The sequence below is a fragment of the Zootoca vivipara genome, chromosome 7 (genome assembly GCF_965207765.1).
Source record: "Zootoca vivipara chromosome 7, rZooViv2.hap1.1, whole genome shotgun sequence".
Lineage (NCBI taxonomy): Eukaryota > Metazoa > Chordata > Lepidosauria > Squamata > Lacertidae > Zootoca > Zootoca vivipara.
Window position 1 is genome coordinate 66,407,581 of NC_142590.1, and position 121,896 is coordinate 66,529,476.

The window sequence follows — 121,896 nt, forward strand, 5'->3', positions numbered from 1 at the left end:
GAGGCAGGGCAGCCGTCCATCAACAGATAGATCTGGGTGTCATCAGCATATTGATGACAACCCAGCCCAAAATTCCGGACAATCTGGGCAAGGGGGCGCATAAAGATATTAAAAAGCATTGGGGAAAGGATAGCGCCTTGCGGGACTCCACACACCGAGGGGTGCCGCGGCGACAACTCCCTCCCTAGTGCCACTCTCTGTCCCCGACCTGAGATGAAGGAACGCAGCCATTGTTGGACTGTGCCCTGAATCCCCACGTCGGCAAGGTGGTGGTCTAAAAGTTCATGATCGACCATGTCGAAGGCTGCTGACAGGTCTAAAAGAATCAGCAGTCCCGACCCACCTCGATCCAGCTGTCTACGGAGATCATCTGTTAAGGCGACCAGAGCTGTCTCGGTCCCATAACCAGGGCGAAAGCCGGACTGAAATGGATCTAGAGCCGTTGTTTCATCCAGAAACCTACCAAGCTGTTCGGCAACCACTCTCTCAATTATCTTACCCAGGTACGGAAGATTCGAAACCGGGCGATAATTGGATAGATCTAAAGGATCTAGAGATGTTTTCTTTAAGAGTGGACGCACCACTGCCTCCTTCAACTCCTCTGGGAAAGTCCCTGTGCCCAGGGACAAGTTGATGATCTCACCCAGGGGGGCCCGTACCTCATCTGGACACGCTCTAATCAGCCAAGACGGGCACGGGTCCAGGGAGCAAGTGGTGGGCCTTCCAGCTCGGAGGAATCTGTCTACATCGGCAGGGAGTATCTGATCGAATTGGTCCAATACTGAACTCGAAGACAGTCGAGGGGCCTCCAGTTCCGTTATTGTATCCAAATTGGCAGGGAGGTCACGGCGGAGTGTCAAGACTTTCTCCGCAAAAAAGCTCGCAAATGCCTCACTTGTATATATGTCTCCTTTGTGATTTTCCCTTTCTTGCATTTCTTATACATGGCCTTAGCTCATCTGGCAGCTCCTTATGCAGCCACACCAGTTTCATTAGATGCCTCCCCACTTTTCAGAATGGCTTGGTGGTCTATAGCAGACACCCACAGTAAGATAACTGTTGTTTCTCTTTCCTACAATTGCAATACTCTAATTTGCCTTCCATGCTCCAGGTCATGGATCAATTCACAAATGTACATGTCATTTACACATAATGTTCTCTTCCCTTCCTTTTTCGGTCTATTCATTTTGAACAGGGTATACCTCTCAATTCCTATATTCCAGTCGTGAATCTCATCCCACCATGCTTCAATAATGCCTGCCAGGTAATATTTGCCATCCTGTATTTAAAGCTCCAATTCATCTTGCTTGTTTCCCATACTCTGTGCATTTGTGTAGAGAAAATTGAAACCAGGAATCGTTCCCTCCAGCTGCTTCCTTATTGTAGTTTCTTAGCAGGATTCTGGAGCACCACCTCAGTGTTAAAACACTTAATGCGGAGTCCTTTTATATTATAATCCCGTTGGAAGGGTTCATTAATTATTCCCATTCTCATCTCTATGACACCCTGATAGGTTTAAGATGCAGCTCAGTAAAGATTATATAGGGGTGGGGGGTTTTTAAATAAAAAATGGCAGACATGGTAAGCATTTGGCATGTATACACTACAAGAGATGAACAAGAGCAACTGCGACATCTTGGTTTGCTAAAAATAGCACCCTTCAAAGTTTAAAGAAAAGTGTATTATGCTTGTTAACCTCTCCTGTGTCTGCCAGGCATTATAGCTTTAGGTGCAGCATTCCCTTTCAAGGCCTTTCCAGTGCTTAAACAATTGAAACTCAATACATTGTCAGCAATGAAAGGGGAGGGATAAATAGTTGTGGCACAGTCTGCATTCATCACCATAGATTAAACAATGTAATACTATGAACTCTGTCCCATGCACATGCAACACTTAGGGAACATATGCTGTAGGAATGGCCATTCTTGAGTGGCAGAACATATTCAGCTTGGGCTGGGAACATCACCAGTCTGAAACCCTGGAAAGTCACTGCCAGACAGTGTAGGAGGTACTGAGCTAGATGGACCCAATGATATGACTCGGTATGAGGCATTTCTCTCCTTTAATGCCACCTGCCCAATATTTAACTGATAAAAACAGCCTTCTCTCCCCCTCCCTCAACCTGATCCACACACACAGCAGAATAAAGTGGTATAATGGGCCATATACACATGCTTCTGTGTTTTCCCCATGTTAGAAGACCTGCAAATAGAAAACCAACTTAACGGGCAAAGTGATGGGCTAGATTTCTATTTTCAGGGAACTCTTTATGGACGGGATTCAAAAGTCGCATCGCTCGCCTATAGTCTCAAGTGATACTCTTTGTTCAACCAGTACAACATTCTACTACCTCATTCCTATTTCTTTAGGCTACACGTATAGACCCAGTCTTGAGAGAGAGAATTGGAATAAAAACAAGAGAAAAGAATATTCTAGACCATGCTGTTTTTTGTACCTAACAGGCATTTTATGCCGGGCTTTACTTCTGAACTGCTGGTTCCTGCTTTGAGAGAATAACAGTGCAGTGGGGAGTGAACCAGCTTGTATGGTGCCGGTTCCCAGGTTTGCCCTACTATTGAAGCATACCGTCTCCTCTTAGGTAATGCCAAAGTAGAGGTAAATCCCATGTTTCAATAGGGACAGAAAAGAATTCTATTTGTTCTGCATTTTTAAGCAAGCCAAGCTAATTTATACCTCTCAGATGTGTTGAAATATAATTATCCTGCAGATTTCACACTTCTCTGAATTTTGCTATACAGTCCTTAGCTCAAAAACTCTACCAAAGTGCATTAAAAGTAGTATTTTTAGGATACAGTACATCTGGAAATGTGCATATTGAGATAAAATACATATTTAAATTAGACTAATCCATCCATATATTTAAACAGCATTGAGGCTAAAATGTTTTATTTTCTTCCCATACCTCATTCCTAATCTGCTGTCTTCATAGATCATCTCCCCACATGCCTTACTCCATATTCTCACTGCCTTGGGCCCAAATTCCATATTTAAGTAAACATGCATAGGATTTTAATCTCAGAATTATGCAAAATGCCCAGAAATGGTACAAAAACACAGTTACATAAGCAACAAAATTTCAAATAAATGAACCTAGCCACACATGCAAACTTGCCTGTAGATTAAAAAGTTGCTTGCCTGGCATGCAATCGTGGTAGAGAGGCCTGGATTAGGGTTATAGTCAACTAAATTTTACTGAGGGGTTTAACTTAGTCATGTTCATTAATTTCAGTGTGTCTGCTCTGAGTAAAGCTTAGTTGAATACCGATTAAAGTCAGCATGAAGAAAATATCAAGGACAAACCAGCTCAGTTAATGATGCTCAGGATACAACTAAGCAAGATGGGAGATCCATGATTAGAGTTTTTCTAAAGGGGTAGATATAGCTCTGTGTGTGAGAGAGAGTGAATGAGAAAGTGATTTGTATTGGTGCGATGGCACAGGGAGAGGGTAGCAGATAACCCTCTTTTCTCATACCATTTTCTCAATCTGAATAGTCCCTGCCTGAGCTGCTATTTGCCTCACAGGGCAAAACATTTAGGTACCTGTATGAGACAACATACAGAACGCGGGTGGTGCTGTGGGTTAAACCACTGAGCCTAGGGCTTGCCGATCAGAAGGTCGGCGGTTCGAATCCCTGTGACGGGGTGAGCTCCCATTGCTTGGTCCCAGCTCCTGCCAACCTAGCAGTTTGAAAGCACGTCAAAGTGCAAGTAGATAAATAGGAACCGCTACAGCGGGAAGGTAAACGGCATTTCTGTGTGCTGCTCTGGTTCGCCAGAAGAGGCTTTGTCATGCTGGCCACATGACCTGGAAGCTATACGCCGGCTCCCTCGGCCAATAATGCGAGATGAGCGCCGCAACTCCCTTTACCTTTATGAGACATTGCCTAATGGCTGCAGCACCAAAGTGAATGTGCATGTGTGAATGAGCCACCTCAGACGAGGGTCAAAAATACTGAAGTGTCATATCATTCCCAACCATCAGTGTTTGCATTGGAGTTGGTGCACGTGTTCCACTGCAAGTCATAAAAATGTCTGTTTTTCAGTCTCTGGGGTTTTAGAGAAAACACCAGCCACTTCTCTATGAGGTATAACTGGGGCCATGCAAAGTTCAAACACAACTTACATGCTGCAGATTAGCTACTGGTTGAAATGACTTCATCCTAAAACTGTGCTATGCTTAACTCCTAAGGTAGACAGCCCATTAATGTTGACTGTAACTAATAGGGCTTTGTTCTGAAATGCATTAAAAATGGTCATATTATCTGAGACGATGATATCATGCTTAGTAGCAGCTAAATAAAGAAAAAACAATTGTGCTATTTTTGAGGAAGAGGTTTCATATCAATCCTACGCCATAGTGTTATGTATCTTTATTTGGTTTGAAATGCAAAAGAAAAACAACTACAATCTCCTTCATATAACTGGCAGCTTGAGGAAGGGCATTTAAAAACAAACAAACAAACAAACAAGCTCTATTGTTTCTAGGCTTTGTTTCAATATGAAATGCCTAAGGTAGAGCCAGCAAAGCTAAAGCCCGTAATGGATGCATCTATTGTTTGAAGTATGGAACAACAATTGAAGGGTGTTCTGGCTTGCTAAAAATAGAAAGGCAGCTGCTGCTGTCCATTTCTTAGTAACTGAGAATAAAACAATGCTCAAGTATTGTCTGCATTACTGGAGTAGTGACATTGGAACAACTTCGAAAGGACCAATGGGATGGATCAGCAAGTTATTTATAAATGCCTAATGTCATCCTTCCCTACCCCCCCACAACCTAACTGCACTTTCTTAGCCTTTTGCATTATGTTCTCTCAGTTAAGGACACAAAAAGAGCCCTGCTGGATCAGACCAAGGTCCAACTAGTCCAGTATGCTGTTCTCACAATGGCCACCCAGATGCCTATCTCTACATATACAGCTGGACTGAGGATTGTAGACCCTGGAAGTACTGAAACAGGCTTTTTGATCCTCTGGATTAGAGCTACCAGGATATTTTCCAATGGACACATTGCATGGTACAAAATTTTCACATAGAAAGCATAGACTAGAAAATAGCCATCAGTTGATGGCTATCTTGGTCCAAGAATGTGGAACATCGATGTGAATTATATGGAATGTATATTTGTTCTGCACCTTGAATGATTCATCTGAAACATTTAACACTCATACTGCTTGAAGCAGGAGATGGCTTAATAGCTCAGAATAAACATCAACTTCCCATCATGCATACTCACAGCTGTAATGATTCTGCACCCACTGGCAGGCTCAAGGAATGGCAAATGGCTTGAAACAACTCTCTTCTTCAGTGCCTCTAAGACAAACTTCTGCAGCAGCTTATAGGCCGTTGGAATTTTGGATTATGTGATCTTGGAGGAAGACATCATATTAGCAACTTCTTAAGGGAATATCTCTAAATTATAAACTATCATTGCTATAGCAAAAATTGACTTGCCGTTACACTTGAGAGTGTATACCACCCAACACACAGAGAGACAGATTATCTCTATGTAGGCAAATAGCTTTTTGATTGAATTATGAACTTGAGACTCTTCTATACCTCAGTTTTGTCATTTATATAATGGAGTGAGCCATGAGACTATGTGATTGAAAAAAGCAATTGCCGGCATCTACAGATCTACAGTTTGAGCCAACAGATTCACCTTTTGGATTAATGGTTTGTGTACGTACAATATACCTTATAAGTTTAATGAAACGAGAAGCACATTAGAAGTACACAAATGATAAGCAATTTTTAAAAATGGTTTTAAAAAACTGGGTTCATGAATTATAAGGGCAGTCATTGGTTTTTATTTTGTGCTGCACACATTTGGCAGTCCTGTTCCTTTCCCATTTCTAAAGACTGACAACAGTAAGTGGCCATTGCCAAATTCCAGAGTGGTCTTAGCATGGTGGGGCATAAAGAAGTCAGTTTAGACCAGGCATCCCCAAACTTTGGCCCTCCAGATGTTTTGGACTACAATTCCCATCCTCCCCGACCACTGGTCCTGTTAGCTAGGGATCATGGGACTTGTAGGCCAAAACATCTGGAGGGCCACAGTTTGAGGATGCCTGGTTTAGACAGTACGTTTTGGAACAGCATCATTTCCCTGTCTCCAAGCTTCATCTATATGCATCATTTTTGAGAAAGGAAAGTGCTTCAGTTCCCACAACGTGAGAACTGGATCACAGAAGAAAAAACATGTCGTATAATTTCCAGAGGTGAAGCCATGTTAGTATCTTGCAGCAAAAGCACAAGCTTTTCTGGACTACAGTCCACTTAATCAGACACATGAAATGTTATGCTAAGCTGCAGGTGTGCAGATACATGTTGGGTGGCGGTGAATTGTAAACTGAGGTCAGAAGGGGGAAAAACAACTGCATACATATGAAGAGTTTCCGAGTTCACTTTTTTACCATTATTGTTTACAGTGTTAATAATTTGAATACCCCCCCTCCCTCTCTCAAAGATATACAAACAAGCTGCCTTTTGGAAAACTTTAAATATATACAGAGTTGGATTTGTAGTATTGTTACATGTCTTAGTTACATTGCTGCCCTGGGCTCCTTTGGAAGGAAGGGCAGGATATAAATTCAACAAGAATAACAACAATAATATGAAGGTTATGTTAATGCAAGCCATTCACTAATCTAATATTTATACATTTATTTGGCGGCTACTGATTACTGACAATGGCACTAAAAGTATGGCTTATTTTAATTATTGATCTTTCCCTGTTTGCTGTACGGGATGCTGATCAATTCATTCAGTAGTGTTTCAGGGAAAATGTAGCATAATCGCCAAAGTCTGTGCAGTATGTAGACCAAAGAAGATCTGCACCTTTAATTCCTACAGAATAAGGCCCTGGAACAAAGGCATACCTTGTAATGTAAACACTTGACCCTGCCTGCACTTGGAGAACAGCTTTGCTTTCTTTACTGATGTTTTATATTTTATATATTGTATGCTTTCTGGAAGCTGCTTTGAGATCCAGTTGTAGTAAAAAGATGAGCCATATAATAATAATAATAATAATATTCTAAATAGAACAAAAAGTGTTCCTTTGAGGATGCATGAGAGCATTTCTCTTACCAAATGCCTAGCGCAAACAGCTGCTTCACATCTGCAATTAGGCAAGAGAACTCACAGAATATTTATAGAAAGATGCCCCACCCCCTGGCTTAACATCACCACTGAGTGAATTTTTAAATTCAGCTTCAAATCTATAGGCCTCAATTAGCTTTAAGATGTGAAGGTATCGGGATCCTTTCTTGACTTTGTTCTTCTGTCCCATCGAGGACTGTAGATCCTCTGTTTCTCTTTGAAAACAAGTGTAGTCAAAGTTGGGCAGTGCGCTATCCAATGAGGTTGCTTATTTGGGTGCGTGTGCTTGAGTTCAGAAAGAGAAGCAGAAGGAATCATGGTTCACCCTGCCTGGAGCCTGGAGCTGCTCAAGTCCCATTAAGTCATGGTGTGGCATTGCATGCATGATAATCTACAACAACTGTATGTTTTGCATGAACGACACCCGACTGCCCTCATGGAATCTGACACGTGCTGCTATTCAAAATAGCTCTTGAGAAAGAAGACCTTAGAATAACTGCGGTTCCTCAGAACAATCAGTAGCCCTTGCCGCAAGTGTCTGCAACAGAGGCCTTAATTACACTGTCCAGACAGGACTTTAAGGTGCTTAGCTGCCATCTCCCTATCAGTGAGTGAAAAGCTTTGGCGGCTAACTTTCATTCTGTATCACATTCTTAAAATAAAGTCCGCCGTGCCCTTGTCCCTCCTGAACAGGAACCCAGTGATCCCCGAGGGTATAGTTCGGGTTCAAAGTTTTTCTCCTGCTGTGTGCCTGTCTGAATTACACTCACTATGAAGATGATAACTCATCTAGTAAACATAGCATTGCCTTTCTCAAAAATCTGGAGAAAAGCCAGGGATGGCTGATGCTCATTTGCTTCCAAGAGATTTCTTGAGATCAAGAAATGAATGCTGGCTTCATATGGATTTCCCCCCTGTTATCTTAATTCTCTTGAAGCTACAATCCATTCATGGTTTACTCCAGGGTAGGACCATCCATTTATGTAGGGCTATCCCATCCCCCCAGATTTTCTTTTATTTTTGAACCTGTCTAACATTTAAGAATTCCACCCTATGCAGAAATGCACCCTGGTGACTCTCTGTTTGGAGGCTATATAAGTGGGAACTGAAGAGAGGGAAGCCCCAGGCGGGTTTGGGAGGCATCAACATTTTTATTAATTCCATCAGCAGAATATAGATTGGGATCTACTGGCAGATCTCTGGGTGATTTGCAGTAATCGGCACAGGTTTATGACTCACATTTTAACAATAGCATGTAAAATTTGAAAGTAAACTATTGTTTTTAAATCTCTCATCCTAACCCTTTTTATTCTCTGAGGCTTTTTATGGGTAATTTGTGTTTGCTGCTGCTGCTGCTGCTAATAACAACAACAATAACCACCACCACCACCACCATCATATTTATACCCCACCTACCTTGCTGGGTTCCCCCAGCCTTTCTGGGCGGCTTACAGTACATATAAAAACGCAGCAAAACATCAAACATTAAAAACTTCCTGATACAGTGCTGCCTTCAGATGTCTTCTAAAAGTTATGTAGTTCTTTAGCTCTTTGACATCTGATGGTTTGCTTTTATTTTGGACTATATCTCTTGTCATTGGTGCTGTTGTTCTGTGGTTTATGCACTGGTTTTCTTTTTATTGTAAACACCACATATTTTAATAGAAAAACAGTATATAAACACATTAAATAATGGTCTGTTAGTCCCAATTCCAATTTTAAAAATAAACATGAACAACATTCATACAACAGAATCTTTATTTCCAAGGAAGATTGCCACAAAGACTGCCCCAGATAATGTTAGGGATGTACTTGGGAGAATTATCCATCACTTTGATTCTACATAATTTTGAGTTCAGTTCAGTAACACAGTGAAGCTGTCCACCATATACAAAGTGGTATCAATGCTGGGTTTTACTCAGTTAAGGCTATAAATCTGGGGTGGGGGACCAGTAGTTCTCCAGATGTTGTTGGATTCCAAATCCCATCAGCTCTAGCCAGCATGACCATTGATCAGGGAAGATGGGAGTTGCAGTTCAGCAACACCTGGAGGACCACAAGTCCCCCATGACCATAGCTGCCAAGTTTTCCCTTTTCTCGCGAGGAAGCCTATTCAGCATAATGGAAAATCCCTGAAAAAAAGGGATAACTTGGCAGCTATGCCCATGACTGCTACATGTAAATGCAGGCATCTGACAGATGGTCCTGGCTGCAACTAGAAGTAACCCCTCCTCTCAATCCTAAAAGGAAACAACCCCCACGGCCCAACATTCAATCCCATGCCCTTGCCTAGCCTTGTTCTCTGTACCAGGATGCCAGTCGCTATTAGAAATTACATTTTATGTCCTATCTTTTTTATAATATTTACAGAAATGCAGTTTCAGGCTTTCCCTGTGTGTGTTGCTCTATGTGTGTGTGTGCTGAAGTTCAGTTTTCTGGCTGTCTTGGAAGGGTAGTACATTAACCAGCAGATGATACACCTTTTTACCCCATTTCTAGAGAGAGACTTACAAACCTTGGAATGGTGGATTGAATAGCTGGACCAACTGTGTTGTCATGATGTTAAAAACGAAAACATTACATGAGTTATTCTGCTTTTTGGCTTTATATATGAAATCTGGCCAGCCATAGCTGTCAAGTTCTCCCTTTTCTTTAAAGGGAAATTCCCTTATGCTGAATAGGCTTCCTCGTGAGAAAAGGGAAAACTTGACAGCTATGGGCCAGCCTACCAGAATGAATAGCAGTGGTCAACATCCAAACCATCTGCAGCCCTTTGTATTGGCTATACAAACTAACACAAAAAGCACCATGCTTCTTTGAAGTGAACATGATATGGCCAAGTTAAGGGTCAAACTAGATGAGACAATGGAGTTCCAGGATTAGCTTTCCTTTCTTTTTAATTTTTTGCCAAGTAGCAATGATCTGGACGAGGACCATGGCATTGGAGTGGGGGCAGGATTCACCCTTCCCCCCTGCATTATTTTCCAAACCAATACCCCAATATTCCAAAACTTATATTTGCCCGATTACGAAAGAGTTAATGTGTACACAAACCTCTAGGTGCCAAACTTTGAAGCAATCTCTGTTGTCTTGTCTAGTTTGGCTTTTAAATGCATTTAAATCCCATTGATTTCTACTGGAGAGGTTTAAGCATATTCCTATCCTATTTAAACCAATGGCACTTAAATGAGCTTACCTTGAATGGACTGTGGCCAATATATTTTCCAGGATACTTTCTAGGAAACTTTCCAGAAACATGGGAGTTAGGGCTCATCCAGACTTCTTTTTGCTGCATTTCTAGGCTATGTTGTTTTTTTGGAGGGTTTTTTTGGCCCACTCTTTACTGCTGAATCAGAGCATACAGCAATCTGCAGAAAACCTGAATTGCCATTTATTCCGATTCCACATTAAAGAGTGGGTTTTCCTGGGGAAAGTGGTGGGACAAAAAAGCATGCTCAGACATGGACCTTTGCTTAGAAAGCATGGGGCAAAAGGTAAGTGTGGAAGAGCCCTTTTTATTTGCATCTTTTAATGTTATTTGTGCTTTCAAATTTACATACGAAATGAAACTCCCCCCCCCAAAAAAACCCCATAGCTATCTTATTTCATTGTTACTACAAAGCACAGTCATGGCTTTTCAGTCTCGGGAGCCATGCTGGAAGCACGTTATGGACAGAAGTAGTTCACAATCTAATTTATGAAGCAGTATTTCACCACAATGCTTTCTAAAGCTGCCACGCTGATATGTGCACAATGTAGGGGATTACTTTGCTCGTACATGAAATACAGACACCTCTTCAGTTCAAAGCTGCAGCTGTTCTGGAGCACAATGCAAGCAAATGCCATGCACCCGTTTGGGATAAATGAAAAATAAAATAAAAAATCCCACAGCCCATTGAATCCTCAGGGGGAATGTAGGAAGCAGGTCCCAGTCCTCTGATTTGAAATGGGTAAGGGAAACCCAAGTGGTAGAATCCCTCTAGAAAGCAGTTCCATGTGATTTTTCAAGCATTCCCTTTCACCTGTTGATGTTTCTACTTGCACTGTGTTCTTCGGGCAAGACAATGGAGGACGTTACTGAGAATCCAAGGGGAAGGGTCCTCTGTCACAAGAATTAACTAGAAACAGCCGTGAGGAACTTAAGGCCCATAGGCCAAACCATCTTCTCCTTGTGAGCTACTGTAGTGTAACAGAGTGACTGGCTAGGATTGAGGAGACCCAGGTTCAACCGCCTCCCCCAGTTTTCTACCAGTATTCCACCATTATATATACCTATTTATTGCATATATGCCCCACCTTTCTTTTAAGGCACTAAAGGTGGGGTAAAAGTTGTTACCCTTCCCAACTTTTATTCACAGCAACGCTGCGAGGTGGGTTAGGTTGAGAGGTTGCAACTAGCCCAAGGTCACCAACTGTGGGTTCCTCATGGCTTAGTGGGCATTTGAACCCTGACCTCCCTGGTTCTCATCTGACACTCTAACTGACTACACTACACTGGCTGTTTGGCAGAAAGGTGGGTGGGATTTAATTCATAAAACAATAAAGAAATCTTTACCCCTTGCAGCATTGTAAATGACCCTACAAAAGCTAATAGCCTGTCAAAATAAAAAAACCTAAAAAGTTCTAGCCTGGTGGGGGTTGGCAGAAGTGGGAACAGAGAGCTCCTACTCCACTCCAACTTCAACAGCCTGCTGTATTTCTATGCTGGGTGAAGATGAATGGGATTTCTTGCTTTGGCAGTCCATTTGGTTTCTAAGTTGGGCCAGAGAAGGAACAGAGTACTCTATCCCCCCTTTACCAGTCTGTTTCCATGCCTGTACTGTATTGAATTCCTTATTGCCTTGATTAGCCAAGCCCACTCAGCTTTTGGTTGAGTCTCTATCTACGGTATGTCTCTGGAGAATGTGAGATCCAAAGTGCTGCGTCCATTATTTCCCCCCAATGTTCAGAGGCCCTGTGGAACAGGAGACATTGTTTATGTCAGTTAGGTGTACACTTTCTAAGACACATGTGCAGGATCTTGCTGTGAAACAGATACTTCCATTTATTTCCCCATATTACAGATTGATGCATCTTAAAACACCTGTGCCTTCAAAAATCGTCTTAGGAAAAGTCAGCATGTTAAAAGTTTCATAGACCGGATAGGCTTATAAAATACATGCTTTAGTATTATTTGAACCTAATGAATTCTCTGATAACACTATGGAGATAATTTTAATATCAAATAATTTATTTCCCCTTTTATGGTTAGGGCTCATCCACACTTTCACTTGCCCCGTAATTTGGTCGTATTGCATACCGATTAATTCCTCTGGGTCCAAGAGTTTTTCTCATTGTTCCACAGCTTTGCCTTTTGAAAATGCAATGTTACCTGCTGAACTGAAGCTTGGTTAAGCAAAATCTCTCTCCGGACTTTCCGCACATTAGCTAAGGTCTGATTCAGCGTGTAAGATTGGATTTTTGCAAAGCACAGCTGCAGAACAACTAGAAAAGCTCTTGGACCTGGAGGAATAAATTGGTACACAATACTATCAAAATGCAGGTTCGGAAAAAGTGTGGATGAGTCCCTAGTTTAATCATTGCAACAGCAGATGTTGGTAGCTGTATGTCAGGAGCGAACCAGCAGTAATTCATACCATGCAAGTTGGAGTTAAGTCTTTATTGGCAAAAAGACGATCGACACAGCAGCTCATCTCCGGTAGGTCTTGCACCCATGCCATACCTTTCAGTCTTGCTTACAAGAATATACGGATATACTGTACATTCTTCAAATGTTCTGCTTGCAGGTGAATTGTTGCAACAATGGTCAGCTAGTCTTCTTCTCACCGCCTGTGTTAATAATAATAATAATAATAATAATAATAATAATAATAATAATAATAATTTATACCCCACCCATCTGGCTGGGTTTCCCCAGCCACTCTGGGCAGCTTCCAACAGAAAAATAAAATACAAAAATCTATTAAACATTAAAAGCCTCCCTAAACAGGGCTGCCTTCAGATGTCTTCTAAAAATCTGGTAGTTGTTTTTCTCTTTGACATCTGATGGGAGGGTGTTCCACAGGGCGGGTGTCACTACCGAGGACGCCCTCTGCCTGGTTCCCTGTAACTTGGCTTTTCGCAGCGAGGGAACCACCAGAAGGCCCTCGGCACTGGACCTCAGTGTCCGGGCAGAACGATGGGGGTGGAGACGCTCCTTCAGGTATACTGGCATGAGGCCATTTAGGGCTTTAAAGGTCAGCAACAACACCTTTACCTTTGCCAGCATGTGATTCAGCTGGTCCGTTCAACCACCTGCTTCAACATGCAATAGCCAGGGCTATCAACTTCACTGAGCAATAAAATGATCTCTTCAGGTTCTCCTCATCTTCCTTTTCTTTGGAGGTGCCTCCTACTCTCTTATCTAATATTAAAAGTAGAAGCTAGTGACTAGTGACCCTTGCCTAGGAAAATCAAACACCTTCTGATGTGCCACAACTTGTAGAATGTCTGTGCAATCCTTCAAGAGCATAGGAAGCTCAACAAAGTTGTTGTAGATAATGATGATGTTGCCACTAGTGTGGCCCTGGGTGCGAGAACCAGCACAAGGCTGTGATATCCCCGAACACTTCCCTATAAGTGGCTAGTCTTACAAAATGGAAATATGCCCAAAATAGCTCCTCTGCAGATTGTCCCTATCTAATCTGTGATTTAGCTCCTTTGCTTTGGTTGCTTCTCACAGCAACTGGTGGGAGTGATGTGTTGAGGGTAGGACCTATCAGCAAAAGACCCAAACAGCTTGCAGTCGTCTCACTTCCTGCCTTTTATCAGAGCTTCTTAACAGAGAAATATTTCTCTGGAGGGGACTCTGGTGATTAGCAATAGCACAGCAGCCTCCCTTGGGATTTCAGAGAGGCCAGTGTAACATGAGACGGAATTCTACATTCCCCAAAGCCTTGCAAGCCTTTGTACATGGTTGGGTATCCCACCTGGTTTGTTGCATGCTTTGAAAGAGCTTGCCACTGGTGTACTTTAGAAAGATACTTTTAAAAAAATGATCACAGCATTAGCTGCACTTAATTCCCATTGAAACCAATATGACTTAAATCACGAGGCCTCCTGGAGTGATTTACAATATACAGCTTGCTCTCGCATGTGGCTCCCAGTCATTTTGCACCCTCCCTTAGCTTTAATAAGGTTGTTACATCTGGGTGCCCATAGCATTTCATGGGCCCAGCTTCTACTAATGTATAAGTCATTGCCTGTAAGGAGCTTGCCCTTGGAAGCACACATCCAAACACTAGCAAGCACAGTGTTAGCTCCAGGCAAGACATTCTCTGTGGGCACCTCTCCCTGAATGAGTCTTCCACTTCACTGCCATTATCACCAGCCCCTGCTCCTCCTCTTCCTCATTGTTGCCAACACTTGCTTGTTTGCCAGGTGGAGACCCAATGAGCAAACAGGCCTTTCAGTGGAGGCTGGCCCATTTGGGTGAACAGGGCACTACCCCACCAACCTCTGAGCCAATACCCACTTTGTTGCTTTCTTACTTGCATCCAGTCCAGCCTGTCAACAGCCTCCTCCTTTGTCTCAGCAGGGAGGAGGAGAATGGGGACTAGAATCAGTTGGCTCTGCCTTGCTCTTGGCTTGGGGTTTATCTACTGCTGCCTCCTTGCTTTTCTGCCAGTCCTGATGGGCACTGGGCACCACTGAAGCATCTATTCCTCCTCCTTGCTACCTGTTTTCTCTGGGTGAACAAACAAGTAGATTACAACGCTGAAGAGGAGGAGCAGGTTGAAGAGTCTGGCCCTGACTAGGCAATAAATGAAGAGATGATCATAAATATATATATGATCCCAAGAGGAGATATTTATTAGCCCCTTAAGTGATGGAGTACTCCTGGCAAAGATAACTCAAGATCCTAAATATGAGCTACATGTATTGGTTTATATGCTTTTCTGTCCTGCCCTTCTTAAAGCCACCAACCAAAACACATTTTAAAGAAACGTAACATTAATTTAGACTCTTCTGCCAAATTCAAGCAAGCAAGTTAAGCATCTCAGCCAAGACCCTTACTACAAATTCCATCCCAGTGGCAAAGCTAGCTGTGATGCCCAAGACTCCGGAGAGTCCTATTTCCCCCCCCTCCCCCACTGGCTCAGGAAATGTCACTTGTGAAGATGCGTGTTAGAAGTTTATAAGGACCAAGCAGCTCTTAGGCTTCCATGTTGTTGTTTAGTCGTTTAGTCGTGTCCGACTCTTCGTGACCCCATGGACCATAGCACGCCAGGCACTCCTGTCTTCCACTGCCTCCCGCAGTTTGGTCAAACTCATGTTCGTAGCTTCGAGAACACTGTCCAACCATCTTGTCCTCTGTCGTCCCCTTCTCCTAGTGCCCTCAATCTTTCCCAACATCAGGGTCTTTTCCAAGGATTCTTCTCTTCTCATGAGGTGGCCAAAGTATTGGAGCCTCAGCTTCACGACCTGTCCTTCCAGGGAGCACTCAGGGCTGATTTCCTTAAGAATGGATAGGTTTGATCTTCTAGCAGTCCATGGGACTCTCAAGAGTCTCCTCCAGCACCATAATTCAAAAGCATCAATTCTTCGGCGATCAGCCTTCTTTATGGTCCAGCTCTCACTTCCATACATCACTACTGGGAAAACCATAGCTTTAACTATATGGACCTTTGTCGGCAAGGTGATGTCTCTGCTTTTAAAGATGCTGTCTAGGTTTGTCATTGCTTTTCTCCCAAGAAGCAGGCGTCTTTTAATTTCGTGACTGCTGTCACCATCTGCAGTGATCAAGGAGCCCAAGAAAGTAAAATCTCTCACTGCCTCCATTTCTTCCCCTTCTATTTGCCAGGAGGTGATGGGACCAGTGGCCATGATCTTGGTTTTTTTGATGTTGAGCTTCAGACCATATTTTGCGCTCTCCTCTTTCGCCCTCATTAAAAGGTTCTTTATTTCCTCCTCGCTTTCTGCCATCAAGGTTGTGTCATCTGCATATCTGAGGTTGTTGATATTTCTTCCGGCAATCTTAATTCCGGCTAGGGATTCATCTAGTCCAGCCTTTCGCATGATGAATTCTGCATATAAGTTAAATAAGCAGGGAGACAATATACAACCTTGTCGTACTCCTTTCCCAATTTTTAACCAGTCAGTTGTTCCATATCCAGTTCTAACTGTAGCTTCTTGTCCCATATAGAGATTTCTCAGGAGACAGATGAGGTGATCAGGCACTCCCATTTCTTTAAGAACTTGCCATAGTTTGCTGTGGTCGACACAGTCAAAGGCTTTTGCATAGTCACTTAGGCTTCCATAAGACATCTCAATTGTCCTGTGTCAAGCAGCTAACCACCACACACCTGAAACCTACTGGGATCCATTCAGATTATTTAGCATGATTTAGGCTCAGTGACAGCACCTTGCAAATGCCATGGACCCACCACTGTTGTCAGACTGCCAGCACCGTCACTGCAGTTGATGAGGCTCGGCTGGCAAACTGGCATTAAGCAGAGTTCTGGACCTGCATGGTGCACATGTACCAGCTAGCGTCATTCATATGGCTGCACCATACATGGGCAAGGAAGGGCTGGGAGTTTGGTTCACTGCTGCTGTGAAGCCACCTCCCAGGAATGCATGAACCTGTCAGTTTCAGTTTCTCTTCACTTCTCATTTTCCCACTCTCAAGTTCAGAATACAGTAATAATAATAATAATAATAATAATAATAATAATAATAATAATAATAATTCTTATTTCCACTGCATTTTGCATTTCTGTGAAAATTCAGCGGCATTTTAGGGAAACTTCGGCTGCAGTTTTCAGTTTGCATATTAATTTGGAATTAAGTAAGTTCACCTATAAATGCAAACTAAACTGAATCCCGCCCCCATTCCTACCACTCCAGGAGACCTCCAGTGGCTGATTCCTATGCTATGCAGTAAGCAAGCACAGAATCACATGAATCCAACTGGAGGTGCTTCTACAAGATGCTCAGATGTTGGGCTTTGACAAGTTTTAAAGAGAGAGTTTAGCAGCAGTGTAGAAGTGACCAATAATGTTTCTTTACACTCACCATATGTGACGTAAGGAAATGTGGTGGCAGCAGCAGCAGCAAGATCTTACAAGAGTTCTAAGAGTTCTTGCTAGAAGCTGCCACTGCCACTTCTCATTTCTGTGGCAGCAGGAGCAGGGGCAGGGGCAGGTGGCGTGTCGGTGAGGGTGCTGTTCCTCAGGATTTGACTGCCTCAGCCTCAGGGCCGGCCCTACGGCAAGGCTGGGTGGTGCAGGGCACCGGGCCGCCAGGGGGGCGCCAACAGGCGCTGGGGAATAGGGTGGGGGGGGGCGCCGGAGGGATCTTCGCACCACAGCGCCAGGGCACCAGATATGCTTAAGACAGCCCTGCTCAGCCTGCTGCTAGGGAGTCTGGCTGGAATCTTTAAAATCTTTCTTATTTATGTCCTTCCTCTCCCCACCTCATTTTGTGTTCCCTTTGCATGAGCTTTTAAATAAGTGTCATATTAAATGGTCTTATTGATTAATATAAAGCAATAAAAAGCAGGAGACAGTACAAGGGGAACTGAACCTTGTTCCTTTTCATTTCTTTATCCCACTGAAAATCAGGTTTGATATATTTTGAATTGAACACTCTGTGATTAAATGAAGTTGAAGTCCCCCGTGCCACCACTGTTTTTGAATCTGGAATTTGAGATCACTGGTGGCATCCCTGAATAAGGGATGGTTAACAATCCTGCTCAGCAATTACCTTCTTGGTCGTTAAAGTTATGAGTCTAGGCCAAAGGCTGTGGTCGAAAGTTGAAACGATCGCAACAGAAGGGGCTGAAAGAACAAATTAAGCGATTGCATTTTGTGGTGTTCCTCTTCTGGAACAGAATGGCTGGGACTCGAGAGAGGGTTGTGCTGCCTGTCAAAGCTGGAGCCCCCACTCTCTGCCTTTGTAATCGCCTGACAATACAGGAGTAAAAATAACCAGCCCGCATTTGCAGAGAGATAAAAGTTCTTGCCTTTTGTGTCTCTATGGGCAGTAGGGCAGCAGCACCAATGGAGCTGATATGACACATGGGAATTTCTGACATATCTCTCCCTACTCTGACCTTGAGGGACACAATAAAAAGGGGCTTCACAGCATACACACACACAGTCACTCAGCCCCATAGCCAAGGTTGGTAATCAAAAGCATGTCTGTGTTGCATGTTTGTTCTGTGCTGTTACCTTACCTTCCTTAGCATGACTTTTCATAAGGAAAAGAGAATAAGGAACAGGATGTCTGTGGTTATAATGCTAACTCATGATGCTGGTGCAGGGTTGGTGAGTTCAAAGGGAAAGATAAAAGAATAATGTGCATTTATTAAGATTTGAGTTCAGTAAAGCCAGTAGCAGCAGTGTGTGTTATTGATGTTGTGTTTCAGCATGCATGGATCTTGAATATGAGAACTATTTCTTGCTGTAGCAACTTTTTATTGGAATGTTGTCAACAATAGCCACTTATAAAACAATGAGTGGTCCTGCAGGAGTTAATGGTCTAGCTGCACTCACCACTCTTTTGTAATTCTAAATGGAACCTTGTCTTCTTAGGCATTTATTTGGTCAAATTAATGGATGCATCAAGTAAACTTCTTCACTAATTTGATAGAGAGTTCATGCAAAGCCAGGCTTCTAACTATACAGATTACCACTCATACATGGACAGGTCTGAAGATATTAGCTCAATCAGAGTAGAAGTATAGGAACCATCTGCAGAGAACTCTCTCTGAGATGTAAATTGGCAAGGAGCAGACAGTAGATAGCTCACAATCCACTAGTGAACCACCAGCCAGTTTCAAGTTGACTGACCAGTGCTTACTGATTGTTGGGATTTTTGTAGAGAATGTTGAGTAAGTTGGAGCTGGGTTTGATCCAACAAGTTGCTTCTTATGTTCTTCAGCAAGGATGCATATTCATGATCACCTACTATATATATATATATATTAAGAGATCTTTTGCACTCTTGCTTTCTCATTTAAAACACATACACGTAAAGGGACCAAAGGGAATCTTGTAAAAATAAGTCATTGTCTCGGCAAGAAGCAAGTCATCCTATCACTGTGCCACCAGATTAATTAAGCAAATTGCTTTGTCAGTGATTTGGAATAAAGGTGTGATGGAGTGTACCAGGAACATATTGAAACAACTGTTGTTTGCCATATATGAGGCATGCATTGGCCAAGAGACAGTTGGCTTTGGTTCACCCAGCAGAAAAGGAGTAGGCTGATACATTGGAGTGAGGTATTTATTCTGTTTAGATGTAGTACAAGTTGATGGACTGAAGCCTATAGGGACATACCAGGAAAGAAAAAAGGAAAGAAAGAAAGAAAGAAAGAAAGAAAGAAAGAAAGAAAGAAAGAAAGAAAGAAAGAAAGAAAGAAAGTTCTAATTCTTCTTTTGACATTGGAAGAATCTTTTCTATGTTTAGGTAGGATAGAAAGTGAATGGAGAGCATTTTTCTGCATGTATTTAGCTAGCTGGTGGGCTAATGCTTTGTTTCTGTTCTCTCTTCTCAATGTTCTAGAGTGTTCAGATTATCTGTTTGCTGCTGTTGAGCACTACTCCTTGTAGTAGGCAAGATGTCTATGTTGGACATGGCTGAGTTTGGGGAGGCGGCTGAGTACCTCCGGAAAAGTTATGAGGAGATGTTAAAATATCACAATTTACCATTTGATGGTAAGGCAACTTTTACTGTTCTCAAGGGATCTTGTATCCATGACCCCCTCTCTCACTTTCTTCTCAAGTGTTGCTATCGTTTGCTTATATGTATTGGGGCGATTATAAGCGTTCGTCCTAGGAGAACATTTGTTTTCCCAGTGTTGCTGCAGATTAAACCCCATTAATTTTAGAGTATTTGAATCAAACATTTATGAAATCTGATTGCAACTATAGAAGTTCTACTAATCATACAGCTCCATATTGCAATTTGCAGGTAAACCTTTAGTGAGATTGACAATTACACCACTACTGTAATATGTAAATTGGACACGTGAACAAAGTACTTCTGGAAGGACTGGGTGAGACAGAGGTATCTGCTTTCTAGAAACCTGTGGAGAATTTAGTTTGGGAAGCTGTTTCTTAACCATCTGTCACACTGGGGATAAACAATTGACTGCAGGAGTATCCAGAAATGGATACTCATTCTTTCCACCTCTGCCATTATCATATTACATGTGGGCTATTCACTGCCATTGTTACAATTTACAGGAGTGATCTGTTTGGTTTCAGAATAAATACCCCAATGCTAATGCACAAGGAATGCAGGAACATAATATTGCTTTCTTTGTCCTAAAATACATTTTCCCTCTGATTGGGGTCACAGGCAAATCCAGAAACAGGGACAAATGTCACCAGACAAAATCTAGAAAGGCCTGCTATATTTCAGCATCTCTTGAAACAATGCATTTCTGGATCGTCCCAAAGCAAACTTCCATGTGTCTGATTCTAGAAATTCCTAGTCCATTTCTGAAATCATTCGAGATAATGGTTGCACAAACACTATGCCTTTAAAGAACACTTGAAGCACATTTCCCCCTTCAAAGAATTATGGGCACTGTAGTTTGTTAAGAGCTGCTGAGAATAGTAACTCTGTGAGGGGTAAACTCCAGTAGGAAAGAATGCTTTAAAGGTATAATGTGTATGCAGCCAATCACTGCCTGCAATCATGCACATAGTTAATCCACCTAAATCCCACTGAAGTCAATGGGATATGGGCAGCCTAACTATGCTCATAATTGTAGCCACTGTCTCTTCTACACATCCTTGGATTTTTTTTTTAATCACAAACATTTATCTGACAAATGCAAGTTTGCCTTTGATAGAGCTGAAATAATTATGCATTTGGCCAGGATTTCAAAAATCTGTGTCCAATCTTTGGAAGTTTTTTTTAAAAAAACCACACCTGATTATGAGGGATAAAAAGGTGAAGGGACCCCTGACCATTAGGTCCAGTCGTAACCGACTCTGGGGTTGTGGCGCTCATCTCGCGTTATTGGCCGAGGGAGCTGGCGTACAGCTTCCGGGTCATGTGGCCAGCATGACAAAGCCGCTTCTGGCGAACCAGAGCAGCACACGGAAACGCCGTTTACCTTCCTGCTGTAGCGGTCCCTATTTATCTACTTCCACTTTGATGTGCTTTCGAACTGCTAGGTTGGCAGGAGCTGGGACCGAGCAACGGGAGCTGACCCCGTTGCAGGGATTCGAACCACCGACCTTCTGATCAGCATCTACTTGTACTTTGATGTGCTCTCAAACTGCTAGGTTGGCAGGAGCTGGGACCGAGCAACGGGAGCTCACCCCATCGCAGGGATTCGAACCGCCAACCTTCTGATCAGCAATCCCTAGGCTCAGTGGTTTAACCCACCGCGCCACCTGCGTCCCTTTTGATTATGAGGGATACTTGGTGTTTTTTATCTATATTTTAAAAGATTTATAAGCCATTATAACATATAAATGTTGGTGTACTTCTATAATCTTAAGACTTCTGGATAACTTCCATGGTATTTTTTTTTTAAAAAAAGCAAGCCATAAAATCTAATCCAACATCTTATTTGTTGTGTTTGCAAGTCACTCTGGAAGCCTTTTTCACCTGGAGGGCAGGGTAAAAATGCTTTCAACAAATATATATATATATGAATACTATTATTACAAATTTGAGTTTGAAACATGGTTATTCAGTATTGTGCAACAAATTTGAGTTAGGAAGGCTTGCTTAAATATCCCTGCTCTAGCCCTTGATTCATGATTTACCACATACTGTATAAGGTAGCAGCAAAATACACAAATCAATCCTAAAACAAGATGGGCTGGTTTTTTTGTTTTTTTTGTTTTTTGAGAATTACACAAAATCAGCTTTCAATACCCAGGATTTCCAGGTCCATTGGCTGGAAAACGAAAGGAGGAGAATGCTATTGTGTTCAATTGTACTGCTAAATTTTATATGTGCATGTACGGTATGGAATCTACTAAGAATGGCAACCCTTATTCGGCCCTTTTCCGGAGTGCTCTCATTTCTCTTGTCTCTTTCGGGGATCATAAAGGAAAGAAGAGGGCCTGGATCCCGGATGAAAAGGAAGCATATGTTGAAGTTGAAATCAAAGAATCCTCCGGTGGCAAAGTCACCGTGGAAACTAAAGACAAAAAGGTAAAAGAATTCCACACTGATGGGGTGGGGGGTGCAAAATGTGGCAGGGAGGAATTGAAAAGGAAAGAGAGCCTGCATGAGGGCATATGGCAGAGGAAAGGAGGGAGATGAAATATGCTAAAACATGTCACAGTGGCCACAGTTCTTACTGATGCTTCTGCAATCATCAAGAATCATAAGAATCTTATGTTACAGGCGCTTCCCAGGGCTCCATCACACACTACTTTTCTGGGACAGATCACACGGGAGAGGCGCAATGATTTTGTTTGGTTGATGATGATGATGATTTTTATTATGTATATGCTGTCCATCTGACTGGGTTGCCCAGCCACTCTGGGCAGCTTCCAAGAAAATATAAAACACAATAAAACAACATCAAAAACTCCCCTATGCAGGGCTGCTTTCAGATGTCTTATAAAAAAACAACAACTCCTCAAGCATGGGAAATAACCTCATTATCATTCCCTCCCATGTAGTGCTCCCTGTTAAGACCAGGCTTGAAATTTGTGTGGCTTCATCATTACTTTGAAAGCTGGGTTAAGATTTTAACATTTCAATCTGCTGTCTCTAGGGTTCATTTGTACTCATTTTAAAGGGTGAATCTCTTTTAGGATTGATTATAGATTTTCAACTACCCACTAGCATAACAAAGTCCCTCCCCTTCTCTCCTATCCCCTCACTGCCCTGCCCTCCTCTAAATCTGCTCTGGAGGGCCAGACGTTTCCTCAGAACAGCACAAGGAGAGGAGATTTTGTTCCGTCAGGCAAGCGGAAACGCTTGCACTGATGGAACTATTTCCTTAGTGCCATGTATTTCCTTAGTGCCCATTATGCTTTCCTGAGAACTGCACACTGCCCTGTGATGGCTTTTATGTCCTGAACAGCTGTTTACAAATCTTTTAATAAAAACAAACATAAACTAAAATCCTGGAATATTGTGAGACAAAGACACAAAAGAGCAGAAACTATGCCACTGCTGTATGCAAGAACCACCTGCTACACAGTCAAATGAAATAATTATTATTTATTTCAATTATTTATACTGGAATTATTTTCCTGGAATAGGAGCAGATGCTATCCTTGCCTGCCTGCCTCCCTCTCACAATAGTAGTACTGCTACTACTACTCATATCAGTAGTAACAGTAACAGTACTCCTACTCCTAATATATTTTTATAGTGCTTTTTTCCTAAATATGAGAGGAACTTCACATACATTAATTCAACAGCAGAACAACATAGTTTCAATTTAGCAATGAAAAACAGTTTGGTTGTCGATGAAATTTATGACTTCGACATGAATTTTCCTTACAACTCAATCTTTCCAAATACAGTCATACCTCGGTTTAAGTACGCTTCGGTTTGAGTACTTTCAGTTTAAGTACTCCGTGGACCGTCTGGAACGGATTAATCCACTTTCCATTACTTTCAATGGCAAAGTTCGCTTCAGGTTAAGTACGCTTCAGGTTAAGTACAGACTTCCGGTACTTAAACTGAGGTACCACTGTAGTACAAGCATATAGTTTCAAGAAGATTCCTTTTAAGGAAAAGTGTTGAAAGAATTAGTGAAATACCTTTCCTTGTCCCCTAATTTACCCTCAGGCAATCAACTGTCTCAACCTGACAGCTGTGACAACATTCCATAGCCGTAATGACTTATTTTGTTTATCTGGTTGCTACAATGGATTTGATTATCCAGCTTGGTTCAGAAAATAATAGGAAAATAATAGGCTAGGTTTTCTTCTCAGATAAGCTGTGGTCTATCAATCTACACATAAGAAATAGAAATCACCTAAATTGTTTTTTTTTTTTGTAAATGATGTATTCATTGTAGACTTGTCAGTCATTATTTTTTTCAGGGAATTGACTGACTTAACAAGCAAGATATCTGTAGAAAATGATTTTTTTAACATTTATTCTGAACTGATGCTACTGCTGCTGCTAGTACTATAAATACCCATTAGGCTTTAAAAAAGCAATTTTATGACAGTTTACACTAACCCTTACCAGGCATTCAGTCTAGGATAATCAGGCATTGCAGTCACAGGCTTTGCCCATAACACGCATATCTTCATATCTCATACACAGACATATGGACATGCAATGCCCTCTGTTATATTATCTCTAGACTGAATGCTTGAAAAGGGCTCCTGCAAGTGGATAAGCAAGCAACACAATGTTGATATCTTTGCTTGATTTCTATGGTGCTATATCTATTCACAGTACTCAGTAGCTACATTAATTTAAATGGGAATGAAGTTTGTACTCTGATTTCTATTGCCTTTATTGAGTTGCCCTCCAAGGTGGCAGAATGCTCGATAGTTTTTAATAACCTAGCAGCTGCTAAAAAATCCACTAGGTCAGTCTTTCAGTTAATCTTAGTCAATTAATATAATTAGTCCATTTAGTTAGTCCATTAATTAACCAGTCCCCAATTAAATTGACATGTGAGGAAAAAGCATTAAAAATCATCCCTTTTTTAGGATGATGGTTGTGTGTGGTGCAGCAGACATTTTTAGAATAGATGTTCCCTGTTAGCCTTATCTGGGCTAATGTCCTCTATGGGGAGGATAAAGTGTGCAGCAGGTGCCGGGGAGCAAGGACTGGCCCCGTCTTCAACTTTCCCACACATGTTGGCCCTGTGGAAACCACCCTAACCTTCCCACATTATTCAGGAAAGAAAAGTCTAAAAAGAAATTCTAAGTGCATTTGGCTGAGAGCACTTAGATGCCTCACTGCAATTGGAAACCCCTTGTGATTGATGTTCCTGGTTATAGGGAGAATTCACAATCTTCCTTCCGCCCTTCCACACAGCACATTAAGGTCTGAGGCTGCAGCTGGCAGGGATTACTACATTGGACCCCACTTTACCTTCAACAGGCAAACATCCAAATAGACCTACTTGGTGAGAGACAAAAAGAAATATCTAATTTAAGATGGTGTGTTTGCCACCTGCATTTTTGTTTATTATGCACAGGAATTAAAAATTATTATCAGCTGTCCATCAAATTAGATGGGGTACATCGTCACTAAAAATATTTGAGCCCATTAATCAAACTGCTGAATCACTTATATGTTGCAGTCCTAATCAAAACCTTCTCTTGATGTTGATTCAACATCTAATAACTCTTATCTTCAAACTTCTATTTCTGAGTGAGAGCAAGATGGCTAATGGCTTCCCGCTTCAGGCTTTGGGTAGCTTTTGCTTTCAACCTAGCTGTAGTACTGAGATTTTCCTTGCAGCTCTGGTTGATGAACTGTGCATAAAGATGAATAAAACAACAACAACAACATCCCTGTATCTTGTTGATCCAAGCATCTGTAGATTCAGCTCTACACATACTTCCCATTACCTTTTAGGACAATACACTAATTTGGGTTACGCTCCTCCAGATCTAGAATTTTCTTCCCAATGGAAATGCACCAGATGGCAACCACGAGCTCAGAGGCTGAACACATATTATGCATGGATAATATCCCACGTTCCTTCCTTGGCACCTCCTGGTGTGGCAAGGGAGGACCTGTCTCAGAGACCCTGGAGAGCCACTGTTCTGTGGGGCAAATTCAATAAGCCAATGATGTTTATTTAACATTTCTATTTTACCATTTGCTAGTAGCAAGAATTAAAGCAATTGACTTAAAACCAAATACTGCGTTAAAAATGATGGGAAAACAGCAATAAGAGACACCCAACAATAACATCAGCAACAAACCAGCAACAAACTGATAAAAACAGTATTATTAAAACCGTGGGGGATCTTCAACTGGTGCCTAAAAGTCATTAAAACAGGTGCTAGGCATATCACCCTGGGGAGAGCATGCTGTGGTTGGCCACCACCACTACAAACACACTAGCTGACTTATTGGGCTGGGTCCCATGACACAGAAAGTTAAAGTAGGGCTTACTAAGGCTGTGAATGTGTGGGGTCCTGGAGGGGAGCTCACTCCCCCTTAGCTCTTCCCTTGTCTTTTTTAGACCTGGACAGTGCTGAGCAAACCATGGTCTGACTTAGCATGTTTTCTTAGTCTGGGTTCATGGTTTAGCTCTCTCCTCACTAACCATGAGCTATAACCAAGGTTTGTTCCAGGTCATTTTATGTTGATATAGGAATTTTAAGAATATATTTTAGCATATGTTATACTTCGGCTCCAATATCATTGTTAACTATCATGATCTCTAGGGACAGCATAGCTTAGAATCCAATTATTAATAACCAAACAAACAGATATAAGATATATAACTAATATTGTTTTCAATCCTTGGGACCAGCTATCTACTTCTCAGCAGACTTCCACTAATGCCTAGCTATGAGCTTCCAGGTTCTTTTGTTACGTTTTTAATCACTAGTCATGTCTGCCTAATTAAGCTGATACTGGCAAGGCTTTCTTTTCACATGAGCTGCAACATTTGTTAAATGCAATTCATTCTCATCAGGCACAGATGTGTAATATGATAGTTATTCCAGTTCTTAGATTTATAGGATCAAACTAATTCCAGTTATTATAAGTAATGAATTGTATACTTCAGCTGTTTGTCTAAATAACCTCGAACCTTCCTGATTAAAACCCTGTGGCATATTATTTTGTTTAGGTTATATTTATCCATAGAAACCCTTGACAGCAGCCGCTGCATTACACCACAGGAGCACTTGAAGTGCAATTACAGGAGTCACGGCAAGATGTGACTAAGCCCTATTAAATCCCTAAGGCTCCACTCTTGAAAGTCAATGGGATTTACTTCCATGTCCCATATGTGGAGCTGGGTTGCTAGTCCTTGCCCAATAAAGTGCTGCGACCAAGAGTCTGTCTTCATATATTTCTAGTCTAGGAGAAAGAGCTGGAGAATTACTCTAAAGTGCTCCTTGAGTATGGCCAATACCACAAAGGAAGTTTCATAGGAGGATATTACTGAAATTCTAGGAACAGAGAGTTGCAAAGGACCAGAGGCTCATCTGTTCCATGAAACACAATGTCCAAATGTTATGCGTGATGACTGGTGGCAGTGCAGCCTTTAGGCCAAACTTTTTAAAAGCCCTCTTAAACAAAAGTCTTCAAATGAAGGGGAAATCCATCACTTTTATTTCCTGCTTATGGGTTTCAGCAGCACCTCCTTTGCTTTTCTTTTTGTAGTAATTATTAGAGACTTTCATTACACTCACAAGATAAAACCAAAGCAGAGAAAACAACACGAACAAACCAAGGATGGCAATATGAAAATCTGACGCAAACAGCACCTCGTTTTTCAAAATACATTTTTATTGGATTTAATAATAAGCAAGAATAAATTGCACCATTCCACCACTGCAGTTCAACATCCTTGTTAAGAAAAGAAAACATTTCTTAAGAAATCCCTTTACCAAAATGTTTCTGTTTAATCCCTGCAGACTGTCGTTGTAAAGGAGGATGACATTCAACAAGTGAATCCTCCTAAATTTGACATGATTGAAGACATGGCTATGTTAACTCATCTCAATGAGGCCTCTGTGCTGCATAACCTGAAACGGCGTTATGCCAAGTGGATGATCTACGTAAGTAAGACAAGGGCACCATGTCCTATGTCTGAATCAAAAGACCCAGAACAGCTTTCTCCAAATTCACACCCTTTTGCTATCCCAAATAGCAAGGTTTGTGTCACAAAATCCCACCCCACCCCCCGCTTTAACTTCGATTAGATTAGAAATGTTCCCCAAATTTTGGTTCTAGACACATAGAAAGTAGCTGCTTGGTACCTTTGATTAGATGTTCACTTATAAAATGTCCAGAGATGTGTGTGAGAGAATATCTACATGCAAGTGTTGATACTGCATGACTCAGAAGAGTGATTAAATAATATATGTTCCCAAGCATGGGGTCCAATTCAGGTTTCAGTAGCAGGGTTGCAAGCAAAGAGATTTAATAGGGTGCATTTTTAATCTGCATTTGTTATAGTTACTTCATATTAGGCTTCATGGCAGCAAAAATAAGATGTTCCTGAGGAATAATCACACACAAGTCCAAAATATGTTGGTGGGGTGGCTGCCATCTTCTGTCCCATTCCAAAATGGTGACGTATTTTTACTTTTTCTTTCCTCTCAGACCTATTCAGGCTTGTTCTGTGTCACCATAAACCCATATAAATGGCTTCCGGTTTATACTGCTCCTGTGGTAGCAGCCTATAAGGGCAAGCGGAGGTCTGAGGCACCGCCCCACATTTATTCCATTGCAGACAATGCCTACAACGACATGTTACGTAGTAAGTATCTTATCCAATGTCTCATTGTTGTGGGAAGGAAGTTCAAAACTAGCCTAGTCTTAGCCATTACATTAAAAGATTCCTAGCATTGCCCCAACTCTTATTTGATCAGCTTCATACTTCTCTTGCATACAAAATTCACAGAGAGGAAAACAGTCCTTTGTCGCAGACGCAATGAAGCTCTTAATTTTCTAAATGCTTTCAGTTTGTTTCTGTGTGTGAGAATTAATGTAAGAAGCAGAGAGAAAGAGACAGAAGATGGCAGAAATTTTGGCGATTAGCAAAATGCATCTTGTGTTGTTGTTTTTACTGTCAATAAACTGCTGTAATCTTCTGTGTTCCCTGCTTCAGATGTTGCACTGCTAGCAGACTTTGTTGTTTAGTCGTTTAGTCTTGTCCGACTCTTCGTGACCCCGCTTCCTAAGCATGTGCACTCAGGAAGGGACTGTAGCACTGTTGGCATGTTTGAATGTTCCCCTGCATCAGAAACTCTGTGCATATGGAATTCAAATAAGTAAGAAGGTTAGGCTGGGATTCTAGGGCTGCGCCAGTATGGTTTCCTTCCCCTGTGCTCTCACAAAATCTGCCTTGGAGGGTCCCACAACTCCCTTGGGCTGATGCAGAAGGCTGGAGGGGAGAGGAAGAGGAAGAAATTCTGTTGTATGCTTCAAAACCCATTGCATCAGCAGAGCTTCTGCCTTGCATATTGGTCATTCTCTTTGATGTGTTGCGAATTTCTTTTGCATTGCTATATGGCAGGGGTGGCTAATTGACCTGTGACCTGTGTTCAACCCACTGCAGGTCACACTTATGTGAAAGTGTGTGTGGTCAAAGTGTGTGTGGTCTTTTTTTAAGGGACATTTTGGGGCAGGAGGGTGTGCGTGTGCGCGTCACATTTTTTGGCATCACAGAATCAAAGCTGAAGACTACAAGAGCACAGGAAAACAATAATAATTAAATTTTTAAAGGGTCAAATTTTAGGGGACCTTGGGAGTGCCACAAAAACTAGTTTGGCACCATAGAAGCACCGGGGCGGGGCGGTGTACTTATGAGTATAGGAGAATAAGAATGGAAATAGGGCTATAAACTTGAGTTGCAGCTGAACGGGTGGCTGAGTGCTAGCCCTAATTTCCTTCTCAGCTGGAATCACTGAGATAAAACAGGGATTGGCTACCAGTTTGAGTACAGTCATCTACAGCTGCAGGCATGTTCAGTAAAGAAGAACTAGACTGGAAGAAAAGAGCTGAAGCTCAGTAGCAGAACAGCTGTTTTGCCTGCAGACGGCACCAGGTTCAATCCCTGGCATCTCCAGGTAGGGCTGGGAAATATTTCGTCTGAAATCCTGGGCAGCTGCAGCTAGTCACTGTTGACCGTATTTAGCTAGATGGGCTAATGGTGTGACTCAGAAGAATAAAGCGGCTTCCTATGTAGGGAGGGATAGTCAGGTTGAATCCTGGTTAAGTCCCACCATGATACTGGAGTGGAGGGAACTAAGGCCAGATATATTACGGTGGATGATGAAGTATTCAGATTCACACCATACATTTAAAGCACGATGATACCACTTTAAAACAGCATTGGCTTCCTTTAAAGAATTATGGGAGCTGTAGTTTGTTATGGGTGCTAAGAAGTGTTGGGAGACCCCTCCTGTTCCCCTCACAGAGATATAATCCTCAAGAGTGGTTTAACCATCAATTTCTCTTCCCAGGCAACTAGGAATTGGCTCTATAGTAGGGGATAGGGCTCTTCTAACAACTGTTAGCATGCTTAACAAACTACAGCTCCCAGAATTCTTTGGAGGAAATCCATGACTGTTTAAATGTGGTACCCTAGTGCTTTAAATGTAGTGTATGCATGTGGCCTTAGTGGAATGTGCACACACACAAAAACTATGATGCCATGGACAACGTCGACAGTCAACAGCAATTTTTCATATAGCTTAACATTGAAAAAGCAAAGCAGTGATCAGATTGTGCTAGGACCTTTCCTGTCTGGAAGCATAATATGAAGAACGAGTGGCAGAGCCTGAAAGTAACTGAGTCTAACAGTCCTGCTTCTTGTCTTCCAGATCGTGAGAACCAGTCTATGCTCATCACGTAAGTTCTGTCTTTATAAGTCCTCTTTTCTGTTTTGTATTGCCTGCGAGCTAGGGAACTTCCAAACTATATTGCGGTGGGATTCAATCACATACCGGCAAATGCAAGTTGTGCAATTATAGTTGACTGGGAGCTCTTGTGCAACAAGTCCCCATCCCCACAAAGGCTGTGGCCTTTTGCTGTAAAGAAAGTGACAGGATGCAGTGGAAAGGGTAGGATAACCCTTCCTTTGAGGCAACATCATCTATCCTCCCTGCAAACAATTCAGAGAGAATTAAGTAGCCAGCATCATTTAATCTCCCTGCAAAGAAATTAGGATGAATGTAAATAAACAGGTCATCTGGGAGTGCCCTTAAGATGCAAGGTCTGATATTCTTTCCTGGTCTCGCAATATTGGTTATGCATGAAAAGAAACTGTAGGCAGAGGAAACGCCCCTGTCTCCCTGTTTGAGAAATCCAAATGGTTTGGCTGCGCTGTAGGATCTTTACACTCCCTTCAGTTTGTTGCCTAAGAGAGAGAGAGAGCGCGCAGAATTTCTGGCTCTTACATGTCAGCTAACAGCTGCCATAGCCCTTCCAAGAGTACACTGCCAACAAAAAGTAGGGCAGAAAATTCCTCTCATTGTGTGGCTGCTCATATGTTGTTTATTTGTATTTCCTGTCTGCTTCTTTGAATGTGACTAGTTATTACTAGGGCACAAAATTGGGGTGGGGTGGGGGTCCCTGTTCAACCAATCCATTTCCATAGCAAATATCCCAGGATGGCAGAGTGAAACTAAAGCAAGCCTGCACAATTAATGACCCATGAACATGACACTGTTCAACAATTGCGTGTTGCATCTTGCCAGGTGTTCCATAACAGCTCCCCTAAGAACATCATATTGGAACATGAGATGAGCCCTTCTGGAGCAGACCAAAAGCCAGCCATCATGTTTCCCCATGCATTCTGATGCCTCTGGGAATCTCACAAGCAGGACATTGGTGCAATAGTATTCTCCTGCTCATGTTTCCCAGCAATGGGTGTTCAGATAATGTATAGTCATCCTGCCTAGTTTTCATAGCTATAACCTGGTATTGTGGCTGCTATCAGACATGGGTTTCTTCCATTGCCTGATAGGCCCCCAGATGTGTCTGGTAGGTTGTATGCAGCTTGGATGGTCACAAGGCGTTGCAGGCCACCTATCACAAGCAAAATATTGCTCTGTTAGAGTGACACATATCATTTTCACCATTTCACTTTTAACACATAGAACTCATGGAGTCAACATCCAAAGAAATTCGGGAGCAATGCCTATTTGTGAGTAAGGATGGCGGGGATTGTATTCAGGTTCTCATTTGAAGCTGAATCTTTCAAATCCACACTTTCCAAAACAATATGCAAACTGAAACATAGCTATGCTTTGAAATTCTCTCATACATACTGTACATACATACATATGCAAAGTGTGCAAAAATGGATGTGAAAAAGAACAAAAAACGCATTTTACTAGGGAAAATTGCTTGCAAAAATGTGCACATTAGTCAAAACTGCATCCAGAAATGTGTTTATCGGGGTACATTTGCACTAAAATGCTGGTGGATTTTCATGAGGATTTTTTTTTAAAGTCACAAATTGCTGCAAAATGTGGAGCCAAGATTGGAAAAATGAGAAACTAGGACAAAAAATTGACAGATCCTTCCATCCCTAGTGGAGTGGAGGGATTAAAAGAGAGAATAGAGATACGGTGTGGTTGCCCAATGAAGGATAATGACTTGAAGGAAGGAGATGAGGTTTAGCTAAGTAGAGGTAGAGAAAAAGGCAGCTGATAGGATAAGGGGAGGATATTGAAATGGCTACCTCACAGCTGCAGAGGAATGTTGGGGTGGCTGAGGCCCAATTGTAGAGGAGCAAGGAGGAAGACATGATAACCGAACAGCCATGTTGAGGAGGCTATATAAAGCCTAGTCTACTGCCAGAAGCCCCTGACGCTTGAAGCTTTGGCCATGGCCTAATTAGGTAAAGCAGGGGTTGATAGCGTGCAATGTTTGGCTTTTGTCCTACAGAGGCCCCGCTCCCCCCACTGCCGAGCATGTCTCTTTGTGTGCTGGGATTACAATGGAAGAACAGCTAACTATAGGCATGAAATCAATGCCAGGCCAGTGCCAGAGGGCTTTGCAGAGAAAGGGGCAGGAGGGAGGGTGATAAAGAAACCTGGACCCTGGAGCCAGCCTGCTGGACTTGGGCCAGGAATACTTGGAGGCCCTGCTTCTATTCCATGGATGAACTAAATTTTCTCTGGATTTGTATCGAAAAGAAAGGAAAATCTATCTTCTTCTTTCCAGTAACTTCATGAGAAATGCATTTTCTGCTTGAGATAAAAGTGGAAGATTATTAACCACCAATTCATTTTTGCCCAATAGTAAAATGGCCCATTGGAAAAAACAAGTTCAGCTGCCTTGTTTCCTTTTCCGTTTAAAGCGTGCCTTGTAAAAGCTCTTACAAGATATACACTAAGAATCTGCACTTTTTGCCGTTGCTCTAGGTGCAAAATGTAGGTGCATTTGCATCAGGGCAAGGGCTTGAACCTGTGATTCTCCCACTGGCATCATCATCATCGGCCAGCATTACCGATGGTCAGGAATGAAGGGAGTTGTAGTCCAATGAGGCCACAGGTTTCCTTATGCTTGAACTACATGTTCGCTGCTCCCTCAAAGGCAGCCTTGCAGCACAAGGAACCCACATGGGCCAAATCTGATACAGGTCTTTCAGCTTGCAGATGGGGACACATTTTCAATCCAGCAGGGACATCAGTTTCCCACACCATTTCAGCAGCAATGTCAGGACAGCCTCCCCCCATGTCACAACATCACCTTTGCTCTTTTGGGGAACTTCTTCTACCCTGAACAATTCTCATACAAATGTCCCCTGCATGCCAGATGCAACCATACCCAAATAAACAACCGATGCTCCAGTACCCTCCCCGCATGCCCCACAACTCTGCTGTACTGTATATTTCTGGGTGGGTGGTTTTTTGGATAGCTGTTTCTGTGTGCCTGTGAAATAACCTTTGACAGTAGCTGCTTCGTGTTCTTGATCTGTGTATTTCTATTACTCTAAGCGGAGAATCTGGTGCTGGTAAGACTGTAAACACCAAGCGGGTTATTCAGTACTTTGCCATTGTCGCAGCCCTGGGTGACTCTCCGGGCAAGAAAGGAGTAAGGCCCTCATTTGAAAACCTTTTTTTCCCCTTTTTCTTTTTGGCTGTTTTCTTTTGTTCATTTTTGTTTTGTTTTGTTTTGGTCTTCTTTTGTGTTTGGCAGCGTGCGTGGTGGACGTGACTTTTCCTTTTACTTTGAAACAAGCAAGGCTTGAAAAAATTGCTTTGAGGGAAAAGGTTTCATAAAGTGGGCGCTGCTAAAAAAAACCCAAGCAGTGGCTGCTTTACGGAATTTTTTAGTCACTGGCTTTTTCCTCCACACCACAATTTTTCTTTTCTGAAAATGGGGGAAATTCCCCAAGGCAGTCTTGTAACTCTTTCTTTTAAGCCTTGCTTTTTGTGATTCCCTCCCTCCGTTATCTATACTGTTCCCTTTGATTCTTTTTTCATTTTGTATGTTTTCTGACTCTCTTTCTTCTTCTTCTTCTTCTCACACTCCTTTTTTTCCTTTTCCTTTTCTTCTTCTTCTTACTTCTTGATTATTTTTGGACTTGGGTTACGCCAAAAGAAATTCACCAGCATTGTTTTCCTTCCCTGGATTTTGATTTTAACCCTCTTGCTTCTTGATGCTGTTCTTGTTCTTGATCTAATCTATTTAACATATTTTAGTGGGTTTTTTTGAATAAAAAAGTTGGGTTTTTTAATTTAAACAGTTAAGCTTTTTAAACATTATTCTGGACAAATCTGAAATGTCCTCCTCTTTGGATGGAATTTTCTGTGAAACTGTTTTTATATTTCTGGAATTGTAATGCTATTTTCTTATCTTTGGTTATAGCAAGCTCCTGCCACTAAAACTGGGGTAAGTATTTAAAAGAAATACTGTAGCTGATTTCATGTTCAAAGGCAGAGAGATAAAATAATACCTTATTAGTTCCAAGAAAACGGTACTTGAGGAGCAGGCAACATGATCATCAGATTCATGGCAGCTCTTTTTAGTCCTTGCCTGTGGCTAGTTGGCCATATGAAGCAGCAGCTGTGCATATGATTAAACTTTTTGTGCACTGACTTCCATTTTGGACCATTTGAGCATGCGAAAGGTTTGGTCTTGTGCATGGCACAGTATTTCTAGACTTTCATTATAGTTGATTGAGAGGTCCCGTGCAACAAGCCAGCTTCTCCAAAAGATCAGTTTTATGTAAGGTCATATTTGCCTTGACCCAACATCATCTAACCTCCCTGCAAACAAATCAGGATGCATATTCAAGAAGCAGATCATCCAAAAGTGCCTACAGTGGCTGCATCTGACCACTTGGCACCAGATGCAGAGCTGATACATGTGGCAATTTTAGCTGACCACTACAAGCAGAATGATTGCGTGAATCAGCATTTCTGGCTTCATTCTAGTGTCCAGAAATATAGCCTATATAATATACAAAGCATCTCAACAAAGTATCTCAACAAAGGAATATTATAGGGTGTTTCCAAAAATCTGTAGAAAAGCAACAACTCTTCATTCTTTGCCTTTAATCTGCTAAACATTAAAATGTGTGTGTATTTCAAAAGTTGTTTAGTTATTTAGAAGTTGTTCATTTTACTCTAGTTCTTTTGCTCTTCTCTGATAATGCAGTACTGTGGGGTGGTAGTCAACTAAGTTTTACTGAGAGTAGACCCACTGAAATCAATGGACCTAACAGAGGCCTGATTGTTTCAGTGGGTCTAAGCTTAATCAACTTCTTTCTTCTTTGGCGATCACTTGTGGCCAAGTTAGATTGTCTTCCATGAACATGGTCTTAACAGTAGGGTTGTCATATTTCAAAAAGTGAAAAGCTGGACATTTTTGAGGGGAAATGACACTGCCGACATGGGCTGCCATACATCTGGATTCTCACTGACTTTTCACCAATTTCCACCCAGACACTGCTTGTGGCTGTAGTATTCCGGATATATCCGGGAAATTCTGAACGTATAGCAACCCTACTTAACAGTGGGTAGTGGATCTTACTCCCAGGTAAATGGGTATAGGATTGCATACTTCAGGGGTCAGCAACCTTTTTCAGCCGTGGGCCGGTCTACCTTCCCTCAGACCATGTGGTGCGGCAGACTATAATTTTTTTTGGGGGGGGGATGAACGAATTCCTATGCCCCACAAATAACCCAGAGATGCATTTTAAGTAAAAGCACACATTCTACTCATGTAAAAACATGCTGATTCCCGGACCATTTGCAGGCCGGATTGAGAAGGAGAATGGGCCGCATCCAGCCCATGGGCCTTAGGTTGCCTACCCCTGGCATACTTAGTGCTTTCTAAGTTTCCCTTCATCTTTTAAGCTTTAAAGGCATGAAAAAGAAGAGGCGCCTTTCCTTTCCTTTTGAATGAGTGGCGGTAATATAAAATGTAAATCTCCACTTTTCAGAACGCATCATTTCAATGGTGTTGCATTCCAAGCCAACACAAGAGGCAGAATTAGAAGCAAACAAATCCTCTGTCACTATCCAAAACTGAATTTACACCCCATGTTTGTGGTTCAGGCTCCTATGTCCATCTGTTCATTTCTGACATACTGACACCTTCATAAGTAGCCTGAGGGTGCCTCCAGATGGAGGCATAATACTGTAAACTGGGATGTTGCACATGAGTCTTTGGCATCAGTTGTTGCTGGGATTTTTTATTATTATTACTGGATTTTCTCTGGAAAGGGCAAATCCAGATTAAAGGGAAGGCAGGGAGATATGAGCTGGTATTTTGATGACAATGACGTCACGTGGACACTGTAAAAAAAAAAAAACCCAACAACTTCCATACTTGAGGAGTGCTGATCCCACAATAAACACCCATCTGGAAGAACCCCGATGCTTCCATTGTATGTTCTCTCTCCATTCTCCAGTAAGAAACATTGTTCCCTCTCATTGCATTGCTTATATGTAGTCTCTGAACATCTCTCAAACTCAGTGCTCTAGATTCTAGAATGTATGTGGCTCAAGCTGCATCCAAAATATGAGTCGACTCTTCTAGATATGGGTAGCCAACATACTGCCCTAGAGATGTTTTCGGAGTGCAGCTCCCCTGAGCTCCAGCCGGTATGGCTAGTGGTCAAGGATGATAGGGTTTGTACTTTGACAACATTTGGAGGCTACCCTTGATTGAGGGTTAGAGAACCCTTTTCAGCCTAAGGGCTGCTTTCTCTTCTGGGCAGCCTTCCAAGGGCCACATATCAGTGATTCAGGAGGCAACTGCTGATATTGGTCAAGGTTTAAGAAAGTAATGGCATCCTCTACGCTGTGGTCCTCGTCTTGCTGTCATCAGTATTCAGATAAATCTGGCTTGCAACACTGGGTATTTGAACTATTCTATGTTTATGTGACCTAGGGTACCCTTGAAGATCAAATCATTGAGGCTAACCCTGCTATGGAATCCTTTGGCAACGCCAAAACCCTGAGAAATGACAATTCCTCACGATTTGTAAGTATTTGTTTTTTAAAAAACAAAAATACAGTACAGTACAGAGCATTTATACAGGCAGTATGCATATGTGGGGTTTTTTTTGTAAGCCTATAGAAATGTTTATGACACAATGAAGCGTATGGAACAAACTCTTTCCATATCTATAAAAGCCACTTCCGCATTCAACGGAGGTGGGGTTGTGGGCCTCCCGACTGTACCATCGCGTAGGGGCTTCGAGCTCAGCCCCTGCGCGGTGGAGGGTTCCCGCCTGCGTCACCCCCGGCCCAACCAATAAGGTCGGTCGGGGGCGGGGCTCGGCAATTTAAAGCCCCCGGCAGGCGGGAACTCGGCCTCTTTACCTCCCTGTTCGCCGGAGTGCACACAATTCTCTTATTCATTAGCTTAGCAGATTATAGTGACGTTTTGATATTTGGAACAGAGAAATCAGCCTCTGAGGAAGGGGGGTTATGACCAAACACAATATGATTTTAATGTGAATGCAATTAAAGCTGCACATTTATGTTATGGAAATAGCAAGTATGGGAAAGCATGAGGAGCCTTTGGGCTGTGTGAAGACAGGTGGGGACAGGAAGTTTAACTTCTTCCTTACCTGTCACAATCCCAGCAAAAATCTGAAGCTGCTATTTGCATGCAAAGGGGCAACTCCATTGGTGCCAATAGGAGTTCCCCTTGAATAGCAACTTCAGAGACTATAATCAGATAGCACTTTATTCCTCTATCTTGGATTTCTGTATTTTAGAATTTCTGTTTTGTTGGAAGCCGCCCAGAGTGGCTGGGGGAACCCGGCCAGATGGGCGGGGTATAAATAATAAATTATTATTATTATTATTACTATCTGGCTGTTTGCAAAATAAAAAAATTCCTTCAGTAGCACCTTAAAGACCAACTAAGTTTATATTTTGGTATGAGCTTTCGTGTGCATGCACACTTCTTCAGAGGTGTTGTCTGTCAGAGGTGTTGTCTGTTGTCTGTCAGAGTAGACAATACTGGCCTAGATGCACAAATAATCTTACCTTGAATACAGCAGGTTTCCTCTTTAAGAGCCAGCAGGTCATAGTGAGTACTTCTATTCATTTGCCACCTTCCTTCATATCAAAACAGGGCAAGTTCATTCGCATCCATTTTGGTCCTTCAGGGAAGCTGGCTTCCGCTGACATTGACATCTGTGAGTAAATGGCTGCTGTCACATGACACCCCATGTTGTTTTTTATTTGAGCAGTTCGATAAACCCTTGAAGTAGTAGCCCCACAATCTGATTTCTTACCTGTTGTTTCTAGATTTGTTGGAAAAATCGAGAGTGATTTTCCAGCAGCCAGGAGAGAGGAGCTACCACATCTACTATCAAATCCTTTCCGGAAAGAAGCCAGAACTCCAAGGTGAGAGGCACTAAAATAATATACAAAGAAATTTGACAATCAAGTTTGGAAAACACAATGCAGATGATCACAAAAGAGCTGTGCTCGGTATGATATTCCGGGCTACTGAGTAGGGATTGGGAATAAATTCAATTCCATGCATATTTAAAAGCAAATGTGCACAATGCATGGCCCAAAAACACAGCTATCCTTTGAAATAATTCACACTTCTCTGAATTTTGCAAGCCAAGAAATGTGTCACAAAATGCATATAGTAGGGTCAAGTATGCATAAAAATGCAAATATTAGTGAAAAGTAACATACAAAAGTGCATTATATTAGGGGAAACTGCTTTGCAAAAATGTGCATGTTATGCAAAAATCATACAAAAATGTGTATATTAGGAGAAATTTGCACAAAAATGCTGATGAATTTTCATGAGGATCTTCTTTTTAAAAAATCTCAGACTGGATAACTCAAATAAAACTCGAAACATAAGAAACCGACTCTGACAAATTTGTCCATCCTTCCTGCTGAACATTCCTAGATGCCACCAATGTCAACACACCTTATATCTGCTCAGTGCTTTTGAAATTTAGGCTTGTGACATTGGCACCAGTGCTTTGAAAAGGCTTGTGCTTATCAGTGCACTTAAAGTGAACCTTGTTTCTGAGATTTATTTATGTAAATACATTTATAACTTGCCTTCCCTCCAAGGACCTCAAGGCAACCTGCCCAATGACCATCACGGTTGGATGTAGAATATTGAATTTGGCAAGTTACAAACAGGAATTAAGTTTTAAGAATGTTTTAAGTCGTCCTCAAATTTCAATTTCAAAAGTGAAAATTGAGCATATTTAAAAGTACAATTCAAATTTTGAACATTTTATCAATTTTTTTGGAATTTGCTCAAAATTCCGTTTACTCTTAAGCACCCTTTGTTCTTGGGTCCATGATTCTGAGCACACTGGAAGTTAGTTTAATTGCATATCAGTCGGGTGTTTAACATAATTGATTCAGAAGCTGTACCTCTGAGCCAGATCAAGAGATAGATCATAGAAACATAGATGTTTGTGTGAGCAGACTCACACACTTATCACCCTCTGGATCAGAACCTACAGGGGATTATTCAGATGTGCATTTGAATACAGTTGTCATTTATGCAAATGCCATTCATCCGCATGTCATTACTGTCAACAGCATGCCCATTTTATTGGGCATCCCTTATCCACATATTGATGGAACGGGTTACTGTGCTTGACCAGAATTGGATCACGGAGAATGTTTGCACTTGCTCCCTTTCCATCTTTCTCTCCCTGTTTGCTTCTGCAAACCTCACACAAATAAGAGCACTGTGAGCAGAGAGGTCCTTCAGACATATCCATGTAGGACCTCTCTCTGAGAGGATGGCAAGCTTGTCCAATAATGATCCCTCCCAGTCATGCTATGATCTGCACTCAGGGCATCTTTCCAATATGGAACCAGATGCGGTGAAATAGGAAATGTAGGCGAAACCCTTTTCCGACCGGACAGGGATTTTTAGCATAGTGTCCTGCCATGGCAGTAAGGAATCTGGGCTACTGCCTGCTGCCTTTCCTGCTCGGTGACAAACAATACCTTATTAGGCAGGTCTGGAGAGCTCTACTGAGCAGTAATCTTATCTGGTGCTCACAAGGCCAAGGCTGACCACTTCTAAATCAGTCAGCAGCCCAAGGGTGTTCCTAAGATAGCTGGCGGGAGATGCAACTATACAATGCACATGCCTTTCTGGTAGCCGCGTAATGGAGACTATGTGGCCTCCGAGGTTGAAACTTCCAAGCTGATCCTTGATTCATAGCCACTTGCTTTATAGTTCAAATTGGGCTTGTGCCCACAATATGCTATGAAACAAAGAATGCATCTTCTGTCTGTTTCCCCCCAGATATGCTGCTGCTGTCTTCCAACCCCTATGACTACCATTTCTGCTCACAAGGTGTAACAACCGTAGACAACCTGGATGATGGAGAGGAACTCTTGGCTACAGATGTATGTGTTAATCCACTGTGAAATCAACTGGGGGTGTCAAAGTCTCTTCATGACGCATGGACACAGCCTTATAAACTGCTTCTGAGACCTATTATTTTTAAAGGGGAGAGAAAATAAATATAATAAGCACAATTGTTTCCCACAAAGAACCCTGGAAATTGTATTCCCCCCCCAAAATGAACTAGAATTCCCAGCACCCTTAACAAGCTACAGTTCCCATTTGTTGCTACATAGCTAGCCATTTAAAATGGCACTTGTTTTGATGTGAATAATGCATCCTTTGCTTATTTAAGGGGTGGGGAGGCTGCGTATTCCCAAGATTCTCAGTCTGGCTCACAGCACTCTCTGTGGGATCTCTCTCTCTCTCTCTCTCTCTCTCTCCTCACCCTCTTCTACCCTCTCCACATTGGTTCTGCCAACCAGCCTCCTAACAAGAAGTCCATGGGCTTCTGGATTTGTCTGTTTTAGATTATCTGCATGCTAGAAAATTTTATGGCAGGGGTCTGGAGGGTGCACCATGGGCACCTTGGAAAACTCTATGAACTCAACTCAGGTGTACAGTAAATGGAAAATAGAAAAAGCCTGCATATATAGGCAGTTGAGAGTTATTACTTAATTTTAATGAGGTATATTTTAGAAGCATGAAAGAAATGCCAGCTAGACAAGCCAGGATAGTGCGTTTGTCATTTGCTTAGCATTTGCATCACCAGAAGGGTGCAGCAGTCCTTCTGGACTGAGGCCAGTACATCCTGAGTTCGTCCTTTTCTGTTTGTTAGTGGAATGATGGCGGCGGCGTGACCACACCTTGTCTGATTCCTTCCGCAGCATGCGATGGACATCCTGGGCTTCAGCAACGAGGAGAAATATGGCTGCTATAAGATAGTAGGAGCCATCATGCACTTTGGCAACATGAAATTCAAGCAGAAACAACGCGAAGAACAGGCAGAGGCTGAAGGCACTGAAAGTAAGGGAGTTTGCCTACATTGCTGCCTACAAATCCCATTGTGGCTGCCAGATCAGTCTGTTGCAGCAAAACTAACAGTCTGGTGATACAGTGGTACCTCGGTTTATGAACACAATTGGTTCCGGAAGTCTGTTCATAAACTGAAGCGAACTTTCCCATTGAAAGTAATGGAAAGTGGATTAATCCGTTCCAGACGGGTCCGCGGAGTACTCAACCTGAAGCGTACTTAACCCGAAGTATGGGTGTAATTGGTTCCGGAAGTCTGTTCATAAACTGAAGCGTTCATAAACTGAAGCGAACTTACCCATTGAAAGTAATGGAAAGTGAATTTATCCGTTCCAGATGGGTCCGCAGCGTTCGTAAACCGAAAATTCGTAAACCGAGGTGTTCATAAACCGAGGTTCCACTGTACTTGGAAGCAGAGCCAGCGATAGCACCTGACAAGCTCAAGCAGCTGCCAAGCCCAGTGGCATTTGGGACCCACTGCTGGTGTCTACCCTGTCCTCCCCCGTTACTTAGCTTTTTGTCAACTCAGCTATGGGAGCATTTGTGAATGAGGGAATGGCTGTTCTCTGGAGCTACCAAGATAAATTTCCCCAGGATCCTTATGAACCGGGTGTGGGGAGGGCACAATTGCATGGGTGCTCACTGGACCTTGCTGAAAAGACTAAGGTCGCTTCCAGACAACCTGTTTCTTTGAGAATTCATCCTTATTTGTCTGTACAAATTTTCTGGGGAGTTTTACAAAATCCACTGTTTATGAGCAATCTTTCTTATTTGCTTGCGGGAAGCTTAAACTATGTTATGGGCAAGTAATTGTTATCCCACACTTTCCAGTGCATTTTCCTGTCCCTTTCCTTACAGGAAACAGTCCATTGGGGGGCGGGGCGGTTGTACAAGAGTGGTATAATCCACTTCAGTGGCACAACCTGAACCTGCCAGTAGGCAATTGAGCCCCACCAGTATAATGCCAGTCTGGAAGCAGTCATACAAATTTATTGTGGAATCATCAGCTTTTATGGACCAGAATGCACATGTGTTAGGGTTTATAAATCTCTGACCTTATTATTACTACCTGGTGGAGCCCAAATTGGTCTACTTTTAAAAGGCTTGAAATATAAGCAGTTCCTGCTGGGTGATGGCTCTTAATGAAGGAGTTCTAAATTACAGGAACCCACATTTCTTTCTCATCAAGACCACTTTCTTATTTATGATTTTTTTTAATTGCACTGCAGGTGCTGATAAAGCATCTTATCTCATGGGAATCAGCTCAGGTGACCTGATCAAGGGGCTGCTCCATCCTCGGGTGAAAGTTGGAAATGAGTATGTGACCAAAGGCCAGAATGTGGAGCAGGTAAGCTTCTTGGACTGTACGGCTTGGGTTTATGTCTCCCTGCCTCCAGTTTCCCTTAGGAACTCTTAGTGATGCACCTGGGAGAATGATTGTGCATTTTAATCTCGTGTCACTTGTGGGAAATATATATTTCAAGCAAAAGAGTGGTGGTCACTAAAATTGCCTGTGCTTAAATTATCAAATATGTTTACTCAGAATAAAGCCCAACTGAGTTCAGTGTGCATATGCTCACGATCGTGCATTTAGTTATCCAGAAACTATTTCATTAAGTATCAGTTGAAACGTACTGATTCTATTTTATAAATAGCCTCCCTCCCTCCCTTTTCTGTGCTTGACTATGTCACCAAGCACAGTCAGATGGGTGGCGTATAAATAATATTTTTTTTATTATTACCACCACCACCATCATCATCATTGCTATGTAACACCATCAGAAACGAAGAAATATAAATTCTGACCAATTATCGTTACATAATTATTTGCAGGTTGTGTATGCAGTGGGAGCCTTGGCCAAAGCTACCTATGATCGCATGTTCAAGTGGCTGGTTTTTCGTATCAACAAAACCTTGGACACCAAGCTAGCCAGGCAGTTCTTCATCGGAGTTCTGGACATTGCTGGATTTGAGATCTTTGAGGTGGGTTTCAAAACTGGCCCTCATTTTGCACTGTGTAATGGAGGGGAAGTGTTGCTAAGAATGAAATACACAGGCCGAACTGCTGCTGACTTCCTTGCCCAAAGAAAGTTGTTGGCATGTTGAAAGAGACATTGTGAAAATTCAGAACTCAACCAAGTTATAGAATTGGATCCAGTTTGATGAGGTTGTTGAGAATTCTGCGTTAGAGATCAATAGATCTCCTTAGGGAATCGGTTCTTCTGGGATAAAGAACAACTTTAAACCCAGTCAAAATAAAAAAAAGAATTAAAAAATTGTCCAATAGCACCTTAGAGACCTTAGAGTGTATCTGAAGAAGTGTGCATGCACACAAAAGCTTATACCCAGAACAAACTTAGTTGGTCTCTAAGGTACTACTGGACAACTTCTAAAAAATTTTTTGACTGTGTCAGACCAACACGGCTACCTACCTGAAACTATATATATATATATATATATATATATATATATATATATATATATATATATATATAAACAAATTTACCAAATTTTACCAAAATAATTTAACAATCAATACAGTGGAACCTCGGTTTACGAACGTGATCCGTTCCATGGAGGCGTTCATAAACGGAGGCATTCACTCCTCGAAGGAACGCTTCTGCGAGTGCGCAGATCGCATCTGCGCATCCGACGCTGCGGAACCCGGGTGTAAACACTTCCGAGTCTGCTGCGTTCGTAAACAGAGGCGTTCGTAAACAGGACTGTTTGTAAACCGAGGTACCACTGTATACCCAATTACATTCCAAGGACTCCAAGGACTTCCCTCAGCTCCCCCCCCTGGTTTGTTTATACATATTGTTCTCTGCATGTTATTAAATTGTACATATCATTACCTTATCTATCATCTGTTCTACTAATAAAATTGTGGATGTTTATTCAAAACCTGCCAAGGAGTCTAAATCTTTGTTGTCTTTTAAAATAATTTGTAAAAAGTTCCCATTCTTCCTTGAAGTCACAGTTGTCCTTCGCATGTAGTTTGTATGTTAACTTTGCCAGTTCCACATAACTCATCAGTCTTTCTTACCATTGTTTTTTCATTGGGATTTCGTCAGTCTTCCATCTTTGTACTAACAAGACTCTTGCCGCTATTATAGCATACACAAATAAGTTCTTTGTTTTCCTTGGCAGGTCTTGTCCTAAGACCCCTAACAGAAATGCTTCTGGATTTTTTTTACAAATGTACCGTAATCTAAAACATTTTTTTCAATTCATTGTAAATCATCTCCCAAAACTTTTTGACTTCTCTACATTCCCACCACATATGATATAAAGTACCTTCTTTTTCTTTACATTTCCAACATGTATTTGACCCAACTCTGAAAATCCTCTTTAATTTCGTCGTACTCTTTTATTTTCCATTTTTTCTTCGTGTTCTCTCAATAGATCTCTATATGTAGGCCACTTCCCTTTTTTAATATCTCAAGAACTGTGGGCTCATCCACACTTCCATTTGGCCTGCTACTTCCCTCCCTGCCCCCCCCCCGGGAAACCTGTAGTTTAGCTCTGAATTAGAACAAAAGGCAGCTGGGTTGTTTGTTCCAATTTAGCACTAAAGAGGAGGTTTTCCAGGGGAAAGCAACAGGGCAAAGGCAAAACCGTAGAGACCCATGCCTAGAAAGCACAGGAGATGCATAAAACCACTCAGACCATTTCTTTCTGGGCATGGGACAAGCGAAAGTATTTAACCTAGACAGGCAGAATCATAGCATATGGTGTAGAAGAGAAGCTACATTAAGGTTTTGGGTTTTACTCAACATAGGACTATGCAAAATATTCTATCAGTACAATATTTTCTCCTTGCTCAGCTGAATGTTCTCCCCTTCTCCTCCCCCTGCGCCCCCCACTTAAGTCTGTTCTGGGGGATGGTATAAGGCATGTGGGGGAAGAGGCACTGGCGGAGGAAGAGGGGGGCCAGGGGAGTGCACCGCCCTTGGCAGTGCGATCCTGGTGGGGTGCCATTGTGGCTGCCCTCTTTGCCTGCGCTGGGCGCCATGCCCCCAGGAAGTGTGTCAGCCAAGCTCCGCCACTGGGAAGAGGAGAGGAGGGGCAAATCCTGTTGTGCTAGCACTAATTCCTTGTGCTAGCACAACTATTTAGTTGAACACTGCTGTTTGTTTGTATGTTTCAATACACTTGGCATGCTTGGAGCTCCAGGTAACCTGGTTGCGGTGCGTAGCCATTTTCATTCAGTTAACGATGGCATTCCTATTTATTCAATGCAGTCTGTTTTATCAACCAGGAATTTATGTGTGGGGTACAAACATGCTGGCCAATTGTCACCTGATCTGATCAACAGCTGGGAAGTGATGGGTGGTTTTTACTCTTCCGAGGCTACTGGTAGTGGCATATCTTGAGTTGGACAGTGAAGTCTCCAGGCTCTTAGGCGTTCACTTTCTGCCTGCAGTATAACAGCTTTGAACAGCTATGCATCAACTTCACCAACGAGAAGCTGCAACAGTTTTTCAACCACCACATGTTTATCCTGGAACAAGAAGAATACAAGAAAGAAGGAATTGAGTGGGTTTTCATTGACTTTGGCCTGGACCTGCAGGCTTGTATTGACCTGATTGAAAAGGTAAGATTGGGGCATGATTTTACAACTAATATGACTGGGTTTATGTACATATATGTCATTGAAAAAGCTGAGTGATAATGGAAATGTGGCTACATCGGTTCTAACGTCCTCTTGTTTCTACGGTAGCCAATTTGCCAGATGAGTCTGGCAGGCCAATACTTTCACAACAGAGCAAAGTAAAAATTAATTTCCTTTCTGTTGTAACAAGGTTTTTACATATTTTTTACTGAAACCTGGTTCCATTCATTCTAGCTAGCATTTCCTGCTTGCTGAAAATGGCCTCGCTGCAAGAGACACTTACCGTACTTGCAAGCTACAGTGTGAATTTAAAAAGTGATTTCCAGTAGCAAAGGAGCAATTTAAACATTTAACTCCCACTGGCAACTGACTCATTTCAGCTTCTGAAAACTTCTCATGGCTCCTTGTTCTCCAGTTCTCTTTGGGAGGAACAACATGAAGTAAAATTAGGCTGGAAATAATGTTTATACTGTACTGCTTTTTTCCATGAGACAAAAAGGAACCATCCTCATAAAATTATGTTCTACAGCTGCAGGGTGCTGCATTCTTCTACTGCAAACATGGTAAATAGAGCACCTTTAGAACTAGGACAGAGGCAAGCAACCATTTTGAGCTGAAAGAAAGTCTGATCAAATCACTATTCAATGTGCACATAATACAGTGGCCTGAAAAATTAAAATCACTTTCATGGTAGAACAAAAGCATTTCCCCCATGGCATAGTTGTTTGTCATCCTACTGCACAAGCTTGCTTTCACATGAACAGTACTATATCAATTTTGAGGGGAAGCATTCTTTTGTGGTGACTTTCCCACTTCATGGAAGTACTTTTTCCCGCTCCCCACTCTATGAATGGATTGAATATGGTTTTTCTTATGCTCTGCATGATAACTTTAGAAGCATTTTTATAACATTCATCACATGGAGGTGGTTATTGCATAGACTATCCTCCTCTCACATCAGACTAATATTAACACCAAGTGAACTTGGCTCCAGTTTGTTGATCAGTATCCTTTCCTTGCAGCCAATGGGAATCCTCTCCATTTTGGAGGAAGAATGCATGTTCCCCAAAGCCTCTGATACGTCATTCAAGGCCAAACTGTATGACAACCACATTGGGAAATCACCCAACTTCCAAAAGCCACGGCCAGATAAGAAGCGCAAATATGAAGCCCACTTTGAGCTGGTGCACTATGCTGGAGTGGTAAGTCTTCATTTCCCAGCTCCCATATTCTGTGTTTTTAGTGTTGCTTTTCTGTTTTCTGTCTCTGTTGCAGCTGGTTTTGCTCTTTGACAGGTGCCCTATAACATTGTTGGCTGGCTAGACAAGAACAAAGACCCGTTGAACGAGACAGTGGTAACCATCTTCCAAAAATCACAAAATAAGCTGCTGGCTGCTTTATATGAGAACTATATGCCCTCCTCTTCAGGTGAGCAGCATTCCCGTCTGTGCCAAATTTTATAGAAGCACTATATACAGAACGTGTAAGAATATCAAAAAAGCCAGAAAGATGCCAGGCTGACCCCCTGCTTAGCTTCAGAGACGTGTAGAGTTCAGACCATTTTCTGGGCCTGGGTATTCAATATAGCTGGAGAATTAATTGTCCTATAACTTGAGCAATAGGGTTGGTCTCGCAGCTCTTGGGAACCAACCAAGGACCTGAACCAAATGAACACCATTAAGACAATAAACTGACATTTTGTTGGGCAGATGATGCAACCAGGACAGGTGGCAAAGAGAAGCGCAAGAAGGCAGCTTCGTTCCAAACTGTGTCCCAGCTGCATAAGGTAAGTGTTTGCCCACTCGCCATGGTAAGCAGAACTGCTGGCTAGAATTTCACTTGGCTCTCTCTGTGTATATGCATGGCACGTCTTCCAGGCAAATAACCTGAACGTGAAGTCTTGGAACACCAGGCAGACACTAAGGACTTTTGGGGCTTGGCTATTCTTCCCTCAGTTGGCCCAGAGCGCTCTCCTTTTTTTGAGAATATTATTGCTCAGGAATAACAGCGGTAACTATCCCTGTATTGCCAGATCTTGGTGATCATCGTATCAGCATTTGAACAGGAATAATGCTAGAATGGGGAGGAGTCAGGTTCTATTTGTAGTAGAGTAATGCTTATTTCCGCCCCTTTGATGTCTGGTTCCTGGCTGCTTCTCCGTTGCTGAGGGAGAGGCAGTTAAGACTTGCAGTGATGTTTAGATAATTTATTACATGAACATCACTTTAAGTCTGTGCTACTTCTCTCCTCCTCACTCTTGACTGCGGGAAGGAGAACCCTTGGGAAGAAGAAAACAAATGTGGATCTTACAAGGGTCGGAGCAACATGCCCTTGGCCTTTCCCGTGTTGGGAGAGGGAGTTAGCTGGACATAACACTCCACACACGGAGCCACTTAGCAGCGCAGCATCCATCTGACTGAGAGACATTGCTTCGCAAGTGAAAAAAAGAATGATCCAGAAACCACAAGGTTAAAAGCAAAGAGGGTTAGGAATGGTTTTAGATTGCAAAGTAAACGGGGCATGTGGAGAGTACAGAAGCAGCAACATGTTATTTAGCAGCATAGAGGGTTTTTTTTATATATAGATTGGATGGCCAAACTAAATGTGCCAGTTCTGTTTGCTTAAAGCAGACCTGCCCTATTCACATAAAAAGTGGGAGTGCTGAGGGGGGTGGGGGTAGAGGGCTGTGGGCAGGAGGGAGGGAGGGAGCGGTCCAATTTTCAAAGTCCCTTAGAGGGTAGTTGAACCTCCCCCAGGCCCACCACTTAACCTTTGCATGGATTTTAATTGCTGTTCAGTAGCAGTTACATGCTTTATACACACAGGGTCCCAGAATCACTTCCCAGAATCTCCAGATAAAGGGATATAAGGGAGCAGGGTTGGGCAGGAAATAATAATCTGTCCCCAAGGCCCTAAAAAGCAGCTGCCAGCTTTGGGTGACAGGGATACCCAAAGTCAGGCCTCAAAACGCAAATCATCATAATGGGACAGACTTATGTGAGAGGAGGCGGCCCTTCAGATATCTGCATCCTAAGATGCAGAGGGCTTTAAAGGTTAAAACGAGCTCCTTGAATTTTGCTCAGACATGGACTTGGGAGCCTGTGAAGTGACTTAACCCTGTATGTCTGCCTTATAGGAGAACTTGAACAAACTGATGACCAATTTGCGTGCTACCCAGCCTCATTTTGTCCGCTGCATCATCCCCAATGAAACAAAGACCCCAGGTACACAACTGCAAAGAGTACGCTCTGTCTGTGAGGGATGAGAATGACCAGGGGGAAGTCTACAGACAACACTCTTTATTATTTGTTTGACATATCTCTGCAGCTTATCTGCTGTAAACAATGCATCAAGCCTCATACAGGTTAAAAACACTAGTACTATGGCTCAAATTCTAGCATTGGATCCAGAGTAGAGTTGTGCTCTTGTGATGCCATGCTGGAGGAGGAAGTTGTGCTCTTGTGATGCTGTGTGGGGAGGGTTATTTTTGCTGATTCCTCCTTCCTCCTGTGGCCCCGAAGGAGTTGCTGTGGAGGTTGGGATACCTTCTGAAACAGCATGGGAAGTGGTGCTGAGGGCTGCTGGGGGACGGCAGAATCAGCCTCCCCTCCCCCCTCGCCATAGCTGCCAAGTATCCCGTATCCACCGGGAAAACCCCTTTTTTCTTACCGTTTCCCGGCGGTCTCCCGTTTGGCGGAAAATCCCGGCATTGTCCCTTTAATTTGCTTCTTCCCGGCGGCCATTTTTCTGGTGCCGCTTTGCCCTTCTATGGGCACCAGAAAATGGCGGCGCCGGCGTCGGAAGTCGCTTCCGCGCATGACCGGAAGTTGCGTGACGCGACTTCCGGTTGCAGTTTGCCCTTCTATGGGCATCAGAAAATGGCGGCGCCGGCGTCGGAAGTCGCTTTTACGTGTTTCCGGTCATGCGCGGAAGCGACTTCCGGCGCTGGCGCCGCCATTTTCTGGTGCCCATAGAAGGGCGAAGCGCCACCGGAAGTTGCGTCACGCAACTTCCGGTTATGCGCGCGCTGCCGATCCCGGATCTTTACGATCCGGACTTGGCAGCTATGCCCCTCGCTCCACAGGGAGCCTTGGGTGGACAGGAGCCCTTCCTGCAAATGGAAAGAGCCCTTCCATTCATGGAAGTTCATGTCTGGATCTAACATATATTGTGACTTTGCTCTGATTAAATATGCTTAGAATTGGGCTGTAAAGGTATCCCTTTCCCTTTGCTTTGTTCCTTTTTTTGCATTCTTTCTACTACTACGGTTTAGCTTTGTAGCAGATGTGTTTGTTTTTTTTCTCATTTCTCTAGCCTTGCGTGGATGCAAATACGCCTACACTAGTGGCCAAAATTGTGGAAAGCTTTTTGAAAAAGTGTGTTTCTGAGGTTTGATGGCTCATAACACCACTTTTTTGGAGTAATGCCATAAAATTATATACGAATGGAAAGATAATTTAATGAAGAATTGGAAGCTATACGCCGGCTCCCTCGGCCAATAATGCGAGATGAGCGTGCAACCCTAGAGTCGGTCACGACTGGACCTAATGGTCAGGGGTCCCTTTACCTTTACCTAATGCAACAAAGTTTGTTCAATTAGCTGCATTCTATCAAAAGTTATAGCCAAATAACCAGAAAAAGGAAGCATACTTTGCTTCCCTTTTCTGGATATAAAGTAGCTTTCCTTCATTTGGATGTAGCCAATGAGCATGAGTGTTTATGTGCCACAGGTGTTCTGTGCCATCAAATATTGGAAATATGCTTTCCCACAATTTTGACCACTAATGTAAATTATTATTATTATTATTTTAAAAGTATGAGCACTCATTGCTGAGGAGATGTTTTAGGATCTCTTCTTCCCTTCTTTCCCATGCAGGAGTCATGGACCCTTTCATGGTGCTGCATCAGTTACGGTGTAACGGTGTGCTAGAAGGCATCCGCATCTGTCGGAAGGGCTTTCCAAACAGAATCCTCTATGCTGACTTTAAGCAGCGGTAATTAAGTTTTTTCTGTTCAACTTTGCTGATCACCGATGCTATCAGCTGTGCAAGACCTGGACAACATGCAATGAACACACACTGACGAATAAAAACATATGTCCCAGTCTAATCTCTAGAGCAAGACGGGGGGCCCTTTGGCCCTCTAGATGTTGCTGAACTATAAGTGACATCAGCCGCAGCAAGCATGGCCAATGGCTGGGAGTTGCAGTTCAGTAACATCTGGAAGGCCAAAGGTTTCCCATACCTACTCCAGAGGGAGTAATAAAATAAAATAGAACAATAAATACAAAACCTGGTGTCTGGAGCACACTCTGCATCTGTCCCATGCTGGGAAAGATGTGCAGAGAACCCTCCTCTGCCAAAATGACCTCCGTGGGTAGGCCTTAGTTGAAGAAGAGTTCTTGATTCTCCTCATCTCTTCCTGAGTGTGCCGACGTCATCTCTTGTATCTTTGCAGCTACCGTATCTTGAATCCTGCTGCCATTCCTGATGACAAATTTGTGGATAGCAGGAAGGCCACAGAGAAGCTGCTTCTTTCCTTGGAGCTTGACCACTCCCAATATAAGTTTGGACACACAAAGGTACATGGTGCGCAAATTGAATGGGCCGATTAAGTGATTTGCTGTGCCATAAAACTAAAGCCTTGAGAATGGTCAGAATGTGCATGTGTAATTTTACATACACTTCCCTTGCTGGTAGTAAATCCACTATATTTTATTCTCCCTGTTTCAAACTTCTTGTTCAGTGTCTACCGTATTGTTTTGCTAAGGACATCTGATTTACTAGCATACTTTCCTGTTTGTTCAGTGCTTACTTTCTGTAGCATCAACCTATAGAACCTTTTATGACTTTTATGAGTACAGTGGTACCTCGCTTTATGGACACAATTGGTTCTGGAAGTCTGTTCATAAACTGAAGCGTTCATAAACTGAAGTGAACTTCCCCATTGAAAGTAATGGAAAGTGGATTAATCTGTTCCAGATGGTCCGTGGAGTTCTTAAACCGAAGCGTTCATAAACTGAAGCGAACTTTTCCATTGAAAGTAATGGAAAGTGGATTCATCCGTTCCAGACGGGTCCGCGGAGTACTCAACCTGAAGCGTACTTAACCCGAAGCATGGGTGTAATTGGTTCCAGAAGTCTGTTCATAAACTGAAGCGTTCATAAACTGAAGTGAACTTTCCCATTGAAAGTAATGGAAAGTGAATTAATCTGTCCCAGATGGGTCCGCGGCGTTCGTAAACTGAAAATTCGTAAACCGAGGTGTTCATAAACCGAGGTTCCACTGTAAAGCTACTTAATAAAGCCATACTTCTTGAACCCAGTCTGAAATCAGTGGAGTAAATGTTTTCTATTGTTTAGCAACACATATTCTTACAACTACTGGTAAACTAAGAGTTAATGTACCAATGCATATTCTTACAACTTCCAGTTGTATGAGTTAATGTGGTAGCTATACTTCCTGCTTAGATAGCCTAATAGAATTATTTTAGGATTTGAATGTAAGTGGTATTGCACGACAAGGCACCGGACTTCCCATACCCCAACCCATATAAATAAGAGACCAATAAGACTGGGTTTTGGGGTAAAAGCAGGCCACAACTTTATTGAATACAGATGAATTTGTTTGGCTTGGGCATGAGACATTCTAAATACTTCCAGCCCATCCATCGGAAGGGATGCACGGTCAATCCAGGCGAGGGTTCCTAAGACCTATATCAAATAGGGTGACCCCTGTAGGGACCACCATCTGGGGGAGTGTCTTTGACTCTGGCCCCCCTGGGTATGTGGACATGGCCACTCCCCCCAGATCCCTTTACCGGGATACCCCAGTGTTTGGAGGGGCAGGCGGAGACTACAACCTCCCCTCCATCCAAAACAAAGCTTTGCCCCAATGCCCAACCAGTTGTGACAAATTGCTATGAGGTAGGCAAAACCACCGGGTAAGAGCCAATTATCCCAGTGGGTAATGCCGCCGCACCAAGAGAGGTGAGTGGACTTGTGTGATTTGATATATTAAATATACGACACCTTTTCCGTATTCTATAATTTGGGGGCAAGGAATTGGCACAAGGAGAATGTCCTTCAGAGGATGTGACATGACACTGGTGTCTCCCCTGTTCCAACTTTCCCCCTTTCCTTGTTTGCAGGTGTTTTTCAAAGCAGGCTTGCTGGGTCTTCTGGAGGAGATGCGAGATCAACGTCTGGCCAAGATTATCACCCTTCTGCAGGCCAGGATGCGTGGACGGCTGATGCGCATTGAGTATGGGTGGATCATTGGCAGAAGGTATAGCAACACACAAGCCTGATCACAGGAATTCCTTGCATGTTGTCAGCTGAAATGTTCTCAAACTATCACTTTCAGTGACCAGATGGGCAGACAATTTGGGCTAGTGGGCATGTTTGGAATTATTTTGAGAAAGCACTGTGGATGGCAGCCACTAAATGGCTGCTATGGGGGGTATGGCATAACACAAAATGGCTGCCATGCCCTCAAAGAGCAGAAAAAGAGACAGGAATGGTGCTGGCACGCCCCATCAATGCTCCATCAATGCAGCACCTATACCAGCCACTGCTACATTCACTCACAGAGAGAACCACTTTGTTCCTATCTTCTATTCAAGACACATGGGAGGGTTACATTATAAAATATTGCAGTGCAAAGCTATTAACATTTAGGTATATGAAGTATTTCCTTGAACAAGTTCTTCTCTATTTTCTTTAAAATATCAGTATTTGCTTGCTTGGCCATGGCCAATAGACCCTTCGTACATTTGTTTCTGATTTTCAGTGACCAGATGGGCAGACCACTTTGGGCTAGTGGGCATGCCCCCACTCCGCCTCTTCCCCCCTACCCCTCACTATGTTAATACAGTGATTTTTAAGTTTCAGAAAAGATCTGATTTTCAGCAAAGACCTGCACACAAGCTGATATACTGTATACCTAGTATACTGAGTTCCTCTGTGCATCTCTTCCTCTAGGAATCTGTACCTTATTGCTCATAGTTTGAGGAGGGAGCAAGAATCTGCCTCCTTTATAATGGGCAGTGATCAGGCAGCAAGAGTGTCCACCAAATCACATTGCAACATGAGTTACTTATTCCCCTCAGGGACGCTCTCTACACCATTCAGTGGAACATCCGTGCTTTTAATGCGGTCAAGAATTGGTCCTGGATGAAGCTTTTCTTCAAGATCAAACCTCTCCTCAAGTCAGCTCAGACTGAGAAGGAAATGGCCACCCTCAAAGAGGAGTTCCAGAAGCTGAAGGAAGCTCTGGAGAAGTCAGAGGCTAAACGGAAGGAGCTGGAAGAGAAGCAAGTCAGCATCACCCAGGAGAAGAATGATCTGTCACTGCAGCTTCAAGCAGTGAGTAATCTGTCCAGCTGAGCTTTCCAAATGAAGGGTAGGCGTTGTTGTATGTAGTTTAGGAAGCTGACGGTGAATCTGGCCTTGACATTTTCCTTTCAAACATTTCTATAAGTCACAGGTGAGCAACCTGCAGGTCACATGTGGCCCTCGGCCTTCCTCCATGTGGCCCCCTGACTATTATATACTAAGAAGGTAAAAGATGAATACTGAAGTCTACAGAGACAAGGCACTGAAGTCTTGTTGATGGAAACATGGCAGTGGCATACTGTAAGAATTTAGCCTGATTTGGATGGGGGAATAGTCCCCTTGAAGAATCAGGTATGCCATTTGGGGTACGCCTTGCATTTTCCATTGGCGGCCACAAGTGCCCTTGCCCGGCTTAGTCAACTTTGTCTAATCAGTCTTGGAATTCTTTTGCAGTTTCTGAGCCTTCATCAAGCAGCACACACTAGTTTTCCCTTTGTAGCATGCAACCATGAGAACTAGAAACTTGTGGTGTGTCGGGGGCTTTTAAAACGAAAAATAAGATACTTGAGATGTTTGATTCTGTGCCCTGTTACATGGTTCTATACATGTGATAGAACTGTGGATCTGACAAACTTCAACAAATTGATGGGTTCAGTGTTTTTCTCAGCTGGAGAATTGAAGGCAGTCAAAGTGAGACTCTTATTGTAGACAGTTGACAAAACAGCACCTTAACCACCATGCACATTTCATATACAGTACACTTAAGAGTGGAGCAATAGCATCTCCCAGTGTGGTAAAGTGCTCCCTCCTCTTGGATATTCTTCAACAGGAGCAGGACAACTTGGCTGATGCAGAGGAGCGTTGCGACCTCTTGATCAAGACCAAGATTCAGCTGGAAGCCAAGGTGAAGGAAATGATGGAGCGCCTGGAGGACGAGGAGGAGATGAACTCAGACCTGACCTCTAAGAAGCGAAAGCTGGAGGATGAATGTGCTGAACTGAAGAAAGACATTGATGACTTGGAGATCACCCTGGCCAAGGTGGAGAAGGAGAAGCATGCCACAGAAAACAAGGTGAGCATCATTAGGATAAAAATAAAAATAAAAAATCAGGTAATGGAAGCACAAAAATAAATAAAGAAAAACAGAGTACAAAAACTACTGCTGGTTTTGTGATGTCTGAAAGTGCCACTAGTTTAACAGAAGATTCGTGTTGTGCAATTTAAAAACAGCACAAAAAGGGGAAAAAAAGTTGTCTTCTCTTTTAGCAGAAATAACACATTTGGTTTATTGGGGCAGTGGCATAAGGGGTGGGGTGAAAGCATGAATTTACACCACTTTTCTTTTGTAGTTGATGGGTATTTAAAAAACACCATCTTCTGTGACGAATGTTGTTATGCTTCACCAAAGGCCTGCCCAGTTTTACATTTGTGCGTCCTTTCACTCTTCCATATTATTCATATAACCCTCTAAGCTTTTCTCGCATCATCGTAGGTGAAAAACCTGATTGAAGAAATGGCGGCTTTGGATGAGGTCATTGCTAAGCTGACCAAGGAGAAGAAGGCATTGCAGGAGGCCCACCAGCAAGCTTTGGATGACCTTCAGGCTGAGGAGGACAAAGTCAACACCCTGACCAAGGCTAAAGTCAAGCTGGAGCAACAAGTGGATGACGTGAGTCAAGGCACATGAAAAATGTCTGTGGTGGTGTAAAAATTGAGGCTTCCAGGGTGGTAGAGGATCTGCGAAACCCATTTTGTCCAGATATCTGACTAAAAGCTCACTAGATTGTGCAACCATAAATGCTTTGCTGGAAAATTAACAGTCTCAGAAACTTTGACAATATCTTTGAAATGTCTGCCCAGCAATATCTGCCTTTCATATGTTCCAGTCCAGAACTGGCCCTACCATTAGGCAGAGTGTGTCAACAGATGCTTGTGGTGAGGGACAGCTTCCCCCTCTATTAGAGGACAGACCTGTGTGTGTGTTAACTCCCTTAAACTAACCTGCTGCCCTCAGGTGCCTTGGAGGATACTGTGCCACTAACATTGCCAGTGTTGAAGTGAGATTCGTCTACTGGTCTAGTCACCTTCTGTGTGTAGAAGGGGCGGGAGGGGGCCTCAGACAGCAAAATGTCTAGCCCCATAACAATGTGCTTTTTGGGGTAGATGCTACGCCAGTGTGGTGTAGTGGTTAAGAGCGCTAGACTCGTAATCTGGGGAACCGGGTGTGCGTCTCTGCTCCTCCACATGCAGCTGCTGGTTGACCTCGGCCTAGTCATACTTCTTTGAAGTCTCCCAGCCCCACTCACCTCACAGAGTGTTTGTTGTGGGTGAGGAAGGGAAAGGAGAATGTTAGTCGCTTTGAGACTCCTTCGGGTAGTGATAAAGTGGGATATCAAATCCAAACTACTCTTCTTCTTCTTCTTCTTCTTCTTCTTCTTCCTCTTCTTCTTCTTCTTCTTCTTCTTCTTCTTCTTCTTCTTCTTCTTCTTCTTCTTCTTCTTCTTCTTCTTCTTCTTCTTCTTCTTATGTTTCCAGCTGGCTGAGCTAATTATCCAATGTTGGGGAACCTGTGGCCCACCAGGGGGTGTTGGACTACAACTGCCACAATCCCTGTCCATTGGCAGTGCTGGCTGGGGTTGTTGGGAGTCGGAGTCCAACAACATTTGGAAGGACATGGGTTCTCTATCTCTGACATCGTTGCACGGAGGCACCATTTTGAGAGAAAGGCTAAATTGGGTGAGCAAAGCATGTTCTGTGACTTTCTCATTTTCCTTCACTATTCTTTGTGCTCTCCAGCTGGAAAGTGCTTTAGAACAAGAGAAGAAGATACGGATGGACCTGGAAAGAGCAAAACGGAAGCTGGAAGGCGATTTGAAGCTCACTCAGGAATCTGTGATGGATCTGGAGAATGATAAGCAGCAGCTGGAAGAGAAACTCAAGAAGTGAGCATGCAATTGATGGAAATACCACCCAATCAAACCAAACCAGGTTAAGCAGGCTGCTTGATATCAGCCTAACAACAGATGTGAGATAATAGCTCACAACAGATGCTGAATTGTTTCTGCACTGGAATTTTGGAACAATAATTACAGATTGAAAAGGGTTCTCTATTTTCACGCAGTATTGGAAGGCAAATTTGAGTAGGAGTCTCTGCTGTAGGAAGGATTGTTGAAGATGCAAGTGAAAATAGAAATGGTGGGCTTGGTGTCTGATTCGTGTGTCTGTGGGACTTAAGCACACGTACTTAGGATTTATCCCTCCTGCTTTTTCCCATGTCCTCCTGGAAGCTTCAGTTACCGGAGTGAGAAAACAGAGAAAGGGCATGAGCTGCACAGTGCAACCCACTAAGATGCTCATTACGGCTTCAGATCACTGCCCTCAGTGAAGAAAAGCAGGGGCAGCAGGTGAATCTGCCTTCATCTGTGCCCCAGCTCTCAACTCAAGTGAATTGGTGAATTGCTACATGGTTCAAAGAATTAAGCTGCTTTATAGGCTTATTCATATGTTGCACTGAACCACAAGTACAAGCTGTCTCTGCACATGAGCAAGTGTTTGTGTCAAAGAGTATACACTTGTTGGTTTGTGCGGCTGAACTAATTGTGTACACAGACTGAACACTTGTTGAACTTGTGAATAACTGTGCAAGTGTGCAGCTCAGCTGTTGTTACACAGGTACACAGATTGTGTACTACTTGTGTGTAATATGTGAACACCCCCTTAAATGATATTTTCAGCAAGATGGTCTTGTCCCACAATGCAAAAAACATGATTTTTTAAATAAACCATTTACATTTTCAAACCATCAGTATAGAAACAACCCTCCCTCAGTCTCCTAGCAGTGACAATGGCAGAGCATCCCATCTATCTCAGTCCTGATATAAGCACAACTTGTTCTTATTTTCTTTCATAGGAAAGACTTTGAAATGAACCAGTTAAATTCAAGAATTGAAGATGAGCAAGTCCTTGCAATTCAGCTGCAGAAGAAAATTAAAGAGCTCCAGGTAAATCTAAGAGGGAGTGCTGGATGTTAACAGGCACAAAAATATAATTTTTTTACAGCAGCAGGACTGGGTTTCAACATTTTGGGGAGTAAGTGGGGAGCAAGCCCAACATTTGTGTCGAAAGGGGAAAGCATTTGGTCCAGCGCCTTTGCAGAGTTTCCTGTAGTCCACTGCAATGTAGATGCTCTTGGCCATTTGGTACCACAATGATCCACGTGTTCTACCTGGAAGCCCAGGTGGAAGCGTTATGAGCCCCTTGACCCTGATCAGAGTCATTGGGTTCTCCTCCCCCTTCCATTCTGGGCAGAGTTACCTGGTGGTTTCTGCCATCTTTTGTCTACTTTCAGGCCCGCATTGAGGAGCTAGAAGAGGAGCTTGAGGCCGAGCGAGCTGCCAGGGCCAAGGTGGAGAAGCAGCGGGCAGAGGTGGCGCATGAACTGGAGGAGCTGAGTGAGCGGCTAGAGGAGGCGGGTGGTGCCACGGCTTGCCAGATAGAGCTGAACAAGAAGCGCGAAGCGGAATTCTTGAAGCTGCGCAGGGACCTGGAGGAGGCCACATTGCAGCATGAGTCAACCGCTGCTGCCCTGCGCAAAAAGCATGCAGATTCTGTGGCAGAACTGGGGGAGCAGATCGACAACCTGCAGCGTGTGAAGCAGAAGCTGGAGAAGGAGAAGAGTGAGTTGAAGATGGAGGTGGATGACCTGTCATCCAACATTGACTACCTCACCAAGAACAAGGTGAATGCCATATGCTGGTGCTTCCTTGTGCACTAATGTGTTGAAAGGAGGAGGAGATGTTGTAAGCAGAGGTAGAGCTTTTTGTGCATGAATGTGAATGGGCTAGTTTAGTGCTGCAGCTCTAAGCCTGAAGGTGGCTTGAGGGAGGAAGGTATCACATACAGCAGTAATTTGGTCCTGAGGCAGAAGTCAGCATCTCAAGAAGCTTGATTTTTCATTTTCCTCCTGACTTCAAAAAATCACCATAAGCCCAATGAATCAGCTAAGGTGTATTTTAGCTCAGAAGTCAATTACAGTGCTCGGTTGTTCAGATGGAGTGGATCAGCTGCACTTTTTCAGCACTTCAGTGCCCTTTCTCTGGATCTGAAGCATTCCTCACCTTGACAGGTCCCCTGCTGGTTTGCTCAGTTGACAAGGACCAGCACTGCCATGCAAGTTGCACCGTTGACTTTCTGACTGGTCAGGGTGGGAAGAAGGTAGCTGCTTTTTTTAAAGGAAGCACCGTGTATACTGTGCATGATGAGAACAGTGATCTACATGTAAGCGCCAAGTCTGGCGCAGGGAGCAGACCCCGAGGGCACTGGAGCTCTTCACTGGCCATGATCCAGCCCTTAGGCTCTGCCTTGAGCCAGTTGTTTAATGCATTGACAATTGAGACATCTAGACAAAGTTTTCATCCCTGTTGTAGGCAAATGCTGAAAAGCTCTGCCGAACATACGAGGATCAGCTGAGTGAAACCAAATCAAAGCTGGATGAACTCCAGCGTCAACTAGCTGAAGTGAGCACCCAGCGTGGGAGACTGCAGACTGAAAATGGTATGTTTTGCTTTCAAAGTCGCTTCCTCTGTTAGAGACCTTGCTTGATTGCATGCATGCTGGATCTCCCCAGGAAGAGAGCAGTCTGGATAAGCAGCCTTGATGATGCAAGATATTCTTATGTCAGATAAATTGCCTACGAAGAGCTGCAGAATATCCATGCTGGACAATTGGCCTTAGGGTTCTTGGCATGTTGAGTTTGAACTTGAGGCATGAAGGCTTTGATTCTCGCTCGGCCATGAGGAGGCTAATTAAATGTCCCTGGGAAAGTCACTGTCTGTCTACATACTCCACAGTGTTGTTCCAGGCTTGAGGGGGGCCCTGGCCAAAATGCCCTCTCATGGGCCACTCTCCCGTCAGTGGCTTGGTGGCTTTATCTAGCTATGGTGACTGTTGCTACGTCAGGACCATTGTGGGACATTACAACGTTGGCCCTGCTTATAGTGCTGAGCCAGAAACTAATAGAAGAGGAACATGGCAGGCATCATTAAAGGGCCCTGCCTGGTACCGAGGCCCTGGCAATTGCCCAAAGATGCCACTCTTGTAATGATAAATAATTGAGATTAGCATTATTAACCACTTTGGAGCTTTATAAAGCTCATGCCAATTGGTAGCAATTACGCTATGTATGCTTCAGAAAATACAGAGCTAATTACATTCATTGGGTTCGGCTTTCTAACAAGTTAGATTTTAGAGCCACCAAGAGAAAGCACTGAATCTATTTTGATTGATGCGGCTACAGTCTTTTGAGGTGAACATTAGACCGAGATCCCATAACATATATCCTATGGGGATTGGGGTGGGTTCATAAAATCTGTTGGGCTAATGAGTCCCATCAATGGAAGCCTGAACAAGGACTTTCACTTGTGCACTGGGACTTTCCTTCCCCTTCACCTCCCCCCCCCCAAAAAAAACAGCTCAAGAAAGTCAGGAAAATTGCTAGAACAGCATGCAAAGGAGGGGAAGGGGATTGTTCCATCTGACAAACTGAATACCACCCAATGTCTGCATCCTGCCCATGCTGATAACCTTCAAATGGGTTGTGTTCAGGGTTGGATCAGTCCTGAAAACTGCAGTGTGGCTATTTTGGATTTCAAAGGACTGGAAAATGATGAGTTCTCTAATGAAATGTCAATGGGATATCTGTCTTTTTACAAAATTAGGAGAACTTAGCCGGCTTCTTGAAGAGAAGGAGTCCTTTATAAATCAGCTGAGTCGTGGCAAGACTTCCTTTACGCAAACCATTGATGAACTCAAGCGACAGCTAGAAGAAGAGACTAAGGTGACCATTTATACATCTGGGGTTACACCTGCAGTCAAGAGCTGGTAACAGGGAACCAGGACTTAATTTGTACTGCGGAGAGGCTTACTTGGGGCCTGAAACTATTTTTCAATACATATCCTGGAATATATCAAATAATAGTAAGGAGAAGTGCCTCTGAGTACGTGCAGAGTGCTTTTCTATACCACTGAATAACCACAGTCTGAATATTTTTAGGATTCAGGAACAGGACTGTCATGGGCATGTTTGGAATCCATCCCCACCTTTTTGGCTATAATGCTATAAAGGGAACCCTTTAATGTAGATAATATTGTGTTTCCATGGGGAGAGTGAATAAGACAGTAAATTATACTCCCATAGCTGCAGCAATATTTTCAGTATGTTAACAAATGTCTCTGATGGGAAAGATGTTTTTTGAAAGGGAGACAACAGTAGCCTTGATTCTTCTACATTCCATAAAGACTGTAAATAAGAAAAGCCATGGCTTCAGGTTCAGCCAGGACAGGGCAGGTGTGGTGATTATGTTGGGTGATTGACAGTGGACTGTTTTCCTTGTTGACTCATCCACCTTGAGCTCTCAAGAGTATCTGCTCCAATGGCTGTCACAGGCCCCTTGGTGAGTGTCCATAAAGAGCCCAGCTCCTCCTACCCTGCATACTGTGAATATTTTTTTGCATTGAAGGCAACCATCTTCACAAACAGTTGCTCCTAACTTATTAATGAATAATCTGTCAGAATGTATTGAACCCCAGCCTTCATTTGACACTCTGGGGAGTTAGAACTATCTACTCCTTGATAAATGGACACACGCAAGAGAGAGAGGCCTTGTTTCCATTTTAATGCGTGCGATTCCAACCTTCCAGTCCAAGAATGCTCTGGCTCACGCTTTGCAAGCTTCCCGCCACGACTGTGACCTTCTGCGGGAGCAGTATGAGGAGGAAGTGGAGGCCAAGGGAGAGCTCCAGCGGTCCCTGTCAAAGGCCAACGCAGAAGTGGCCCAGTGGAGGACCAAGTACGAGACAGACGCCATCCAGAGGACAGAAGAATTAGAGGAAGCCAAGTAAGTCCTAGAGGTTACCATTCATGCAAAATAAATTTTGTGCTGTCCTAATTCAGAAATGAAGCAGCTTTGGAATTACAGTGTTGCCCAAACAGGAACCTTTGCAATTAGGTGTAACAGGTAGGATGGCCATGTGTCCAACTTCACAGAGGACAGTTCTCTGTTTGGAGGTGTTCTCTATCTGAAAGGCTGGCCGGTCCAGATTTTTAAAAAGTGTAAGAAGGGAGAAGTAGCACCTTGAAGTTGCCTGTCGCCAGTTGCCACCTAGAAAGAAAGAAGACAGCAGGTCACCTGCTCATTCTTTCCCTTTATGTATTCCATATAAATTGCAGCAATTCTTTCTAAAATATAAATTATGTGAATTTGATGGTGTGCAAATTTGATGGTGTGCAAATGGCCACCCAATAGCAGGAGGCAGGAAAAGTCCATGTTAGGGATATATTGCAGGAAGAGAGAGCAAGCAGGCCATAATGAGCTCTAGCTGCCTCTTCAAGTTTGTTTCATTTCCCAGTTAGTTGCTTCCGTCTCCCCTTGAAGAGCCTTCTCAACAGAAAGGTGGAAAGCATTGCACCAGGTGGATGAGATCTGTACTGCTTCTAAGAGCGCCATCTCCGGCTCGTGTAGGAGCAGCTATTTCCCTAGCTAACCATGATAATTTGCAGGAAGAAGCTGGCCATACGGCTGCAGGAGGCAGAGGAAGCTGTGGAAGCAGCCCATGCCAAGTGCTCCTCTCTGGAGAAGACCAAGCACCGTCTGCAGACAGAGATCGAGGACCTTTCGATCGACCTGGAGAGAGCAAACTCAGCCGCTGCCGCTTTGGACAAGAAGCAGCGCAATTTTGACAGGATCATTGCAGAGTGGAAGCAGAAGTATGAGGAGACGCAGTCGGAGCTGGAGTCCTCCCAGAAGGAGTCCCGCAGCCTCAGCACAGAGCTCTTCAAACTCAAGAACGCCTATGAGGAGTCCTTGGACAATCTAGAGACTCTCAAACGCGAAAACAAGAACCTGCAAGGTATTGCCAGGGCTGTGGGGTAATCCAAGAGTGTACTTTGCAATCCAAGGAGCTGCTGCTGGGCAGGCACAGGTGTCGTTTATTCTTTTTCTTCTGTAAAGGTAGCTTCTATCTAGCCCTTATGATGGGAAGAGAATGCTTGAAAGTGTGGGAGTAATGGCCTGGGGGTGGAAGCAGGGTAGAGAATCTGAGCAGGATCACCAGTGTTCAGGGAATGATTTTGCCCTTCTCCTCATTAACAGAAATAAAATAATGATTCTGTTTATGTGACCCACATAAGGTCAAAGCATGCCCTACTTGTGGGTCTCTATCCTTCCACTTAAGACCAGTAGCCAAATGAATCTGTGGGCTCATCTGTGGACCAATTTGCAAGGCTGGTTTTGAGCACCTTGGGTGAAGGGTGGTGCTGGTGGGTTGATAGCCTCTTGTATTTGTGTGTGGTCCAAGTACATAAGCCAGCCTTCACCAGTCTTGTGTTCTCCAGATGTTAGCTGGGGCTGATGGGCATTTTAGACCAAAACATCTGAAGAGCACCAGATTGGCGAAGGATGGCATAAGCCATACCCATGCGGCGAACTCAGCAAAGGTCCAGAGCTTTAGGTTAGACATTCTGTCCTGTCTTGTCTTCCATTCTGGGTATGATTTTGGTCGCCCTTTCCCCCAGTCACTTGGAGATAGAGGGTGGAATTCAACCAAATCCTACTTAGAGTGGACCTATTGAAATGAATGAACCTTAGTTATGTCCATTAATTCCAGTGGGTCTACTCTGAGTAGAACTGGTATTGAATTCCACCCAGGAATTTTGAATGAGTGGAGTACCTGAATACCAGCTACGTTGTTGTTGTTGTTGTTGTTGTTGTTGTTGTTGTTGTTGTTGTTGTTGTTGTTATTTTATTAAAAACAACTACAGCTACATGCAGGCCTATAATTCCTGTCTTCCTTACCAGAGGAGATCACTGACTTGACTGATCAGATTGGCATGAGTGGCAAAACCATCCATGAGCTGGAGAAGCTGAAGAAAGGTCTGGAGAGTGAGAAAAATGATATCCAGGCTGCCCTGGAGGAGGCTGAGGTGAGCCCCCAGCTTGTGAGCAGAGGGAGAGCCTCACGTTGTAGCCGTGCACAATGTCAGGCCACATTATGTGAAATCCAAGCCATATCCCAATTGAACTGGGGGCTATAGCAATGTCCTTAAACCTTGGGTCCCAGAAGTTGTTGGGCTCCTGCTGCCATCATTCCTGAATGTGGGCTGTGCTAGCAGCGGCTGATGGGGACTGGAATCCACCAACATCTGGAGGGCCACAGATTCCCAATCCCTGCTCTAGCTCATTGTGCTGCTCCTCATTCTGGATTTTGACCAGAGAGCTTTGCCACGTGGGAGTTGTAATCCATCATCTAGGGACCCAAGGGACACTGGACCACAAAGATTTGGCGCAGTAAAAGGAGTGCCTTGCTTAATTTGAGAAATATGTCAGTGTGTCTGTGCATGTTCTTATGGGAAAATACAAATGTCGGAAGTATTGCCCAAGTCCTACAGTGTTCATGAAGGATCCTGTTAGGTAGAGTCACCTAGATGTTAGAACTGTGGCATTTAGAAACAGTATCCTTTTACCATGCAGGCCTTTGACAAGTAGTCTTTCTCTTTCCCACATTTGCCTCTCATCCATCACTTGTTGCTGTTGATTTTTTTTCCTGGCCTTGTCTTGGTGCTGAATCCTAGCAGGTGGAACAACTTTACTAGAGGCATACCGTGTTTCCCCCTTTTTAAGACACCGTCTTATAACTTTTTTCCCTCAAAAAAACACAGGGTGGCTTATTTTCGGTGGGTGTCTTAAGTAAGATGCAAACTGAAACACGCCACCCCATTCTGCAAAATGTTCTGGGATGATGCAGTATCTGGAGCAATCTGGGGGGAATAAAATGGCAGCTGCCAAAAGGCAGTCTCCAAACTCTGATTCTGCTGCTGAGTCTAGTCTTTTTACAACACAAGGAGGCGGCTTGCCAGGTCATCACCCAGCAGCGCGCGCAGAGCGCCCCAATGCTCTGTGAGCCGGCAGGAGGAGGAGGAGGATTGCCGGGTGGTCACCCAGCAGCGCGCACGGAGCACCCCAAATCCTATGGGAGCCGGCAGGAAGAGGAGGAGGAGGTTTGCCGGGTGGTCACCCAGCAGCGCGCACGGAGCGCCCCGAGCCTCTGGGAGCCGGAGGAGGAGGCTTGCCGGGTCGTCGCCCAGTAGCACGCTCGGGGTGCTCCGCCAGCCCAGACTTTGCCCTCTTCTCACTTGCTGAGGGAAGCGCAGAGCAGCTCCTGGCTCGGTGGCAGCGCTTCCTGTTCAGTAGCATCTCTCAGTCCTCCGCCTCCTTCCCCGCCCCGGTTGTCTCCTTTCCTCCCTCCCGCCTTTTCTCTCACACACAGAGAGGGAGAGCACCGTTCCGTGCACACGGCCGCTCAGCCATTCTTTCGCGAGCGTGTCTCAAACGCCGCTCTCCTCCTCCCCCCACCCATCCTTTCTTGTGTGCGTGTGCGTGCCTCCTCTGTGCTTCTAATGCTTGGGTGTCAGGTCAACAGCCCGGTGAGCGCGAGCGCCAAAAGAGGACCGAGCGCGCAGTGCTTGCGCCTCCTCCTGCTTCTCTCTCCCCCCCCCGCCCGTGTGTGAGGGAGAAATTAGCAGTTGAGGGTGAGGACGGGTAGAGAGCTGCACGGAGCTTCAGCAGCAGCAGCAGCAGCAGCAGCAACCAGTTCCGGGTGCCAAGCCGCGGCAGAAAGAGGAGGAGGCTTGTCGGGTTGGTGCGGAACAGCGCCGCACGGAGCGCCCCGAGCCTCCGGGACCAAGCAGTGCTCTGTAGCACTTTGAATCCTCTTCCTGCTGCTGCTGTGGCTTAGGGCGCTCCGTGCTGCGCTGCTGGGCGCTTTGTCGGTCCCGCTGCTGGGGCGCTCGCGGTCTCGTTCTAAGCGGCGCTGCAGCAGCAGCAGTAGCCAGTTCCGGGCACCAACCCAGCAGCCCTCCTCCTCCTCCTCCTCCTGCCACGGCCGGCATGCTGGGTTCTGCTGGCTCGGGGTATGGCTTATTTTCAGGGTATGGTTTATAATCCGCAAAAGCATAAAATCCTGCTACGGCTTATAAAACGACTACGTCTTAAAATAGGGGAAACACGGTAGAAGCTGACCATTTACCTGGCTCCATGGTGGCATCTAGTGGCCAGAAAAGTACACTTCTGGCCTTTGCCGACATGGTGCCAGGTTTATTTATTTTATTTTATTTATTATTAAATCTCTACATCAGCTTTCCTCCTAGAGATGCCCAAGGTGGCAAACACCAAAATATTAAAATGTTAACATGATTAAATTAAAAACACAACATTTAGGAACAATCTCATTGCTCCACAGCTAATAAGGTTCAAGGCTCCTAGAAACAACTAATTGCTGTGTTTCTCCGAAAATAAGACACTGTCTTATATTTGTTTTTCCTCAAAACACACACACACTATGGCTTATTTTCAGGGGATGTCTTATTTTCCCCCCTCCTCCTGCCGTGGCCAGCATTGCTGCTGCGGTATCACTATGTCTTATTTTCGGGGTATGGCTTATATTCCTTGAATGCTTAAAAATCCTGCTATGGCTTATTTTATGGCTACACCTTATTTTCGGAGAAACAGGGTGTTATCTTACAGCAGGCATCCCCAAACTTCGGCCCTCTAGATGTTTTGGACTACAATTCCGATCATCCCTGACCACTGGTCCTGTTAGCTAGGGATCATGGGAGTTGTAGGCCAGAACATTTGGAGGGCCGCAGTTTGGGGGTGCCTGTCTTACAGCAACCAAACACCTGGGTAAACAGGAGTTCAAAGTTCGTTATAACAGTTGTTAATGAGGGAGAGAGGGTTGGCGATGGCTGCCCTAGTCTCTCATAAATATTAGATATCTTAATGAGCTTCAGGCAATTCAGCACCCCTGATACCTTTTCAAAAATAAGCTGAAGCAGACTGAGGGGACCGGGATTCTGGTGAGCCTTTTCATGAAGTACTTATCTTTCCTTCTGCTCCTAGGGAGCCCTGGAGCACGAGGAGAGCAAGACTCTGCGCATCCAGCTGGAGTTGTCTCAGATCAAGGCTGATGTCGACAGGAAACTGGCAGAGAAGGATGAAGAATTTGAGAACCTCAGGTAGGAACAGAACGTACTGTGACAGGCTGTTCTATGAAACTGGTTAGGTTTTCATAGGTTTGGGCCTTCTGAAGCCTTCATAACCAACACCGAGCAAATCTACACAAAGAGGCATCGTTGAGAAAACAAAAGTTGTGACGGAAGGTTCACCGGTGGTGCATTTGTGGGTATAAAGTGTCTCTTTTCTTAAGCATCTTTCTATACTCTCCCAGGCGCAACCACCAGAGAGCCATGGACTCCATGCAGGCTTCACTGGATGCAGAAGCCAAAGCCAGAAATGAGGCCATCAGGCTGCGCAAGAAGATGGAGGGAGACCTGAATGAGATGGAGATACAGCTGAGCCATGCAAACCGCCAGGCCGCCGAATCTCAGAAACTGGTGCGGCAGCTCCAAGCCCAAATGAAGGTCAGCCATGTTGGGAACATGTCCTCACTGAGCCTCCTGGTGGTCTCCTGTATTTCTGCCTCTCTCCATGGCCACTCCACACCTACCACCTCTCTCCCTCTCCCCCCCCCCCGGGTATCACATTCCCCCAGGCCCAGCTCTACCACTAGGCCCCTCAGGTGGCGGTTGTCGATGGACAGCATTTCCTTGAAGGACAGAGCTGTGGCTGCCATGCTGCCTGTCCTGTGTCCTCTTAACTAGCCTGCTACCCTCAAGTGCCATGGAAGATGCTACTCCATTACCAATATTAAAGTAAGATTAGACTGTGAGTCTAGTTGACTTCTGTATGTGGAACTGGGGGGTGCCATCTTGCCCTTTGCCTTAGGCAGAAAGTGTATTGGATTGGCCCTGCGGGGGCAAGCTACTGATGGTAGGTGGGCCAAATCCAGATGTAGGTAGGGCCACAGTACGCCATCTCTCTCTCTCTCTCTGCCACACCCTTTCCCCCCACATCTTGCCACCTCCATGAAATTTGACCAAAGGCCCCATGCAGTTGTTGGGCTACAGGTTCCCCACTCCTCTTTCCTTATAGACAGGCCACACCCAATCTTTGACAGGAGAGAGTTTGGGCCTGGTATCTGAAGACCCTTAAAGGTTCTCTGCAGACCTCAGAAGACTTCTAGCTCTTGCTTCTCTCTCATATTAATCAGACCCCCCTTTTTTTCCTTGTTGTGCCTGACAGGACTTGCAGATAGAACTGGATGACACCTTGCGCCATAACGATGACCTGAAGGAGCAGGCTGCTGCCATGGAGAGGCGCAACAACCTGCTGCTGGCCGAGGTGGAGGAGCTGCGTGCAGCCCTGGAGCAAGCTGAGCGTGGAAGGAAGCTGGCTGAGCAGGAGCTGCTGGAGGCCACAGAAAGAGTCAATCTGCTACACTCGCAGGTGAGGCAGAGGCTGAGTTCCCATGTGAAATACCAACTGCTGGACTCAGTGCTGAATCGATGGTTGAAATGAACTGTTTCAAATCAGCCCTGGAAAAATGCAGGGAGGGTTCTTGAACTGCCACTGCTTCTGGGGATAATTTCTCGCTTGAGCTCATGGGAAACTGTGTCCTATGAATAGCCCCATGTAGAGAGAAGGGGATATGGCTAGAAGACCCTGTATTTTCTTGTTTACTCATAAAGGGGATGTTATCTCAAGGAACTGGGGAAGATAAACTTGATTTAGTTGGACCTTAGAGACCAACTAAGATTTTATAAGGTGCTACTGAAGGAATTTTTTTATTTTGCTTCGACTCAGACCAACACGGCTACCTACCTGTAACTTGATTTAGTTGGTTTTTTAAAAGCCCGGGGAGAGTTATATTTATTTGAATTTTGTATTTACTCCATTTATATCCTCCTGTTTTTCCAACATGGAACTTCAAGTGAACCAATTTGCATGCAGACTCTCCTCCTGATATCTCCAGTTAAAAGGGTCAAAAGGAACAAGGGTCAGGAAAGACTCTCTGCTTGCGAGTCTGGAGAGCTGCTTCTCCGTCAGACCAGACAACCCATAGTTAGATGGAGTATTTGTTAGCACCCTTTGTTCCTAATGTCATGGCGAGTTCATTTCCACGGTCCCTTTATCTCCCAGAACACAGGTCTGATTAACCAAAAGAAGAAGATGGAGGCAGACATTTCCCAGTTGAGCACTGAGGTGGAGGAGGCAGTGCAGGAATGCCGGAATGCGGAAGAGAAGGCCAAGAAAGCCATCACTGATGTAAGAGATTGGAAGCCCTTGAGAGGGAATCTTGCACTGTTCCTGTTACAATAATGCTTGTTTAGTATATATTAAGCCAGAAACACTCTTTGAACTGGCAAACAAACAAACAAACAAACAAACAAAAAGCAGCCCATTTTCAAATGCTGATTCTCTGAAAGTCCGATGTTGGCTTTTGGATACCAATCTAAATTGTGAAATGTACATTTTAAAATGTCCACATTTTGACAGCTGTCCACTCAATAAAATGTTTGTTTCAGCTCTCATACCGGTAGTTAACAGAGGCTTTGACTCATTACACGAAATTACCTACAAAGCCAACAGCTTGACTATCACATACCAGAGCATCTCCATGCTCTCTGTGTAATGACTGGCTAGAGCTGGCAATACCTCTGTGTTAATAGGTGGTTGCCTACAGCATCCCCTTTTGTAGATGACATTCTTGATGCTGCCACAGCACTTAGGAAACAGCAGCTGAAGTACGGTAGATGACCTGAGGAGGGCCTGGCCTGGCCAGTGGTAAGGTGTTATTGAAGTGGCAGGACAAAAGAGGCAGGACACCTGGGGGTAAGAGAAGGTGAGTGATTTGCAGCACCTTTGGACAGGGATAGCCAAAGTGATGTCCTCCAGGTCTTGTAGACTACAACTCCCATCATCCCTGACCAGGCTGGCTGGGGCTGATGGGAGTTTTAGCCCACAACATCTGGAGGGCACTCTATTACCTATCTCTGCTTTAGAAGCTAAGGGACTGAGCTTTGGTAATTTTGGTGGAGGGGAGGAGATAAACCAGGGGGAACTCCCAGTTGGGGATAGACAGTGGCTGTTAACGTAAGTGAAGAACTTGATGAACATGGAGAGATATTGTGGAGGAGGGATTTACTATAAGGCTGATGATTGCAACTTAGTGGGTGAAACTTCTAAATTAGACCCAGTACCTGATTGGTTGAATGGGTAGTGGAGTCTGAAACACAGCTGTGGATAATATAGAGGGGTTCACTTTAACTTGTGTCTGGGTAGGCCTAAGCTGTGCTAGTATGTGTGCTGGACTATCTCACCCTGCAGGTGTGCAAGAGAGCGTAGTTACCGGTATATGCATCTGTTCCAGACCTCCAGATGCTACATGGACTCTTTGCCCTTTGTTCCACCAGGCAGCCATGATGGCAGAGGAACTGAAGAAGGAGCAAGACACAAGTGCCCATTTGGAACGGATGAAGAAGAATATGGAACAGACCATCAAGGACCTGCAGATGCGGCTGGATGAGGCTGAGCAGATTGCCCTGAAAGGAGGCAAGAAGCAGATCCAAAAACTGGAAGCCAGGGTGAGAACAAGGGGAATGTGACATTTTTCTTGCAACAGCCATCTATGATCCACAAGGCAAGGAGGAGGAGGGATTAATATATCCTGTTATAGGAAGACAAGATGCTCAGGGTACTCAGCCCAGAGTTGACAAAATCTCAGCTACAAGGTTCCTGCAGGGATCTAGAATGTGGAAGTATAGGCAAATCCCCTCTAACTTCTTCCGAGTGTGACATACAAACATCTATATGAATTCCTACCGCCTTGCCAAGTGTGACAGTTACATCCTTCATTCTAGGTCTCTTCTCTGAGTCAAGTAGAGAGGTGTAAAGCAATCTAAGCCACCCACTTTGTTCTTTTCAGGTGCGTGAACTGGAGGGTGAATTGGATGTAGAACAGAAGAAGTATGCAGAGACTCAGAAGGGTATTCGCAAGTATGAGCGCAGGATCAAAGAACTGACCTATCAGGTACGAGCCTCCGCATCTTCACACCAATTTCCCAGCCCCTTGTTTTATTATCAGTGGAGCTGAACCATAAGTGTGTGTGTGGGGGGGAGGAATGTATTCCCTCATCCTAACAATAATGCAAGGGGGCCTGAAAAATGCAGCAAGTTCCAACATATGGAGGACCACATGCTACTGGATATACTTTGGAATCTGCTGGATTGATTGCTTCTGTCGACAGGTGCCTTTTGTACAGGTACTGTAATGAGCTGGGATTACAGCAGGTGCTTCTAATCTCAGCTCGTTACATACAGTGAAGATACCAGGTAGCCTGACATCTGGCTGGTTGATAGGGGATCAAATACTTATTTCACTCATTATAATGCACACCAATCTCTGACTTTTGTCTTCTGGGTTTCTGGGGTTTTTCCTGTTGTTATTCTGTCTCTCACAGCTACAACAAACCTACCATTAAAATTATGGACTGGTCATTTCTTTGTCAGAGGGCAAATGGGCAAATTTAGCAGGGGATCAAATACTTCCCCCCCCCTCTATGTGGAGTTCGAGGAGGGGCTGGATTAATCTAGGAAAGGTGAAGCTCCCAGGGAGCAGAAGGGCAAAATCTCTGGGCATAGTGTGGGAGAGAATCACTGACAAGGAAGAGCTGAGCTATCCCATGCTTTGCCATTGCTTTTCAGACTGAAGAGGACAGGAAGAACCTGGCACGGATGCAGGAACTGATTGACAAGCTGCAGAGCAAAGTCAAGAGTTACAAGCGCCAGTTTGAGGAGGCAGTAAGTATGACTCTGCATGGGCAGAGACGTACAGGCAGCAGAAAATGTGCTGTCTTTACTCACAGCTCCCTCTGGTCTTGTGGGAACCCTAGTGTCTACATTCCCCATGTGTTGCTGCAGTTAATTCAAAGAAGCATATTCAAAAAGTGACACAACAGGAGCTCTGACACCTTAAAATGTCATTCTCATGTGGTTAGCGCAAATCAACCTTCATTGCCCCTGCACTTTATTGCTCTTATTGGGCTCATATATGAGAAACCTCTGGCCCAGGGGGGAAATGTGGCTCCCATGCCTTAGTATATGGCCCTTGGAACTCTAAGCATGCCACACCCCTCACCAATCCTGCTCCAAGCCTTCCCCAAGTGTTTTGCATGGCTGGAAAGTAGCCTTTACCACCACTAGCATATGGCCTGTGGCAGGATGTCCATAAGGCTAAAAAAGATTCCCCACCCATGCTATAGGCTCTGAAGGCACAAGGGCAAATTCACACTCACACCTGCCTGCAAACCTCTTTCCATGTGTCTAAGCAGACCATACTTGCCACAGGGGTATCTAATCACAGGGCCACTACCAGATTTGCTGTGTACATCCATTCCTGTCTTCCCTTCTTAGGAGCAGCAAGCCAACTCCAACCTTGTGAAATACCGCAAGGTGCAGCACGAGCTGGATGATGCTGAAGAGCGGGCAGATATCGCAGAGACACAAGTGAACAAACTGCGGATTCGCACTAGGGAAGTTGTACCTCTGAAGGTAAAGGCTAAGCTACCACAAAGCTTGTGAGGATGGCTTACTGGAGTGGGATGCAAATCTTTTTGTTTTGAATGCTAGTGATAGAGAATAACCGAGCCAGCTAAATCTAGTGGTGTCTAGACAGCTTGGACCACACTAAGCCAGACGATAAGCCATAACTTGTTTATCTGGTTTATTTTATTTTGCAGCTGCTCTTTCCTTATGCCTCTGTAGTCTGGAGAGCTTTTGGGATGGGGTAGACAAACCAGCCAGCGTTAAGCTACTGGGTTTACATATTACCAAGCCAGTTAATTCAAACCAGGATTCATAAGCCAACAAACCACCATGGTTTTGGATCATGGTTTGTTAGCAGTAAACAATTCATAGTTAAGGTGCAGGGCAGGGTTGACTCATAGTGCTAAGCTACGGTTTAATGTTATGTGTGAACCAGGCTAGAGTACCAAATATTATTTGGAAGATGACCAAGCTCTACCAGTCCAGGAAAATAGGACAAGGCAGCACTCAAGAGCAGTGGCTGCATCCTTGGGTTGCAACTCGGAAGGAAAAGACTGAGGGAGCGGTTGGGACTCCACAAAGTTCCTGCAATCTACTCTGAAACATACTTTCTGTTTTTTCATTAATAGTTTGAAGAATAAGAAGCTGCAGTGCAACATCCCTTCTCTCACCATGTATGTCATGTGTAGATGGCTGCAACAGCCATCATTGTCTCTGTAGTGAATAAAGCCTAGCATTCATGAGAAGACTGTGACCTATTTATAAGTATCGAAGCAGGGTGGGTGGATTATTGTTCTTACTATGACAATTCCTCTATTTAAAATGGAAAGATGGCAGGTAGAACTTTCAAAGTCCTTTTCTAAGAATTCCATCAATAGGCAACTTTCCCCATCTACTTAGTGAAGGAAGGCCTTGTAGAGACTTGACTTCCAGTGGTGATGTGTTTTCTCAAGCACTACAGGTAAGGAAACATGGTCAGGTGTGAAAACTTCAATCATGGAGTATGTATAGATCAAAGTCAGAAAAGGGGATAGGAGGTCTGACACCCACTCTAAGGTCTTTTTGAAAAAATAACTCAAGAACCCACATAAAGGGGAGATGTATTGTTCTACCTGACAAAGAGCAGCCATTGTGAAGCCAATGTTTTTAATTATTAGACATACGACATCTAATGATAGCTATGCAACAATAATAATACAGTTGACCCAGGGCTGCAAAGATATCCTGCTAGGTTCTACAGCAGACATATATATCCCTACTGAAGATGGTTAGGAGGCAGCTAAATTCCACTTAACTATCCCTTCTCAAAGCATTTTCAGATTGCAAGCTTACATTAATGGTTCTTGTTCCTGAAGTATGCAGAATTATGCACAATCACACAAGTATGCCAGCAGATCTAAAGTAGAATTGGCACCAACCATAAGAGTCCATAAGACTTGCTGAAAAAGGGTGGTAATCACTTCCAGCCATACAAAGAATAGACCCATTGATAATTTCAGTGTCTATTGTTAACCCATCAACTCTCAAACCTCCACCTGAGCATTACAGCTGTGAAGTCCACTTGCTTATACCCAATCCATGCTATTTATAGGAAGAGCTCCATGACTATGAGAATTGGTGCAGAAAAAGTAAAGACCTTCACTAGCATATTTTTTTAAAATAAAATTATTTTAATAGTTTCCATTTAATACATTTATGTGCTGTTAGTAAATCAGCATTAATCTGGGCAGCATGAACATTAATCCACTTGAGATACTTAAAATTTCCAGGAACATTTGTTGGCCTGGTGAGGCCCACCCTCTTGCCACACAGCAGTTCCATTCCTTTAGTGATTAAAAATCCAAACCAAAGCCAACACAGCCAACAGTGACCTCTTCCATTTTTCAGCCACATTTAAGTGTCACTCATCGGTATCACTAATTGAAGCAGTTTGCATTTAAATCCAAGCCTACCATTGCAGTTTCTAAACATTTGCAAAGAAGATTCTACGAGAGAAGCTGTGGCGGGAGATCTCTTAGGCATACAAGTTCCCTGTAAGAACTAAAAGGCAAATGGTGCAGCCTGAGTCAAAACCCCCAGCTCAACTCCTTGCAGTCACCTTGTAACAGGGATAAGGAACACGGGCGATCTTCTAATTGTTGGTGGACTCCAACTCCCATCAGGTCTAACCACTATGGCCAAGGCTGATGGAAGCTGTAGTGTAGCAACATCTGTGGGGCTGCAAGTTCCTTACCCCTGGACCTATACCAATAAACTGGAAACAAATAGGAGCATGGTGGGCGATACCAAGCCACTCCCAGGAGTAGCTAAGGATCAGTCTCACCCGAGTCAAATGCATAAAAGGAACAAAGCAGCCTGACCATTCAATGACAAGGAAATATGTCACATATACGGGATGAATATTGTTAAGTTCTTTGCAGACTGGACACAATAATTAAAATGACTCAAAAGGCATCCAGTCTCATTTGAGCCTTTTAATACATAGCGTTTTATTTGAAGTGTAGGGTTACTACATTTATAGAATCAGCGCATAAATCTAACCTAAAATTTGGGGAAGGGGGAAAAGGATGAAGGAACAGGTTAAAACCCAAGAAGCAAATGTCTGCTATAAAAAGTTAACACTTGGACTCATTTGATAACTGTCAAAGGCATGTGGGGTTGGGTAAAGCCAGTTTAATAGTGCCTCGGGATGAAAATTTTAACATATCCTTAAAAAAATCAAAATCAAAAAGGATGTGGGCTGGTTGCTCCTGCACAGCAGATACATAATTTGCTCCCATATTTCCATATTTTAATTTCTAACATACCACAAAGGATAACACAGATTGGGTCAGTCTTAAAATGCTGTGCTGTTCCTTCAATAGATGCCCAACCAATTAGATTATTTAAACTAGGCTTCCTCAAACTCGGCCCTCCAGATGTTTTGAGACTACAATTCCCATCATCCCTGACCACTGGTCCTGCATCATGGGAGTTGTAGGCCAAAAAATTCTGGAGGGCAGAGTTTGAGGAAGCCTGATTTAAACCAAAGAGCAACTAGGACTGTGAGATAGAACAGTACTATACTTTTTTTTATTCTGGAAGCAAGTACCTTTGTTTTTTTATGAGGCAAATATATATTAAAATAGTATCTGTAAACAAACCTGCTGCAGTCTAGCTGTTCTTTCCATGACTTTATCTGAAAATAAGGTGCAGCAAAAAGTGCAGGGTAAAGATGATAATAGTCAAGCACTCCGCTTTCCCAGCTACTGTTAAGTTCCATGTCTGGAAATTACCTTTCTGAACCAAGATTGGTTCTGATATTTAAGGTTTTCCTTCACAGAGGAAAATACCACATAACCATGGCATTCTAACACAAGACTTTTCAGGGGTTTTGTGCTATATGGATATGTCCCAGAAGTATACATTTACACATTTAGGGACAATCAAAGTAATTTTAAACTGAGGGAGATGAAGGGCTTCTAATGCTTCTTAAAGTGCTTTAGCACAGTAATGCAAAAGAATGTTCAGAAAGTTTCTGGCTTCAAATATTAGCTATATTCCAAGTGACTTGTTTAAATGCCAGCAGTTACAACAGCAAGCTCAGATATTGTTGAGCAATTTGTCCCAAACCAAAATCACTGGGCAGCATTTAATACATGTATCATTAGGAGAAGATCAGCCAATTCCAGTAACAATTACACTTCAGGAACAATAAATAAATATATATATATACACAATTGGAATAAAGGTGTTAATTTTGCCATTTTAGCTTTTGGTGTTAGGTTTCCAAATAGCAATAGTTCAAGAGCGGATTTTATGGTCAGCCAAAGCAGGACTGCAGAATAAATTTTTAACTTGAGTTGGTTATTTATTGACAAAATGGTCAGGCTGCAATATTTAGGAAGGGGGGGGGGAGATCAGTTAATTTCAATTCATGAGTGCCTAGTCAAAGCTAGGCTCCCAAGACTAACCCCATCACCACAATGTATGCCTGTTCTAGAGCACACTGTAAAATCAGCTGAAGACAAGAGATTTCTACAGAACGGAGAGAGATACTTCTGGATGCAATACCACAGCAAGATAAAATAAGGTGTTTGGACACAAGTTTTGTAGGAGACAATCCCAAAAGAATTTGCAAAGAAGTGAAGAGAGCTATTATCTCCAAGAATTTAAAAACAAAATACACACACAATCAGTTCTATATCCCAATGCAAAGGAAAAAGCAATAAAAATAGAAACTTTAAAAGTGGCTTAAATGTGGCTGGTGTGTATCTGGCGTGCCCATAAAAATCAGCTTGTTTGGATGGCCTAAAAAATTGCCTGCACTTTTAACACCTAATTTTGGTAGCCAGGATAAAAAGCCACAGCTAGCAACTGCACATCTGAAAGATCCCATCTATCAAACTCAAAGGGTTCTAGCCACAGTGAGCAGAAAAGACTGGGCTTTTTGCAGACAGTTTCGGACAGAACACAAGCATTCCCTGAATATGTTGACTAGGAAGTTGGTGATGTCTTGCTCTTCAAAACAGTGCTGAGAGCAGGGGATGGAGAGAGAAAACTTTAACATGGTAACATTCCATAGTTCCAAGTTTGTGCACACAGCATATCCCTGAAAATCCATTGTCTGCAAGATTCCCTCTGAAGCACAGTCCATTGGAAGCCAGAGCCTGAAGAATTACTCCTCGGTGAAATCTCTGTCCATGTCCATGTATGCCTCGTCAATGTAGCTAACTATGGCACAAGGTGATGTCCGGTCTGGACTAAGCAGTATAGATACAGTCTCTTTCCAGTAGGAAAAACTAATACACGAACTCTGTAAAGGAGGTAGAAAAAAAGTTTATGCTACAGCACAACAGCAAGTGCCAATAAAATGCAGCTGTATCTAGCCCAGTCTTCTTTGAGGAGCATGTTAAACAAAGGCAGTTACAGGAAACTGCCTTTCTTTTGAAAGGAAAGCAAATTTTCTTAGAATGCAGAAATTCTGCACTCAGTATTCAATCTTGATGACCATTTTACAAATTTTCCTAATAAATAGGCTGCTGAATATTAACAAATATCATAGTAATGTATAATAAATAAGAAAGATAATCCCCCCAACAAAAAAAATCTGATACTGCCTGTGAATCAAATCTGGGAAAGCCCACTGAAGTAGTTTTTTTTAGCATATAGCAAATTGTTGAAGCCTGCCTAATTTCGACGGATGCTGTATTCCACGAGGCAGGTGCCCCTGTGCTGAAGGACTTCTGAGTTACCATGAAACAAACCTCCAGCACATATGGCACCACAGACAACTGCAGTGGACAGGCAGCAAAGGCGATCTTTCAGACAGCCTGGTTCCTAGTTGTTTTGGGCTTTATATGCCAACAAGTCAAACTTTAAATTTGGCCCAGTAGCACAACAATCTTTCTGGCCTAAACCAGGACACCCCACATCCAGTAATCAGCCAGATGTCTCCAGGAAGACCAAAATGATAATGTTTTCCATATGCATTTTACTATAAAAAGTTATTAAAACTGCCTTCCAGTGGAAATGTGTTATGCCACAACTGGCCAAGAACCCAGCATAAGCATTTCCATGCTAATCATGGTGTGGGGGGTGTATGTGTGTGTTAGTTACTATATAAAGTACTAGACAATGCTGGGCTATTGCTTCAAATTAACATGGACCAAATGTATAGGTACATGGAAAGCACTGCTTTACTCTAGCTAGGAAATCCAGTCCAGTTTAGATCCACCTACACAAAATATGGGTTTTCACTTTTTCAATGCAGATGTAGCCTGCATCTGAGTAAGCAGAATGTTTCTGTGGCAGCGCACAGTCTGTTCTGGCTTACCAAGAAACTGTGACTGTTACAAAAACAAAAAAAAATGCTTTAGTTTTGTTGAGAGCCCAACACAGCCACCTAAGAGTTTTCAATTCTCTCATATTCTTAAAATACACCCTGACACTCATGTTGCTGTTGCATTACACTGCCTTGGCACTATCATTAGATCATCTCTCTCTTTTACTCTTTCCCCACTGGGCCACAATTACAAAATATAAAGAGCATATTCCAAAGCAACTGGAACAGACATACATTTTCTAAGCAGGTGCTGTCCTTGTCCTTATTGAGGTAATGCTGTTGCCAGAAACGCAGAAGACTGTGAAAATTATTCAGGATAAATCCAGGGTATTTCTTGGTGTATTCCATCTCTTGCAGTGTCTGAAGATAGAAGGGGAGTTTGTCCTTCCTTCGGGCCAGCATTAAGATAACTAGACTTGTGTTTAGACAACTTACATTTTCCTACAGTAACGAAAGTAAGGATAAAAATAAGGATAAAAAGGCCCAAACTAACAGATATTCCCAGAATGCATTTATGGAACACAAGAGTCCAACAGGTTAGGAACTTAAAGGAAAACATCACATTCAATACAAAATCTATTTACATATGCTCCATGGAAGATCAGTGCCAGCTTTTTACCTGTGTGAGCGTCTGTACATGAATAATATTAATGAGCCGGAAAAGGAAGGACATCCTCATGGACATCTGTGACATGTAGGACAACAGGCGGCACTCAGACAGGACTTCTGCCACTGTAGTAGGAGACAAGCCATTTGTTAGGTTGAAAGAGCTGAGCCAAGAATCATTTCTGAAAGGACTAATGGCTTTGCCAATATTTGTTTCTATCCACAGTGAGGTTAAGATTCAATTGACAGATAACTGTTTGTTAATTGAGAAAAGCAACCACATGAAGTGCCCATTAAAATCAACACTTTTTGAACTTCAAAGAAACTCAGACAAAAACAGAAGTAGTAGCAACAACAATGGTTGCTTATCTATTGTGAACAGATACTAGGAGTTTTACCTGTTTGTTACCATCAATTAATCCAAGCCTTAGTGGCTGCTGAAAATCTTTCTGAAGTTGCTGGCTGTGCAGCATGGGAAAAAAGCCTGACCCTGTATGTACCTGCTCACCATGGACAAGGAACCAATCATTGCACCCAGTAATTCCAAAAGGATTTTCAGAAGCCACCACATCCCTGATGGTTGTGTCAGCCTTAAAAATACAGTTGCCCATATTTTAAAAACAATTTCTTGGTTTCAGAATAGACCACAAAGTTACCTTTAATATCTGACTGGCTCTCAAATCGATCTAGAGACAAAGTAATACAACGAACCAGCATGTTGGAATCAACCAGTGAGCTGTTGATCTGATTCAAAAATATCTGAAACTAAAAAAGTAGAGTGATTAGGCTTTGCCAGCATCCAATATATTATAAGGCTGAGGATTCATTTGGGACTATGGGGGGTTTAGATTTACCTTTTCATCCGTATTGATGTACTTATTAAACCTCTTGAAAGCATCTATGTTGAATTTCATCAGTTCTCCCAGAAGATCAAAGTAACTCTGAAGCACATCTTGTGACTTGCATTCACTGTCTACAATGCAGTAGAGAATATGCTGGCAAGGAGAAAAATATTACAATAAAGACAATAAGCTTCACATTTTGTTTTCCGCAGGCAGAAATAAAACGGCTTTGACTTCCTATACTTGTTACGGGAAGGTGTTTGGACTTGCTAGGGGATTAAGCCTGATAATTTGTAACTGTGGTTTCAGAGACACAGAGCACAATAAAGTGACAAACTTCCTAGTTAATTAGACTGAACCTTAGATTATGACACTGTGTCTAACAAGTTTATTAACTCTTAGTAAAGACTCCATGTTCTCTAAGAAATCAATGGTTTAAGGGTTTAGAAGCATGTTTCACAAAACATTTGTATTTAGTAAACATTTATAATACCTCTAGGAGCCCTCTCTTTAGCAGGAACATCTGATCTGCATAAGAAGTAGCGCCTCGTAAGAAACTTTCAACTGCCCTGGCTTGCCAAAACCTGGTGCATAAAATAAAATTAACATCTTAATATCAAGAAAGAAACATCTGATTAATTGTAAATAAAAAGTGGAAACAGTTTTATGTGACATGCTCTTTTGATAGTGAGAACTGTTGCAGGGAAAGCAAAGCAAGCAAAGCAAAACTCTGGCTGTATATGTGGATCTTCCTCATGTGTATCACTAGTCAGAATTCAAAGTTTAAACAACTAAGACAGGGGTCCCCAAACTACGGCCCCCGGGCCGGATGCGGCCCAATCGGCCTTCCAATCCGGCCCGCGACGACTCCCGCCGCCCGCTGCCGCCGCCCGCTCTCACGGCGCGCGGCGCAGCGACGATCTAAAAAATCGGCAAAAAATCGCCGAAAATCCTTTGTGCGCATGCGTATGGGCCTCTCCCGACCCGGAAGAGGTCATTTCTGGTGCACTTCCGGGTCGGGGGAGGCCCATACGCATGCGCACAAGCGATTTTTGGCGATTTTTTTCCCGCCCGTGTGCGTGTGCGCATGCGCACGGGCGCGCACTCCCCCGCCCTCCGGCCCGCTGCGCGCGCACTCCCCTGCCCTCCGGCCCACCGCGCGGTCGGCGCGGCGGGCACCGGCCCGCCGCGCAGAAAGTCTGGGGACCCCTGAACTAAGACATCTTTGGAGACTAGGCAACTTTAAGGTCATGGGCAGGGTAGAAACAATGCTGAGAGAAAGTCTCCTGTCCCTGAACACTGCTGGCCTCAATTTTTGCCAATTCAAGGACAAAACTGATCAAAACTCAAGTTTTAAAATAGTTTGCAAGGATCCACTTTCTGGATTCTGAAGATCAAGTTTTCCTACAACAGAACACTATGCTCAATGTAGTAATAACAGAGCCCACCTGAATGATGATTCCGCTGGCTCTTTCTTCATTACCTGAAGAAGTCTGGTCAGCAAGCCTCTTTTCCCATCACAGACTAAATTCCTAAAACATGGGGAGAAATTGCAATGAACAAACCAGTTGGTTGAAGGGGAATCTATTAAGAAAATATCTAGTTCTATAAAGCAATACCCGAGAAACTATGCCAAGCTTTTGCAATGCTACAACCATTTCAAAATGGATGGTGTATTTTGAACATACTGTGACTTCATGGAACATTATAGTGTAACACCCCCTGCTGGTGAATGAATTTTCTGTTGTAATTCTAAAAACCTTTTAAATGGGCTTGAATCTTAAGTGCCCAAGAAGAAAACCTGCATTTGTAAAAACCTTGTGCTCTCTCACACAAACAAGATACTACAAATTTTATTGTTTTAGCTTTTTGTAAACCACTTTGAGGTTTCGTTTTTGCACTCAAGTGGTGTATAAATTTTATGAATAAAATAAAACATGACTACAGTCTAAATCTAAGCCTCACTGAACTTGGGACATTTCTGAGCTTACATGCACAACAATGGGTTGTTACTTTTCCATTACACACCATTCAGAACTGTACAAACTCAGAACTTGCATATTCTAACTCAACAGATGTTAGTTCAATTTTTAAAAAACGTTTTACACCCAGGTTTTTTTTGGTAGCCAATATGGAAATACTTGTATGTTCCAGATGTCTCTAAATGTACAAGATTACATGTGTAATTAGAGGGAAATTATGAAAATAAGCAAAAGCAGAATGGTGTTGGCCTGTGGCTAAAACACAGAGGCCACCTTACCCGGTTTATCATTCCATATCAACTGAACTCTCTGCTAGGCAAACGAATGATAATCAGTCCCATGAATCCTCAAATGTTAGGAATCTGAGGGTTGAAGTCCATTTGCTTGCACCTTTGTCCTCCAAACTGACATCTACAGAAACATTATTTCCCAGGCCAAATAGCTTGGAAAGGGGGCAGTAAGGACCACACCTTGCTACTACTTGTTTTGTTTTGTTTTTAAAAGAATACACGCCACTATTGCCCACAAACTCAATCTGTTGTTTCTATGAAAAGTGTGAAGCTGTGAAACCTGTTTCCTCTTAGATGGAAAGAATGTCCCATGCCTCAAACGGGGCAACACAGAGCATTGCACAAGCTACATTCATAAACAGAATGTGCAGCAATTCACTAGGAAGTCAGTGTGACCCAATGTGGAATTTGGATGTAATACATATTTAAACAGAAATATAGGTATAAAGGGCATTATATAAACGTTAATTAAATTCCTCATGAAGTACTATGTGATCCTTTCCCTGCTTCCCATTCAAGTTCACATCAGTTATCAAAATTTCCTATGATTTGCAACCTCCACTTTCAAAATCCATCGCTTATGCATTCACACTCTCCAGCCAACACTGGCTGCTAAGTGTTCACAGGTCTGAATAAACAGAACCAAGTTGTGCCTCAAAAGGGACAGAGTTGGCTTTAGAGATAGAAACAGATTGTAAAGGACTGCAAGCAATCCCTAAAGGGCATATGTGGCCCCACCCAGCTGTCCAATATACACTTCAGAAAGATGCCATCACATTGTGTGAGTGATTCTTGTTTATGTTAGTTCAACATACTAACAAAGTTAGAGATAACCCAACTTATTGCAGGGGTTCAAGGGGCAGGCCTAGTAAAACAGGATACTTGCCATACTTTCAGAAAGAACAAATGATACAGACAAACATACATGCACTTCTCTCTACCTGTCTGTGTTGACAACTGCCTCTACTTCAGGGATGTTGGCTTTGAGGGATATTGCACTCAGTTCATTAAGCTCTTGGCTGTTTAGAAGCAGATACTTGTTCCTAAGATAAAAATCAGGACAGAAGGAGTGATTACAAACACTAATTATTTAATGCATCATGTATATTACCTTTGCAAAAATGCACACAACTATGCTGGGTCTTCTGTGGTATCAAGGTTCTATTCAGTTTTACAGAAACAGAGCCAAAACGTAACTCTATATTGGACAAATAATCTCACAATTTGGGTTTGAGCCCTGAGAACCCGTAGAATGCACCCGCAGAATAAACATCAGGTTGTGTTCAAAGTAGCATTAGTTAGTTCCTTGCACAAGCAGAATGACTTCCGCTTGTGCAACAGAAAGTCTCCCCTTCCCCCATCTCCCCCTGTTCTGGGGTTTCCCCCCAACCCTTTAGAGCACATTTGGGGATGGTGTATAGGCCAAACGTCTGTTGTGCAAGCAGGAATCATTCTGCTTGCGTAATTATTTAGCTGAATACTGTCATATTAAAGGAAATTGTGAAAAAGAAACTCCTAAAATAGCAGAAGGCCAAGTTTCACAATTCCAGTTCCTTTTCCCCTGAACTTTTTGATAAAGAGTGCCCTAAATATAAGTTTAGATTTGGGGCAATCTGTTTAAGATCTCAGAATTCATGCCCATAGTGCCTTTGAATGTGTCCTCTGACAAAACTAGTCTCAACAGCTGTATTCCATTTTTTGGTCCCTTGCATGCATAGTCTCTCCCAAAATGTGCTTTACAAATACCTCCCAATATCTTTGCGCTCACTTCTTGGAAGTGTAACAGCAAAACACGATCAAAACTATTACATATTCTTTGTATGTTACTTTTAAGGAGGTTCTACATTATCTGAGTTACTTCAAATATGATGTTCCATCAGTTCAGCAATACATGATGTGCCACCACAAAGTTTATGACAAACATATTCTATACTCACTCATGGTGATCACTAAAACTCTGAAGTAGCCTCAAAAACTGAATCTTCAATGTAATATCCTACAGAAGAAAGAAGTTGAGAATTTATTTTATAAGAAACATTACAGAATATTCTTACCAGCAGACTGGTAGAAACATCAAGTCTCGACTTCCAGGTTTAAAAAAAATATTTAAGCCATTTTAGAGAGTGGTGATGTTACCATTGCAATCAGAAAAAGGTACTAGTATCAAAAACAACTGAAGAGGCTAGCTATCAACATTATTAACAGCTATTACATACGAGCTCTTAAGGGTCATTTCAAAAGAACATACCCTATGCAGCAGCTTAAACCTAATACTCACCGGGCTACAGTCACAGTTTTGATTATGCCCATGCAGAACAAGGGCTGATGCTGAATGCTTCCGCCAGATCAATTTATCAAACAAATTATTAAGGCCAGGGATCAATCTGAATTCTGCAATCATCTTGTGAACCTAGGCAAGAAGAATGATCAGGTATATTCACTAGAGGTATATTGTTTTAAGATCTTACATAAATTGTGTGTTTATTCTTTTAAGCTCCCCCACCTCTCCACAAAATATAGCCCGTATATATATATATATCATAATCTACACACACACACACACACAAAATTAACTCTGAAAAATATATATTTTAATATCCAGCAATATCCATTAGAGTTTTCTATTCTGCACATCCCACAAGAATGAATAGGAATGAAGAAAATGTTGTTTCAAGAGTGTTTCTGCAGTGGCTGCACCCTTCATTTCAATCTACTTGTTTTCAATAATGCACCAAATTTCAAAATTTAAAGTGAAACTTTTTAGTGTGAGTTTGTTGATCCAAAAATAGACTGGCATAAAACATGGCATGGACTTTCTTAGCCAAAAGCCTCATTTCAAAGTATTTGCATAAAGCAGGGTGCCTAAACTGCTGCCTAACTTAATGCAAAGTACTTGCCAAATGGAAAAGTACGGTACATAAAGGCACATACAAATTAAATTCTTACTAGATCACCAACCAAAAACCTTATAGCTGATCACTGTGCAAGATACATAAATCAATAGGCATCCATTTCCTACAAGATAAGATTATCAGTGGTCTAGCGTTTGAAAAGATTGTAGGATTTTAAGTAGCTGGACCCCCATTTGAATTTTCAGAGCTGCTGCTTGCAGTTCACTATACACTTCTGATGCAGAATCTCACCTGATTCCTTTGCCTGCCCATTAAAAGCACACAGAGGACATACAAAACTTCCAGTTTATACATAATCTCATGCATAATCTTCATGGTCTGTGGAAGTTGATTCCTTGGTGAAGTAGAGGCAAATCCACTCTCATCTGAAGATTCTAAAAGACAAAAAAAAATGGGCAAGGAGGTAGTTATATAATAGTTACCGTATCAATGCAACAAAAATGTAGGAAATGAGAAGATGTTAAGTTTCTTCAATGCAGCAGAAACTGAATACACCATCCTGAGGTATTTGCACAAGTCTTTCCAGTCTTTTTAGGGACTGCTGCACACATGCTTCCATTCCAGTATGAAAATGTCAAGGCAAGAGTACAGTGCAAGACAAGGCCACACGCAGATCTACAGGTGATAAAGCTACCAGGTTATTAAATGGCTGTTCTAGCAAATTTAAAAGCAGGTACCTGTGCTGCTTTGCTCTGTCTCTTCACCTGCCACACGCATTAGTGCATCAAGTACAAGTGCATTATCAAGCCAGGTGTACCATTCCTCCAATTCTTGAAGGAAACTTGAAGTTCCTGTTGTTTCTGAAACTTTTCTGGTTGCTAGTTTACACAGTCTTTCAATGAAGCCTGGTATATTGAGGAGTGCAGCTATGACAAGAAGCAAATAGGTTTGATTAACAAATGTTAAATCGATGGAACAGCTATTATTAGAAATCCAAATGAAATCAAGTTTACTTCCATCTTAAAATACAGTAACTGAGTACATATTAATTTGAGTACATATTAATTTCAGAAACAGGATGCTTTACCTTGATTAATTTCCGCCCGAGAAGGACCCAAGTTCTTTTTCTGTTGAGCATTTTTTGCAAGAAGTGTATGTTTGTCATCACTGCCTGTGTCCAGTTCTGAAATTGTAACTGCAAGGATCCTGCAGAAGTTTGCAAGCTGCTGTTGGTCAAAGCTAGAGACTAGACTGGAGAGGTTTGGAATATCCTCCAACTGAATCATTTCCTAAAACATGACAAGCGATATGCTCCATAGATGATTTTTATTTAAAAAAACAGCAAAGATATTATTTCCAAGATTCTTGCAGATTAAAACCCTATTCTAATCTCCATCTGAAACCACTAGCTAGAAGTGAAGAAAGGCAACACTGATCTCAATGTCCCTAAACATGCTAACTTGCCCTTCATTTTGTCCCTGACTAAGACAAAGGGGGATACTGAACATATTCAGCTGAATGTGCTTAGAATACTGATAGGGAAACCAGGGTTCCCATTTACAAGGAGGAGTCTAACTGCATTAATATTCAATTCAAAGTGCATATGCAGTCAGGAACCTAACATGCACTCAGCTGAAGGTCTGAAAAGTAGCTGGTGTGCACCTCTGTCCTCACCTCACTTAACACTTTTTGGCAAACTCCTAGATAGGGCATTATATAGAGATAGGAATCTCTTAATTTACCACTCTGAAGAACATCAACATAATTTAAACTACAGTAAGTCTGCAATTTATGTGGGGGCAATGTTACAGGAATCATGCCTACAGCCAAAATCACATCTAGTCAAAAACACATTGAGCTCAATGGCAGCTGGGATTTCCCAGACACCCACCCCTTTTCTATTGAAAAATATTTTTTTTCTGCCCAGCATGTAAAATTGAATGGGCACAAGTAAATTGCATGCAAGTTGTAGGCTTACTGTAACTGTTTTACTTTTTATATTACTTGCTATGTGGCTCATTAGATTCTGTATAGCAAGTACTTAAAATAGATCTAATGTTTTGTATACGTCTGTACAAAAGGGTCACCCCAGCAAAGTACAGAAGTTCTGATCATGTGAGGCTGTTGCTGTCACATTGCTCTTTGACAAGTTGGGAGTGGGAACAGCATACTTTACCTAGGCAACATGGAAGCCTATCATAGGAGAACAGTTTTCCAGGGGCTCCTATTCTATCTAAGTAATGTATTAGCTGAGCCATACAACAACCTTGAGAGGCCATGCTGCACAACAGCAAAGGGAGGCCCTCTTAGCAGTTATCAACACTTACTTCTGATACATTAACATTAATAAACAGTCCACAAATTATACTGTACTTCACCACAAAATTGCATATTGTTCCATGCTGATTGGCTGGAAATTATTAAATGCAGGAATAATTTATTATTTTTATTTAATTAGATGGGGGTATGAAGCTACCTTCCCACTGTCTAGACTTCTAGAAAACTAAAAGGATTTCCTTCTTTTAGCACTAGCAGCTAAAATAATACTGAATACTGAAAAGAACATGATTGCAATATGCTTCTAGCTTAAACATTTTGCAGTTATCTTATAATGAAACTGAGAGTCTTAAGGACATCTGTGCACCATTTATGAGAGTGCAGGGTATAAAATGAGACTGGCTGCAGTCCCCTGCTTCTTGGTTTTCCTTCTATTTCTTGGATCTCATTTTAATTTGAATGAATTATACCTTTGGGAACATATTTGAAAATTATAATTGGTAAGTTACTCTTTGCTAAGCAATTTTTTTAAATGACACAATGCTGAAAAGTACTGACAGCAACTGACAAATAATCTCACAAGTTAGAGAACATAAGGAAACTCCTCAGATTCCTGAAAGTGTACATGTTTCATGAAACATTACATCCAAAGCTTTTAGCTTGTGTACTACAAATAAATAATAGCATTTATGTTTATCCTCTATTTGTCTCTATGCAAACCCAAACAAGGTTTAAATAGTAAACATAACGGGGGTCAGGAAATAATGTCTCATCTTAAAAAACTCTCCCCCCCTCTGGAAAGCCTCAGCTATTATTTTAACTGGGAAAAGGGAGATCTAATTAAATCTGCTGATAAAACCTAAGTGCTAAATAAATGCATTTCCACGCTCATGTTAAAAAAATTGAATCACAGAATTTCAGAAACAGAAGAGATCTTGGAGATCATCTAATCCAACTTCCTAATCAAAGAAGGATCTACAATGTAGAACTTAAATGCAGCATCCCCGACAACTGGTTGCCCAGCTTCTGCTTAAATATTTCCAATGAAGGTGAGCCCACCACCACCCAAGCCAGTCCATTCCACTGTCCAACAGCTCTTAGCTCTGAAACAACAGAATACACGTCTGCTCTCTCTTGCGTGCAATAGCCCTTCAGGTATTTGAAGGCAGCAGACATGTCTCCCCTTAACCTTCTCTTATCCACACCAAACCTACCCAATTTCCAACTGTCCCTCCAGACCCCGTACACCACCCTAGTCACCATTCTCTGGACACACTCGCTTCACCATGTTCGCCATGTTTGTAAATTCCAGTATCCAGAACTGGGCATAGTGCCACCCACAACATTACTTTATTTGAGACCAGAAAGCTAAGGCGTGAATGGGGTAATCAAAGTAGTGCATGCAGAGATGTATAACAGGGACTCACTGCAGCAGGCTCAATAAAAGGTACCCAGCCTTTCCAAAATTCCATTTTAGAGTTAGGAGAGGTGCTGCCAAGCTACGCTTAAACCTTACAAAGGGAAGACAGGCTAGGAGCAAGTAATATGGCCTCTATTTAGGATACAAGATTTTTTTAAATCAGTTTCTGAACTGTGAATGGACTTCTACTTACAAGCTGTTAAAGAGTTTTCAAGATTAAATGAGAACGTGACGGTATAGGCTAGATTATCAACAAACCTTTTTTACTCCCAGGATGTCTTCTATAAGGGTGGCTGTTTGCAGGAATGTCTTTTTATTTGTCATCAATGTAAACAAGAACAATACAAAATCATTTCTCTCTGCCAATCGTTTAGTGACTCCTTCAGTCTACAATAATGAGAAACCACATATACACATGAGCAAAAGCTAACACTGCTGAGACAAACATCACATATAATTTAAAAATAATCTAGAAAAACAGAGCTCTCCCAGGGGGCAGCAAAGTGGAAATTAAAAAGGAATGGAGAAAAGTTCATTCCTTGTTATTCCACGTAGGATTCTGAACCTTTCCAGCTTTCTTTGCCTTTAAGTAGAAGAGCAATAAATTCTCAACAGGGAAAACTAGGCTGCTCAAATGACATGAGTATAAAAGTGCATACCAGCTAAGAAAATTATCCAATAGTCTTGTCAATGCATACAAATGTAATGTGAATGACAGGAATAATTGGTTTGTTTTCATACAACATTTAATGTCATGAACTCAACTCTAAGTTTTCAACACTAATTTTACATTGATAAAAAGTTCCTATTTTTTATTAAAAAACAACAACAGTCCAAATACTACCAACAACATAAAATGACTCATACAATTGCAGAATAAAATTTAAAAAGCAAACATAACTGTATGAGTCTTAAACAGGGAGTGCTAACCAAGATTCCCACAGCAAGCCACTGCATTAAGGCTTAAAACACTTCAGCAATAAATAGCAATGAGTCCTTATTAAAAAGATGTTTAGACAAAATGCAAGCAGCAACAGTTTTGCTACACTGCAATTTGTGAAATGCATTAGAAATTTTAGCATCAAGAATATTGCAGCATGCAACATTAATTAATTAATTAACAATTAATGCTTTGAATGCTTTTCTGTCAGACCAAGAATCCCCTAAACCTAGCTGTACCACAAAACAAAAATTATTGACAGAACAGAAAATATAACTTACACATATGCAAGTGTTGTACAATATGCTTAAACAATCCTTGATGAGGTCATCGCTTACTGCAATAGAAAAAACTGATTAATGCTTCCTGAACAATCAGCCAAAAAGACATACTGTAGAGGAAACACAGAAGACCATTGTAATTTCGAGGAGTTAGGTGACATGTCTCTTTCCCTTTTACATCCCTGGTTTAAGGTTTGCTGATTTATGATGTATAATTTGTCTTTCACACACCTGTGTCAGGACATGTCAGGAGTTTCCTGGGTCTCCTGTGTTCTAAGTGCTGATTGGTTAGTGGGGAGGATACCCAGTTGCAGTGAGTGGGGTTGGAGACTCTCAGCTGCTCCGCATTAGTCGCACCCGGTGTCCTGGGCTGACCATGAGTGATGCCTGCTAACCAGGTGCACTCAGTTACATCAAAGTTGGCTATAAAAGCTGTAGGCTGAAGGGGCTCAGTGAGCTTCTTCACAGATTGAGGTACCTGATGTCGTGAGAGTGTCAGCTGGGGTTTCTCTTGCTGCTCTACCTGGGGCTCCGGGCAGCTGAAGGGGAGATTGTGTGTAACTCCTGTCTGGTATGCAACAATTTGTGTTTTGTATGCCTGCTGTTATTTGTTGACCTTATGCAAATAAAACCTTTCTTTTTCTTCACCCACCGGTGTGCTTATTAGCTCCAGATCCAGAAAGAACCCTGCCCTTGGCAGAACACATACATCACCACACTATTTAACAACCCAAATGAATAAATGAAAAAATCCAGCAAGTATCTCAGCTGCTAAAATCCAATAAAAATGAGATCTGATCGAAGTTGAACACACAGAGGAATGACAACTATTATTAGGGCAGGTAGGCAATCCGTTCACATCAAGTTGTGATGTGGCTGACAGAAATACTGCAGATATCTTGTGATATTCCTGTTCTGAATACCACATGAAACAAGAAACTGCGAGACTTTGACTTCCTTTTATTAACTTATGAGCCTATATATATGCCACATGATTCTAGCCTTGCTTCTAAATGAAAGGGCATTTAGCTTGTCTGGATTGTGAAACTCGGTGCCTATTATTATAAGTAAGCAGCACTGGTCCATTTGCTGATATTGTTTGTATTAGCCTAAGAAAGCTAGCTTTTGTTGCTTTGTATCCTGTCTTATAATTCACAACTAGTCTTAACAATGCTTTTTTCTTAGACTCCAATATCCCAGTGAAAGTATATTTTTTTATTAAAAAAAAACTATTTTCAATTTAATTTTTAAGAAATCTACTTCACCTATTTCCTGTTCGTTCTTCTGAGTAAGATTTCTAGAAGCAAATCCATGGACTTGGCTGCTCAGACAAACTGCTACTGAATAACCTCCTGGAGGCTTATGTATTGTTGGAACAGAAAGTCTGGTTCTTTGTATTTTGTTTCTCAAATCTTAGGTGACGTTCTGTAAGGCTCTGCTATTCTCCTAGCCGAAACTGGTGGACTCATAGGAGTGAGGGCAGTGGTTGGTGTTTAACTCTGGTCATTTGGCTTCTGCTACCCAACAATACTTGGGCTTGCCTCCAGGGTTTGGAGAACAGGTCCTCTAACACACTGGTTATTGTGCATCACTATCCAGATGTTACTAAGTAGTCTAATGCTGTTTTATAGATGTGCTATGTTCACTGCCCATATACTTTGTTTATTGTGCAGTATTTAATCCTATAAACAAACATGGTTTACCAGCATTTATCACCTCTGGAACCATAAAAGTTAAGAAACTGTGATAAAACTTCATTTTCATATATCATTAAAACACACACACGATGTTAGCAAACTGTATCGCTACCAGTACTTGGTTTAGTGACTGATTATTCTATCAGGATACAAGGAGAAGAGAAGGAAACAAAACAAGGTTTGGTGAAGGAAATATATTATTTACTTACTTTTCTGCTTCTTCTTTTGTGTAATAAGAGTTGGTCTCATAAGTATTTCTACTAGAAGCTGTGAAAATTAGATACATAATAACTTTATATAGATGCTGTTTTTATTATTATTAAAATGCATCTCATTGTTGGGCTATATTGAAATTTAAAGCAAACTACTTTAAAAAACAATTCCCCTCTATTGTACTGCACAGAACACCCAGTGTGCTCCTTTACTATGCTTCTCTTCAAAACAATACTTATATTTCAAGAGCAATGCAATGACATTGTTTGCATTTTAAAAGAAACTATAGTTTTAATGTGAATGAGAAGTACACTTGTGCATGCTGCAAAGTTGGTGCAAAGTTCCCACAACATTTCTCCCCTTCTGCTGCCATGCTGCAAACAAAAATTAGTCTGAATCTGGCTGTTTGTGTGATCTGAACACAGACTTGTGGTTTCTCCTAAATACAGTGATAACTCTAGTTACGAACTTAATTTGTTCTGGAAGTCCGTTCTTAACCTGAAACTGTTCTTAACTAGAGGCGTGCTTTCGCTAATGGGGCCTCTTGCTGCCGCTGGCACACGGATTTCCGTTCTCATCCTGGGGCAAAGTTCTCAACTCAAGGTAACTCTTCTGGTTAGCGGAGTTTGTAACCTGAAGCGTTTGTAACTCAAGGTACTACTGTAAGAGGCAAGCAAAAAAAAGAGATTGCTTACATCTCATGGTTTGGAAAGAAATGAATCATGAACCTGGATTCAGATGATACAACAACCCAGACTTTAATTTATTTAATCTGTGGTGTGGCAGCAACAAGACTGGAGGAAGAACACTGCAGGAACTATTGAACAATGTGCACACTGCTTGTTGAGTTTAGACAATAATATGGTTTAATGGGATACAGGTGAACTGGGCCAATGGTTGAATTCAGTTTAGGCAACTAAACCATAATTTAGTATTGTGTATAAGCTTTGGGTCCATGTGATCCCCTCTCTTGTGTGGCTGAAGAAGAGCTTGGAAGCATCTGCTTCCACTTCCAATGAAGTGCTGTTACCTGTTATCTCCAAGCACAGACAAACTACGGTTAGCGCCTAGTGAAACAAACCACCTTTAAATCATGATTGATTGCCCTAGCTTCCTTCAATGCACTGCAGCAGGCACCCCCAAACTGCGGCCCTCCAGATGTTTTGCCTACAACTCCCATGATCCCTAGCTAACTGGACCAGTGGTCAGGGATGATGGGAATTGTAGTTCAAAACATCTGGAGGGCCGAAGTTTGTGGATGCCTGCACTACAGTAAACATTAACATAGGTTTGCTGTGCTTCAACCATAATGAAAAGATGTTATATTGAAATTAGGGGTGTAAACTTCTGGCCTCTATGATGCAGCTATTCCGGGGGAAAGCACATAAGCAAAAGACTTACAGTGGTACCTCGACTTACGAAGATGATCCGTTCCGCGGCCGTCTTCGTAAGTCGAAGTCTTCGGTTCTTAAAGCGCCCGTTCTGCGCATGCGCCAACTGCGTGCACCGCTTCTGTGCAGAACGCGCGTGCGGCGGATAGACTTCCAGGGTTGTCGACTTCGGAAGTCGAAACCTTCGGAAGTCGAGTCGTTCGGTTGTCGAGGTACCACTGTAACTATACTTCAGTGTTGTATGAAAATCAGGCTACAGTTTAAATTTATATTTATATTCAAAACAAAATCACTGGGGAAACAGATATTCCAAACTTTACTGAGGCAATGCCATTTGCAGAGGACATGGAGTCTACTGATCTTTACATTTGCAGGGCAAGCTTTCCCCCGCCATGTATTAATATTTTAAATATACACATATACTTACTAATATTTACTGAATATACACACTGGGAAAACTCAATACTGTACACACTTACATAAATATAAGTGAAGTGAGTTAAAAAGAATGGATACCCTTATTCACCCCACACACCCTTTTATATGACCCTTCTTTTCCATTTCAAAGAAAGACTTGGGATAAGACTGATAAGGGGTTAAAAATGACGGAAGCAACTATTGTAAAAGGAAACAATGTCACCCAGAAAACATTCCAGACAATTGTAACAAAGTTATCTATGGGACTATGGGACACCTCCTGCCCTTGAAAATGGCCTTTGCACATTCCTGCACCTTATGGAAGTCACCCTGTCCTCCCTTATCAGTTGACACAGTAGCACCAATAGCTGGTGCTTTCCCAGAGCAAGAAGCAGGGCTGGCATCCAGCCTATTATTTCAGTAGTGGCCCAGGATGCAATCGTATAGCCCAACATACAGTACTGGACAATGATTAGTCGCTAATCACTAAGGAGGACAGGACTCTATAATATATGCCTGTGTCCTCTCCTTGTAAAGGCTGCATAGAAGTCAAATACATTGCCACTTTTAAAAGCTTTAGGCTAATTAAAAGCAAAATCTACGCTGCCTGTAGCTTATCTGATCAAGACGTTATATCAACCTGCATCACTACTCAGTCTTTGTGCATATTAGTTGTAAAATTGTAGCTTATACAGACAAAAGGTTTTTGTAACTTCCCATTGAACTATGAAGAGGATTTAAAAGATTTTGATGTAGTAGGCAGGTCCATATTTTAGTGTGAAATAGACTAGTTTCAATATTAGTTCAAGCTAGCTATTAAGATTCTGTAGTAATAAAAGAACGTGCTTTTCTAAATTTATCTTTAAGATACAGACATGTTGCTCTCCAAGCTTTTAACTATGACCTTGTGTTTAATTTATAGACAACTTTTACTTAGCTCTCTCACAGACCTATTCATTACGGCCACTCATATATTGACAAGGGGTTCCATTGCCAGAGCCAGCCTCCCACTAAATTGAAGCTTTATTAAGATTAAAGATTTGGTTATGAAATATGCAAAAGGAAACTAGACACTTTGTACTTAATATACTGGATTCAAGAGGCTAAGTATTAATTATATACGTCAGGATCCTATGACTCTCAAGAAGATTGAATATCACTTCTGAGCCATGACAACCCTCAACTTTCTTAGCACTGAAATTATGGGTGTCCCATAAATGTTTTCAAATGCTGAAGGACAGTTGGCCAGTCAGGTTATGAGAGGCCTAATATAGAATGCTTTTACCTTCCAACACAAAAAATGCGCAGTGCCTCTGATGAAGAGTCTTACTTCAAAACATACTGGGTGAAATAAGCCACACACTTCTAGTGCCACTTACAGCACACTTCTAGTGCCACTCCAGATTATAAGCATGATCAAGAATTGTTGGAGCTGCAGTGTTCGAAACTCCCATTGTTCTAGGCGCATTTTGTGATAGGGAATTTCATTAGTGTGAGCAGTTTCTGAGCTCTGGGCGCAGAAGAAACTTAAGATTTCAGATTAAAACTGCAGTGGAAGGAAAGGAGGACATTTTTCTGCCTCCCCACTTCCAGCTACTCACTGAAGACTGGAGAAAAGACCCTCTTAAGAATATATGGGGGAGAGCAGGAGACCATGTAAAAAATGAACATAATATTTTAGCTGCAGTTCATTCATTTTCAGCTTCAGAATTCTTGTTATTAAAAAACACACCTAGACATTCCATTGTTGCACCCAAAATCTAGGTTTAAGGTGTCATTTAGCTTTCATATCTCAGTTTCTAACACTGTGGAGTTGTAGTCTGAAAAACCCCAGAGGCCAAGGTTCTGCACCCTAGAAGTTTCTTCTGATTTTCTGTATTGGTGCCCTCCATCCTTACCTCTCTTGATGCTACAAGTACCCCATGGACTGCCAGCCAGTCATTCCTGCTAGAGAGAAAACATTCCCCTTCCTCGTGATACTCAATCTGATTGAGGAAGATTCCTTCCTAGCATCCAATAAAGTGATGCAAATTCATGCTGCTTTACACCCCACTAACCCAAAAGAATGGAAGAAATACACCAAGATCATATAACTTTAACCTTGCTTAAAGTTGCACCCTGTGACTGTTTATTCAACTTGTAGAGTGAAATTGTGTTTTCTCTTAAGCCACCATTTTCTAAGCCAAAAGGCCAAGTTACTTTAGTCTCCAAAAACACAATATTCCTATTCTAATGAAAAATCCCTTCCTTACATTTTAAATTTTGCTTTCTTGGGTAACCAAACCTTCCTATGGCTGTACTATTGTCTTGAACAAGAGTATTAGTATTTATTTTTTCCTACTACCAATGCCTCACTCGATGCGTTAGTTACTGTATTTGACAATATGCTACAGCATTATTATTTTTAAAGTAGAAACCACTTACATCAACTCCTCCAAATAAGTCAAATGTGTATGTATTTGGAAAAGTGGATTCTTGAGCAGACTTTCTCTCTTCTGTGACAAATGCCATAGCTTCCATTGAAAGAAGGGGGGAAATCTCCTGGCAGGGAACAAAAGTTAAAGTTGCAAGTACTGAGAGATACTTCATATCAAAGCATATTATTCAAAGTCGTTGCAGAAGGTTACTGAGGGTACTTATGAGATTTTCAAAACATCAATTTGCAGCACCAGGTAGCCGATTTCACCCAAAAATATAAAAATACAAATTAATTTACTGCATCAACAGCTAAATGTGATATCAGAAAACAGAACAAACATAATTATTCTATCAATGTAGTCTGAAATGCCAAGCTTCCAAATGTGCAAGATTAGGAAAGAAAATGATTTCTAAGTAAATATGTGAAACACATTTGTTGAAATTCACTTTATATAAGCAGAACCTGAACCAATTCTCAATTCCTTTTTACTCTTCTGGGCCACTGAGAGAATCTGTGACTAACTCATAACTTATGAATTGACTTAAAATATCAGAGGAAACTGAGAATGGATTCTGCTCCATGCATCAGTCTGCCAGTAAGAAACATTACCTTTAAGATGCCTTGGCACTGGGATAAATCACTGTTGGGATGACTGTTCTCATACAGCTTCTGTAAGAGCAAGGGAATTCCATTCCACTTTGCTTGTTTATCTCTTTCCTTCAACAAAGCTTCTGTGAGCTACAAGACAAGATAAAGATGAGACTGACACATTTCTTAGATATAAGGTATTTTATGCTGCCCCAGAGCATGGATCATGCTACTTGGTATCTTGGAAATTGGTCACTATACCCAAATTGTGAGCTCATTGTATCTGATATTCACTATTACACCATAGCTGCCAAGTTTTCCCTTTTCTCGCGAGGAAGCCTATTCAGCATAAGGGAAGTTCCCTTAAAAAAAGGGAGAACTTGGCAGCTATGTATTACACTAGGTATGATCAGGCATCCCCAATCATGCAGAAACTTCTTTTTCTTGATATAGAAGGGACAACAAATTGCCTTCAAACATAGAAGCCAACAGTTAATTCTACTGACCCACTAGAATACATTAAAAGTACCCCTGAGCTTACAGTGTCCTTTCCTTTCCACTAAGCAAGTTTCCTCACCCTTCCCACACACTGTTGAGAAGGGCTTATTAAACTCATGGTATAAGTATGAGTCCCTGGATGTCTTTCTTTAGAAATTAAACACTGTCCTCATCTCCCCAGCAAGCATTCTAAATATCAGGTATGGGTGTTAACAATGCTTCCACAAGAATTTAAGTTCTTTCATTGTAAGTGAGATTTGGAAATTCAGTTGTCATTCACGTGAAAATCTGGATACAAAGAGGGTTCTGTATTCTGATACAGGCAACACTGTGTGACCTTAATTACAACAGATCTTTAGTGCCAAGCAGACTGTAACATTTTGAAGAATGGGGCCAGTGATGTTTAGTCAAATACTCTGATACTCATAACAGGACTAGTATGGTTTACTCACTGAAAATTGTACTTTTGTTAATGTATTAAATCCACATGTGTTCACTGAATCTTATAAGAAAAACTTATACTACTACTACTAATAATAATTTATTACTTATACCCCGCCCATCTGGCTGAGTTTCCCCAGCCACTCTGGGCGGCTTCCAACAGAACATTAAAATGCAATAATCTATTAAACATTAAAAGCTTCCCTAAACAGCGCTGCCTTCAGATGTCTTCTAAAAATCTGGTAGCTGTTTTTCTCTTTGACATCTGGTGGGTGTTCCACAGGGCGGGTGCCACTACCGAGAAGGCCCTCTGCCTGGACCTCAATGTCCGGGCAGAACGATGGGGGTGAAGACGCTCCTTCAGGTATACTGAACCAAGGCCGTTTAGGGCTTTAAAGGTCAGCACCAACACTTTGAATTGTGCTCGGAAATGTACTGGGAGCTGGGTGTTCCAATTGTCCTAACACCTGCCAAAGCAGATTTCTGCAAATTCCCCAACGACTGATATTGGGACCTGTCCTTTTTAACTTGTTCATAAATGATTTAGAGTTGATGATACCAAATTGATCTGGATAGTTAAAACAAAAATGAGGAAGAGCTTTGAAAGGATCTATCTAAACTGGGTGAACGAGCAGTAAAATGGCAAATGTAACACTATGTAGTCAAGTAAGGTAAAGGTAAAGGGTAAAGGGACCCCTGACTATTAGGTCCAGTCGTGACCGACTCTGGGGTTGCAGCGCTCATCTCGCATTATTGGCCGAGGGAGCCGGCGTACAGCTTCCAGGTCATGTGGCCAGCATGACAAAGCCACTTCTGGCGAACCAGAGCAGCACACGGAAATGCCGTTTACCTTCCCGATGTAGCGTTTCCTACTGATCTACTTGCATTTTGACGTGCTTTCGAACTGCTAGGTTGGCAGGAGCTGGGACCAAGCAACGGGAGCTCACCCCGTCGCAGGGATTCAAACCGCCGACCTTCTGATCAGCAAGCCCTAGGCTCTGTGGTTTAACCCACACCGCCACCTGCATCCCTATAAACTGATGCAAACTGGGCCACTTTTTTCTCTAAATTTCACATAAGGAATCTGAATTGGTGGTGGTGGTGACTGAATAGGAATGAGGACTTGAGTTTGTGGTGGATAGTTTGATGAACATGTCAAGCCAATGTACAGCCGCTAAAACATGATTTTTGAAATCAGCTTTCACTATAAGAAAAACACACAAACTAGATTTACAAGTATATTTTGTTATGCATACCTGAGCTGGAAAACCAGTTTCTGTTCTGTGAACACTTGCACCAGAAAAGATGTGTGTGATTGTAATGTGCAGTAGTGCTGATGCCCATGTAGAAAATGCATTGTGCATGACACAGTGATGAATTCTCCCCTCCCCGTGAAAATGCTATTGAAATTCAGATTCCATTACTGTGGAAAAGAATCAATGCTTCAAGTTCTCTTTTCATTCCCAATCTTGCAACAAAGCAGTGACAAGAACCTTCTGCACAAAAAGTTTTGACTAGCAACTCCATGCTAAAGTGTTGTAGCAGAGATAGGTAACTTTGGGCCATTGCAGCTCCCCCCTCCCCCAACTCACAGGGACTTCTATTTTAAGAAGTCCCTGTGAGCGGAACAAAACAGTATTTTACATCTCAGCATTCACACTTAACAAAGCTTCTGGCTCCACTATTTTCAGAGAAGAGTTTTTAAAAATTCTGGATGTAAATTTCCATATAATTTAGTTTATTGTGCTAAAAGAGAAAGGAATGCTGATCAAGCATGAAATATATACAAGCAAAACAGCACAGTTTCAAAGGTTCAAAACTCATTGAAGAAACCCAACTAGGAATTTACAAGATCAATGTCACCTTTTCCACTAGTCATCAAACCAGAACTCTTATAGTATTCGGGGGAAATGACTAAAGGAAATGACTTAAGTAGGATAGGCACAACATATTTCACCGAAGGACAAAAAAAGAACTGAGCAAGTTAGGTTATCCTAGTAAGTAAATTCTATTTTCAAGTTAGAAAAGAACCACTTTAGGCAGCTAGAAACTTGCCTCAAAGGAAGGAATATATTTTTTAACATTTACATTGTGCATTTTGATCATAATCCAACAGTGTTAAAACTCCTTTAAATCACTGAAAACAGCAGGCTTCGGTAACCCAGCTCAGTGCTGGATTGCAGCATTAAATTATATTGTGCATTGTGAGGTATCACATACAAAGGAATATTTCTTCAAAAAACTTCACATATATTTGTGGCAAATATTTTCATTTTGGCTGGTTCCAGGACACTGCAATAGGCCCTATGGTTGATTTTCCTTATTCCGATGCAATCCAACTAAACTTACAGAAATGGGAATAAAAGGCATATTTCTATTTTTGTAACACCCTTCAGAGACAGGGCAGACTTGCATACCAGAATGTTAGATCACTATTTCCCATTCCCTATCTTGAACCAATACCATTATGTCTCCCATTATTAAAAAAAACAACAACCTTGATTGGCCTGGTTTAATTAATCCACCTTTATGTATTGGTTAAGCAAGCTGTGTTCACAGCAAATGCTATTTTTAACATTGATAATTTTAGTATGCTCCAATATGAGTCAAACCTAAAATTTAGGTTTTAATATGCATGTAATTCTTATCCAGATACTTTTTAAAAATAGCAATTGTTTGTATTTAATGTAGTTTTATTAGATGCTACTAAAATTATTATGCTTTGATGACAGTAAATTACGTTTGATCAAAACCATTGCCAAAGCTGAAATGAATGTATTTTGAGGACATGATTTATTTAATCCTTTCCATTTTTTAATTTAATACTTATGTTTTATTAAGGTGATTTCAGTTAAAAGAAATAAAGGGATACAGAAAAAAAAGGAGGGAGAACTTCATCATCAACAACAAAGACACTTATAAAAGCAAAAATATAGCCCTCTATTGAAGTTGGGTATTTTGTGGACTGTAGTCTTCAAATAATTGAAAAAGGTTAGAAAAAATTATCTCTTTCAAAGGAAAAAATGGGTATAAATATCCATTCCTTTGAACATCTCCCATTCTTCTATTTCTGAGGCCAATATCACCTTTTGCCTGATGCCCAATTTTAGCCTTGCTTATTCAGGTAATTATGATTTAATTAGGGTTTCACACCTCAGTATCAATAATCAACATTGTAGATTTGCAATGCTGGTACTTCAGGTTTTTATGCTATTAACTTCATATGTCTTTTTATCTGCAATGCTTAAGTTCTACTTAGTAAAGAAAATGTATTTGATACGTGTCCTTGGACTCTATTATTTTCTAATGCTCCTAAACGTGGCAGGAAAGGGTGAAATATTCAACAGCCAGACTTTGTGTCTGCTACATAAAGATCACACTTTTAAGATTGCCTCTCGGAACACAACAAAATTGCCACACGTTGACTCAGCGATGGAGAACACGGTCCTCTTATATTCTGCCAACTGACTCCCGCTTAGGAGTCATACCTTGTCATGGGGTTGTGCAAGACCCGCGCAAAAAAACTCTGGCGAGCAAGGCAAGACGACACCTTTCCAACGAAGTAAACTGGACTGCATGCTACTGGGGAAGGTACCGGACTTCAGCAAACGCCAAAGAGGCAACGGCCTTATTAACAGAGAAGCCTTTGAGAGTTGCAAACCAAGAAGCCAAGCAGGCCTCGCAGTAGCAGCAACTCCAGGATTCCCTGGGAGCCCCAAAAGCCTCTGACTCCCCTATTTCCGAGGGTGGGGGAGATGGGATAAAATTGCCCGAGCTCGCCTTAACGGGTGCCAAGAAGGGCCGCCTCCTGGATGCGGGTATGGGGGTGGGGAGAGACAAAGGGGCGTCATCACACGCGAGGGAGGGACAGTTCCCACTTCGCCAGTGGCGAAAACCGCCCCCCACTTCCCACCCCAGAGCGAGCTGCAAAAGGCAAGGCTGGAATGGGACGTGGCGAGCGGAGCCGAGCGCAACCTCTTCTGAGGGAGGTGGCGTGTCGGCGTCGCCTCAGACTCGGCCTTCCCACAAAGCCCGCCTTAGCCCCGCGGTACCTGCGGCCCCCGCGACAGGCCCCGGCCACTGAGTTGCGCATGCCGGAGCTGGGCCAGGATGTTGGCCGGCCTTCTGCAGGCTCCCGTCCGACCCGGCGCTCCGGGATCCGGGCCCGATGCCGCGAGCGGGGGAGCCGCTCCTGCTCCTTTCGCCGCCGCCGCCATAGCCGCTCCTGCTTCTGGCTAAACAGGAAGCGCCCCTCCTCTCAGGCGCTTTGAACGGAACGTCTCCCGGGCTGCGCCGCAGCGACCCCAGCAGGCCCGACCGCGCGCTCAGCGGCCGCCTCCTGATTGGTGGAGAGAGGACTACGCGCCCGTCTCTTCCCGTTTCCCCCACTCCCCAGGGGCTGATGGGAAACGTAGTCTTTGGGCGTAAACTGCGAGCAGCTTTACTCACAGAAAGGGATGTGGGTGAGGGAAGCACGAAAGGAGCGGAGAGGCGAAGCTGTCATCTCCTCCCTTCAGTCAAAGCCAGGACTTCCGGTATTTTGTGCGACGCCTTCCTCAGGCACAAAGGCACGTGAGGTTCTTTTTAAACGCCCCTCCCCCCACATTTTGCTTCGTTAGATAGCTACATGTAAAGCCTTTCTTCAATTCAGTTGTGTACGAAATATTACTAACAACCAAAGCACCAACAATTATTTTTTTATAATCGGCATGAGCATATTATTTGCATATATAAGGTAATAATTATTACTAATAATAATTAGTAATAATTATATTACTACTGCATGTTAGAATGTTTGAAGCACTTCATGTGCATTTTCTAAGCAACCCTGTGAACACAAAAGTTTAGGGACGCTATATTGGCCCACAAGAAAGATTCTACAAAATAAAAAAATCCTTCCAGTAGATTCCATAATCCATAGTAGCACAATACCTTAATTAGGCCAACTAACTTGGAACAAAGTAGCATACAAGCTTTCAAGTTCCTCTCCATAAGTTCAACAGGGTAGATAGTAAAACGAAGCTGGGAGGTTGGCTCAGGTGAAATCACAAGGTTTTGTCCTTAAATGGGACATGATAATATATAAGTGGAAAGAAAAAGTAAATGCAAGTCGCTTCTATGCAATTATGCTGACCTATAATCACAAAATAGCTTTTCCAGACACAGTGTCTGTTTAGAATCTGGCAGAAATCCTAGAAATAGCCAACATGGAATTTATACCAGTCCCATCTCTACGTGTTCCAGGATTTACAGCCTTCCTACTAGCTCACTTATCACCATTTATTATTTATAAGATGTATGTAAATAGGCATTGCATTATAAAAATAGAAATGCAAGTGTCTGCCTGCAAGAGGTTTCTTCCCCTTTTCTTTTTGCTTGCTTCATTTATTTTTCACTTGCTGTTGCCACACTGGGGAACAAAGGTTGGCTTCGTGTTACTTGCAAGCCAGCACTCATGGTTTGCTTCTCTCTAAAAACAAAGAAAAGCAATGCATCTTAAAATGGAAGCTGCATTATATACCTTTAAATCCCCTTTTAAAAAACCCTGCTTTAGACAAAAAGTACTCCCAACTATAGAGTAAGATAGATGGAGATGTCTTTCCAGAACAATCACATATGAATCAGAAGCCACCATCGTGTCCCAGTTGGAAAGCCCCAAGACTACAAATAATCATCCTTCTCTTTAATGTCCATGATAGAAATGTGTGGATCCATCTATTCTTACAGCCATCAACTTAACATGTATACAGGATGTCAGAATTCAAAGCACTCAGCATAATTATCTCAGCGATCTTTATGGCAACTCTGTAGGTTAGTGTTGTATGTTATCTCCATCTTGCAGATAGCAGGCAAAGTGGATTGCACAGCTGTTTGACTAAGGGCCATGTAGCAAACTCTTGGTAAGAGTGAAATCTGAATCAGGTACTTTGCAGGACAGAGCTACCACAGTACAGCGTATCTGCAATATCCTCCCTGTCACCATGCTGTAAACAAACATCTTGTTGACTACAGACCAAGACAACATTTTATTGGAACAGTGTGTGGCAAGTTTTCAAACTACACCTTATTTAGGTGCAGCTGCTTAAGTTGTACATTACTTGAACGAGTCTCACCCAGGTAATGGTGTTGCATCAAGGTCCCCACAACCTGGGCATGTAACCTATTTCTGTCTTCTAAACACATATGCCTAAAGATTATGCAGTTCAAAAACTTGCTTGCAATATTTCTTATTGCATGAGGCCAACATGACTATTTAATATCAGATCAAACTTGCCTTGCTGCCTGTGGTTAAAGAGTATGAACACTCTCTGAAAGAGAGATAGATAGAGAAAAGTTAACAAATAAGGCATGCAGGGGGCTGGCACAATCTGGGAACTAAAGCTATACTAAGTGTCATACAATTGCTTTTTATTGCTCTCAAAATACTTCTGCTTTCCAAAGTGGATGTATGCCAAAACAGAATTTACTCCCGTTTGAAGATGTAGATAGATATCCCACTAAGGAAACAGCAACAGAAAAGTGCAAATAAAATACATATTTATTGAATTCAACAACTCTGAATCAGAGCAAAGGAATCAAGTATTATCTAAGAAGACCTGCCCTAGAACAGCCAGTTTGGAGTTAAAGGGTTGACTAGGGCAGCTCAGGAGTGGGATTTTCCTTTTCTCTTTCTGTTTAGTGTTCATTTGCTCTTTGCGGCCTTCTGAAGAAGTATCTGCAGAGTCTTTGTGCCTCTCTGCTTCTCTTCCAACAGAAGTTCTTGTCAAAGTGAACTTCTTGCTTCTTTTCAGAGAATAGAACTCTCTCACTAGATCTTCTACCTCCCACTGCTCTTCCTTTTGTTTCCTGCAACAGTGCAGTGCAGCAGGGTCTATAGGATGAGCTTCAGTATTGAAGATGTATCCACCAGCACCAAGAACACATTCTCCATAGGGTGTCAGTACGACGTCAAAGGATGACCCATTGTTATGAATGAAGTTGTCAGGATCAAACAGTAGATACAAATATTTCACTGTTTCAGCCAGGAAGAAGGACTCCATGCGGTTATCTAGTTTGTGATCTCGCAGGTCTTTGATCTTTAAAATAAAGGGAGTGAAAAGTGGTTACAGTGCAGATACCAGAATCTGTCGTACAATTGTTTCAGCAACATCCTGGAGAAATATACAGTGGCACAAATCAGGAGATCTGTTCAAGTCTACTGTTGAAATAAGCAGAACTTAGAATCAGTGCCATATTTGTGTCATAGAATAAAACAAACACACACACCAACCAAGATGACACATTCTGTTAGGTTAACTTTTGCTAGTGAGAAAAGGATGCTTGAGAGGAACACACTAGCCCATTACTAAAAAGGAAAGGGCAGGGGAAGAGAGTTCAGGAGAAATACTTAACTGTTGCAAAGCCACAATCAACCTTGCTGATTTTTTCTATGGCCTCTACAACATCTCTGCCCAGTTCCAAAAGGGTGGGATCTTGGGTAGCACGATATAGGTACATTGCACTCTCTATCAGTTCTGCAAAAATACAAAAAAGAAAAAGCTTGGGTGGAAATCAATGCTGCGCTATTACAAATTTTCTGTACGCACAAGATTATCTGCTTTCCAGACGGAATTATCTCCCCTCCCCCGTCCTGTACTCAATAGGCTGTCAACACACAGCTCTACTTCTCCATAACATTGAGTCAGGGGCTGCTATGCATGATCTGAACACTTGCCTAGGTGGAGGGGTGATCTGGATGAGGACCAGTAAACTAAGCATGAACCGTGGGAGGACGTAAGCCCTTTGGGATGCTGGTTCATGTGTTTGGGAGATTGGACAGTTGCCTGTTCTGGGTGGAGTTGTGCTCCCTCTGAAAGAAGAGGCTTGGACCTTTTTTTGGGGGGGGGGTGTCTCCTGTATCTATCTTTGTTGCTGGAGGCTAAGGAGGCCTTGGTGATGAAGAGTGCCTTTTACTAGCTACAGCTGACTATGGCCATTACTGGACGGTGATCCATGCATTAGTAACCTCAAGACTACTATTGCAGTCTGCTCTATGTGGGGTTGCATTTGGGCCTGGTCCAGAGGTTCCAGCTGATGCAAAATGCTGTGGGCTAGACTGTCGGTGGAGGCAGATTACCACCAGCACACAACTGCAGTGTTCAAAAGTTTTCACTGACTGCCCATACGCTACTAAGCCATGTAGAGGAACAGGCGGGTTTCCGCCCTGGAAGATCGACAACAGACCAAATTCTAATCCTGAACCATCTGGCCGACAAATATGCTGGCAAAGGCCTAAAAGCCCTCCATGTCGCCTTTATTGACTTTAAGCAGGCCTTTGATCTAATCCCCAGGAACCAGCTATGGACAAAACTGGCAGCGACGTCTATTGACCGCCGCCTCCTTTTGCTGATTATGAATCTGCATACAAATACCTTCCTGAGAATTAGGCTAGATGGCAAGGGGCTAGTCTCTAATCCGGTTGCCACCACTAGAGGGGTAAGACAGGGCTGCTTGCTTGCCCCTGCCCTATTTAATTTCTATATTAACTCACTAGTGGCCCATATGACCAATGCTGTTTTCCACCCGCCAAAATTAGCAGGTAGAGCCTTGAATGTCCTCCTGTATGCGGATGACGCCGCCCTTTTAGCTACCTCCCCCATTGGGTTAAGGAGGATGCTTCAAGCTCTTCATGAATACGTGACCCAACACGAGCTCCATCTTAATTATGCCAAGACCAAAATAATGGTCTTTGCTGCTCGACCAAAACCTAATTTGTGGTCAATTAATGGTATTCCCATAGAGCAGGTTAGTTGCTTCAAATACCTGGGTCAGATAGTTCAATCAAACAGGTCCTTCTTGGCACACAGAGAATATATAGCCGCAAATGCTTCTAAAGCAGCTCTGTTGATTAGATCCCTGTACTCCAAGAAACAGGCACAAACAGTGGATGTTGCCCTGCGACTCTTCAAAATGAAAGTTCTCCCACTACTTTTGGTGGGCATTGCCTTGGGTACGCGTAGGGACTTTGTAAGATTGGAATCTATCCAATCACAATTCCTCAGGGCCATTCTCAGGATCCCCCCTTCTGTTGCGGGTGCGATCATGAGATTGGAGACCGGTTGCCAAGCCTTTACGTATGTGGCCCTGAAAGCGAAATTATGGCTATGGCTCAAACTATGTTTCAGACCAATGGGTTTGGCCCCCCTGATTCTGAGGGATAATTTTAAGTCTCCATGGGAAAGGGAAGTGGTAGAGGAAGTGCAAAAGTGCGGTCTGTCCTCCCTTTATATTGAGTCCATGACGTACAGTCGCGCTAAAGCGATGATCGCTCAGAGATTGGGGGATATCGCCAGACAGGAGGACATAGCCCGTGTGAAATCTGGGATGTTTTTAGGGGAGCAGGTGTATCGGTCTGCACCAGCCCGTTACCTGGCGGATATCCACTATGTGGAATACCGCAGACTACTTACTGCGGCTAGACTGAATGTCCTTGATTCGGCGGTTTTGAGGGGTAGATTTGGAGGAGTCCCATACGGTCAGAGAATGTGCCATTGTGCCTTGGGTGAGGTAGAGTCCACAGAACACATTCTACTGAGTTGTCCCTTTTATAATGATTTAAGGCAATGTCTTATAGCCCCGTATTTATCTCAGTTTAGTTCCCGACTAAGAGAACAGCAGGCAGCATATTTGCTAAACAAGCCCACTGGGAAAATAACCTTCCCTGTGGCTAAATTCCTCTTCCTGGCGCTCGTGTCGGAAACGTATAATCGAATGTCTTGATGTGGGTTACCTGTAGGAGGTTTAGTAGTGCGGTCATACCCCATTTATGTATCCCGCTGATGCCCTCAGTTTTATATTTTTATATTTTTATGTATCCCGCTGATGTCTTCAGTTTTATATTTTGATATTTTTATGTATCCCCCTGATGCCTTCAGTTTTATATGTTTATCTTTGTATTGAGAAATGTTTTTGTTCTGACTATCGGTCGAATAAAGTATATTGATATTGATATTGATACTAAGCCATGCTCAAGTCATGCCCTTAACAATTTGGGTCCAGGATATCTGCTTAATCCCTTGCATCTCTTCTTAATCACTGAGGTCTTTGGGGGGGAGTTACTGTTAGTAGTCTCCCGTGGCTTGCATGCATGGCTCATATTCACCAGGAGCCGTTGTGTTTAGTATTGTGGGCCCAATTTTATGGCACTTGCTTCCAGATGACATAATAGAATCATAGAATTGGAAGGGGTCTTGATGGTCATCTCCAACCACCTGCAAGGCAGGAATCTTAACACACATTCTCCTCATCTGCTTTGAAACCATGCTTAGTTTTGCAAATGTGCTAGCAGATTTATTGTTGCACCCCTAGGAGGAATGTCATGAAGACTCCCTCCCTCCCTTCTGAACTTCCAGCGCTTACTGAAGACATTTGTTGTTGTTGTTCCAGCAGGCATTTTAACTGGAGTTTGATTTTATAGTTCTAACCAATATTTACTTTCAGTATTTCATCCCTGAAAACTGCTTGGAGATCACTGTAGTTAAGCGGTATGTAAATTATTTTATTTAAACATACTTCTGCAGTATTTATATGCCTTGTAAACAGCAAATGAAAGATGCCACATACAAAATACTTATTTCTCATTTACCAGGTCTAAGTGGATACCCTTCACGCTTTTCCACTGTATAGCCCTGGGGAATATTGTAGAACTCGGGCAACCCACCAAACTGCTTCCAAACAGTGTAATAATTGAGGAATGTTCGCATTGCACTATCTATGTCTCCAATGAGGCTCTGGGAGGAAGAACAAAACCAGAAAAAACCCAGTGAGGTAACAGAAAGAATAGAGCATAGCAGACATAATCAACCCAAGCACAGTGTACAACTAGAACCCTCAAATAGTACTTAATCTGTTTTTAAAAAAGGAAAAGGGGGGGGGGGGAGAACCGTAATAGCATGATCAATTATGTACTGAAAGGATGTCTGTAAGAAGGCTTGGGTTATAAAATAACCATAGGACAGACACCTCAGTGGCAACCAGGTTTTTTTGTTTTGTTTTTTAAGTCTGGAAAGAAATCTACTAGAAATAACATGTTCAAGTTTAATAGGGCTACTCTGTTTTAGGAAATCATTCATTTTCATTCCTAGATACTAAAACAGCCTTTGTCAGATTCTCAGCGGAATTACAGTTCACACGGGATCAGAGAGACAACGAAAAGTGGATTATTGCTAACTGTTTTCTTGGCAAGAAAAAGCCACAGCTGGTTTCCCCCGTGCAGATATTTGTCCTCATCTGCTTTTACACTTCTGATTTAAGTACAGGACTATCCATCACAGGCAAAAAGTCTGGATTCATGTTATACTGCATTGGAAGCCTAGTCAGATGCAGGCTATCAGTTTTACTGTACAAATGGAATTACAAAGAACACAAGCAATTAAAACAGGGATGGAACCTGTGGCCACCAAGTATTGCTTGACCACAGCTTCCAACAACACATGAAGAGCCACAAGTTCTTTAGCTATCCCTTAGTTAAAACACAGCTGTTCTTCACCAGCCCTTACCTGCAAGCCAGGCCAGTAGGCCTCAAGGGACTGAAAAACAGGCATCGAGACTGTTCCTTTATACATCTGAACCCAGAGGTACCAATCATCAAATTTTGTGTAGTTGCTTATAGCTTTGTTGTAGTCTACAGAAAAAGTCAAAATGAACGATAAACACTGGAAGAAGAATTTCAGAGCACCTGAAAACAAACCGGCTTTCATATATTCTGTTTGCATCTGTTTCAAAGAACGCATTTATCATCAGACTTTCCTTTTATGCTTAAAGGGATGACAATACAAAAATATTTTAAAAAGGAACTCTGCTCACAGCACATGAGCTTGTACAGAGCAGTTGCTGTTAAGGAGGGAAAGAGGGAAAACGGGACATAAGGTATCATTAAAGCAGGGGCAAGGAGCCTCCGGGGCCATGGCCTGGACATGTGTCCTAATTTGGCCCGGCACCTGTTCCAATTTGGCTGCAAGACAGTTTCCCCAAACCATGTGCACCTGTCCCACACTTGACAGGGGCAGGCAGAGACAGGGCTGCCAATGCATAATCAGAAGCTTTAAAGTGTGATTCTCCCGACTGTGCTCACCACCATTGAACAAGACCATCACATGTCACTGCCTTAGACTGAGTCAGATCCTTGGCCCATCTAGCTCAGTTTTGTCCACACTGACTATAAGCAGCTCTCTAGGGCTGCAGAGAAGAGAGATCCCCAAACCCTGGGACCTCTTGCATGCAAAGCAGATGTTATATCCCTGAGCTACAGTCCTTCTCTAATGTGATGAAGGAAGGAAGCCAATGAGCATTGTCCACCATGGCTGGCAACGACTCTCCGAGATGTCAGGTGGAGGTATTTCCTGACCCTACCTGGAGATGCCAGGGATGGAACCAGGGGCCTTTGACATGCAAAGAAGATGCCCTGCAACTGAGCTATGGCCCTTTCTGAACTCACCTAGAAACATTGACATCAGCTCCTCGTCCTGCAACAGGATGGCTCCTTTAACAAGATACTCAAAATAGGAATCTACTCCGGCTCCAATGCCAGCATCCTGGGCTACCCATTTGGCGGTTACCACATCAACATGATTACCCACCTGAAGAAAAAAGCAACCTTCATTTATTAAAAGCTATGGATTGAGATTAGCATAGGTTTACATTCTATACATTTCAGCGAACAATAGATCCTTGGTTTGTTATCGGTACAAGCTTCCAAAAAGCACAAAGATGTAACAAAAAAATCTTAATTTCTGCAGCACCTCTAACATGCAATTAGTATCAACAATGTGTGTTACTGTACCAATTCTTTTAAAAACAACACTAAAGGTGGTAGTCAACTAATTTTTACTCAGAATAGGCCCATTGAAATTAATGGACATTAAGTTATCCATGTTCATTAACTTCAATGAGTCTACTCTGATTAGGAGAACTAACACAGGACCAGGCATCTCTAACATGCGACATTAATGATTCATTAACACAGCCTTTTAAACCAGAATGCTCATCATGGCATCAACTGTTCTGACCTTTATTTAAAATCCCAGCTGTTTTTCGGTTCCAATTTCTTGGATTTGCCCAAGAACATACTAGAAGCCTAGAACGCAACTGAATACAGTACACTGGATTTCCCCCAGAGTGAATTTCACTTCCACATTAAATCCTGTGGCAGTCACTTTGTGGATCATACCATTTTTCAGTGAAAACAAGGACCAATGGCTAATGGGTGGTGGATGGGAGTGGGAGGGTCTGAAGGCACATGAGGCCACCACCTTGCTGGACCTAAGCAGGTCTAAGTCTGGTCATTGTCTGGATGGGTCATGTATGCTCTATTGGGTTCCATGACAGAAGAGATTAATTTAAGATGATGATGATGATGTGAAATGACCAATGAGGATATTCCTGAACTGATTTGTATAACTGAGAAAATGTAAGAGCAAATCTTTTTTTAAAAAAAGATTTGTAAGAATGTGGAGGTAGGAAGTGACTGGTAGCAAGCAATGCAGGTTTCTACAAGTATTGGAACTTCAACAAGCCGTCTTCTAATATTGTATTAGAACCCATTGTATTCTTGAAAAAAGCTCAAGGTATCTGGACCACAAGCTATTGAACAATGGCGATGCTCATCATGGTCATCCTTGATGTAGACAAACAATGGAGGTTTGGGAATAGGAGTCAGCTTATTCCAGCCTGTGTACGTTTATGGTACATGGTGGACCCAGTACAGCTATATTCTTGCAATCAATGTGTTTCAGTGGCAGCGTTTTAAAAGAATTCGACCATACTTTCAACAGAAATCGAACTATGAACTATGTAGTTGGAAAGTGTGACACATGGTTTTTCCACTCACCAAGCCAATATCAGAACGATTTTTCCAGAGGGTCTTAAGAGCCTTTCTGGCAACATCCTCAAATACTGGGTCACCTGTAAGATGACTTAATGTAGCAAATTCCACTATAAATGTACCAATTCCAGCAGTACAAGTAATTGGTGTCTCTCCAGGGTTTACTCCGTGTAGTAAGTTCACCGTCCCATATGGCATTCCAGTTGGAGTCTGAAAGGCTTCAAAACAAAACTATCATAACTGGGGGCCCAGTGTAGGTAATACAGTTCAAACTGTAGATTCTCCCAAGGTTGGTTCCACAAATACTCCTGCAAGTCTCCTATCAGGCGGGTTTCTAGTTTTAACAGCAAGTCATGTGACAACCCAGCACAATCTAAACAGTGGGCAAACAAGTCAGGACAACTACTGGGAAGATTGCCTAATTCAATGCATTGGGAAATGTAGGTCTGTCTGCCTCGTCATCCTATAGCGCACAGCTCAATTTGAACAGCAGGTCTGGTAAGCAAGGTATTTACCCATAAGGAATTGTTACCTGCTTCTGGTGAGCAACCCTGATACACTGTCCAATCAAGCTCAACGGGCTTGGCAACCAATAGATTTCCTAAGTTTATGACAATAATTTAAAGATTTTCCAAAACACACAAACATAAGAACACAGCTGTATACTGAAGAACTACTTTGCTCAAAGAGGTTTCTGTTGTATAGATTGGGATTTATATTCCAGTTTAACAATAGCCCATTCACAGGGGAACAAAATGCGAATCCGAGTAACCACAAGTTAAAATGATCATCGCTATTCAAATAGACAGCAAAGACTGTATGTTCTGCTTTAGCTCAAGTGTGCAATGAATGCTTAGTGACAAATATATGTCATATACAGCACTGTAAGTGCCTTTCTACCGTACTTCCACAAAGTAAACACTGCATTAGCTGCATTATTTCACATCTTAGATATTTATCAGAGCCATTACATTACCCACTAGGTAAAGGTAAAGGGACCCCTGACTGTTAGGTCCAGTCTTGGATGACTCTGGGGTTGCGGCGCTCATCTCACTTTACTGGCTGAGGGAGCCGGCGTACAGCTTCCGGGTCTTGTGGTCAGCATGACAAAGCCACTTCTGGAGAACCAGAGCAGCACACGGAAACGCTATTTATCTTCCCGCCAGAGCTATATCTATTTGCACTACCAGAGCTGTATCTACTTGCACTTTGACGTGCTTTCAAACTGCTAGGTTGGCAGGAGCATGGACCGAGCAACGGGAGCTCACCCCGTCGCTGGGAATTGAACCAGCGACCTTCTGATCGGCAAGCCCTAGGCTCTGTGGTTTAGACCACAGCGCCACCTGTGTCCCACATTATCCACTACTTAGCCATATTACTATTTTTGCTGTTGTGGTATACTCATTGATAAAAAAAAAGCAGACACTTGAGTCCATTTTCATTACTTCAGATTTTAGCAACATTCAGCCCAGTATACATTAGGGCAGCCTTTCCCAACCATGTGGTCCCCAGATGTTGTTGGACTACAACTCCCATCATTCCTAGCTAGCAGGTCCAGTGGTCAAGGATGATGGGAACTGGGATCCAACAACATCTGGGAACCCAAGGTTGGGGAAGGCTGCATTAGGAGCATAAATATTTATTTTCAACGCACTTGAGATATCCAACTACATCTCTTCTGCTTCTAGCAATTTGCAAGAATTTGTCCCCCTGCAGTTCCTGGTACCTACGTATTACTTATAATCTAGTTTAGCCTATAAGGCAGCAACACAGAAAGGGAGGAAATGAGTTCTCAAGATTTTGCAACAGTGCTCACCTGGCAAAAGTTTTCGAGCTGCATCCTCTGCCATCCTCAAGAGGGGCCCAGAGCAGGGCCATCCCGCTTCCACTTCAACACCGGCCTTCTTTGACAACAAGTGAGCAGACAGGAGTCCACCAACCACTGAAAATGGGAATGCACAGCTTATTTAAAAAGCAAAGTAGTGCTGTCTCAATGGCAAAGGGTGAATATGTTATTATTCATTTGATTTGTATCTTGCGCTTCCTCCCAAAGGAGCCCACGGCAGCAGACATAGCAACGACAAAACAAAACAAAACAAAAATCTAAAAACAGGTAAGAACATTATCTCAGCTAGTGATCTCAGAGTCTCTTTCAGCCATCAAATGCCTTGCAATCACAAAAACAGGAATGTACCTCACTAGGGAAGGCATTCCACAAGTGAGGAGAGCGTTCCACAAGTGGGGACAAGGCACTCTCCACAAGCGGGCAACACCATCCAGATTCACCCCAACAAGGCCTCACCTGCCAATCACAGGATCAGAGATAGCTGATATTTAGGACTTTAAGTGCTAGTACTGATTGTTTTGGCCCGGTACTTCACTGGCAGCCAGTGCAGTGCTTTCAGGACACATGGCCCTATCTGGTTGCTCCACTTACCAGCCTAACAGCCACATTCTGCACTATCATCAGTCTCCGGACTGTCTTCAAGGGCAGCCCCACATACAACATACTACAGTAGTCCAGAAGGGAGGCCACCAAGAACCGACAACTGAGGCCAGGCTACTCTGACCTCGGAACAGCTGCAGCTGGTGAATCAGCCTATGCTAGATTTAAGCACTCCTAGCCACAGAAGCAATTTGAGACTCCAGTGGCAAGTTGGGATCCGGGAATACTCCTAGACTACAAGCCTTTTCCTTAAGAGGGGAGTGCAACTCCTTCCAGAACATGTTGTATACCAAATTCCTGGGCACGGGAAGTACCCATCCACAGTACTTCTGTCTTATCAGGATACAGCCTCAATTTATTGGCCCCCATCTAGTCCACTGGTGCCTCCAAAACATCTGTCTTAACACCTTCACGGACTCCGATTTCTATGGAATGGAGAGAGAGCTGAGTACCATGCTCCAAATCCCCAGATAACAGCTCCCAACAGTTTCACATATATTTTAAATAGCTTAGGAGACAGAATGAACCCTTGTGGGACCCAATAGCCCAAAAGCTAAGCAGTAATCTCCTAGTAATACTTTATGGTAGTGATCCTGCAGGCAGGAGTGGAACCACTGTAATACAGTACTTCTAACTCCAACCTTCCTGAGTCATTCCATCAGAGCACCATGGTCAATGGTGTCAAAAGTCACTGAGAGGATCAAGGAGAACCAGCAGAGTTGCATTCCTCCATCTCTTTCCCAATGGAGGCTGTCAATCAGGGCGACCAAGGGTGTTTCAGAGCCAAAAGCAAGCCGGAAACCAGACTGGAACTGATCTAGAAAATCCACTTCCTCCAGGCATATCTACAGCCGACTAGCCACCATCCTCTTGATGACCACGCCCAGCTCCTTTACTTGCAATCACAGTATGTTTAAAAGGAGGAGCAAACAGACTAATTAGACAATCAATTCCTGGATTAAGAAGTCAGTTCAGCTGTACCTTGGTTTTCAAACAGCTTAGTTCTTGAATGTTTTGGCTCCTGAATGCTGCAAACCTGGGTGTTCCAGTTTGCAAACTATTTTTGGAAGCCGAATGTCTGACTGGGCTTCTGCGGCTCCTGATTGGTTGCAGGAGCTTCTTGCAGCCAACCAGAAGCTCTGCTTTGGTTTCCGAACATTCTGGAAGTCAAACGGACTTCTGGAACAGTTTCCGTTCAACTTCCGAGGTACAACTGTACAGTGGTACCTTGTTTTGAGTCCGGGATCCGTTCTGCACGAGTGGCAAACCCGGAAGTAACCCATAGCTGATATTTAGGACTTTAAGTGCTAGTACTGATTGTTTTGGCCCGGTATTTCACTGGCAGCCAGTGCAGTGCTTTCAGGACACATGGCCCTATCTGGTTGCTCCACTTACCAGCCTAACAGCCACATTCTGCACTATCATCAGTCTCCGGACTGTCTTCAAGGGCAGCCCCACATACAACATACTACAGTAGTCCAGAAGGGAGGCCACCAAGAACCGACAACTGAGGCCAGGCTACTCTGACCTCGGAACAGCTGCAGCTGGTGAATCAGCCTATGCTAGATTTAAGCACTCCTAGCCACAGAAGCAATTTGAGACTCCAGTGGCAAGTTGGGATCCGGGAATACTCCTAGACTACAAGCCTTTTCCTTAAGAGGGGAGTGCAACTCCTTCCAGAACATGTTGTATACCAAATTCCTGGGCAGAACCGACTTCCTTTTCAGTGGCTACAGAGGAGCCAGCCATTTGGTTAAGCTTCTCAGGGGGGGACACATTAATTGTTCTTATCCCAGCAACATCTTTTCCATGATTATTGCAAAGAATATACTACGTAAGTCATGAAATATTCAACTTTTCGCCTTAGTAATGAATACAGAAAAGCATCAGAGCAAAAACTTGCATTAGAATCATCACAAGAATGTTAACAGCAGCTCAGCTGGATAAGACAAACAGCCCATGTAGCTCAGCTCTCTGTTTCTAACAGTTGCCAGCTGACTGCTTCCAGGACCCCTACAGGCAGGGGATATATGGCCATAGTTCTCTGCCTGCTTTCTCTCTTTGGTACAGGGGTGGGGATGTGGGGACCCTCTAGAACAGGCATGTCAAACCTGCGGCCCTCCAGATGTTTTGGACTACAATTTCCATCTTCCCCAACCACTGGTCCTGCTAGCTAGGGATCATGGGAGTTGTAGGCCCAAACATCTGGAGGGCCGCAGGTTTGACATGCCTGCTCTAGAAGCTGCCAACTCTCATTAGCCCCAGAGAGCAAGGCCAAAGGTCAGGAATAATGAGAACTGGCGTTCAGCAATATCTAGTTAATCCACCCTTGCTCTAATCTGGTATTCAACTATATTGCCTCTGAACAAGGTATTTCTATAACTTTTATTTCTCTCTCCATGTTCCATTCTTCCAACCCCAAGTGCTTTTAATATAATGCCTGCCAATTTTCCATTCTTCCAACCCCAAGTGCTTTTAATGTAATGCCTGCCAATTTAGGATTACGGACTCTGCTCCGTGAAAGATTATGCTATAATAAATTGTCAGTCCTTAAAAGGCTGCTACAACTGACTCTTTGTTGTTTTTGCTACAACTGGCTATACATGGCTACCCTTCCAAATCCTGTTACTATATTACACACTCATCTTTCCTCTGTGCTGCAACCCTAGACTAATTTGTTATGCAAAATACTTCCAAGACAGTGACCTTTTTGAGTTCCGCTCACCTCTGATGTTGGTTTCAAAGACAGAAGCATTTACATCAATATCAAAATTCACACCCTCCTGCAACACGCTGACAACTCTCTGGAATTCAGAGACGTTCCCCAAAATCTAGAAGAAATAAATTTAACTGAAAGCACACAATTCATGAGACTGCAAACATCTAAATATGGGGGCAGGCAGGGTAGAAATCAGTAGGAAAGATATATTACAGAATTTTACACTGGCGCAATATAGCTTTGCCCTTGAAGTTGTTCTAATGAAGAAAATGTGCAAGAACTTGGAATGTTGGCATTGCATCAACAACAGAAGTTGGCCTTGTGTACAGGAGGTCCCAGGTCCCATCCTTAGCATTTCCAGATAGGTCTGGGAGACACTCGCTGCCTGAAACCCTGGAGAGCTGCTGCCAGTCAGTGTAGACAATACTGAGGTAGATGGACCAGTGAGTCTGATTCGGTATAAAGCAGCTTTCTATGTTCCTATGGATGAAGTCTGGAACTAGCTGGCATCTATCTGTCTTGGGAGACAATGGACAATTTTAGTTCTACATTTTGGTTGTATCCTGCACTGCACACATGGAGATCCAGTCTCACACTGTCCTCTTCTCTCTCTGTGCACCCCCAAATCTGTTCTGAAAGGTCCCTCAACCCTCTGGAGAAGATTTGGGGAAGCTGCAGGCAAGAAAGGGGAGCATGGTCCATTGCTTATGGAAACGTGTTGTGTAAGTGAAACAATAGTGTTAGATATAACCCATTGTTTTCAAATTTGTGAATCCATTTTGTGCTTAGTTTTAGTAATGTTGTCATTTTTCTTGTTTGTAAAGAAGTTGAAAGTAGTGAAAAACTGAAAGTCTGAGGAACAGAAATTGTTTTCTACCAATATGCAATATGCCTGAGAATAAGCAGGACCTGAGAAAACTAGGGAAGATGATATTACTGACAAACGGTACTTACTAGCAGAGTGTCCAGTGCATCAATCAGTGTGAGAGAAAAACTGAAAAAGAAAGGAAGGCAATGCTGGTGAGGCAAATGTGGCATCAACCACAAAATACATAGAAAGATGCACATGTTGGCATTTAGCCAGTGGGCTTTGTCCTCTGAAAAACCAGAGCTGGAGCAGCTACAAGAGATGGCTGTCCAGTCTCTGTTGGAAAATATCTAGTGAGGGAGAGCCCAACTCCACTGTAGGTAATTAGTTCCATAGCTAAACTGCTCCTACCATTAAGAGGTTTCTCCCACTGTTCTACTGAAATCCATCCTCCTGTAACTTGAGCCCATTACATCAAGTTCTGCAGAGAACTTGGCCTCTTCTATGTGACAGCACTTCAGATATCAGAACAGTTTCATCATGTGCACCTCAGTCTTTCCAAAGGCGGTGAAAAGGTTAAAACTATGCTGTTCCAGGACCACTAGTATGTGCTGTAAGCTTCCCATGCTGCTTTTGCATTCAACAACTGAAGTTATAAAATGGACATCTGGTTTTTTATTGTTTAACCTGTTTCTTGGGACTAGATCAGGCATCCTCAAACTCGGCCCTCCAGATGTTTTGGGACTACAATTCCCATTATCCCTGACCACTGTTCCTGTTAGCTAGGGAGGATGGGAGTTGTGGTCCCAAAACATCTGGAGGGCCGAGTTTGGGGATGCCCGGTCTAGATTCTCTGGGATATCTGAGCAAGAATCAGACAAATTTAGTGTGACATGTCCTCTAACATGGCCTTCCCCACATGGGGCCCTCCAGAAGTTGGACTGCAATTCCCATCAGCTTCACTCAGCATGGCAGGTGGGGGGACGACGACACCTGCTCTAGTAAATAGGGACATCCTCTAAGAAGGTGTTATTTCAAAATTCCACAAGCAACCAAAGAAAGAACATTCAGTTTCCCCAGTACCTTCCCCAAGTGTCCTGCCCATCACATGTCAGAGGGCGCAGTTCATCATACGGGAAGGCGTTTTCCAGGTAATTATCGTAAGCATGATAAAACATGGACTTGACTCTCTCTCTAAAGGGAGGGAAAAAAAAAGACGTTTCAGAAACTTACAGTGTTACAGAAAAGTGGACAACAGCAAAAAAGGTGAACTCTACAAAGGTGAGCATAGCACTGCCATAATTTTGAAAGCAGTGGATCACGCTTGCCATCACAGAAGAAGCATTCTCCTTTCTCTCACAGAGCAGAGAATGCTTCTTCTAAAAAGGGGTATGAAGCAATACATGTGCAATATCATCTAAAAACAAAGTATGTTCTCTTCAAAATTAGAAGTTTTGAGAGTGGCCAGGAGGCTGAAACCCCACCCGCATGAAGACCACAGCAAGGATGACAGCAGCCTTCTTCCAGAAATGGAGCAGCTGCAATAAGTTTGCTTTCCACCTTCCAGTCAGAAAGAGCTCTGTTCCAGTTGCCCTGAAACTGCAAGAGTGAAGGGGAAAGCACTAATTGGAGTAATAATGGGTAGTTGTATCACTTCTAGGGCCAGCAAGACCAATAGCAAGGGAAGGTCAGTAGGACCACAACTGGTTAAATGCCAACTCAGAATTAATCACGTAATTCTGACACTGTCAAACTGATCTCCATTTGAGAGGATCTCTCTCTGCTCCCATTCCTTTTGGTCTTTTTAGTCTGTAAACCTGAGGACAAGGCTTCTGTGTCAATTTCCTTTATGTACAATTCCTGACACCAGGACTGAATGGACTTTTTGATCACAATGAGCCACTCTGGGAAACAATTTTGGTCCGAAAAGCAAAATAAACTTTCTTCATCTAGGATTTACACAATGAAATCCTTATAAATATTACAGCCTCCACATGGAATGCCACCATGCAGAATAAATATGCATCTTTGGCAGTTCCTATACCAGGGCTGTGATGGGCACCTCAGCAATTCTCTTCCTTCCAACTTTCTTGCTGACTGCTTGATATACACAGAATGCAGTGGAAGGCAGGAGAGGGGGGGGGGAGAGAAAAAGGCCTCTGATCATGTCTTCACACCAAACCAATGTCTTCAAGATTCCCTTATAAATAATTTTCAAGAATCCACTGCACTTTCCCATCTCTCTCAAAGGAAGCATTTCAGGTTTGTAGGATCTACTTTTTTTGGGGGGGGGTGTTGCTTCAAGGTTCTTCACAGCTGCTTTTAACCATGACCACAAAGACCTGCATATGTCAAGAGCAGCATGCCCTCAGTTATTTTTATGATTTCCCCCACACACATGGCTATGATATCTTGTTTACTTTTCCACGAAGCCACATCCCTAAGATATTTAAACAAACACATGAATAAAACGATTGTCCTTTCTTACCGCCTTCTACAAGGGTAGAACTTGCCATCTAAAGTCTAATCCTCATCCCCTGACTTTTTAATTTCTGTGCCATCCTCACCATTAGACAACAAGCACTTTGTTTTCAAAGCAAACTGATAAATATAGCTGCAAGTAAGTATTAGACTAGGATTTCCGCCCTCTCCCACCCTCGGTTTTTCGATCTGATAGCAGGGCTGACACCACCCTTTTTTCTCCCGTTGTCCCTGCGCGAGACTGGATGGCAGGTGAAATTCAACGTGGCCAGCCAGAGAGGCACGCCATTGAAAGGGGAGGCGTAACCTGTTGAAAACCCGCCTCGCACCACAAAGCCTTTTAAAAAGGGAAGGCAAAGGAGCCCAGGTGACGAGGGAGCTGTGAGCATCCTGGTCCGGGCTCACCTGTAGCGGGCGATGTCGACCTCCTTCCCGGCGGCCGGAGGGGGCTGCCCCAGCGAGTGCAGCACCCACAGCCAGAGCCAGCCCAGCCGGTGCAGGGGCGGCGGCGACAGCAGCATCTATCAGCCGCGCGCAGCGAGGGCAACCCGGGCGCCCTTGCCTCCCTCTCCCCGCTTCCGCGGCCATCCGGCAGCCTCCCTTCCGGGACACGCCCCCTCCTGTAGCCCCGCCCACCCCGTCTCCTCCAAGCGCCAATTAGAACCGCCTGCCCCTCCCGCCCCTGCAGTAGGGATGACGCGAGATGAAAGGGTTGGTGAGCTCAGAGGGCGCCTGCGCGGAGGGGAGTATCGACGTGTTCTAAACGGCGTGGCCGGTAGAGGCCGCTGCGGTGCGCCGGTTCTGGCTATTGGTTGATGCTCTTGCTATCGCAGAAGGGAGGGAGAAAGGGGAGAGGAGAAAATACGTCTGGCTTTCCGAATAGCCCTGTGTTGAATCATTGAAATCAGAATTATAGTTAGAAGAGACCCCAAAGACTCATCTAGTCCTACCCCCCTGCAATGGAGGAATCTCTGCTAAAGCATCCATTGACAGATGGCCATCCAACCTCTGCTTCAAAACTTCCAAGGAAGGAGAGTCCACTGCCTCTCCTTCCTTCCACTGTCAAACAGCTGTGACTGTCCGAAAGTTCTTCCTGATGTTTAGCGGGAATCTCCTTTCTTGCAACTTGAAGGCATTGGTTGGGTGCTAGCCTCCAGAGCAGAAGCTTGCTCCATCTTCCTGTGACAGTCGTCTAAGATTTATACCTACCGCCCACTAATGCATCTTTCTTGATGGTAAAATTTCTTTACTGCCCACCAGTGCTCGATGGAAGGAGGATTCCGCTTGTTGTGCCATAGAACCCCCCTACCCCCCCTAGAATGCTGAAACGCCCACTAGTGGGCGGTAGGGACCAGGTTGACAACCCCTGGTCTAGATATTTGAAGATGGCTATCAGATCTCTGTCACTTCTTTTCCAGGCTAAACATACCCTCTCTAAATATAGTGATTGACATTAATTATTTTCACTGTGTATTTCAATTGTGTTTTATTAGCTATTTTCTTTATGTGTGTTTGTTTATTCATGGTGTTTTACAAAGTATAACAGGACAGGTCTCTTACCAGAAAAGCTTACAATTTTTTAAATCAAGT

The 121,896-nt window shown here is 42.9% G+C and overlaps 3 protein-coding genes across 3 annotated transcripts; 1 reads left to right on the forward strand and 2 right to left on the reverse strand.

The window, feature by feature from the left end:
- Positions 1-18,143: 18,143 nt before the first annotated feature.
- On the forward strand, positions 18,144-73,759 carry MYH7B (myosin heavy chain 7B). The gene is made up of 43 exons (XM_035124249.2): positions 18,144-18,286; positions 19,673-19,824; positions 22,188-22,291; positions 27,673-27,816; positions 28,364-28,520; positions 30,589-30,616; positions 33,715-33,811; positions 34,589-34,612; positions 37,121-37,213; positions 38,318-38,381; positions 38,494-38,592; positions 40,493-40,596; positions 41,422-41,560; positions 42,796-42,914; positions 43,400-43,549; positions 45,993-46,163; positions 47,204-47,383; positions 47,477-47,609; positions 47,891-47,967; positions 49,318-49,405; positions 51,058-51,175; positions 51,639-51,762; positions 53,331-53,467; positions 54,291-54,546; positions 55,346-55,588; positions 56,009-56,185; positions 57,313-57,458; positions 58,427-58,517; positions 58,865-59,254; positions 59,943-60,069; positions 61,233-61,351; positions 62,215-62,411; positions 63,074-63,423; positions 64,371-64,495; positions 67,470-67,585; positions 67,798-67,990; positions 68,712-68,915; positions 69,609-69,734; positions 70,883-71,053; positions 71,395-71,499; positions 72,174-72,269; positions 72,882-73,019; positions 73,643-73,759. The coding sequence occupies exons 2-43, from the start codon at positions 19,728-19,730 to the stop codon at positions 73,652-73,654; spliced, it is 5,829 nt and encodes a 1,942-aa protein (XP_034980140.1). The 5' UTR covers positions 18,144-18,286; positions 19,673-19,727; the 3' UTR covers positions 73,655-73,759.
- Positions 73,760-74,662: 903 nt separating this feature from the next.
- TRPC4AP (transient receptor potential cation channel subfamily C member 4 associated protein) lies at positions 74,663-102,292 on the reverse strand. Its single transcript, XM_035124251.3, has 19 exons — positions 102,044-102,292; positions 97,074-97,202; positions 96,470-96,586; positions 92,234-92,291; positions 90,328-90,383; positions 89,365-89,493; positions 86,497-86,698; positions 86,147-86,335; positions 85,701-85,843; positions 84,836-84,967; positions 84,495-84,553; positions 83,499-83,600; positions 81,734-81,817; positions 80,779-80,869; positions 80,298-80,438; positions 80,100-80,208; positions 79,457-79,569; positions 79,072-79,278; positions 74,663-77,808 (listed from the first exon to the last, which is right to left on the reverse strand). Exons 1-19 carry the CDS (start codon positions 102,206-102,208, stop codon positions 77,671-77,673), a joined length of 2,364 nt encoding a protein of 787 aa, XP_034980142.1. The 5' UTR covers positions 102,209-102,292; the 3' UTR covers positions 74,663-77,670.
- A 2,219-nt stretch (positions 102,293-104,511) lies between these two features.
- On the reverse strand, positions 104,512-120,918 carry EDEM2 (ER degradation enhancing alpha-mannosidase like protein 2). The gene is made up of 11 exons (XM_035123449.3): positions 120,712-120,918; positions 118,909-119,019; positions 117,972-118,011; positions 117,024-117,129; positions 113,669-113,794; positions 111,859-112,070; positions 110,467-110,608; positions 109,529-109,653; positions 108,616-108,760; positions 105,384-105,505; positions 104,512-105,067 (listed from the first exon to the last, which is right to left on the reverse strand). Exons 1-11 carry the CDS (start codon positions 120,825-120,827, stop codon positions 104,567-104,569), a joined length of 1,746 nt encoding a protein of 581 aa, XP_034979340.1. The 5' UTR covers positions 120,828-120,918; the 3' UTR covers positions 104,512-104,566.
- Between the last annotated feature and the right edge of the window lie 978 nt (positions 120,919-121,896).

Bases quoted from the DNA above. Each gene is read 5' to 3' on its own strand.
- MYH7B (XM_035124249.2), top strand. From the start codon at position 19,728: ATGTCTATGTTGGACATGGCTGAGTTTGGGGAGGCGGCTGAGTACCTC. The intron at 46,164-47,203 runs GTAAGATTGGGG...CTTTCCTTGCAG, and splicing joins GTATTGACCTGATTGAAAAG to CCAATGGGAATCCTCTCCAT. The intron at 51,176-51,638 runs GTAATTAAGTTT...GTATCTTTGCAG, and splicing joins TATGCTGACTTTAAGCAGCG to CTACCGTATCTTGAATCCTG.
- TRPC4AP (XM_035124251.3), bottom strand. From the start codon at position 102,208: ATGGCGGCGGCGGCGAAAGGAGCAGGAGCGGCTCCCCCGCTCGCGGCA. The intron at 97,203-102,043 runs GTACCGCGGGGC...CTTGTCTTGTAG, and splicing joins GCCTGTCGCGGGGGCCGCAG to CTCACAGAAGCTTTGTTGAA. The intron at 96,587-97,073 runs GTAATGTTTCTT...GTTCCCTGCCAG, and splicing joins AGTGCCAAGGCATCTTAAAG to GAGATTTCCCCCCTTCTTTC.
- EDEM2 (XM_035123449.3), bottom strand. From the start codon at position 120,827: ATGCTGCTGTCGCCGCCGCCCCTGCACCGGCTGGGCTGGCTCTGGCTG. The intron at 119,020-120,711 runs GTGAGCCCGGAC...CCCTCCCTTTAG, and splicing joins GTCGACATCGCCCGCTACAG to AGAGAGAGTCAAGTCCATGT. The intron at 113,795-117,023 runs GTGAGCGGAACT...TCCCATTTTCAG, and splicing joins CTTTGAAACCAACATCAGAG to TGGTTGGTGGACTCCTGTCT.